The sequence below is a fragment of the Pan troglodytes genome, chromosome X (assembly GCF_028858775.2).
Source record: "Pan troglodytes isolate AG18354 chromosome X, NHGRI_mPanTro3-v2.0_pri, whole genome shotgun sequence".
In the NCBI taxonomy this organism is placed as follows: domain Eukaryota; kingdom Metazoa; phylum Chordata; class Mammalia; order Primates; family Hominidae; genus Pan; species Pan troglodytes.
Genome location: NC_072421.2, coordinates 69,456,908 through 69,599,111, shown reverse-complemented (window position 1 = coordinate 69,599,111; position 142,204 = coordinate 69,456,908). Strand labels below are relative to the sequence as shown.

Below are 142,204 nucleotides of genomic sequence, written 5' to 3'. Positions count from 1 at the left end.
TTGTATATCTAGAAAACCCCATTGTCTCAGCCCAAAATCTCCTTAAGCTGATAAGCAACTTCAGCAGTCTCAGGATACAAAATCAATGTACAAAAATCACAAGCATTCTTATACACCAATAACAGAAAAACAGAGAGCCAAATCATGAGTGAACTCCCATTCACAATTGATTCTTCACTTTTTATCTTTCGTGTATCTGCTATAGATTTCTGTTTTATGAATACCATGAGGCTTACATAAAATATCTTATGGTTATAACAGACTATTCTGAGCTGATAACAACTTAACTTTGATTACACACAAAAACTACAATTATGCTCCTTAACTCCCCGTATATTTTATGTTTTTGATGTCACTATTTACATCTTTTTTATATTCCATATCCCTTAACACATTTTTGTAGCTATACTTTCGCAAATAGTTTTGTCTTTTAACCTTCATACTAAAGATATAAGTGATTTATACATCATCATTACAATGAGTATTCTGGGTTTGAACATGTACTTATTTTACTCATAAATTTTCTTCTTTCATATTTTCTTATTACCAATTAACATCCTTTTCTTGGCCAGGTGCGATGGCTCGTGCGTGTAGTCCCAGCACTTTGGGAGGCTGAGGCAGGCTGATCACTTGAGCTCAGGAGTTGGAGACCAGCCTGGGCAACATAGTGAAACACTGTCTCCACACAAAATAGAAACAAACAAAAAAATTAGCTGGGCATGGCAGTGCATGCCTGCAGTCCCAGCTTCTTGGGAGGCTCATGTAGGAGGTTTACTTGAGCCTGGGAAGTCGAGGTTGCAGTGAGCCACGATCACACCACTGCACTCCAGTCCAGGTGACAGAGTGAGATCCTGTCTCAAAACAAACAAAGAAACATACAAAAAACAAAACCCAAATAACAAACAAACTCAAAACCAAAGCGTTTTCTCTCAGCTTGAAGAATTCCCTCTAGCATTCCTTGTAATGCAGTGAACTACTTTAGGAAGATTATTTTTAATTCCTTCTTAGAAAGTTTCTAAATCTCTCTTCTTTAGGGTTGATCAGTGAAGCTTTACTTTGTTCCTTTGGTAGTGTCATGTTTCCCTGATTGATTGTGACCTTTGTGGCTGTACATTGGCATCTGTGCATTTAAAGAAGCAGGGACTTGGGCCAGGCGCGGTGGTTCATGCCTGTAATCCCAGCACTTTGGGGGGCAGAGGTGGGTGGATCACTTGAGGTCAGGAGCTCGGGACCAGCCTGGCCAACATGGTGAAACCCCGTCTCTACTAAAAATACAAAAAGTTAGCTGGGCGTGGTGGTGGGCGCCTGTAGTCCCAGCTACTCAGGATTCTGAAGCAGGAGAATCACTGGAACCCGGGAGGCGGAGGTTATAGTGAGCTGAGATTGTGCCATTGCACTCCAACCGGAGCAACAATAGCTGCGGTTAGGAATAAACAACAATAGCTCCATTAGGAAAAAAAAAAAAAAAGCAAAAAGAAAAACCAAAAAAGAAGTGGGGACTTGCTCCAGTGCTTGATGACTGGCTCTGGCTGGGAAAGCCCTTCACGGTTCAGTCCATCCAGAGATTCTGGGAAGACCATCTGGCATGGTGCATGGATAGACTTGCTGCTGGATTTCTTGGGAAAGCTGGCTTGGTGAGCAGGTAGGGTGGAGCTGGAACCTGAGTTCATGGATTTGGGCCTGGGTCCTGGTGCCATGGGGACCAACCTGGCTATTGGGGCCAGTCTTGCCCTGGCGTGGGCCTGAAGCCCGAGGCCATGTGGGTCAGACTTCCTCTTAGCCTGTCTGGCGCCTGGCATGGGCCTGGAGCCTGAGTCTGAGAGGGCCAGCCTGGGGTCTGAGGCCAAAGGTGCTAGTGTGGCACTGGGCAAGCCTGGAGCCTTTAATCCTTGGGGGCTGGCCTGGAAGCTGGCTTTGTAGGTTCTGGCCTGGTGCTTGAGGTCACAGGGGTCAGCCTGGGGCTGGAGTGGGTACAGAGACTAGGTCTGTGGGTGCCAGCCTGAAGTCTGAAACTACAGAAGCCGGCCTATCATTGAAGCAGACCAGGTCGAGGGTCACAGGGGTTGTCCTGACACTGAGGAGGATCTGGAAGCTGGGTCCACATGTCCAGGCCTGAAGTCTGGGGCTGTAGGGACTGGTCTGCAGGTGATGTCTGCATGTGTCAGCCTGGAGTCTGGGGCTCTGGAGGCTGGCTTGGAATCTAAGGCTGTAGGGCCACCTTGGCCCCATGGCAGGGCTGGTGGCTCATTCCATGGGTGCCAGCCCAGAGCCTGGGGCTGTGAGGCTAGCCTTGCCCCAACGCAGGCTTGGTTCATGGGTGTACCCAGAGTCTAGGGCTGAGGGAGCGGCCTGGCCATGGGACCAGTCTGGAGCCTGGGAAAACCAGGGCCTGCCTGGTGATGAGGTGGGCCTGGAGCCCGAGACTGTGGGGGCTGGACCGGCACTGGGGTGGAGCTGAAGACAGGGTGGGTGGGTGACCTGGAGCCTGGGACTGCAAGGACAAGCCTGGAGCCTGAGTCTGTGGGGGTCAGCCTATGCTAAATTGATTTACAACAAGAGCGCCAAGGCCATTCGATGGGGGAAAGAATCGTTTCTTAAAGAAATGGTGCTAGGATAACTGGTTATCCACATGCCAAAGAATGAAGTTGGACCCCTACTTCATACCATATACCATATACAAAAATTAACTCAAAATGAATCAAAAACATAAATGTAAGTGTTAAAATTAATACTTTTAGAATAAAACACAGGGGTAAGTCATGTCTTTGTATTTGGCATTAGATTCTTAGAGTATGACACCCAAAGCACAGGCAACAAAACTAAAAATGATAAATGGGGCTTCACTGAAATTGAAAACTTTTGTGGATCAGTGGACATTGTCAAGAAAGTGAAAAGATAACAGAATGGGAGAAAAACCTTTGCCAATCATGTATCTGATCATGTAACATCCGGAAGATATTAAAACTTACAAAAAACCCGTCAAGAAAAGGCAACCCCATTTTTGAAATAAGCAAAGGATTTAATAGACATGTCTCCAATGGAGATACACAAATAGTTAAGAAATGCATGTAAAGATACTCAACATCATTAGCTATTAGGAAAATGCAAATCAAAACAATAAGGTACTATTCCACGTCTACCGGGATGGTCATACTTTTTTCAAGATGGGCAATAAGAATTGTTGAATAGGATGTGGAGAAATTAGAACTTTCATACATGGCTGATGGGAATGTAAAATAATTCAGCCACTGTGGAAAACATTTTGGTGGTTCCTAAAAGGTTAAACATAGAATTAACATGTGACTTGAGAATTACTCTCATAGGTATATAGTCAAAAGAACTGAAAACAGGTGCTCAAAGACATACTTGTACATGCACGTTCGTAGCAGCATTATTTCAAAAGTCAAAAGGTGGGAATAACCCAAATATCCATCAACTGATGAATGGATAAACAAGCTGTGGTCTATGCATACAGTGAAATATTATTCAGCCATAACAAGGAATGAAATACTGATAGATGCTACAACGTGGATGGGCCTTGAAAACATCATGCTAAGGAAAGAAGCCAAGGCCGGGTGCAGTGGCTCACGCCTGTAATCCTAGCACTTTGGGAGGCTGAGATGGGTGGATCACTTGAGGCCAAGAGTTCGAGACCAGCCTGGGCAACATGGCGAAATGCCGTCTCCACAATAAATACGAAAAATAATTAGCCAGACGTGGTGGTGCGTGCCTGTAGTCCCAGCTACTCGGGAGGCTGAGGTGGGAGGATCCCATGAGCCCAGGGGGTCGAGGCTGCAGTGAGCCTTGTTTCCACCATTGCACTCCAGCCTGAGTGAGACAGGGAGACCGTGTCTCAAGGAAAAAAAAAAAAAAAAAAAAGATGAGAGAGAGTGAGAGAGACACGAAGGTCACATATTATATTATTTGATTCATATGAAATATCCAGAAGTGGAGGTTGCAGTGAGCCAAGATCCAGCCACTGCAGACCAGCCTGGGTGACAGAGACTCCGTCTCAAAAAAAAAAAAAAAAAAGGCTTCCTGTCTCGATTTCGAAGACTGTGTGGTAAATAGAGCTCCCTCTCCCCTCTCCCCTCTCCCCTCTCCCCTCCCCCCTCTCCCCTCTCCCCCTCTCCCCTCTCCCCTCTTTCCACGGTCTCCCTCTGATGCCGAGCCGAAGCTGGACGGTACTGCTGCCATCTCAGCTCACTGCAACCTCCCTGCCCGATTCTCCTGCCTCAGCCTGCCGAGTGCTTGCGATTGCAGGCGCGCGCCGCCACGCCTGACTGGTTTTCGTATTTTTTTGGTGGAGACGGGGTTTCGATGTGTCGGCTGGGCTGGTCTCCAGCTCCTAACCGCGAGTGATCCGCCAGCCTCGGCCTCCCGAGGTGCCAGGATTGCAGACGGAGTCTCGTTAACTCAGTGCTCAATGGCGCCCAGGCTGGAGTGCAGTGGCGTTGATCTCGGCTCGCTACAACCACCTCCCAGCCGCCTGCCTTGGCCTCCCTAAGTGCCGAGATTGCAGCCTCTGCCTGGCAGCCACCCCGTCTGGGAAGTGAGGAGCGTCTCCGCCTGACCGCCCATCGTCTGGGATGTGAGGAGCCCCTCTGCCTGGCTGCCCAGTCTGGAAAGTGAGGAGCATCTCTGCCCGGCCGCCATCCCATCTAGGAAGTGAGGAGCGCCTCTTCCCGACCACCATCCCATCTAGGAAGTGAGGAGCGCCTCTTCCCGGCCGCCATCACATCTGGGAAGTGAGGAGCGTCTCTGCCCGGCCGCCCATCGTCTGAGATGTGGGGAGCACCTCTGCCCTGCCGCCCCGTCCGGGATGTGAGGAGCGTCTCTGCCCGGCCGCCCTGTCTGAGAAGTGAGGAGACCCTCTGCCTGGCAACCGCCCCGTCTGAGAAGTGAGGAGCCCCTCCGCCCGGCAGCCACCCCATCTGAGAAGTGAGGAGCGTCCTCCCTCCTCGTCCGGGAGGGAGGTGGGGGGGTCAGCCCCCCGCCCGGCCAGCCGCCCCGTCCGGGAGGTGAGGGGCGCCTCTGCCCGGCCGCCCCTACCGGGAAGTGAGGAGCCCCTCTGCCCGGCCAGCCGCCTCGTCCGGGAGGGAGGTGGGGGGGTCAGCCCCCCGCCTGGCCAGCCGCCCCGTCCGGGAGGCGAGGGGTGCCTCTGCCCGGCCGCCCCTACCGGGAAGTGAGGAGCCCCTCTGCCCGGCCAGCCGCCCCATCCGGGAGGGAGGTGGGGGGGGTCAGCCCCCCGCCCGGCCAGCCGCCCCGTCCGGGAGGGAGGTGGGGGGGATCAGCCCCCCACCTGGCCAGCCGCCCCGTCCGGGAGGGAGGTGGGGGGATCAGCCCCCCGCCCGGCCAGCCACCCTGTCCAGGAGGTGGGGGGCGCCTCTGCCCGGCCGTCCCTACTGGGAAGTGAGGAGCCCCTCTGCCCGGCCAGCCACTCTGTCTGGGAGGGAGGTGGGGGGGTCAGCCCCCCACCCGGCCAGCCGCCCCGTCCGGGAGGGAGGTGGGGGGGTTAGCCCCCCACCTGGCCAGCCGCCCCGTCCGGGAGGTGAGGGGCGCCTCTGCCCGGCCGCCCCTACTGGGAAGTGAGGAGCCCCTCTGCCCGGCCAGCCGCTCTGTCTGGGAGGGAGGTGGGGGGGTCAGCCCCCCGCCCGGCCAGCCGCCCCGTCCGGGAGGGAGGTGGGGGGGTCAGCCCCCTGCCCGGCCAGCCGCCCCGTCCGGGAGGGACGTGGGGGGGTCAGCCCGCCGCCCGGCCAGCTGCCCCGTCGGGGAGGGAGGTGGGGGGATCAGCCCCCCGCCCGGCCAGCCGCCCTGTCCGGGAGGTGAGGGGTGCCTCTGCCCGGCCGCCCCTACCGGGAAGTGAGGAGCCCCTCTGCCCGGCCAGCCGCCCTGTCCGGGAGGGAGGTGGGGGGTCAGCCCCCCGCCCGGCCAGCCGCCCCGTCCGGGAGGTGAGGGGCGCTTCTGCCCGGCCGCCCCTACTGGGAAGTGAGGAGCTCCTCTGCCCGGCCACCACCCCATCTGGGAGGTGTACTCAACAGCTCATTGAGAACGGGCCATGAAGACAATGGCGGTTTTGTGGAATAGAAAGGGGGGAAAGGTGGGGAAAAGATTGAGAAATCGGATGGTTGCCGTGTCTGTGTAGAAAGAGGTAGACATGGGAGACTTTTCATTTTGTTCTGTACTAAGAAAAATTCTTCTGCCTTGGGATCCTGTTGATCTGTGACCTTACCCCCAACCCTGTGCTCTCTGAAACATGTGCTGTATCCACTCAGGGTTGAATGGATTAAGGGCGGTGCAAGATGTGCTTTGTTAAACAGATGCTTGAAGGCAGCATGTTCGTTAAGAGTCATCACCACTCCCTAATCTCAAGTACCCAGGGACACAAACACTGCGGAAGGCCGCAGGGTCCTCTGCCTAGGAAAACCAGAGAACTTTGTTCACTTGTTTATCTGCTGACCTTCCCTCCACTACTGTCCTGTGACCCTGCCAAATCCCCCTCTGCGAGAAACACCCAAGAATGATCAATAAAAAAGAAAAAAAATAAAAAAAATAAAAAAAAAAAAGAAATATCCAGAATAGGTAAACCCATAAAGTCAGAAACTAACTTAGTGGGTGCCTGAGCCCAGGAGGAAGAGGATGGGGAGTAGTTTCTTAATGAGCATGCGAATTTCTTTGGAAGTGATGAAAATGTTCCAAACTAGATGGAGGCAGTACTTGCACAACATTATGAAAACACTGAATGCTGCTGGACTGTTCATTCTGAAAGGTTAATGCTATAAAAATTTCTCCTCAAAAAATAATTTAAAAATGTATTGGCAATACATCTAGGGTCTGTTTCTGGAATCTCTGTCTTTTCTGCTGACTTATATCTACCCCGCTGCTAATAACACCCTTGTCGTAATTAGTGTAGCACTCTGGTGAGTCTTAGAAGTCAGATTTGGGAGGCCAAAGCAGGAGGACCACTTGAGCTCAGGAGTCCAAGACGAGCTTGGGCAACATAGCGAGACCTGGGAAACATAGTGAGACCCCATCTCTACAAAAAAATAAAAATATTCATCAGGTGTGGTGGTGCACACCTGTAGTCCCAGCTACTCAGCACGCTGAGGCGGGAAGATCATTTAAGTCTGGGAGTTAAAGGCTGCAGTGAGCCATGATTGTGTCACTGCACTCCAGCCTGGGAACAGAATGAGACTCTGTCTCAAAAAAAAAAAAAAAAAAAGGAGGTAAAGTGATTCCTTCAACTTTATTCTTTTTTATTTTATTTTATTTTTTTTGAGGTGGAGTCTTGCTCTGTCACCCAGGCTGGAGTGCAGTAGCACGATGTCGGCTCACTGCAACCTCCACCTCCCAGGTTCAAGCAATTCTCCTGCCTCAGCCTCCCGAGTAGCTGGGACTACAGGCGCACACCATCACACCCAGCTAAGTTTTGTATTTATAGTAGATACAGGGTTTCACCATGTTGGCCAGGATGGTCTCGATCTCTTGACCTCATGATCCGCCCGCCTGGACCTCCCAAAGTGCTGAGATTACAGGCGTGAGCCACTGCACCATGCCTAAAATTGTTTTAATGATTGTAGTTCTTTTGATTTTTAGTATAAATTTTAGAACCATGTTGTGTATGTCTACAAAAAATCCTACTATCACTTTAATTGTATTGCGTTAAATATATAGATCAGTTCAAGGAGAACTCATATATTTATTGAGTGTTTCCATTCGTAAACACAGTACACTCATGTGTATTCCATTCATTTAGGCCTTCCTGGATTTCTTTCATTAGCATTGTTTAATTTTCAGAACGTAGAATTTCTTTGATTCATGCCGAGGTATTTCATTGTTGCAGTTATTGTAAATGTCACTGGTTTTTAAATGTTTTGTTTCTATTTCTATACTTACTTTATATAGAAATACAGTTGATTTTTGTGTATTGAGCAAATACACTTTACCTTTAGTAAACTCACTTATGAGTTCTAGGAATTTTTTTTTGTAGATTCCATGGAATTCTCGGCATAGATAATAATGTCGTATGTGAATACCAGGCAGTTTTATTTCTTCTTTTCCTATCTGAAAGTCTTTTAATTCTATTTCTTGAATTATTACAATAGGAAGGACTTCTAAGTGTGATGTTGAATAGAAGTGGCAAGAGTAGACATCCTTGTATTGTTCATGAACTTAGGAGGAAAACATTCAGGTGTTCACTATTAACTACGATATTAGCTGTGGGTTTTCTTGCAGATTCCCTTTATCAAGCTGAGGAAGGTCTTTTCTATTCTTAGCTTGCTGAGAGTTTATGTCTTGAATGGATATTGAATTTTGCCAAAGGCTTTTTCTACATCAATTCATATGATCATGTATTTCTTTCTTTTATTGACCATTAATATAATGGAATAAATTTATTGTTTGTTTTTAACATTCAATAAGCCCTGCATTCCTGGGACAGGCCTCACATGGTTGAGCTATATATTTTTTAGACATTGCTGGATTCAATTTGCTAATATTTTGTGATGATTTTTGCATTTATGTTCGTGAGAGTTGGTGGTCTGTCGTTTCTTGCTTGCTTGCTTCTTTTATACAGTCTTTGGGTGGTTTTGGTATCAGGGTGATCCTGGCCTCATAAAATGTGTTGACAAGAAGTCTCTACTGTTCTATTTTTGGGAAGAGATATTGTAGAATCGGTATTAATTCTTCTTTGAATGTTTGGTGGAATTTGCCAGTGAAACCACGTGGGTTGGAATATCTTCTTTGGAAGGTATTTTACTATGAATTCCATTTCGTTTTATATATAAATTTTTTTGTAGAGCTAGGGTCTCACTTTGTTGCCCAGGCTGGTCTCGGTCTTCTGGGCTCAGGCGATTCTCCCAGCTTGGCCTCCCAAAGTTCAATGTCTTTATAGGACTACTCAAGTTATTTCATATTGGGTGAGTCTTGATAATTCGTGTCTTCAAAAGATTTAGAGATTTAGTCCATTTCATGTAAGTTCTTGAATTGAGTTGTTTGTGGTATTGGGTTGGTGCAGAAGTTTTTGCTATTAAAAGTGACGACAAAAACTGCAATTACTTTTGCACCAACATTATACCATCTCTGCCTCTTTTGGGCCATTGTTAGCATGTGTCTTAGTCTGTTTTGTGTTGCTGTAACAGAACGCCTGAGACTGGATAATTTAAAAATAAAAGAGGTTGATTTAGCTCATGATTCAGCAAGCTGGGAAGTAGGAGGGGCATGGCACCCGTAACTCCTCAGCTTCTGGTGACAGCCACCTGCTAGGCCAAAACATAGTGGAAAAGGCCAAAGGGGAAGCAGACACGTGCAAAGAGGGAAAAACCGAGGGGCATGCTGGCTTTATGACAAACCTACCGTCATGGGCACTAATCCAGTCTCACCAGAGCCAGTACTCACTCACTACCTCCAGAACGGCAGCAAGCTCTTCATGAGGGATCTGTCTCCATGACCCGAACACCTCCCACAAGGCCCCACCTTCCAACACCACCACACTGGGGATCCAATTTCCCCATAGGTTTTGGCGGGGACAGACGAATCATATCCAAACCATAGCAGTATATTTCTATATTCCCAGGATCTGGAAAGATCCCAACAAGATGAATTTTTTCTACAATGTGCATTTTTCTGTGCACTTAATGTGTAATAAAGAATGGGATGCTTGGACTTTGTCCCTGAGTCCTGGGAGATAACCTCTAATCCCTTGCAATTTCCTGAGTGATAGTGTCATTCCTGATGGGTCCCATGGACCACACTTCATGGTTTATGCTAATGAGGTGAATCATGGGAGGCCCCTAGATAGTTTGTGTGATGAGATGACTCCAAATGGAGGCTGGCCAGACCAGAAAGACCAATCATATGACTAGAGGGTTGGGGCATTGAACTATGTGATATCAGCCCAGTCACCAGAGAGAGGGAGGGAGGCTGTAGATGGAGTTAAACCAGATGGCCAACTAACAGATGGCCAACACACAGGGTTTATCTGAATTATCTCATCTGCCATTACCAGGAGAAGACATAGGGCTTATTCCCATATCAGTGATCACTCCTCAGTCTTTACTGGTTGCTCATTTTCTCTCAAAATTCTCTTTCTGGGGATGGGAGGATGCTGAAAATGTTCTATATTTTGATCTGGATGGCGGTTACATGGGTGTATAACTGTGATAAAATTGTAGACTTATGTTTCTGTGATTTGCTGTATGTAGGTAATACCTCAATTTTTAAAAGACGTCATATAAAAGTGGAAATACATGGTACAAGCTGGAAGAAGATCTTTATCCTATATACAATTGACAAAAGATTGGTATCAATAATATATTTTGAGAACTTGTAGAAATCAATAAGAAAGACAAACAACCCAGTAAGAAAATAGGCAAAAATCATGAACAGGAATTCCATAGAAGAAGGAACCTATGAGGCCAATAAACACATGAAGATATGCTCAGCTCATCAGTAGTCAGGGAAATGCTAAACATGACCTCAAGATAAATCTTGTACCCATTTGATTGGCAAAGAATAAGAAACCTAGCAACATCAAAGGTTAGAGATAACGCAGAGCAGTGGGATCTCATACAGCTTGCAACATGTTGGGAATATAAACGAACACAACCAGTTTGGAAAACAATGTGGCATCAATATATGAAGTAGATCATTGCTAACTCAGCAATTCCTATCAACGTCCACTGGACAAGAATTTCACAGCAGCACTGGCCACGGTAGCAAAAACCTGGGACCAATGCAAATGCTCATGAACAAGAGAATGCCTAAACTGTGGTATATGCACACCATGATATACTATGTAGCAAGGCAAATGGGTGAACTGCAGTTCCATAGTCAACAATGGATAATGTTAGTATAAGTATGAAAAAAGTAATTCCCACAAGACTACATACCGTGTGACACCCTTTTCATCAGGTTCAAAACCAAGCAAAACTGAAGAGTATAATGGCCGAGCACAGTGGCTCACGCCTGTAATCCCAGCACTTTGGGAGGCAGAGGTGGGTGGAGTGCTTGAGTCCAGGAGTTTGAGACCAGCCTGTGCAACATGGCTAAACCCCGTCTCTCCAAAAAATTAGCCAGACATCACGGCGTGCGCTTGTACTCCTAGGTACTCGGGAGACTGAGGTGGGAGAATCACCTGAGCCAGGGAGGTCGAGCCTGCAGTGAGCCAAAATCATGCTACTGCACTTCAGACCGAACAATCAGAGTGAGACCCTGTCTCAAAAACAGAAAAAGGGTATATTGTTTTATATATATACTTATTTGCAATAAAAATCAAAGGGATGCCAAGTACTCAATTCAGGCTGGGGTTGCCTCTGGTGGAAGTGAAGGGATTCAGGAGGTTACAGTGAGGGGAGCTCAGAGGTAGATATACAGGTTTCTACTGATAGTCTAGTTATTGGATCGGGTAATAGGTAAATGGGGGCACATTGCATTTTAAAATAAACAAATAGGGCCTCGTATCAATCACGGGTAGCATGTTATGAAATAAGGATTATGATTAACTCAATTCTGTGTTACCCAAGTCTCCTCCAAAAATCAAATGCTGCATTGACCTACTTGGACCTGGGCCTGAAATATTTGTTCTTCTCTCCTTCCAGGCTTCACACATGCTCCAGAAGCTCTTTGGTCAGGCCAGAAAGCATTTGAGTTCAACATCTCTGTATTTGTATCTATTTGAGCAGGAGGCACTAGAGCAGGGCTGCATGTCTTGCATCTGACACTGTTTAACCCAAAAGTTAGTTGGGACAGAAAGAATACCTCAGAATCCTGGAATAAACGGGGTCCCGATGATCAATACGAGTTCTACTCAGCGAATGCAGATTACAGCAAACGGAAGAAAGAATATCCAGACTTCTAAATGAAATGTTTCCCTACAAAACAGTTTAGAATGAAGGTCTTCCAGAGGCCTTTTGCACAATTTCCTACTTAACTAGGAAATATTTCTCCTCTAAGTGCACAAAATCATGTTAGTGTATCGTGTTGGGTTTTATCACTGATTAATAAATATGTTACCCATTTATTATGAAGAACATGAGAAAGGATACAGACGAACAGCCAGATGAAAGAGATGCATAGGGCACAGGTGCACCTCCCTCCAGGAACTTCCATGTGTTCAGCTATCTGGAAGCTCCCTTACCCCAGATTCTTAAAAATATAGAGCCCCGGGGCTCAATTTCTGGTCTGATTCTTTTCTTTAACTACATTCTTGCCACAGCTGATGGAAGACCCTGGTTTCAATACTACCTACATCAGGAGCAAGACAAAGATGCTCCCTTTCACCACTGCTATGCAACGTAGTACTACAACTTTTAGTCAAAAATCTTAGGCCAGAGAAAAAAGATGAAAGGCACACAAAGCAGAAAGTAACAAGTGTGCTGTGTGTGGTGGCTCATGCTTGTAATCCTAACACTTTGGGAGACCGAGGCAGGTGGATCACATGAGGCCAGGAGTTCGAGACCAGCCTGGGCAACACGGCGAAACCCTGTCTCTACCAAAAATACGAAAGCTAGCTGGGCGTGGTGGCGACCAGCTACATCTGGGCCTGAGGCACGAGACTCGCTCGAACCCAGGAAGTCGAGGCTGCGGTGAGCTGAGATCGCACCACTGCACTCCAGCCTGGGTGACAAAATGAGACCCTATCTCAAAAAAGAAAAGAAAAGAAAAAAGAAATTAAATTACCTCTCTCTGCAGATTACATGATTGTACATATATAAAGTCTTAAAATATTTTACAGAAAACCTTAAAATTCAAATGAATTTTAAGGAAAGTTGCAAAAAACAAAATCAACATGTACAAATCAGTAGCATTTCTATACACTAATAACAAACTATCTGAAAATAAATCAAGAAAACAATACCATTTAAAACAGTTCTCAAAAACAACATAAAATACTTAGGAATAAGTTCAATCAAGGAGGTAAAAGATCTGTACACTGAAAACTATAAGACATTGATGAAAGCAATTGAGGAAGCCACAAATAAATGGAAAGCTAACCCATGATCAAGGATTGGAAGAATCAGTATTGTTAAAATGTCCATACTACTCAAAGCAATTAACAGATTCGATGCAATCCCTACCAAATTCCAACGCTAGTTTTACATACATAGAAAAAGCAATCCTGAAATTCGCAGCGAACCACAAAAGACTCCAGTTACCTAAAGCAATCTTGAGCGAAACGAACAAAGCTGGAGGAATCACAACCTGATCTCAAAATATAATAAAAGCTAGAGTAATCAAAACAGCATGGTACTGGCATACAAATAGACAAATATAATAGACTAGAAAGAATTAATGCATTTATGGTCAAGTGATTTTCGACAAAGATGCCAAGAACACACATAGGGAAAGGACTGTCTCCTCAATAAATGGTGTTGGGAAAACGGAATATCCACATACAGAAGAATGAAATGGGACCCTTGTCTCCTATCATACACAAAAATCAAGGCAAATTGGACTCCGGATTTAAATGTAAGACCTGAAACTGTAAAACTACCAGAAGAAAACATAGGGGGAATCATCCATGGCATTGATCTGGGAAATAATTTTTCCTCTATGACCCCAAAAGCATGAGCAACCAAAGAAAGAATAGAGAAATGGGATTACGTCAAACTGAAAGGCTTCTGCACAGCAAAGGAAACAATCAACAGAGTGAAGAGGCAACCTACAGAATGGGAGAAAATATTCACAAACTATACATCTGATAAGGAGTTAATATCCAAAATACATAAGGAACTCAACTCAATAACAGGAAAACAAATCACCTGATTTTAAAACGTACAAAGGATCTGAATAGACATTTCTCCAAAGACGACATACAAATGGCCAACAGTTGTATGAAAATGCTCGACATCACTTATCATCGGGGAAATGTCACAATGAGCTATCACTTCACACCTGTTAAAATGGCTATTATCAGAAAGATAAAAGGGAACAAGTGTTGGCGAGGATGCGAAGAAAAGGGAACCCTTATACACTGTTGGTGGGAATGTAAATTAGTACAGCCACTGTGGAAAACAGTATGGAGACTTTTCAAAACACTACAGATAGAACTATCCAGCAATCCCACTACCGGGTATTTATCCAAAAGAAACAAAATCGGTATATCAAAGGAATACCTACACCCCCATGTTTATTGCAGCACTCATCACAATAGCCAAGACATGGAATCAACCTAAGTGTCCATCAGTGGATGAATGGATAAAGAAAATGTGGCATATGTACACAGGAAATACAATTCAGCCACAAAAAGAATGAAATCCTTTCATTTGCAGCAACATGGATGGAACTGGAGGTCATTATGTTAGGTGAAATAAGCCAGGCACAGAAAGACAAATACCATATGTTCTCACTCATATATGGGAGGGAAAAAAGTTGATCTCCTAGAGGCAGAGAATAGAGTGATAGATATGAGAGGCTGGGAAGTGTGTGTGGATTGGAGGAAGGGGGGTTTGGAAGAAGAGAGATTGGTTGACAGGCATAAACATACAGTTAAAAAGGAATAAGTTCTAGGCTGGGCATGGTGGCTGACACCTGTAATCCCAGCAGTTTGGGAGGCCGAGGTGGGCAGTTAGCATGAGCACAGGAGTTGCAGACCAGCCTGGACAATATAGCGAAACCCTGTCTCTATGAAAAAAAAAAAAAAAAAAAAAAGTAGCCCTGCATGGTGGCATGTGCCTGTTGTCCCAGCTACTCAGGAGGCTGAGGTGGGAGGATCGCTTAAGCCTAGGAGGTTGAGGCTGCAGTAAGCTTTGATCGCGCCGCTGCACTCCAGCCTGGGGCGACAGAGTGAGAGCCTGTCTCAAAAAAAAAAAAAAAAAAAAGGAATAATTTCTAATGTTCAATAGCAGAGTAGGATGACTACAGTTAACAGCAATGTATTGTATATTTCAAAATAGAAGAGAGGACTTGAAATACCCCCAATACTAGGAATGAAAAATATTCCAGGTGATGGTTACCCCAAATATCCTGAACTGATCATTACACATTCTATGCACGTGACAAAATATCACATGTACATCATAAATATGTGCAAATCTTATGTATCCATTAAACTTAAAATTAAAAAATTATCCATAGCACTATCATTTGATTTAGTAATCCCACTACTGGATAGATGGCCAAAGAAAATGAAATGAGTATGTCAAAAATATCTGCACTTGCATATACATTGCAGCACTGTTCACAACAGCCAAGACGTGAAGTCAAACCAAGAGCTCATCAACGGATGAATGGGTGAAGCACATGTGTATATGTACACACAATAGAATGGTATTGAGCATTTTTTAAAAAATAAAAGGAAATCCTGTCATTTGTGGCAACATGAGTGAATCTGGAGTACATTATGTCGAGTGAAATAAGGCAGGCACGGCAAGACAAACACTGTATGGTCTCACTGGGGTGTGGGATCTTAAAAAATCAAACTTTTTAGAAACAGAGAATAGAATGGTGGTTACCAGGGTCTGGGGCTGGGAAGGATTGGGGAGATATTGGTCAGAGGATACAAAACTTCATTTAGACAAGAAGTCTAAGTTCAAGAGATCTATTGTAGACATGGTGACTATAGTTAATAATAATGTATACTTGAAAATTGGTAAGAGGGTAGATTTTAAGAGTTCTCACCACAGAAGATGAAAGGTATGTGAGTTCATACATATTGTAGTTAGCCTAATTTAGCCATTGCGCAATGTATACGTATTTCAAAGCATCATGTTGTACACTACAAATGTATACGATTGTGTCATTACAAATAAACAAAAACAAAATACAAAGAAATGAAATAAATTCCATTTGTTCAATAAAACTGATGTGATACTGGTGAAGATGTGCAGAAACTGGAACCTTTGTGCACTGTTGGTGGGAATGTAAAATGGCACAGCTGCTGTGGAAAACAGTATGGCGGTTACTCAGAAAACTAAAAAGAGAATTACCATATGATCCAGTAATTCCATTCTGTGTCTATATCGAAAAAATAGAAATCAGAGTCTCAGAGATATTTGTACATCCCTGCTCATAGCAGCATTATTCATGAGAGCCAAGAGATGGAAGCAACCCAAGTGTCCACTGATGGATGAATACAGAAACTAAATATGGTCCACTATTTGGCCCTTACAATGAATTACGATTTGAGCTGTAAAAGGATGGAGTTCTGATACAGGCTACAACGTGGATAAAATTTTAGGACCTTATGCTATGAAACGAGCCAGTCACAAAAGGACAAATACTACATGATTCCGCCTATATACGGGATCTAAAATATTCAAACTCAGAAACGGAAGGTAGAATGGTGGTTTCCAGAGGCTGCGGGGCAGGGGAAAATGAGGAGTTGTTTAATGGGTATACATTTCAGTTTTGCAGTTGAAGACATGCTGGAGATTGGCTGCACAGCAATGCAAATATACTTAACACTACTGAACCCAAAACTGAAAAACGCTTAAGATGGTAAATTTTATGTTACGTGTATTCTAACACAACTCAATAGAAAAGTGGTGTAATTTCTGTCTCTGGAGTGGGTGTCGGGGGTGCACGGCAACATATTCAAGCTTATGTACAAGGCGTTTGAGGTCGGGGCATGGAAACATACTGAGGCACCGTGTGTATGTTATTTGTGCATGAGAATGAAACTCCTTGACCCTGAAAACAGGACGGGGAGTGGAGTGTGTGGTGTGATAAGGAACGCTGAAAACAGCCTCCGGAGAATGCGGTTTGAGTGCTTTTACCAGGCCACAGGTGTCTCATGACCCGACCTCAAAAAGGCCATCTAGTGGATGTTTGTGGTCTAACAAGCCCTTTCAATGAATACTTGGCGGACAGATGCTGGGGCGGAGTCTCTTAGAAGAGCTGCCCCCGGCCCCCCTCAGCTGGATTTGTCTGAGAACTCATTCTTGGCGTTCACTGCAAGCTATAAGCTCTGCAAGTGGTGACCCCGACGTGATCGCCTTGAAGTTACGCGTGAAGGAGGAGAGCTCATTACTTTTCGGGGAATCCTGGTAAGGGACAGTCCTGACTCCCATCAGGAGGACGGGACCCATGCGTAAACTATCGCGGGTTGGGTTATCATGGGTCAGGAAATGACCAAAGAACAGAAAGTATTTTTTAAAACAGTGCAACAGCTACTTAAGGCTATCCAGTGCACTGTAGAGCCTGGAGCTCTACACAAGCTTATGCTTTTAATTTGGCAGAAATGCCCTTGGTTTCCTGATCAAGGAACCTTAGATTTAGGGTTATGAGAGCAGGTAGGTCGCTGCCTGAAAAGAGGATATGAGCAGGGTCATTTTACTAATGTTACTATTTTGACCACCTGGGCGCTGGTACGCTCTGCGTTGTATCCTCTTTATCTGCCAGATCGTGGTTAGATCGCCCATTATCTCCACCTGAAAAGAATTCAGAAGATTTGAAGGGAGAGATTCCTCTCCCCACTTCGTTCCCTTCTATGGGGAATAAGGAAGAGGTTTTTTTCTAGTGAGGACAAACAGGAACCAGAACAGTGGTTGGGGGGTGGGGGTGCTCCTCTCTCTACTTCATTCCCTTCTGTAGGGCATAAGGAGGATTTTTTTTTTTTTTTTTTTAGTGAGGATAAGGACGGACGGGAGCCTTTTCCTCCCCCTGTAGAAAAGCCATTGCCCTTCTTTCCTCCACCCTTAAAAGGACCTGCATTTGTTGGCCCTGTTCAGCCAACAGCGCCTTCCATCCCCCTTAAGGAGATTGGAGGCCGCCCAAGGGACGGCTCTTAGATAAGACCCCCGGTCAGCGAACATCTGTATGATCTGTATGATTGGGTGGCTGCGTCTCCTCGACTAACTTCCCTGCTGGAGGGGTGCGTCCGGGAGGGAAGGAAAGTGGCTGATTATGATTGTCTTCCTAATATGCGAGTTCCCATTTGCTACTTCCAGCATCAGCCTTTCTGGCCTTGTCTTTTTTCTGTTTCACTGGAGTAAAAGGGGAAGTTGCATGCTGCCTCCTGGGTTTTATCCCAGATAGCTCTAGCTTTCTTGCTGCCCACAGAGGCCTGGGGCAGGAGAGTTGCTGAGATGCCATGGAGTGCACACTTGGTCACTGGCAGCCTGGGCAGGTTGCCCCTTTCTGGGTTTGTGGTGACGGAGGGAAGGCCAAAAGGCACAGACCGAGTCCCCGGGTGGCTGCAGGCAGCTCCAGCCCAGTCCTGAGGATCCGCCTCACCATGGTCACGTGCCTTAGTAACTGTGCCCAGGAAGTGGCCTGCTGCTTGCCGTGCTGCTGCTTTTCCTACTTCTGCCCTTCCCTGCCACCCCTCACATGTCTCAGTTGACGAGCAATTCCTTGTCTTCCCTGGCCCCCTAGGGAAAGGGCTAAGAAATAGTCCATGTGCACCCGGACCTTACTAGCCTAAGGTGGGCAAAGGAGTGTGGAGCAGCCCGGAGTACAGAGCCCTGGAGGAGGAGCCCACTAATAAGGGGCGCTCTCCCATAGCCATATATTAAATGCTAACTAGACTGAGGGGGACGAGCTCTGCCAGCTGCTGTCATCTTCAGAAGATAGACGCAGCAGTAAGGAATGTTTGTTTTGCTTTTTTACAAAATGTTTAAAAACACTGTGGTTAAGAAACTTCAAAGCAGACCCTGTGCTGCATGTCTGCTCCTCCCCTGAGCCTCTCTGCTTGGGGGTGGTAAAAATAATAAAAAGCCCAGTATATTTTCAGTACCTCACCTAACAGGGTTGGCTGCAGGCATAGGTGGCCTAGAAGATAAGGGGAGTGTTTTTCTCCCAGCCTGTTACCTTCTTGCCTCCAGCCTCCGCACTTCCACACACAGTTTACCACCCGGTCATTCTCTGGCCTCTTACTGCCACTTGTACTCTTCCTGCCTTCCTCTCAGGGTAAGGACAGCAACAAGTGGCAGGCTATTAAAAAGAGAAGCTGCCTAAGGGGCCCAGAACGAATAGAAAGAAACTGGCCACAGCCCTACTTTCCCAAGCTCACTTCTAAGACATTCCAGCTAAAGGCTGATGCAGGAAAATGACTAACACCAAAGGACATTTTAAAAAGCTTTTTTTTTTTTCTTTTCTTTTTAACACACTTAAGCTAACTCAATGCAGGTTTATTATCCTGGCGACTTGCAGTCACTTTCTAATGACTTTCAAGGGCCAAAATACAGTAAAAATCACTTAAAATATCCATCCTTTCCATGCCTTAGTTTAACAGGTAGGCTTTATCTTTTGCCATTTCGGTATTTTATATGTTATGTACCTGTCTCATAATCCCTCTAAACTTATACAAAAGACTACAGATATAATAGCTTCTCTTCTCATAAAAGGACGCCAACGTTGCGTCCAGCTGTCAGGATAAGACCCTGCTACTCTTTTCCTACCTTTAAGCAAGGAACAATTTCACACTCTCTTAGCTTGTGATCTTGATTGGCAAGTAGCAATGGCTGTCTTTATTGGTAATATCAGCTTTCATTTACCAGCCTCTAAGCTCCTGAACTTTTTACAAACTGTACCTGTTTAATTTGTATGTATTGTTGTCTCTGAGCCTTTACTTCATGCCACCACTGTCTTTACAGATGGTTAAAAAAAAACCCAAAAACTGAAAAAGCAGCTATAGTGTGGCAAGATGCCATGCAGAACTGGCAGTACAAAATCCAGGAGCATTTTAAAAACTATGCAACAGGCGGAATTAGGTGCCCTGATATTGGCCTTACAAACTTTTCCTCACCAAGACATAAATATCGTTAGTGATTCCGCTTATGTGGTGTATAGTATTACTCATTTAGATCTTGCACATGTGAAGGGCATTACTAATAAACCCCTATTAGCTTTGTTTCTTGCAGCGCAAGAGCTCCTCTGTGCCTGTCATCACCCTCTTTACATCACACATATTCGCCGTCATTCTGGGCTACCTGGTCCTTATCAGAAGGGAATGCTTGAGCTGATGCTCTGGTACGACCACAGATGTGCTTTGCAAATTCTCCTGCTTTTTTGCAAGCTCAAGCTGATCATGTTGTTTTTTCATCGGAACGCCCGCAGTCTTAAACAACAGCTTCATTTGACACTTACTCAAGCTTGCATGATTATTAAAACTTGTCCTAATTGCCAACAGCATTCTCTTTCCCCCTTTTCCTTAGGACTTGGTGCCAACCTACGAGGTCTGGTGCCTAATGCTATCTGGCAAACTAATGTCACTCGGTATCCACCCTTTGGACGTTTTAAATTTCTCCATGTTACCGTGGACACATATACAGGCCTAATACATGCTACCTCCCAGACAGGAGAAAAAACTAAAGACGCAATCGCTCATTTGTTTAAATCTATGATAACTCTAAGCCTTCCACACACTATAAAAACTAATAATGGACCTTCCTATCTTAGTGCTCGATTTACATATGCATTGCAACTTTGGCACATGCAACATAAAACTGATATTCCTTATAACTCAACCAGTCAGGCCATTGTTAAACGAGCTCATCAAACTCTTAAAGTATATCTTAATTTAAAAAGGGCGGGGGGGAATATAGGGCTCTCTTCTAGAGAACAGGACTAGTCGTTGGAGAACCAACCAACAATGATGGTGATGACTCGGAAGGCACCTGACATCACCTGGGGACAGCTAAAGAAATTGAATCAACAAGCATCTATCCAGCTTGCCGCCGTGGAAGCCCCTGCAACTGCAGACAATCGGTTTCTTACATATCTGGTGGTAATTGGGGAAACTTCTGAGAAAGTAAGACAGACATGGATGTTGGAGTGGCGGGTAATTCTTGTCCTTTGCTAAGTGGGATCAGCTTAAGGACATGTTTATTGGAGTCATGTTCTAAATCCCCCTGTTTTTAATGTTATTACATGGTGGGATGCTGACCCGCCTTTGTCATCTAATGATACTTCTTGGGCAGGAGGCCGATGGATGCCTCTGTCTTACCCCGTAACTGAAAATTTGGGATGGATTCAACTTAATTACTCCTTGATTTTACTGTCTAGTAATCCCCCTCTTTGTTTTTCCACAATAGCACATGATAAGTGTGTTACTCTCATCCCTCAGGAGTATCTTTACTATCAGCCTAAAAGGGATGCTAAGCTTGCAAACTTGACCTTTATTTCTACTATTACCACTAATCTTACTGAGGTCTCTAATGAAGCTACACAAGTGCCTGATCTTCCTATATGCCGTCCGAGTAGGGACTGGCGATAAAAGTTTGAGGCCGTCCAGTGGTCGCCGTGCAGACAGCCTGCTCCACGTCAAGGGCCTCTGTTTGATAATGGCACCTTACTTGATTGGGGTCCCCGTGGTAATCTTATGTCTGCAAATCAGACTATTGGATTTGGGAGTCCCTCCAGTAGTTCTATTACCTAGTCAGAGTATGGGCTTTCAGGACCAGTATTACAAGTGAGAGGGAAACAAGCTTTAAGCCCTGCTCATACCCAAATTTGGAGATTAGGATTTCCTTTTTTTGAACGGGTTCTTTCACATGGTGAGTATATTACTGGCGGTGGCAACCATACCCTCTCTTTGCATAATAATGTTACTGACACAGTCCTGATTTGTACCACGCACCCTTATATACTTTTGTTTGGGCAAGGTGTTCCTAACATAGAGCAGAATCAATCTTTTTATAGTATTAAAGTCTCTTCCAGTAGTTGGTATGCTGCATGCTTGTCCATCGAAACATTACACAGTTGGATATAACCTATGTCATGATCTTAAAATGGCGTGCAGAATTGTGGCTGCCTGTAAATTTAACCTGGAGCTGAAAAGGAGATTCCACCCTGCAGCTATTTAGAAAATCACTATCTCATACTCGGAAAAAAAAAAAAGATTCCTGGCCACTTTAATTGCCTTTTTAGTCTCAGCTATTATTATATTAGCAACTGCTGCTACTGCAGCTGTTTCTCTGACAGAATCTATTCACACAGCCTCAGTGGTGAACCACATGGTGTATAATGTAACCCGTGAATTTCAAGAACAGGTAAATATAGATAAAACCATTCTGTCTCGCCCGGTCTCTTGAAGCCGCTGTTGAATAACTGGGGAATCAGCAGCAGGCATTCATTACCCCTCAAAATTTACATTGTTGATTGGCAATATAATTCTATCTGTGTCACGCCTCTGCCATATAATAGCTCCCAATATGCTTGGGAGAGAGTGAAAGCATATCTGCAAGGGGCTTATCACGACCATTTGTCTTCTCAAATTTCCATTCTTGAGTGTGAATTAAAGAAACACCTTGAAGAATGGTCGCAGCAATTACAAACAAGTATCCTTCAGCAATTACAAGAAGGCTTTCAATGGTTAAACCCGAACACTTGGTTGTCTGGGTTAAACATACGCATTTGGGTGATGGCCGCTGTACTTATTCTTTTTTGTATCTGTTTGCTAGGCACTTGCAGTTGGCTCTGTGCTGCCACCCGACGCATCTATGACCAGGGAAGAATCATGGAAGCTTAGCTTGCATTGGATGACCAGCACGCTATAAGAATTAAAGAAGGGGGGAATATGGGGGGGTGCACGACAGCATATTCAAGCTTATGTACAAGGCGTTTGAGGTCGGGGCATGGAAACATACTGAGGCACTGTGTGTATGTTATTTGTGCATGAGAATGAAACTCCTTGACCCTGAAAACAGGACGGGGAGTGGAGTGTGTGGTGTGATAAGGAACGCTGAAAACAGCCTCCGGAGAATGCGGTTTGAGTGCTTTTACCAGGCCACAGGTGTCTCATGACCCGACCTCAAAAAGGCCATCTAGTGGATGTTTGTGGTCTAACAAGCCCTTTCAATGAATACTTGGCGGACAGATGCTGGGGCGGAGTCTCTTAGAAGAGCTGCCCCCGGCCCCCCTCAGCTGGATTTGTCTGAGAACTCATTCTTGGCGTTCACTGCAAGCTATAAGCTCTGCGATGGGCCCTGAAAAAAAAAATCGATACTACGATGACCCTCATATGTATTTCTTCAGCCCAGATCCAGACCTTTGTCTACTCAACTTCTCCACGTGGATACCTAATAGGCATCTCAAATTTAAATATCCAAAACCAAACTCCTGACATTAAACACAAGAAGCAAGAAATATGAACATATTTTCTGATTCCACTAATATAAAAGTACATAACAGTCAACACCAAACCATATTATTCTTATTTCTTGAATTGAACTTTTATTTTAAGTTCAGAGGTACATGTACAGGTTTGTTACATAGGTAAACTTGTGTCGTGGGGGTTTCTTGTAGAAATTGTTTCGTCACCCAGTGATTAAGCCTAGTACCCATTCGTTATTTTTCCTGCTCCTCTCCATCCTCCCACCCTCCACCGTCCAATAGGCCCCAGTGTGTGTTGTTCCCCTCTTTGTGTCCCCGTGTTCTCATGGTTTAGCTCCCACTTGTAAGTGGGAATATGCGATATTTGGTTTTCTGTTCCTGCATTAGTTTGCTAAGGATAATGGTCTCCAGATCCAACCATGTTCCTGCAAAGGACCTGATCTCATTCTTTTTTATGGCCGCATAGTATCCCGTGGTGTATATGTACCACATTTTCTTTATCCAGTCTACCATTGATGGGCATTTAGGTTGATTCCATGTCTTTGCTATTGTGAATAGTGCTGCAATGAATATACACGTGCACGTGTCTTGATAACAGAATGATATATTATATTCCTTTGGGTATAAGCTAAGCGATGAGATTGCTGGGCCGAATGGTATTTCTGTCTTTAGGTCTTCGAGGAATCACCACACTGTCTTCCACAATGGTTAAACTAATTTACACTCTCACCAACAGTGTATGTGTTCCTTTTTCTCTGCAACCTCGCCAGTATCCATTATTTTTTTACTTTGTAGTAATAGCCATTCTGACTGGCGTGAGATGGTATCTCATTGTGGTTTTGATTTGCATTTCTCTAATGGTCAGTGATGTTCAGCTTTCTTTCACAGGATTGTTGGCCGCATGTATGTCTTGTTTTGAAAAGTGACTGTTCATGTCCTTTGCCCACTTTTTAATGGGGTTGTTTGGTTTTTTCCTTGTAAACTTGTTTAAGTTCCTTACAGATGCTAGATATTAGACCTTTGTCAGATCCATAGTCTGCAAAAGTTTTCTCTTATTCTGTAGGTTGTCTGTTCACTCTGTTGGTAGTTTCCTTTAGTGTGCAGAGCTCTTTAGTTTAATTAGATCCCATTTGTCAATTTTTGCTTTTGTTGTAATTGCTCTTGGTGTCTTCGTCATGAAATCTTTGCCCATTCCTTGTCCAGAAAATGATTGCCTGGGTTGCCTTTCAGGGTTTTTATAGCTTGGGGTTTTACATTTAAGTCTGTAATCCATGTTGAGTTAACTTTTGTGTATGGTGTGATATAGTTTGGCTGTGTTCCCACCCAAATCTCCTCTTGAACTGTAGCTCCCATAATCCCCACGTGTTGTGGGAGGGATCCGGTGGGCGGTAATTGAGTCATGGGGGTGGATTTTTCCTGTGCTGTTCTCATGATAGCGAATAAGTCTCATGAGATCTCATGGTTTTATAAAGGGCAGTTCCCCTGCACATGCTGTCTTCCCTGTCGCCATGTAACGCACATCCTTTGCTCCTCCTTCGCCTTCTGCCATGATTGTGAGGCCTCCCAAGGCATGTGGAACTGTGAGTCCATTAAACTTCTTTTCTTTATAAATTACCCAGTCTCGGGTATGTCTTTATTAGCAGCAAGAGAACGGACTAGTACCTGGTGTAAGAAAGGGGTTCAGTTTCAGTCTTCCATATATGGCTAGCCAGTTATCCCAGCACCGTTTGCTGAATAGGGAATCCTTTCCCCATTGCTTGCTTTCGTCAGGTTTGTCAAAGACCAGATAGTTGTAGGTGTGGGGCCTCATTTCTGGGTTCTCTATTGTGTTCCATTGGTCTCCATGTCTGTTTTTGTACCAGTACCATGCTGTTTTGGTTAGTGTAGGCCTGCGGTATAGTTTGAAGTCGGGTAGCGTGATGCCTCCAGCTTTGTTCTTTTTCACTTAGAATTGCCTTGGCCATTCAGACTCTTTTTCAGTTCCATATGAATTTTAAAATAGGTTTCCTCGTACTGTGAAGAATGCCAAAGGTAACTTAATAGGAATCGCATTGAATCTGCAAATTGCTTTGGGCACTATGGCCACTTTAATGATATTGATTCTTCCTATTCATGAGCAGAAATGTTTTTCCATTTGTTTGTCACGTCTCTGATTTCCTTGAGCAGTATTTTGTAGTTCTTCTTGTAGAGATCTTTCACCTCCCTGGTGTGGTGTATTCCTGGGTATCTTGGTGTGCGTAGCAATTATGAATGGGACTGTGTTCCCGATTTGGCTCTCTGCTTGACTGTTGTTGGTGTATACGAATGTTAGCGATTTTTCACATTGATTTGGTATCCTGAGACTTTGCTGAAGTTGATTATCAGCTTAAGGAGCTTTGGGGCTGAGACTGTGTGGTTTTCTAGATTTAGGAACATGTCGTCTGCAGGCATACTGTAGTATTAAAAGAATGTAATATAGGACATAGGACAGAAAAACGTAGAGAAAAAAGAGGAAAGAAGGATCACAAATGTAAATGTGTTGGTTTCCTCTTGAAGGAGGAATGAGGCTGAGATCAGGCAGAGACACCCCAGGAGCTTTGGGGAATGCTGGCGGTGTTCTCCTCTGTGACATGGGGGTGTTTCTGTAGAGGTGCCCTTGATAGTCACTTATTAAACAACACACACATATTGTGAAGTTCTCTCTATGTATGTTACATTTCAAAATAAAGAGGGGCAAAATTGCTAATAACAAATAACACACATTTGTAGTTAAACACTTCTCACAATCCACAGACCTGGAAATGACTGATTAGTTTTCTGTATGTGTAGTTTTCCAGTTTTAAGAACGTTCTACAAATGGAATCAGACATTATGTAGAGTTTCATATTTGGTGTCTTTAGCACAATGAAATACATATAAGACCTCTAGAACTGCAATGTACTCTTTCTTGACCTCAGTACTCAATACGTGTTTTCCTCACTTCACAGTAGTTCATTCACAGTCGATTGGTTTTCTAAACTTGTATATATGTGTAGTATGCTTTATAAATATCATATGATAGTTAACTTTATGTAATTTGTTATATCTTGGTAATGGACTTTTCTTAAAAATGGACAGTATCCCTAAGAATACCCCGTACATTTCCATTGCAAAAAAAAAAGGTATTCCATCATGTGAGTATACCACAATTAACTGATATAAACTATGAAGGTAAAAATTTGCGTTGCTGCCCCTTAATGTTGTTGCCTTAATTTCTTTTTCTCAGGTCCTAAGTCGTCTGCCCCTGAGAATAAGTGGATGGGGAGGTGACAAATCTCCCGTGAGAAAAATGTACCAAGTGCATGGTGTTCCAACACATAATCACAAATTCTGAATGAAAACTTGCCACCCAAATATAAAATATTTACCAAAACATCGAAATTAATATCACAATTATGTAAGCATCGTTCCTACGATGTTTGGTGAAATCTATGAGAATTTGAAATCAAGCTATCACTATCAATAAACTGATATTAGTACTCGCAAGGAGATCTGCTATAAATAGAGAAAATAAAATTTTGGTTATCCTTCTGGTTATAAAATACTTACCTGTTTAATGCAGTGTTACTTCCCTTAGCACTATTGTTTTGTCTGCTTATGGTGGCAGGCAACGTACAGAAAGAAAACATCACAGTTTATGTGCATAGTTTAATAAATGATTGTCCAGTGCACCTGTACGGGAACGCTCCCCTAGGTCCCAGAGAAGAACACCGCCAGCATCCCCCAGAGCCTCCTGGGGTGTCCCTGCCTGAGCTCAGCCCCACTCCTACTGCAAGGGGAAACCAACATCCTGACTTTTCTGATTGTCCTTTCCTTGCTCTTCTCTATGGTTTTATATCCTAAGTATGCATTCTTCAACAAGGTAGGTTAGTGTTGCCTGTCATTTGAAGTTATAGGAATGGAATCATTAAGCATGTCCGTGTTGTCCCTTGCTTCTTTCCCTCGATGTTATCTTTGTAAGATTCGCGCCTATTATTCCATGGAGGAGTACTTTGTACTTTTCCGTTGCTGAAATAGTATTCCATTGTATTAACATACCACAATGTATTCATTCCGTCCCATGGAAGTTGTGATTTTCATGGTTTCCCATATTTGGGACTGGATGATTACAAAAATACTACTCATAAACCCTTGTCGGCACCAGTAAAGGAGTCCTGAGAGGGACGTGTAGGCTGCTAAAAGCATATATTTAAAAGAGGATCGCAGACAATTAAAGAGAAAACGTTCGAAAAAGAAGCCCAACATAAGACCAAGGAAAGTAGAAGGAAGTCATCAAGGTAAAAGCAGAAATCAGTGAAAGTGGAAACAAGCATAAGGATCACAAAACCAGAAGTTGGGTGTTTGGAAGAAGAATGAAATTGGTAAACCTCTTGTGAGACTGGTCAAGAAAACAAGGGAGAAGGGCACCGCTATCAGGAAAGAAAAGGGAGAAATAAGCACAAACGATGTTACGTCCGTTCTCGTGTTGCTATATAGAAATATCCAAGACCGAGTCATTTATAAAGAGAAGAGCTCATGGTTCTGCAGGCTGTACTGGTAGCATAGCGGCTTCTGCTTCTAGGAGGACTCAGGAAACTTGCAATCATGGCAGAAGGCAAAACAGGAGCAGGTACTTGTTACATGGTAGGAGCAGGAGCAAGACAGAGAGAACAGGGGGAGGTGTCACACACTTTTAAACGACCAGACTCATGACAACTCACTCGCGACCACAGGGACAGTACCAAGTGGATGCTGCTAAACCATTCCTGAGAAATCCAGCCCAATGATCCAGTCAGCTCCCACCAGGCCCCACCTCCAGCATTAGAAGTTACAGTTTGACAGAAGACTTGGTGGGGACACGGTTCCAAGCCATATCATATGCAGACATCCAAAAGATAGAAAGAAGCTATTGTGGGGGAACTGGATATTCACACAGAGTGCCCATGCAGTAACAGCGCATAGCTAATTAAATACAAAGAGAAGATGGCACTTTCACAATGGGGTAATCTGGAACAGCGCCCTGAGCACATGGTCAAGATGAACATCGCCAGTCATGAGACAAACCGACATGGAGAATCTGCTGATGTCATGCACTGAGAAGAACAGCATGTCTGCTATGCAGTAGTCCTGCCAAAAATGTTAAACCTACCTGAATCTAATCACAAGGAAGCCATTCGACAAACCTACGTTCAAGGGCTTCCTGACAACGACTGCACTGGTTTAAAGCACACTTTAAGGTGGGCGGATCACGAGGTCAGGAGATGGAGACCATCCTGGTTAAGACGGTGAAACCCTGTCTCTACTAAAAAATACAAAAAATTAGCCGGGCGTGGTGGCGGGCGCCTGTAGTCCCAGCTACTCGGGAGGCTGAGGCAGGAGAATGGCGTGAACCCGGGAGGTGGAGCTTGCAGTGAGCCGAGATCGTGCCACTGTGCTCCAGCCTGGGCAACAGAGGGAGACTCCATCTCAAAAAAAAAAAAAAAAAAAAAAAGCACACTTTAAAGGACACTGAAGAGACTTGATGGGCCGGGAACCATGGCTCATGGCTCACGCCCGTAATCCCATCAATTTGGGAGACCTAGGTGAGCGGTTGGCGCTTGCCTGTGGTCCAAGCTACTCAGGAGGCTGAGGTGGGAGGATGGCTTGAGCCTGGAGGTCGAGGCTACAGTGAGCCGGGTTCGCCTGACACTACATGCCAGCGTGGGCGACAGAGGGAGACCCTGTCTCAGAAGAGACTTGACAACTAAATGCAAAGCATGATGTTTGGTTGGAAAGAGAATTTTGTTAGAAAGCAGCTATGAGGGATACTATGGGACCATGGGGACAATCGGAAAATGTTTCATGTGATCATACAGTAGAAAATTGTGTGGTCTCAATGTTACATTTCCTGAGTGTCATGGTGGCATTAAGGTTTTGTGGGAGCCCATGCTTCCCTGTAGGCGATACATGCTGCAGTATTTACGGATGATGGATCTAAATGATTCCAATGGATCTCAAATGATTCCACAAAACAATAAAACAAAAATACAAGCACGCACACACGCTTAGAGAAAGACAGGGGTGCAGGATGGAGGGAGGGCTGAAGCAGATGTGAGAAAGTGGTAACAACTGGAGGATGCAGTTGAAGAATATACGTATGGATGCTCCTTGTGCTTTCCCTGCAACTAACTCTCCTGTGACTCCAAAATTTAAACAAATGCAATCTGGGATGAAGGGGGTATTATGGACCATTTTATTCCAGTCAGTTTGAAAACAGTGAAAAAGGTCACCAATTGCTAGGAAACCAAACCCGCCAAAACTGACACAAGAAGGCACAGCCAACCTGAACCGTTCCAGAATCATTACAGAAAGATATCAGTAGTCAAAGGCTTTCCACGAATGAACTCCAGGATTCACCACCACATTCTGACAAACATCCTAGGAATACATATCTTCCATTTTACACAAACTCGTGCAGAAAATTGAAAGGGAGGGGCCAGGCATGGTGGCTCACGCCTGTAATCCCAGCACTTTGGGAGGCCGAGGCGGGTGGATCACGAGGTCAGGAGATCGAGACCATCCTGGCTAACACGGTGAAACCCCATCTCTACCAAAAATTAAAAAAAAAAAAATTAGCCGGGCGTGGTGGCAGGCGCCTGTAGTCCCAGCTGCTTGGGAGGCTGAGGCAGGAGAATGGCATGAACCTGGGACGCGGAGCTTGCAGTGAGCCGAGATCGTGCCACTGCACTCCAGCCTGGGCGACAGAGCGAGACTCCGTCTCAAAAAAAAAAAAGAAAAAAAAAGAAAAAAAAAAGAAAAGAAAATTGAAAGGGAGGAACACTCCTCCACTCACTGCATGAGCTTGGCATAACCTCAATACCAAATCCTGCAAGGACACCTAGAGAAACATTGCAGGTCAATCACATGCTCGTGACATAGAAGTAAAAATTGGAAGCAGAATCTTAGCACACGGAAGCCTACAGGATATAAAAAGGAAAATACCTAATATGGCATGACTAATATTGGCTTCATCCCAGAAATACGAACTTAATTTCTCTTCAGAAAATACAGTGGTATAATTCCCCACATTAACAGATTCGGGGAGACAAACATGCTCTTCGTAGTCACAAAAGGTATTGACTAAATGTCAATTTCCATTTGAGATGTATTGCTGACAATTTTTTTTTTCTAAAAAGTCAGGACTATTGGGCTATAACTTACACAGAGGTCTGTGAGATCTCGTAAATGCATATGGCTGTAAAAACACCAGCACAATATATATAGATATAGAGCATCGCCATCCCCCTCCCCCCTCCCCCCCCAGGTTCCCTTACGCCCTCTTGTACTGAACTCCTCGTCTTAACCCTCAGACCCTGGCAACCATCAATCTGTTTTGTGTTCCTAGAGTTTTGCCTTTTCCAGAATGTCATATAAATGGAATCACACGGTATGTAGTATGTGCATTTGGCTTCCTTCAGAGAAAGACACTCGGACTGCGATTCTCTAAAGGTGCAATGTACAGTTTCATGACCTGGGTAGTAGTTACCTGGCTTGATCACCTTATAACTGTTTGTCAGATGGCGGGCTTCTGAGTTATCCCCGTGTGTGTGTGTGTGTGTGTGTGTGCACGCGTGCGCGCGTGTATGTGACAGTGTGTGTGTGTGTGTGTGTGTATCATGTTTCAAACATATAATTTTACATTTAACTGCCTCTAACTTTTATATGTTGGTGAGGGTTATTAAATGACAATTATTAATACTTAAAGGGAAGTGAGTGATTATTGTAAAAGCCAGCAGAGTCATTTCCTCTGGGGTGTGCAAAGCGGGAGGTAGTGATCAGGATGGGGCAAACAGGAGGGTTCCAAAACCCTGCCAACCTTCTGTTCCTCGCTCTGCATGGTAGTGACCTGGACTTCAACATTGCACAACCACATGGGCGCCGTTCACGCTGGATCACGAGAACAGAGCACCCTGGAATCCCACAGATAGATGTGGCCACCCTGGCGGCCACAGCCTACGCGGCCATACCTGGCAAACACTGGTGTTGGCCTCATCCTTCGAGGAAATGCATGATGAGAAAATGTGTGGGGAAAAGGAGGAGTTCTTGGGGTGGAGGTTGAGGACAGATGTGCGTGAGGTTGTCCGAGTTCACCCAGGAGTGTGTTCCAGGTGGGCTAAAGTTCATGGCTGGTACTCACCATGACCACTATGATCCTATGATTGCCATCTCACATCCCTGTGTGCGATGCCCTGGGCCTCCGCCACAGCCTGGAAGGCCACCCTAGGGGACTCTGGCTGGTGGGCGTGTGCAGAGACTCACACACCTTCGGCTCTAGCTGGAGTCTGAAGAGGAGATGCTCTTTTCTGCCCACAGAGTAAGAGGTCTCATCTGGAAATGTACCTGTGGCAGCCCTGGCACCGGGTGTAGGTGGGATTCTGCTCAGGGCTCCGCCACTGTGGCTGCATCAAGGGCAGGCACTCAGCTCGGCAGACCTCCGGAGCCCGTCTGAGCTGAGTGGCAGGACAAGGCAGGAGGGGGTCTAAGGCTCTCCAGGCCGGACCCCACATTCCTCTTGGTGGGAGAGCAGGATTGAAGGAAAAGACAAAGCGGGACACTGAATGAGGGGAAGGGCTCGACCTCCTCCTCTCCACTGGGGCCCAGGTGGATTCCTCTAATCCGAGGAGTCTCGGATTCTGCACCTATTTCCCCTAGAACTGGAAGGCTCCACCCGCCCATGGCCTGGGGTGTACATGTTACAGCCTCATTATTGTGCGGGAGGTGGTCTGAATATGGAACCGAGGTGGTGTGCTGAGAGGCGGGGCTGGCAAATGCAGCCACCGGGAGATGGGTTCATGCCTTCCACGACTCCGTCCACGGGCTTCTCCCCTTCCACACCCTGTTGACCATGGCCCATGCCCCCCGGGGCAGTGCCTGGGGCTAGAGTTCTCACGCCACCAGAACCTGCCTAGATGTCTCCGGTGGCAAAAACCCAAGCTGGAGAGTCCCTGACACACATCTTCCCCCAGACACCAGCCCACTGTGTTATCCCCCCAAGAAACAACCACCTGTGTCAGGGTCAAAGCCTTGGCCCGAGGAATCAAGCCAACCCTCTCAGGGAAGGTGTTGGATTCCGATGGGGTAGGTCCCCACCAGCGTTCGTTTCCACGTCTGAGGCCTGTGATTGGCCCACCACGTGCGTGATGGTCCCCCTCACTGAGCTCACACCATGGGCCCACAGGGAGACGCACAGGGAGTATGGGGGAAGGCAGACACCGGGCCCGACCAGCTGTCCCAGGGCAGTCCCTCTTTCCCACTTTCCACCCTCTCTGTGGGCATCCTGCCCGTCCATGTGTTGGTTAGCGGGTGTCGTGGCACCCTCCCACGGGAGCTCCCCACTTGTAGATGAGGCACCAACCAGCGACTCTGAGGTATTACCACTGCACCCACACATGGGAGTGCTGAGACATCCCATCCATCCCGCGGAGGATCGGGAGCCTACTGTGGCACCTCCAGCATTCTGAGAGCCCCGACACCTGTCCCTGTGTTTGGGGATGTCCCCTTCGTCCCACTCCACAGCCTTCTAGGTGTTAGAATTGAACAACACCTCCTGTGAAAGGGTAGATCCCAGCCCCGCTTTAGCGAATTCGATCCTTCATGGATCCTTCACCACTGCTTCCACTCCGTGAATCAGCCCATTCTCCCTCAACGGAGAGCACCCCCGATTAATTTGATTCCCAAGCGGGTGCTTGCAGGGGCGTGCACACACACATACACACGCTAACCTTGAATGGTATCTGTATTTCTCCTGTCCTTGTTCGACACCCTGTCTCTCGGCGATGGGAGCTGGCAGAACCTACACACGCCTCCTCACTGGAATCGGAATCTGTGCCCAAATCTGGGACCTGCCCAGCCCAGGATTCTGGCTGAAGGAAGCGGGCGATCCCAACTGTCAGGGAGGGTGAAGGCAGAACAGGGAGCTCTAGGAAATCTCGTGTGACCTCGAGAGGCGGTCGGGAAGACTGACCAGGGACACAGAAATAATCACGTCCACAAAAACCTGTTGGCCTTGGGGGTGGTGAAACGGTATTTCACGGGAACCATCCAAGAACAGCCAGGCCTAGCATCCACACTTGCCCTGGAAACCAGCTGGCCATTTTCAAATCAATGGTATGGAGCCCACCGGCTGCAGAAGGGGCTGTTGGCTGCGTATAGGACACCAAGGATGTGGAAGCCGCCTTCCTCGTAGCTACCGGCGGGCGGTTTCCACCAGGTTGGCCCGCAGGCACCAGAACAGACTCAGTGCCCCCACCTCCAACCGAGAGACTGTCTTGCCCTTTTCTTCCGCACTCCAGGTATCTTCCCTTTGGCTCAGCTTCCCACCAGGATGTGGTTTCTGTCTCCACCTGGCTACTGAAGCTAAGGAGGAGATCTGACAGAATTTGGTAACTAAGGTTCAAAGGTGAGGGCTAAGAGGAACTGAGGATGCCAAGCGGGTTTTTGCCCCAGATGACCTGACCCTGTGCATGGTGGCACCGGAGGGACATAACGGCTCAAGAAAGAGGACTGGGCCCCTGAGGGGCGGGGAGGATGAGCTCCGTCTTGTTCCTCAACAGCATGGAAATAACCATGCAGGAAAGGCCACCGGCATCAAGCCACTGGGGAGAGCAAGGATGCTCACGATGGAAAGGATGGTGAGAGGGCAGAACAGAAACAGTGAACCGCAGGAGGAAAGGTGACAGGTTCTGGAAGGAGGCCATCAGTTCCTGCTGAAGGGGAGGGAGAATAGCGCTGAAGAAGGGGAACTGTGAGACCCCAAAGTGGGAGGAGAAGAGGAGGGACCGTGAGCAAGGCGTGTAGGAGAAAGGCAGGAAATGCCGCTGTGGCCGGGCAGGGCCCCCACACACCTAGACCCAGGGCACTGTGGTGAGCCCGAGTGCAGGGCTGCTGCTCAGAGGCCGGCCCAGGTGCCCCGCAGGGAGAGGGCCCACCACAGAGCCCCAGGGGAACTGTTCTTCAACCGCCAGTGAACCGGGCAACACGCTGCAAACCCCAACACTCCCAACAATCGCAGAGAGGGCAGACCACAGACCACAGAATATGAGAACGACTTTATTTCAAATTGCTTTGAACTGCGTTGGGAAGGGGGCAAATGCAGCGGAAGAGAGGAAGCCCTGGCTGAACAGGATATGGAGGGAACCCGCTTGGCTGCAGCTCCGGAGCTCCAAAGGTGGCAGCTGTTCATCTTGTAGGAAGATGCTGGCTCCAACCTGTGAAACAGAGTAGGCTCAGGGACGGGCCCTCAGCCAGGGCCAGCCCACAGCCCTCCTAAGGTACCATGATTGTGGAAAGGGGCACGGTGTGTGCAACACTCACTTCAAAGGTCCTGGAACTTGTCAGTGAGGAACTGCATGGCCGCTGAAAGAGAGAGGCAGAAATGGACACTCCAGACCCAGGGAAACAGAAACCCACGCCCTGCCCCGGTGGGGAACCACCTAGCCCTGCAACCAGAAACCCCACCAGCCCTGGGACTGACTCACCCACCCGTCACCTGAATTAAATGTGGAAATGCCTTCTAAGCGGGAAAGTGGTTCTCAGGTGCTGGGCCATCCCAGTACCGTACAGAACGTATTTCAAAGACAGATAAGCCAGCCAGCAAGCAAACACCATACAAGCCATACCAGGCAGTAGTTAAAGGGGAAACACAGGTGGTATCTCTAACCGCCCTAAGAGAAGGAGAGTTCTGGGACTCGTGGACTAAGTGTACACGGAGTCCAGACGACACATTGCTGTCTGTGCACACCCCTAGCTGGAAAGGCACAGAAGGCTCCAGGGCCAGGTCTGCTTGATTCTCCTCCCCAGAGGAAAGTCAGTCCCAGTGATGCTGCCCGTACCTGCAGCCCACCACCGCCCCCAACACCTGCAGAAAGACACCGCTGTCCATTCCTGCCCCAGCCAGGGCTCCCTCGTACCTAGCTGCTGTGTAAGGTCCTCAATTTCCCTCTGCAGCCAGATGCACTAGACCAGCAGACACCGCAGGAAGATAAATGGTTAGTCAATTCTGTCCTCCTCTCTCCCCAGCCTCCCTGCAGCCCCCATAGCCTGCAGCCCAGTGGCGAGGTGGGTTGGCAGGGAACCCTCAATGGAAACGAGGCACCCTCTCTCCGTGGGGTGCAGAAGGTGGAGATGTGCGGAGTGCGGTGGGGAGGGAGGGGGCGGACGCAGAAATCAGTTTAACCTGGACACGGATCCCACCATCTACTGTGGACCTCTATTTCTAGGAGCCACACAAAGCATTACCCGAAGACAGCCCTGGGCTCCCGGGGGCTGCTGCTGCCTTTCCGGTCTTGGGGGATGGACAGGCGGCTGCTGGTTACCTGAAAGAGAACACAAAATCCAGCTTCCAAGCCTCCCAGTGAGGTGGAAAGGGCCTAGTGGTGTCTAATGTGAGGCAGCATCACCCTCTGCTGGTACACGTTGCCCCTGCTCTGCCCAGCAACTCCAACCCCGCTCTGGGACTGCCTTCACTGTTCCCCAGTGTAAGCTCATGTGCACCTGTGGCCCCCTAGCATTGTGACTCCAGGTTGGACTCCAGCAGTGCGGCAGCCACAGCCAGGCCCTGGGAGGGCCAGTGTGGCTGAGCAGGACTTAACAGGAAAGGGCTCAGTACTGCCGAAAGTCTCCTTCCAGAGTTGGGAGTTTGGGGCGCTGCTCCAAATCGCCCCCCACCACACAAACCCCACTCAGAGAGGACGATGCGGCTTAAAGCCAGCCCGGTCAACACCCCGTTTCCCCGTGGGACAGCTGCCTGGGTGGGCAGGGAAGTCTGGGAATAAGGCTGAGCCCCCAGAAGCGACAGGGCCAGAGGTTTCCCTCCCGACCCCTCTCCCCTCCACCCCTATCAAACCCGCAAGACTCACCGGAGGGTGCATGGCGTCTGGGCACGAGGCCTCCCGGGCTGTAGGCCGAGGGCTCTGAAGTTCCCGGAAGTTGGGGAGCTCTGATGTTGGGGTCGCTACTGCTGAATTCTCCACGACGCACAGACAGGCGAGGCAGTCCTGGCCTGTGGGTGGGAAGCTAAAACAGAAACTTCTGAGTCGGGCTGGCGATGGGGGCCGGCGGTGAGTACACGTGGGGAGGGGTTGTGGTAAGGTGGAGACTCCTGAGCCTAATCTCATTAGCACTTTCTCCCTCAGTCAGCCTCAGGCCAGGAGGCAGAGGCCAGCCAGGGAAAACACTGGGGATACTGAGATAGCCCGGGCCGCCTGCCAGGTGGGTCGGGCAACAGCTAGGGAAGGAGGAATCAGGAAGTTGATGAGCCTAGATGCCCCAGCTTTGCAGCCCACACTTTAAGGCATCACCCGATCCAAACCAGCTGCCAGCCCTGCCTTCCACCCCAGCTCCTCTCTGCGGGCGGAGGCAGGACCCCTGCAGAGTGTCCAGAGGCATGGCCATCACACAAGAAGTGCTCCCTTTAACGTGTGCCCTTATGACGAAGACACCCATCGGGCATTCTAGTGTCCCTGGGCTCCCGATGACAACCCTCGAGCAAGGGACAGAGGAGGCATGGGTAAACAGGTGTGTGCTGGAAGAGAGGAGGTGTGGGGGGAGGAGGGTAAAGAGGGAGAGGAGGGCGAGAAGGGCCTACTCACTTGGGCTCTTGGGACCTCATCTCTATTTGGGTCATTATCTTCTCTGGCCGCAGCCTGGGACTCCCTGGTCTTCCTCCCGGCTGGTTTCTTCCCAGGGCTGCTGTGCTTAGGCTTTTGGGGTTTCTTGGACATCCCCTGTGGCCGCACACCAGAGAATGGCGGGAAGGTGGCCGGCTCCGGGGGAGCGGCTGAGAGTCTCTCTCCGCAGGCAGGAAAGCCTCTCCCCGGGGCCAGTTGAGAGGCACCCCCTAGGGACTTCCTCCCCCCGGCCATCTTCCTCCTCGAAAGGCCCTGGGGCAGGGCCCCTGCAGCGGCAGCTCCTGAGCAGCTGGGCCTGACCTCCACCTTTCCCCAGGCCCTGCTCTGCATTTTCTTCTGGGGAGAGTCCTCCAGCTCTCCCACAGCCGGCCTCTCTGCGACTGGAGTGAGTCCGCGGGGAGCAGAGGTCAGGAAACGGCCCGGCACAGGCAGGTAACTCTCCTTGCAGTGGAAGCTTGCCTGTCTGGATGTGTCTGCTCGCTTCTTGGGGCTGCCGGGCTTGGCCTGGCTTCCTTCGTTGCAGCAAATGCCTACCTTCATCAGTGGTAAGTCGCTGCTCTCATCTGCGGAATCAGAGTCGTGGGTAGACAGCCTGGTGGGGCCTTTCGCAGAGGGCTGCTGGGGATCCACGCGGAGGCTCCATCTGCTCTTCGAGCCCCTTTCCGGGTTCTTCCAGGTCCGCACTGGCCCAGGACCGCAGAGGTGGAGACGGCCGGCAGAGGCCTGCTGCCATTTTCCAGGGCTGTGGCCCAGCACGTCTCTCCCACTGGGACCGACCTCCGCATCTGCCCAATTCTCAGCCGACCCTTCGGCAGCGGCACCTTCTGGGAACGGGTGTCCCTGGACGCTGGGCGGCGGCACGATGGCGGCTGGTTCGTCAGCCAGGTAGAATGAGTAGTCCACAACGTCCCCTTGGTCATCCACCGGGGTGCCTGGCCGGCCTTCCCGGCCCCAGAGCACCACCCTTCCTTGCTCTATCAATTCGCTCTCAGACTCGAAGCTGAAGCCCCCCGGATCTGTGAACCCGCTCTCGCTCTCGCCATCGCCGCTGCCCGGCACCCCCAAATCGAGGCCGTGGCTGTGGGCCCCTGGGGCTCCGGGGCTGGCCGTGTGGGAGCCAGCCTTTTTGCCACCCTCCAGGTCGAAACTGGCCCCACAAACGGACACCTTGTCGGGGGAGCTCATGGCGCCAGTCCGGGCAGCCTGGGCTGTGGGGAGACGGTCGTCCTGGTAACGGCGGGAGCGGAGAGCTGAGCCCAGCCAAGCCCAGCTGAGCGGGCCACGCGACAGAAACAGTGAGGCCTTCGGGACACCACCGCCCTCGCCCCAGGCGGAAGTACCAGATGTCCAGGACAGCGAGTGGCTTCCTCGCGCCCTTGACGCCGGCGCCGAGCCTTCTCATTGGTCCCCGTCTGCCAACCAGCACGCCCTTTGTGGGGCGAGGTGCCTGAGCTTTAACCAATCGAGACACAGGCTCTTGGTTTGCCTCCATGCCCGTCATTTGACTGGGTGGCTGCGCTCTGGTCGGGTCTTGGGGCCAGGGGGCACCGTAGCTCTCGATCACCTCTTTCTTCCTGTCCTTCTGCCTCTGGCCGGGCACCTACTTTCCAAGGAGAGCCACGTCTCTGAGCCCCAGTGTCCCATCTGTAAGGTGGGGATTAAGGGGAGACCTTCCCCCAGCTCATCAGCTTGGGAGAGTAAATGTCGTGATGCACGCAAAGCACCCGGTGCACAGAGGAGGTCTCATTGGAAAGTAGGTTCCCAGCCAGAGGCAGCAGGAGAGCAAGAAGGAGGTGGATCGAGAGCTCCAGTGCCCCCTGGCCCCAAGACCAGACCAGAGCACAGCCACCCAGTCAAATGACGGGTGTCGGGGCAAACCAAGGGCCTGTGTTCCGATTGGTTAAAGCCCAGAGGCCTCTGCCAACAAAGGGCGCGCTGGTTGGTAGAGGGGGACCAATGAGAAGTCGCGGCACTGGCGTCAAGTGCACGCGCAGAAGCCACGCGCTGTCGGGGACATCTGGTACTTCCACCCGGGGTGAGGGCAGCGGTGTCCCGAAGGCCTCACTGTTCCTGTCGCGTGGCCCGCTCCGCCGGGCTTGGCAGGACTCGGCTCTCCCGTTCTGCCGTTACCAGGACGACCGTCTCCCCGCAGCCCAGGCTGCCCAGACTGGCGCCATGAGCTCCTCCGACAAGGTAGCCGTTTGTGGGGCCAGTTTCGGCCTGGAGGGTGGCAAGCAGGCTGGCTCCTGCATGGCCAGCCCCGGAGCCCCACGGGGCCAGGGCCACGGCCTCGATTTGGGGGCGCCAGGCAGCCGCGAGGGCGAGAGCAGGTTCACAGATCCGGAGGGCTTCAGCTTCGAGTCTGAGAGCGAATTGATAGAGCCGGGAAAGGTGGTGCTCTGGGGCCGGGAAGGCCGGCCTGGCACCCCAGTCGACGACCAAGGGGACGATGTGGACTACTCGTCCTCCCTGGCTGACGAACCAGCCACCATCGTGCCACCGGCCCAGCGTCCAGAAGGTGCCCCTGCCGAAGGGTCGGCTGACAACTGGGCGGACCTGGAGGTCGGTCCCAGTGGGAGAGGCGTGCTGGGCCCCAGCCCTGGAGAATGGCAGCAGGCCTCCGCCGGCCCCTGGGAGCCCAGGGTTGTCCTCGGGTAATGCTTTGTGTGGCTCCTAGAAATAGAAGTCCACGTTAGATGGTGGGATCCGTGTCCAGGTTAAACTGATTTCTGTGTCCCCCCGCCCCGCCCCGTCACCACCTTCTGCATCCCACGGAGAGAGGGTGCCTCTTTTACATTGAGGGTTTCATGCCAACCCACCTCACCACTGGGCTGCAGGCTATGGGGGCTACTAAGGGCTGGGGGAGACAGGGAAGACGAGGAGAGAGGAGGCCAGAATTGACTAACCATTTATCTTCCTCCGGTGTCTGCTGGTCTAGTGCATCCGGCTGCAGAGGGAAATTGAGGACCTTACACAGCAGCTAGGTATGATGGAGCCCTGGCTGGGGCAGGGATGGACAGCGGTGTCTTTCTGCGGGTGCGGGGGGCGGGGGTGGGCTGTAGGTACAGGCGGCGTCACTGGAACTGACTTTCCTTTGGGGAAGAGAACCAAGGAAAGCCTGGCCCTGGAGCCTTCTGTGCCTTTCCAGCTAGGGGTGCGCACAGACAGCAATGTGTCGTCTGAACTCCGTGTACACTTAGTCCACGAGTCCCAGAACTCTCCTTCTCTTAGGAGGGTTAGAGATACCGCATGTGTTTTCCCTTTAACTGCTGCCTGGTATGGCTTGTATGGTGTTTGCTTGCTGGCTGGCTTATCTGTCTTTGAAACACGTTCTGAATGAACGGTTCTGGCATGGCCCAGCACCTGAGAACCACTTTCCCGCTTGGAAGGCATTTCCACATTTAATTCAGGTGACGGGTGGATGAGTCAGTCCCAGGGCTGGTGGGGTTTCTGGTTGCAGGGCTAGGTGGTTCCCCACGGGGGCAGGGGGTGAGTTTCTGTTTCCCTGGGTCTGGAGTGCCCGGTTCTGCCTCTCTGTTTCAGCGGCCATGCAGTTCTTCAATGACAAGTTCCAGGACCTTTGAAGTGAGTGTTGCACACACCGTGCCCCTTCCCACAATCCCGGTAGCTTAGGAGGGCTGTGGGCTGGCCCTGGCTGGGAGCCAGTCCCTGAGCCTGCTCTGTTTCACAGGTTGGAGCCAGCGTCCGGAGCTGCAGCCAAGCGAGTTTCCTCCTTATCCTCCTTAGCCAGGGCTTTTTCTCTTCCGCTGCATTTGCCCCCTTCCCAACGCAGTTCAAAGCAGTGTGAAATAAAGTCGTTCTCATATTCTGTGGTCTGTGGTCTGCCCTCTCTGCGATTGTTGGGAGTGTTGGGGTGTGCCGGGTGTTGCTCCGTTCCCTGGCGCTGGAAGAACAGTTCCCCTGGCGCTCTGTGGTGGGCCCTCTCCCTGCGGGGCGCCTGGGCCGGCCTCTGAGCAGCAGCCCTGCACTCGGGCTCACCATAGTGCCCTGGGTCTAGGTGCTGTGGGAGGCCTGCCCGGCCACAGCAGCATTTCCTGCTTTTCCTGTACACGCCCTGCTCATGCTCCCTCCTCTTCTCCTCCCACTTTGGGGTCTCACAGGTCCCCTTCTTCAGTGCTATTCTCTCTCCCCTTCAGCAGGAACTGATGGCCTCCTTTGAGCACCCTGGTCCTTTGAGCAACCTTTCCTCCTGCAGTTCACTGTCCCTGTTTGTCCTGTCACTGTCCTTTCCATCATGAGCATCCTTGCTCTCCCCCGTGGCTTGACCCCGGTGGCCGTTCCTGCATGGTTATTTCCGTGCTGTTGAGGAACACGACGGAGCTCAGTCCTCTTTCTGGAGCCATTATTTCCCTCCGGTGCCACCATGCACACGGTCAGGTCATCTGGGCCAGTAACCTGCGTGACATCCTCAGTTCGTCTTAGCCCTCACCTTTGAACCTCAGTTATCAAATCCCGTTAGGTCTCCCTCTTTAGTTTCAGTAGCCTTGTGGAGGCAGAAGCCACATCCCGGTGGCTGGCTAAGTCAAAGGGAAGGTAGATGGAGTGCAGAAGAAAAGGGCAAGATAGTCTGTTGGTTGGAGGTGGGGGCACCGAGTCTGTTCTGGCGCCTGTTGGCCAACCTGGTGGAAACTGTTCGCAGGCACCTACACAGAAAGTGGCTTCCATATCCTTGGTGTTCTATAGGTGGCCAGCAGCCCCTTCTGCAGCCAGTGGACTCCATACCCTTGATTTGAAAATGGCCAGCTGCTTTCCAGGGCAAGTGTGGATGCTAGGCCTGGCTGGTCTTCGATGGTCCCTGTGAAATACCATTTCACCACCCCCAAGGCCGCAGGTTTTTGTGGACGTAATATTTTCGCGTCCCTGGTCAGTCTTCCAGACCGCCTCTCCAGGTCACACGAGATTTCCTCGAGCTCTCTCTTCTGCCTTCACCATCCCTGACAGTTGAGATCGCCTCGTTCCTTCAGCCGGCATCCTGGGCTGGGCAGGCCCCAGATTCGGGCATAGATTCTGGTTCCAGTGAGGAGGTGTGTGTAGGTTCTGCCAGCTCCCATTGCCAAGAGACTGGGTGTTGCGAACAGACAAAAACAATAGAAATGCAGATACCGTTCAAGGTTAGCGTGTGTGTGTGTGTGTGTGTGTGCGCGCACGTGTGAGTGTGCCCCTGCTAGCACCTGCTTGGGAATCAAATTAATTGTGGGTGCTGTCCCTTGAGCGAGAATGGACTGATTCATGGAGTGGAAGCAGTGGTGAAGGATCCATGGAGGATCAAATTCGCTAAAGCAGGGCTGGGATCTACCCTTTCACAAGAGGTGTTGTTCAAGTCTAACACCTAGAAGGCTGTGGAGTGGGACGAAGGGGACATCCCCAAACACAGGGACGGGTGTCGGGGCTCTCAGAATGCTGGAGGTGCCACAGTAGGCTCCTGATCCTCCACAGGATGGATGGGATGTCTCAGCACTCCCGTGTGTGGGTGCAGTGATAATCCCTCAGAGTCGCTGGTTGGTGCCTCATCTAGGAAATGGGGAGCTCCCGTGGGAGGGCACCACGATGCCCGCTAACCAACACATGGGCAGGATACGCACAGAGAGGGTGGAAAGTGGGAAAGAGAGACTGCCCTGGGACAGCTGGTTGGGCTCGGTATCTGCCTTCCCCCATACTCCCTCTGTGTCTCACTGCTGGGCTCATGGTGTGAGCTCAGCGAGGGGGACCACCACGCACGTGGTGGGTCAATCACAGACCTCAGACCTGGAAACCAACGCTGGTGGGGACCTACCCCATCCGAATCTAACCCCTCACCGGAGAGGATGGGCTTGACTCCTTGGGCCAAGGCTTTGACCCTGACACAGGTGGTTGTTTCTTGGGGGGATAACACAGTGGGCTGGTGTCTGGGGGAAGACATGTGTCAGGGACTCTCCAGCTTGGGTTTTTGCCACCGGAGACATCTAGGCAGGTTCTGGTGGGGGCAGAACTCCAGCCCCAGTCACTGCCCCGGGGGGCATGGGCCATGGTCCACAGGGTGTGAAAGGGGAGAAGCCCGTGGACGGAGTCCTGGAAGGCGTGAACCCATCCCTCAGTTGCTGGCTTTTGCCAGCCCCGCCTCCCTCGGTTCCATATTCAGACCACCTTCTGCACAATAATGGGGCCGTAACATGTACACCCTAGGCCCATGGTACACCGCATGGTCGGGCGGAGCCTTCTGGTTCTAGGGGATGTAAGTGCAGAATCCGAGGCTCCTCGGATTAGAGGAATCCATCTGGGTCCCATTGGACAGGAGGAGGTTGAGCCCTTCCCCTCATTCAGTGGCCCCCTTTTGCTTTTCCCTCAAGCCTCCTCTCCCACCAAGAGGAGTGTGGGGTCTGGCCTGGAGAGCCTTAGACCCCCTCCTGCCTTGTCCTGCCACTCAGCTCAGATGAGCTCCAGAGGTCTGGTGAGCTGCGTGCCTGCCACAGTGGCGGAGCCCTGTGCAGAATCCCACCTACACCTGGTGCCAGGACTGCCACAGGTACATTTCCATATGAGACCTCTTACTTTGTTGGCAGAAAAGAGCATCTCCTCTTCAGACTCCAGCTAGGGCCGAAGGTGTGTGAGTCTCCTAGCACGCCCGCCAGCCAGAGTCCCCAAGGGTGGCCTTCCAGGCTGTGGCGGAGGCCCAGGGCACCGCACACGGGGATGTGAGATGGCAATCATAGGATCATAGTGGTCATGGTGAGTACCAGCCATGAACTTCAGCCCGCCTGGAACACACTCCTGGGTGAACTCGGACAACCTCATGCACATCTGTCCTCAACCTCCACCCCAAGAACTCCTCCTTTTCCCCACACATTTTCTCATCATGCGTTTCCTCGAAGGATGAGGCCAACACTTGTGTTTGCCAGGTATGGCCGCGTAGGCTGTGGCCGCCAGGGTGGCCGTGCAAACTCTATCTGTGGGATTCCAGGGTGCTCCGTTCTCGTGATCCAGTGTGAACGGCACCCATGTGGTTGTGCAGTGTTGAAGTCCAGGTCACTACCATGCAGAGCGAGGAACAGAAGGTTGGCAGGGTTTTGGAACCCTCCTGTTTGCCCCATCCTGATCACTACTTCCCACTTTGCACACCACAGAGGAAATGACTCTACTGACTTTTCCAGCAATCAGTCACTGTCTCTTAAAGGATTAATAATTGCCATTTAATAACCATCATCAAGATATAAAAGTTAGAGGCGGTTAAATGTAAAATTACATTTTTGAAACATAATACACCCCCCCACGCACGCACACACCCATACACTCTCTGTCTCACATACACGCACACACACACACACGGAGAGAACTCAGAAGCCGGCCATTTGACAAACAGTTATAAGGTGATCAAGCCAGGTAGCTATTACCCAGGTCATGAAACTGTACATTGCACCTTTAGGGAATCGCAGTCCGAGTGTCTTTCTCTGAAGGAAGCCAAATGCACATGCTACGTACCGTGTGATTCCATTTATATGACATTCTGGAAAAGGCAAAACTCTAGGAACACAAAACAGATTGATGGTTGCCAGGGTCTGAGGGTTAAGACCAGGAGTTCACTACAAGAGGGCGTAAGGGAACCTGGGGGGTGGGGAGCGGGGGATGGCGATGCTCTATATGTATATATATTGTGCTGGTGTTTTTACAGCCATATGCATTTATGAGATCTCACAGACCTCTGTGTAAGTTATAGCCCAATAGTCCTGACTTTTTAGAAAAAAAAATTGTCAGCAATACATCTCAAATGGAAATTGACATTTAGTCAATACCTTTTGTGACTATGAAGAGCATGCTTCTCTCTCCAAATCTGTTAATGTGGAGAATTATACCATTGTATTTTCTGAAGAGAAATTAAGTTTGTATTTCTGGGATGAAGCCAATATTAGTCATGCCATATTAGGTATTTTCCTTTTTATATCCTGTAGGCTTCCGTGTGCTAAGATTCTGGTTCCAGTTTTTACTTCTATGTCATGAGCCTGTGATTGATCTGCAATATTTCTCTAAGTGTCCCTGCAGGATTTGGTATCGAGGTTATGCCAAGCTCATACAGTGAGTGGAGGATTGTTCCTCCTTTTCAATTTTCTGCACGAGTTTGTGTCAAACGGAAGACAGGTATTCCTAGGATGTTTTTCAGAATGTGGTGGGGAATCCTAGAGTTTATTAGTGGAAAGCCTTTGACTACTCATATCTTTCTGTAATGATTCTGGAACGGTTCAGGTTGGCTGTTCCTTCTTGTGTTAGTTTTGGTGGATTTTGTTTCCTAGCGACTGGTTACCTTTTTCTTTGTTTTCAAACTGACTGTAATAAAGTGGTCCATAATATCCCCCTTCATCTCAGATTGCATTTGTTAAAATTAGGAAGCCGCAGAAGAGTTGCACAGAAAGCCAAAGGAGCACCCATACGTATATTCTTCTACTGGATCCTCCAGTTGTTACCATTTTCTCACATTTGCTTCATCCCTCCCTCCATGCCGCGCCCCCATCTTTTTCTGAGCGTGTGCGTGTATTTTTTTGTTGTTGTTGTTTTGTGGAATCATTTGAGATCCATTGGAATCATTTAGATCCATCATCCGTAAATACTGCAGCATGTATCGCCTACAGGGAAGCATGGGCTCCCACAAAACCTTAATGCCACCATGACACTCAGGAAATGTAACATTGAGACCACACAATTTTCTACTGTATGATCACATGAAACATTTTCCGATTGTCCCCATGGTCACATAGTATCCCTCATGGCTGCTTTCTAACAAAATTTTCTTTCCAACCAAACATCATGCTTTGCATTTAGTAGTCAAGCCTCTTTTGAGACAGGGTCTCCCTCTGTCGCCCAGGCTGGCTTGCAGGGTCGTGAACCTGGCTAAGTGCAGCCTTGACCTCCCAGGCTCAAGCCATCCTCCTGCCTCAGCCTCCTGAGTAACTTGGACTATAGGCGAGTGCCACCATGCCTGGCTAATTTTTAACATATTTTTTGTAGAGACAGGGTTTCACCGTCTTGCCCAGGCTCGTCTGGAACTCCTGAGCTCAAGCCATCCGCCCGCCTAGGTCTCCCAAACTGTTGGGATTACAGGCGTGAGCCATGGTTCCCGGCCCATCAAGTCTCTTCAGTGTCCTTTAAAGTGTGCTTTAAAGCAATGTTTAAAGTGTGCTTTAAATCACTGCAGCTGTTGTCAGGAAGCCCTTGAACTTGGCTTTGTCGAATGGCTTCCTTGTGATTAGATTCAGGTAGGTTTAACATTTTTGGCAAGACTACTGCATAGCAGACGTGCCGTCCTTCTCGGTGCATGACATCAGCAGATTCTCCATGTAGGCTTCTCTCATGACTGGCGATGTTCATCTTGACCGACCACGTGGCCAGGGCGTTGTTCCAGATTACTCCATTGTGAAGGTGCCATCTTCTCTTTGTATTTAATTAGCTATGTGCTGTTACTGCATGGGCACTCTGTGTGAATATCCAGTTCCCCCACAACATCCTCTTTCTATCTTTTGGATGTCTGCATATGATATGGCTTGGAACCGTGTCCCCACCAAGTCTCGTGTCCAACTGTGACTTCTAATGTTGGAGGTGGGGCCTGGTCGGAGGTGACTGGATCATGGGGCTGGATTTCTCAGGAATGGTTTAGCAGCATCCACTTGGTACTGTCCTCATGGTTGCGAATGAGTTGTCATGAGTCTGGTCGATTAAAAGTGTGTGACACCTCTCCTTTCTCTTTCTTGCTCCTGCTCCTGCTCCTATCATGTAACAGGTACCTGCTTCTGTTTCATCTTCCGCCGTGATTGCAAGCTTCCTGAGTCCTCCCAGAAGCAGAAGCCGCTACGCTTCCCTTCCCGTACAGCCTGCAGAACCATGAGCTCTTCTCTTTATAAATGACTCGGTCTTGGATATTTCTATATAGCAACACGAGAACGGATGTAACATCGTTTGTGCTTATTTCTCCCTTTTCTTTCCTGATAGCGGTGCCCTTCTCCCTTGTTTTCTTGACCAGTCTCACAAGAGTTTTACCAATTTCATTCCTCTTCCAAACACCCAGCTTCTGGTTTTGTGATCCTTATGCTTGTTTTCGCTTTCACTGATTTCTCCTTTTACCTTGATGACTTCCTTCTACTTTCCTTGGTCTTACGTTGGGCTTCTTTTTTGAACGTTTTCTCGTTAATTGTCTGCGATCCTCTTTTAAATATGTGCTTTTAGCAGCCTACACGTCCCTCTCAGGACTCCTTTACTGGTGCCGACAAGGGTTTATGAGTAGTATTTTTGTGATCATCCAGTCCCAAATATGGGAAACCATGAAAATCGCAACTTTCATGGGACGGAATGAATACATTGTGGTATGTTAATACAATGGAATACTATTTCAGCAACGGAAAAGTACGAAGTACAAAGTACTCCTCCATGGAATAATAGGCGCGAATCTTACAAAGATAACATCGAGGGAAAGAAGCAAGGGACAACACGGACATGCTTAATGATTCCATTCCTATAACTTCAAATGACAGGCAACACTAACCTACCTTGTTGAAGAATGCATACTTAGGATATAAAACCATAGAGAAGAGCAAGGAAAGGACAATCAGAAAAGTCAGGATGTTGGTTTCCCCTTGCAGTAGGAGTGGGGCTGAGCTCAGGCAGGGACACCCCAGGAGGCTCTGGGGGATGCTGGCGGTGTTCTTCTCTGGGACCTAGGGGAGCGTTCCCGTACAGGTGCACTGGACAATCATTTATTAAACTATGCACATAAACTGTGATGTTTTCTATCTGTACGTTGCCTGCCACCATAAGCAGACAAAACAATAGTGCTAAGGGAAGTAACACTGCATTAAACAGGTAAGTATTTTATAACCAGAAGGATAACCAAAATTTTATTTTCTCTATTTATAGCAGATCTCCTTGCGAGTACTAATATCAGTTTATTGATAGTGATAGCTTGATTTCAAATTCTCATAGATTTCACCAAACATCGTAGGAACGATGCTTACATAATTGTGATATTAATTTCGATGTTTTGGTAAATATTTTATATTTGGGTGGCAAGTTTTCATTCAGAATTTGTGATTATGTGTTGGAACACCATGCACTTGGTACATTTTTCTCACGGGAGATTTGTCACCTCCCCATCCACTTATTCTCAGGGGCAGACGACTTAGGACCTGAGAAAAAGAAATTAAGGCAACAACATTAAGGGGCAGCAACGCAAATTTTTACCTTCATAGTTTATATCAGTTAATTGTGGTATACTCACATGATGGAATACCTTTTTTTTTTGCAATGGAAATGTACGGGGTATTCTTAGGGATACTGTCCATTTTTAAGAAAAGTCCATTACCAAGATATAACAAATTACATAAAGTTAACTATCATATGATATTTATAAAGCATACTACACATATATACAAGTTTAGAAAACCAATCGACTGTGAATGAACTACTGTGAAGTGAGGAAAACACGTATTGAGTACTGAGGTCAAGAAAGAGTACATTGCAGTTCTAGAGGTCTTATATGTATTTCATTGTGCTAAAGACACCAAATATGAAACTCTACATAATGTCTGATTCCATTTGTAGAACGTTCTTAAAACTGGAAAACTACACATACAGAAAACTAATCAGTCATTTCCAGGTCTGTGGATTGTGAGAAGTGTTTAACTACAAATGCGTGTTATTTGTTATTAGCAATTTCGACCCTCTTTATGTTGAAATGTAACATACATAGAGAGAAGTTCACAATATGTGTGTGTTGTTTAGTAGTGATTATCAAGGGCATCTCTACAGAAACACCCCCATGTCACAGAGGAGAACACCGCCAGCATTCCCCAAAGCTCCTGGGGTGTCTCTGCCTGATCTCAGCCTCATTCCTCCTTCAAGAGGAAACCAACACATTTACTTTTGTGATCATTCTTTCCTCAGTTTTCTCTATGATTTTTGGTCCCACGTCCTATACTACATTCTTTTATCTTTTTTTTTTTTTTTCCTTTTTCTGGAGAACGGGGTCTCGCTATATTGCCCAGGCAGGTCTCGAACTCCTGGGCTCAAGCTATCCTCCCGCCTCTTGCCTCCCTGAGAGCTGGGATTACAGGCGTGAGCCACCGCGCCCGGCCTACATTCTTTTAATACTACAGTATGCCTGCAGACGACATGTTCCTAAATCTAGAAAACCCCACAGTCTCAGCCCCAAAGCTCCTTAAGCTGATAAACAACTTCAGCAAAGTCTCAGGATACCAAATCAATGGGAAAAATCACTAACATTCCTATATGCCAACAACAGTCAAGCAGAGAGCCAAATCAGGAACACAGTCCCATTCATAATTGCCACACACACACACACACACACACACACACACACAAGATACCTGGGAATACACCACACCAGGGAGGTGAAAGATCTCTGCAAGAAGAACTACAAAACACTGCTCAAGAAAATCAGACATGTCACAAGCAAATGGAAAAACATTCATGCTCATGGATAGGAAGATCAATATAATTAAACTGGCCATACTGCCCAAAGCAATTTGCAGATTCAATGTGATTCCTAGTAAGTTATCATTGACATTCTTCACAGAACTAGAAAAACTATTTTAAAATTCATATGGAACTGAAAAAGAGCCTGAGTGGCCAAGGCAATCCTAAGCGAAAAAGAACAAAGCTGGAGGCATCACGCTACCCGACTTCAAAATATACCACGGGCCCACAATAACCAAAACAGCATGGTACTGGTACAAAAGCAGACACGGAGTCCAATGGAATAGAATAGAGAGCCCAGAAATAAGGCCGCACACCTACAACTCTCTGATATTTGACAGACCTGACAAAAGCAAGCAATGGGGAAGGTATTCTCTGTTCAGCAAAGGGTGCTGAGATAACTGGCTAGCCATACATGGAAGACTGCAACTGGATCCCTTTCTTACACCAGGTACTGGTCTGTTCTCTTGCTGCTAATAAAGACATACCCGAGACTGGGTAATTTATAAAGTAAAGAAGTTTAATGGACTCACAGTTCCACATGCCTTGGGAGGCCTCACAATCGTGGCAGAAGGCGAAGGAAGAGCAGAGGTGTGTGTTCCATGGCGGCAGAAAAGAGAGCATGTGCAGGGGAACTGCCCTTTATAAAACCATGAGATCTCATGAGACTTATTCGCTATCACGAGGACAGCACGGAAAAAATCCGTCCCCATGATTCAATTACCTCCCACCGGATCCCTCCCACAACACGTGGGGATTATGGGAGCTACAGCTCAAGAGGAGATTTGCGTGGGGACACAGCCAAAGTATATCATACCATATACAACAATTAACTCAACATGGATTAAAGACTTAAATTAAAACCCCAAAATATAAAAACCACGGAAGACAACTTAGGCAATCATATTCTGGACACAGGAACGAGCAACGATTTCATGACGAAGACACCAAGAGCAATTACAACAAAAGCAAAAATTGACAAATGGGGTCTAATTAAGCTAAAGAGCAAGCTTCTACACACTAAAGGAAACTGTCAACAGAGTGAACAGAAAACCTACAGAATGGGAGAAAATTTTTGCAAACTGTGGATCTGACAAAGATCTAATATCCAGCATCTATAAGGAACTTAAACAAGTTCCACAAGAAAAATACCAAACAACCCCATTAAAAAGTGGGCAAAGGACATGAACAGACACTTTTCAAAAGAAGACATACATGCGGCCAACAATCCCATGAAAGAAAGCTCAACGTCACTGACCATTAGAGAAATGCAAATCAAAACCACAATGAGATACCATCTCACGCCAGTCAGAATGGCTATTACTACAAAGTAAAAAAATAACGGATACTGGCGAGGTTGCAGAGAAAAAGGAACACTTATACACTGTTGGTGAGAGTGTAAATTAGTTCAACCATTGTGGAAGACAGTGTGGTGATTCCTCGAAGACCTAAAGACAGAAGTACCATTCAGCCCAGCAATCTCATTACTGGGCATATACCCAAAGGAATATAAATCATTCTATTATCAAGACACGTGCACGTGTATGTTCATTGCAGCACTATTCACAATAGCAAAGACATGGAATCAACCTAAATGCCCATCAATGGTAGACTGGATAAAGAAAATGTGGTACATATACACTATGGAATATTATGCAGCCATAAAAAGAATGAGATTAGGTCCTTTGCAGGAACGTGGTTGGATGGGGAGGCCATTATCCTTAGCAAACTAATGCAGGAACAGAAAACCAAATACCGCATCTTCCCACTTATAAGTGGGAGCTAAATGACGAGAACACAGGGACACAAAGAGGGGAACAACACACACCAGAGCCTATCGGACAGTGGAGGGTGGGAGGAGGGAGAGGACCGGGAAAGTAACAAATGGTACTAGGCTTAATCACTGGGTGACGAAATAATTTCTACAAGAAACCCCCACGACACAAGTTTACCTTTGTAACAAACCTGTACGTGTACCCTCGAACTTAAAAAAAAAGTTAAATTCAAGAAATAATAATAATATGATTTGGTGTTGACTGTTATGTACTTTTATATTAGTGGAATCAGAAAATATGTTCATATTTCTTGCTTCTTGTGTTTAATGTCAGGAGTTTGGTTTCGGATGTTTAAATCTGAGATGTGTGTTAGGTATCCAAGTGGAGATGTTGAGTAGACGAAGGTCTGGCTCTGGGTTGAAAAAGTATCTGTGAGAGTCATCATAGTATCGATATTTTTTTCCAGGGCCCACTCCAGAGATAGAAATTACACCACTTTTCTATTGAGTTATGTTAAAATACACGGAACATAAAATTTACCATCTTAAGCATTTTTCAGTGTTCAGTTCAGTAGTGTTAAATATATTCGCAGTTCTGTGCTGCCAATCTCCAGGATGTCTTCAACTGTGAAACTGAAATGTATACCCGCTAAACAACTCCTCGTTTTCCCCTGCCCCCCAGCCTCTGGAAACCACCACTCTACCTTCTGTTTCTGAGTTTGAATATTTTAGATACCTTAGACAGGTGGAACCATGTAGTATTTGTCCTTTTGTGACTGACTCATTTTATAGCATAATGTCCTAAAGTTTTATCCACATTGTAGCATTTATCAGAATTCCATCTTTTTATGGGCGAAATCATAATTCATTTTAATGGCCAAATAATAACGCACCATACTTTGTTTCTGTATTCATCCTTCAGTGGACACTTGGGTTGCTTCCATCTCTTGGCTCTCATGAATAATGCTGCTATGAGCAGGGATGTACAAATATCTCTGAGACTCTGATTTCTATTTTTTCGATATAGACACAGAATGGAATTACTGGATCATATGGTAATTCTCTTTTTAGTTTTCTGAGTAACCGCCATACTGTTTTCCACAGCAGCTGTGCCATTTTACATTCCCACCAACAGTGCACAAAGGTTCCAGTTTCTGCACATCTTCACCAGTATCACATCAGTTTTATTGAACAAATGGAATTTATTTCATTCCTTTGTATTTTATTTTTGTTTATTTGTAATGACACAATTGTATATATTTATAGTGCACAACATGATGCTTTGAAATACGTATACATTGTACAATGGCTAAATTAGGCTAACTACAATATGTATGAACTCACATACCTTTCATCTTTTGTGGTGAGAACACTTAAAACCTACCCTCTTAACAATTTTCAGGTATACATTATTATTAACTATAGTCACCTTGTTTACAATAGATCTCTTGAACTTAGACTTCTTGTCCAAATGAAGTTTTGTATCCTTTGACCAATATCTCCCCAATCCTTCCCAGCCCCAGACCCTGGTAACCACCATTCTATTGTCTGTTTCTAAAAAGTTTGATTTTTTAAGATTCCACATCGCAGTGAGTTCATACAGTATTTGTCTTCCTGTGCCTGGCTTATTTCACTCGACATAATATATTCCAGATTCACTCATGTTGCCACAAATGACAGGATTTCCTTTTATTTTTTTAAAAAAGGCTCAATACTATTCTATTGTGTGTGCACATACACATGTGCTTTATCCATTCATCCATTTGATGGGCTCTTAGGTTCATTTCACGTCTTGGCTGTTGTGAACAGTGCTGCAATGTATATGTGAGTGCAGATATTTTTGACATACTGATTTCATTTCCTTTGGCCATATATCCAGTAGTGAGATTACCAAATTAAATGATAGTACTATTTATATTTCTTTAATTTTAATTTTTAATGGATACATAATATTTGCACATATATATGGTGTACATGTGATATATTGTCACGTGCATAGAACGTATAATGATCAATTCAGGATATTTGGGGTAACCATCACCTGGAATACTTTTCATTCCTATGTATTGGGAACATTTCAAGTCCTCTCTTCTGGCTATTTTGAAATATACAATACATTGCCGTTAACTGTAGTCATCCTACTCTGCTGCTGAACATTAGAAGTTACTCTGTCTTTGTTTTTTTGGGGACTGGGTCTCACTCTATTGTCCCAGGCTGGAGTGCAGCGGTGCAGTCACAACTCACTGCAGCCTCAACCTCCTGGGCTTAAGCGATCCTTCCACCTCAGCCTCCCGAGTAGCTGGGACGACAGGTGCGCCCCACCACGCCTGGCTAATTTTTTTTTTTTTTTTTTTTTTTTTTTTTGTAGAGACTGGGTTTCACTATACTGTCCAGGCTGGTCTGGAACTCCTGAGCTCATGCGATCTGCCCACCTCGACTTCTCAAAGTGCTGGGATTACAGGCATCAGCCACCATACCTGGCCTAGAACTTATTCCTTCTTTTCAACTATACGTTTGTACCTATTAACCAACTTCTCTTCTTCCCAACCCCTCGTCCTCCAATCCACACATCCTTCCCAGCCTCTCATATCTATCACTCTATTCTCTACCTCTATGAGATCAACTATTTTAGCTCCCACATATGAGTGAGAACACACGGTATTTGTCTTTCTGTGCCTGGCTTATTTCACCTAACTTAATGACCACCGGGTCCATCCATGTTGCTGCAAATGAAAGGATTTCATTCTTTCTGTGGCTGAATCGTATTTCCTGTGTATATATGCCACATTTTCTTTATCCATTCATCCACTGATGGTTGATTCCATATCTTGGCTATTGTGATGAGTGCTGCAATAAGTATGAGAGTGTAGGTATCCCTTTGGTATACCAATTTCCTCTCTTTTGGATAAATACCCGGTAGTGGGATTGCTGGATAGTTGTATTTTTAGTGTTTTGAGAAGTCTCCATACTGTTTTTCTACAGTGGTTGTACTAATTTACATTCCCACCAACAGTGCATAAGGGTTCCCTTTTCTTCACATCCTCGCCAACACTTGTTCTCTTTTATCTTTCTGATAATAGCCATTTTAACAGGTGTGAAGTGATAGCTCATTGTGACATTTCCCCGATGATAAGTGATGTCGAGCATTTTCATACAACTGTTGACCATTTGTATGTCTTCTTTGGAGAAATGTCTATTCAGATCCTTTGCACGTTTTAAAATCAGGTGATTTGTTTTCCTGTTATTGAGTTGAGTTCCTTATGTATTTTGGATATTAACTCCTTATCAGATGTATAGTTTGTGAATATTTACTCCCATTCTGTAGGTTGCCTCTTCACTCTGTTGATCGTTTCCTTTGTTGTGCAGAAGCCTTTCAGTTTGACGTAATCCCATTTCTCTATTCTTTCTTTGGTTGCTCATGCTTTTGGGGTCATAGCAGAAAGATTATTGCCCAGGTCAATGCCATGGATGTTTCTCGCTATGTTTTCTTCTGGCAGTTTTACAGTTTCAGATCTTACGATTAAATCCAGAGTCCATTTTGACTTGATTTTTGTATATGATGTGAGACAAGGGTCCCATTTTATTCCTCTGCATGTGGATACTCCGTTTTCCCAAGACCATTTATTGAAGAGACAGTCCTTTCTACATTGTGTGTTCTTAGCATCTTTGTTGAAAGTCACTTGACCATAAGTGCATGGATTTTTTCTAGTCTATTATATTTGTCCATGTGTCTGTTTGTATGCCAGTACCATGCTGTTTTGATTACTCTAGCTTTTATTATATTTTGAGATCAGGTTGTGATTCCTCCAGCTTTGTTCTTTTTGCTCAAGATTGCCTTGGGTAACTGGAGTCTTTTGTGGTTCCCTGCGAATTTTAGGATTGCTTTTTCTATTATGTAAAAATAGCATCGGAATTTTGATAGGGATTGCAGTGAGTCTGTTGATTGCTTTGAGTAGTATGGACATTATAACAATATTGATTCTTCCAATCCATAATCATTGGATAGCTTTCCATTTATTTGTGGCTTCCTCAACTTCTTTCATCAGTGTTTTATAGTTTCCAGCGTACAGATCTTTCAACTCCTTGGTTGAATTTATTCCTAAGTAGTTTACATTATTTTTGAGAGCTACTGTGAATGGGATTGTTTTCTTGATTTCCTTTTCAGATAGCTTGCAATTAGTGTATGGAAATGCTACTGATTTGTGTATGTTGGCTTTGTATTTTGCAACTTTCCTTAAAATTCATTTGAATTTTAAGGTTTTTCGTAAAATATTTTAAGATTTTAGATATATAAAATCATGTCATTGTCGTCTGCAGACAGAGATAATTTAAATTCTTATTTTTTTTCTTTTGCTTTTTGGGACAGGTTCTCTCTTTGTCACCCAGGCTGGAGTGCAGTGATGGGATCTCGGCTCACCGAAGCCTCGCCTTCCTGGGTTCAAGCGATTCTCATGCCTCAGCCCCCCAGGTAGCTGGGACTACAGTCGCATGCCACCACGCCCAGCTAACTTTTGTATTTTTGGTAGAGACAGGGTTTCGCCATGTTGCCCAGGCTGGTCTCGAACTCCTGGCCTCATGTGATTCACCATCCTCAGCCTCCCAAATGTTAGGATAACAGGTGTGAGCCACCGTGCCCAGAAACTTTTTATTTTCTGATTTGTGTGCTTTAAATTTTTCTCTCTTGCCTAAATTTTTTGGCTAAAATTTCCAGTACTATGTTGCATTGAAGTGGTGAAAGGGGGCATGTTTGTCTTGTTTCTGATACAGGTAGTATTAAAACCAGGGTCTTCCATCAGCTATGACAAGAGTGTAGTTAAAGGAAAGAATCAGACCAAGGACTGAGCCCGGGGGCTCTCTATTTGTTAGGATAAGAATTTGGGGAGAAGAGAACTTCCGCATAGCTGAACACATGGAAGTTCCTGGAGGGAGGTGCACCTGGAGAGGGCATGGAAGCTCCATGCCCCTTCCCACATACTGTGTCCTATGCATCTCTTTCATCTGGCTGTTCGTCCGTATCCTTTTTCCTTTGTCATGTTCTTCATAATAAATGGGTAAACATATTTACTAATCAGTGTTAAAACCCAACACGATACGCTAACATGATTTTAGTGCACTTAGAGGAGAAATATTTCCTAGTTAAGGGAGAAATTGTGCAAAGGGCCTCTGGAAGACCTTCATTCTAAATTGCTTTGTAGGGAAACATTTCATTTAGAAGTCTGGACATTCTTTTTCAGTTTGCTGTAATCTACATTCACCGAGTAGAACTTGTATTGATCATTGGGACCCAGTTTATTCCAGGGTTCTGGGGGATTCTTTCTGTCCCAGCTAACACCTGGGTTAAACAGTACCAGATGCAAGACATGCAGCCCTGCTCTGGTGCCTCCTGCTCACATATATACAAAGAGAGAGATATCACACTCGACTGCTTCCTGGCCTGACCAAAGAGCTGGGGGAGCATCTGCGTAGCCTGGAAGGAGGGAAGAACAAATATTTCAGGCCCGGGTCTAAGTAATCCAATGCAGCATTTGATGTTTGGAGGAGACTTAGGCTATATAGAATTGAGTTAACAATACTCCTGGTTTCATAACATGCTACTCATGATTGATGTCAGGCCCTATTTGTTTATTTATTTTATAATATAGTGTTCTCCCATTTACCTATTACCCAATCCAAAAACTAGACTATTACCAGTAACTTACATCCACCTCTGAGCTCCCCCTCACTGCATCCTCCTGACCCTCTTCACTCCCACTAGAAGCAACCCTAACCTGAATTGTGTACTTGGTATTTCTTTGATTTTTATTGCAAATAAGTACACACACACACACACACACACATATATATATATATATATATATATATATATATATATATATATATACTTATGATTTTGGCTCACTGCAGCCTCAACCTCCCCAGCTCGTATATATATATATAAATATATACTTATGATTTTGGCTCACTGCAGCCTCAACCTCCCCAGCTCAGGTGATTCTCCCACCTCAGCCTCCCAAGTACCTGGGAGCACAAACGCGCGCCGTGATGCCTGGCTAATTATTTGTAGAGATGGGGTTTAGCCTTGTTGCGCAGGCTGGTCTCCTATTCCTGGACTCAACCACTCCACCCACGTCTGCCTCCCAAAGTGCTGAGATTACAGGCGTGAGCCGCTGCACCTGGCAATTATACTGTTCAGTTTTGCTTGATTTTGAATTTTATGAAAAGGTTGTCATACTGCATGTAGTCTTGTGGTAACTGCTTTTTTCATACTTATACTAACATTGATCCATTGTTGAGCATAAAACTGCAGTTCACCCATTTGCCTTGCTACATAGTATATCATGGTATGCATACACCACAGTTTATCTACACATTCTCTTATTTGTGATCATTTGCATAGTTCCCAGGTTTTTTGCTACTGTGGTCAGTGCTGCTGTGAAATTCTTGTCCAGTGGACATTGACAGGAATTGCTGAGTTGTCAATGATCTACTTTATATATTGATGCCACATTGTTTTCCAAACTGGTTGTGTTCGCTTATATTCCCAACATGTTGCAAGCTGTATGAGATCCCACTGCTCTGCATCCTCTCTAACCTTTGATGTTGCTAGGTTTCTAAATCTTTGCCAATCAAATGGGTACAAGATTTATCTTGAGGTCATGTTTAGCATTTCCCTGACTACTGATGAGCTGAGCATATCTTCATGTGTTTATTGGCCACATAGGTTCCTTCTTCTATGGAATTCCTGTTGATGATTTTTGCCTATTTTCTTACTGGGTTGTTTGTCTTTCTTACTGATTTCTAGGAGTTCTCAAAATATATTCTTGATAACCAATCTTTTGTCAATTGTATGCAGGATAAAGATCTTCTTCCAGCTTGTACCATGTAGTTCCACTTTTATATGACATCTTTTAAAAGTTGAGGTGTAACAGGCTGGGCACAGTGGCTCACGCCTGTAATCCCAGCACTGTGGGAGGCCGAGGCAGGTGGATCACTTGAGGCCAGGAGTTCGAGACCAGCCTGACCAACATGGTGAAACCCCATCTCCACAAAAATAAAAAATTAGCCAGGCTTGGGGTTGGGCACCTGTAATCTCAGCTACTTGGGAGGCTGAGGCAGGAGAATCGCTTGAACCCAGGAGACGGAGGGTGCAATGAGCTAAGATGGAGCCATTGCACTCCAGCCTGGGTTACAAGAGCAAAACGTCATCTCAAAAAAAAATAAAATAAATAATAAAATAAAATAAATTGAGGGTTAACATGCATACGGCAAATCACAGAAACTTAAGTGTACAATCTTAACACAGATCTACACCCATGTAACCGCCATCCAGATCAAAATAGAGAACATTTTCAACATCCTCGCATCCCTAAAAAGAGAATTTTGAGAGAAGATGAGGAACCAGTAAAGAAGATTGAGGAGTGACGACTGAGATTGGAATAAACCCAATGTCTTCTCCTCCTGGCAATGGCAGACTGGACAATTCAGATAAACCCTCTGTGTTGGCCATCTGTTAGTTGGCCATCTGGTTTAACTCAATCTACAGCCTCCCCCCCTCTCTCTGATGATTGGGCAGATATCACATAGTTCAATGGCCCAACCCTCTAGTCATATGGTTGATCTTCCTAGTATGGCCAGCCTCCATTCAGAGTCATCTCATTACATAAACTATCTAGGGGCCTCCCATGATTCACCTCATTAGCATAAACCATGTAGTGTGGTCCGTGGGGCTCACCAGGAATGACAAAGGCATGCCCATCACTCAGGAAATTGCAAGGGATTAGAGGTTATCTCCCAGGACTCAGGGACAAGGTCCAGGCAAATTCTTTATTATACATTAAGTGCACAGAAAAATGCACATTATAGAAAAAATTCATCTTATTGGGATCTTTCCAGATCCTGGGAATATAGAAATATACTGCTATGGTTCGGATATGATTGGTCTGTCCCCACCAAAACTCATGTGGAAATTGGATCCCCAATGTGGTGGTGTTGGGAGGTGGGGCCTTGTGGGAGGTGTTTGGGTCATGGAGACAGATCCCTCATGAACAGCTTGCTGCCGTTCTGGAGGTAGTGAGTGAGTACTGGCTCTGGTGAGACTGGATTAGTGCCCATAACGGTAGGTTTCTTATAAAGCCAGCATGCCCCTCGGGTTTTCCCTCTTTGCATGTGTCTGCTTCTCCTTTGGCCTTCTCCACTATGTTTTGGCCTAGGAGGTGGCTGTCACCAGAAGCTGAGGAGTTACGGGTGCCATGCCTCTCCTACTTCCCAGCTTGCTGAACCATGAGCTAAGTCAATCTCTTTTATATCTATATTACATATCTAAATAATATACAGATATAGACTATATCTGTATATTATATAGATATAGAATACGTCTCCATACTATATAGATATAGAATACGTCTCTATATTATATAGACATAGAATACGTCTCCATACAACACAGACATAGAATACGTCTCTATACTACATAGACATAGAATACGTCTCTATACTACATAGACATAGAATACGTCTCTATACTACATAGACATAGAATACGTCTCTATACTACATAGACATAGAATACGTCTCTATACTACATAGACAGAGAATACGTCTCTATACTACATAGACAGAGAATACGTCTCTATACTACATAGACATAGAATACGTCTCTATACTATATAGATATAGAATACGTCTCTATACTACATAGATATAGCATACGTCTCTATACTACATAGATATAGAATACGTCTCTATATTATATAGATATAGAATATGTCTATATTATATAGATATAGAATATGTCTCAATACTATATAGATATAGAATATGTCTCCGTACCATACAGATATAGAATATGTCTCTATATTATATAGATATAGAATATGTCTCTATATTATATAGATATAGAATATGTCTCTATATTATATGGATATAGAATATGTCTCTATATTATATATATAGAATAAACAGATGTAGAATATATCTATATATTATATCTATATAATATACAGATATAGAATATATCTATATATTATATAGATATAATATATAGATATATTCTATATCTGTATATTATATAGATATAATATATAGATGTAGAATATATCTATATAATATATAGATATGTAATATATCTATATTATATATCTATAAAATATATAGAATGTATATAACTCTATAATATATAGAATATATCTATATATCTATATAACATAAAGATATATATCTATATAATATATCTATATTACATAAAGATATATATCTATATAATATATCTATATTATATGTAGAGAGAACCTATTTCCACAAAAACGTATAATATAGATATATTATATATATCTATACATCTATATATCATATATCTATATATAATATGGACATATTATATATCTGTAAATCTATATAGCATATATCTAAATGTAATATAGATATATTATATATCTACAAATCAATATATAACATAACTATATATAATATGGATATATTATGTATCTATATTATATATAGATATATATCTATATTAAATATAGATACATAATATATCTATATTAAATGTACATACATTATATATCTATATTAAATATAGATATGTAATATATCTACATTATATATAGATAAATAATATATCTATATAATATATAGCATATAATATACATAAGTATAATATATCTATATATAGATATTGATATATAGATATATCATATATCTATACATAATATAGATATATAATTTATGTACACATAATATAGACTTATAAAATATCTATACATAATATAGACATATAGTATATCTATACATAATATAGACATGTATCTATACATAATACAGACATATAATATATCTACACATAATATAGATATATAATATATCTATACATAATATAGATATATAATATATCTATACATAATGTAGATATATATCTATACATAATATAGATATATATCTATACATAATATAGATATATATCTATACATAATATAGATATATATCTATACATAATATAGGTATATAATATATCTATACATAATAGAGGTATATATTATATCTATATATAACTGTATATAATATAGATATATTATACATTATATAGATATATTATATATCTATCTATAATATAGATATATAATATATCTATATAATGTATAATATATGTAGATATAATATATCTATATGTAGATATATAGATATAATATATCTATATGTAGATATATGGATATAATATATATCTATATATAGATATATAGATATCTATATATCATATATCATATATCTATATATAATATCGATATATAATATATCTATACATAATATCGATATATAATATATCTATACATAATATAGATATATAATATATCTATATATAATATAGATTTATAATATAGATATATTATATATCTATATATAATATAGATATATTATATATCTATATATAATATAGATATATTATATATCTATATATAATATAGATATATTATATATCTATATATAATATAGATATATTATATATCTATATATAATATAGATATATAATATAGGTATAAAATATATCCATATATAATATAGATATATAATATAGATATATTATATATCAATATATAATATAGATATATAATATACACATATTATATATCTATATATAATATAGATATATTGTATATCTGTATTACATATAGATATGTTATATATAGATATATGGATATATAATATGTCTATATATCTATATTAAATATAGATATATTATATATCTATATTATGTGTAGATATATTATATAACGATATTATGTATAGATATATTATATATCGATATTATATATAGATATATGATATATAGATATCTATATATCATATATCTATATATAGAGATATATTATATCTATATATCTATAGATAGCTATATTATATCTATATATCTATAGATAGATATATTATATCTACATATATTATATTATATATAGATATATAATATAGCTATATATAATACAACCACATATAGTTATATTATATATAGATATATTATATATCTGTATTACGTATAGATATATATCCATATTACGTATAGATATATATCCATATTACGTATAGATATATATCCATATTACGTATAGATATATATCCATATTACGTATAGATATATATCCATATTACGTATAGATATATATCCATATTACATATAGATATATGTCTATATTATGTATAGATATATGTCTATATTATGTATAGGTGTATTATATATCTATATTGTGTATAGATATATTATATGTCTATATTATGTATAGATATATTATATGTCTGTATTATGTATAGATATATGTCTATATTATGTATAGATATACTATATGTCTATATTATGTATAGATATTTTATAAGTCTATATTATGTGTACATATATTATATATCTATATTATGTATAGATATATGATATATCTATATATCGATATCTATATATAGATATATTATACCTATGTATATTATATGCTATATATTATATAGATATATTATATATCTATATATAATGTAGATATATTACATATCTATATTTAATATAGATATATAATGTATGTACATTTAATATAGATATATTATGTATCTATATTTAATATAGATATATATCTATATATAATATAGATACATAATATATCTATATTATATATAGTTATATTATATATTGATTTATAGATATATAATATATCTATATTATATTTAGATATATGCTATATAGATTTACAGATATATATTATGTCCATATTATATATAGATATATGATATATAGATGTATAGATATATATAATATATCTATATTATACGTTTTTGTGGAAATAGGTTCTCTCTACATATAATATAGATATATTATATAGATATATATCTTTATGTTATATGATATATAGATATATTCTATATATTATAGAGTTATATACATTCTATATATTTTATAGATATATAATATAGATATATTCTATATCTATATATTATCTAGATATATTCTATATCTATATATTATCTAGATATATTCTATATCTATATATTATATATAGATATATTCTATATCTGTTTATTATATATATATCATATAGAGACATATTCTATATCTATATAATATAGAGACATATTCTATATCTATATAATATAGAGACATATTCTATATCTGTATGGTACGGAGACATATTCTATATCTATATAGTATTGAGACATATTCTATATCTATATAATATAGACATATTCTATATCTATATAATATAGAGACGTATTCTATATCTATGTAGTATAGAGACGTATGCTATATCTATGTAGTATAGAGACGTATTCTATATCTATATAGTATAGAGACGTATTCTATGTCTATGTAGTATAGAGACGTATTCTCTGTCTATGTAGTATAGAGACGTATTCTCTGTCTATGTAGTATAGAGACGTATTCTATGTCTATGTAGTATAGAGACGTATTCTATGTCTATGTAGTATAGAGACGTATTCTATGTCTATGTAGTATAGAGACGTATTCTATGTCTATGTAGTATAGAGACGTATTCTATGTCTGTGTTGTATGGAGACGTATTCTATGTCTATATAATATAGAGACGTATTCTATATCTATATAGTATGGAGACGTATTCTATATCTATATAATATACAGATATAGTCTATATCTGTATATTATTTAGATATGTAATATAGATATAAAAGAGATTGACTTAGCTCATGGTTCAGCAAGCTGGGAAGTAGGAGAGGCATGGCACCCGTAACTCCTCAGCTTCTGGTGACAGCCACCTCCTAGGCCAAAACATAGTGGAGAAGGCCAAAGGAGAAGCAGACACATGCAAAGAGGGAAAACCCGAGGGGCATGCTGGCTTTATAAGAAACCTACCGTTATGGGCACTAATCCAGTCTCACCAGAGCCAGTACTCACTCACTACCTCCAGAACGGCAGCAAGCTGTTCATGAGGGATCTGTCTCCATGACCCAAACACCTCCCACAAGGCCCCACCTCCCAACACCACCACATTGGGGATCCAATTTCCACATGAGTTTTGGTGGGGACAGACCAATCATATCCGAACCATAGCAGTATATTTCTATATTCCCAGGATCTGGAAAGATCCCAATAAGATGAATTTTTTCTATAATGTGCATTTTTCTGTGCACTTAATGTATAATAAAGAATTTGCCTGGACCTTGTCCCTGAGTCCTGGGAGATAACCTCTAATCCCTTGCAATTTCCTGAGTGATGGGCATGCCTTTGTCATTCCTGGTGAGCCCCACGGACCACACTACATGGTTTATGCTAATGAGGTGAATCATGGGAGGCCCCTAGATAGTTTATGTAATGAGATGACTCTGAATGGAGGCTGGCCATACTAGGAAGATCAACCATATGACTAGAGGGTTGGGCCATTGAACTATGTGATATCTGCCCAATCATCAGAGAGAGGGGGGGAGGCTGTAGATTGAGTTAAACCAGATGGCCAACTAACAGATGGCCAACACAGAGGGTTTATCTGAATTGTCCAGTCTGCCATTGCCAGGAGGAGAAGACATTGGGTTTATTCCAATCTCAGTCGTCACTCCTCAATCTTCTTTACTGGTTCCTCATCTTCTCTCAAAATTCTCTTTTTAGGGATGCGAGGATGTTGAAAATGTTCTCTATTTTGATCTGGATGGCGGTTACATGGGTGTAGATCTGTGTTAAGATTGTACACTTAAGTTTCTGTGATTTGCCGTATGCATGTTAACCCTCAATTTATTTTATTTTATTATTTATTTTATTTTTTTTTGAGATGACGTTTTGCTCTTGTAACCCAGGCTGGAGTGCAATGGCTCCATCTTAGCTCATTGCACCCTCCGTCTCCTGGGTTCAAGCGATTCTCCTGCCTCAGCCTCCCAAGTAGCTGAGATTACAGGTGCCCAACCCCAAGCCTGGCTAATTTTTTATTTTTGTGGAGATGGGGTTTCACCATGTTGGTCAGGCTGGTCTCGAACTCCTGGCCTCAAGTGATCCACCTGCCTCGGCCTCCCACAGTGCTGGGATTACAGGCGTGAGCCACTGTGCCCAGCCTGTTACACCTCAACTTTTAAAAGATGTCATATAAAAGTGGAACTACATGGTACAAGCTGGAAGAAGATCTTTATCCTGCATACAATTGACAAAAGATTGGTTATCAAGAATATATTTTGAGAACTCCTAGAAATCAGTAAGAAAGACAAACAACCCAGTAAGAAAATAGGCAAAAATCATCAACAGGAATTCCATAGAAGAAGGAACCTATGTGGCCAATAAACACATGAAGATATGCTCAGCTCATCAGTAGTCAGGGAAATGCTAAACATGACCTCAAGATAAATCTTGTACCCATTTGATTGGCAAAGATTTAGAAACCTAGCAACATCAAAGGTTAGAGAGGATGCAGAGCAGTGGGATCTCATACAGCTTGCAACATGTTGGGAATATAAGCGAACACAACCAGTTTGGAAAACAATGTGGCATCAATATATAAAGTAGATCATTGACAACTCAGCAATTCCTGTCAATGTCCACTGGACAAGAATTTCACAGCAGCACTGACCACAGTAGCAAAAAACCTGGGAACTATGCAAATGATCACAAATAAGAGAATGTGTAGATAAACTGTGGTGTATGCATACCATGATATACTATGTAGCAAGGCAAATGGGTGAACTGCAGTTTTATGCTCAACAATGGATCAATGTTAGTATAAGTATGAAAAAAGCAGTTACCACAAGACTACATGCAGTATGACAACCTTTTCATAAAATTCAAAATCAAGCAAAACTGAACAGTATAATTGCCAGGTGCAGCGGCTCACGCCTGTAATCTCAGCACTTTGGGAGGCAGACGTGGGTGGAGTGGTTGAGTCCAGGAATAGGAGACCAGCCTGCGCAACAAGGCTAAACCCCATCTCTACAAATAATTAGCCAGGCATCACGGCGCGCGTTTGTGCTCCCAGGTACTTGGGAGGCTGAGGTGGGAGAATCACCTGAGCTGGGGAGGTTGAGGCTGCAGTGAGCCAAAATCATAAGTATATATTTATATATATATATACGAGCTGGGGAGGTTGAGGCTGCAGTGAGCCAAAATCATAAGTATATATATATATATATATATATATGTGTGTGTGTGTGTGTGTGTACTTATTTGCAATAAAAATCAAAGAAATACCAAGTACACAATTCAGGTTAGGGTTGCTTCTAGTGGGAGTGAAGAGGGTCAGGAGGATGCAGTGAGGGGGAGCTCAGAGGTGGATGTAAGTTACTGGTAATAGTCTAGTTTTTGGATTGGGTAATAGGTAAATGGGAGAACACTATATTATAAAATAAATAAACAAATAGGGCCTGACATCAATCATGAGTAGCATGTTATGAAACCAGGAGTATTGTTAACTCAATTCTATATAGCCTAAGTCTCCTCCAAACATCAAATGCTGCATTGGATTACTTAGACCCGGGCCTGAAATATTTGTTCTTCCCTCCTTCCAGGCTACGCAGATGCTCCCCCAGCTCTTTGGTCAGGCCAGGAAGCAGTCGAGTGTGATATCTCTCTCTTTGTATATATGTGAGCAGGAGGCACCAGAGCAGGGCTGCATGTCTTGCATCTGGTACTGTTTAACCCAGGTGTTAGCTGGGACAGAAAGAATCCCCCAGAACCCTGGAATAAACTGGGTCCCAATGATCAATACAAGTTCTACTCGGTGAATGTAGATTACAGCAAACTGAAAAAGAATGTCCAGACTTCTAAATGAAATGTTTCCCTACAAAGCAATTTAGAATGAAGGTCTTCCAGAGGCCCTTTGCACAATTTCTCCCTTAACTAGGAAATATTTCTCCTCTAAGTGCACTAAAATCATGTTAGCGTATCGTGTTGGGTTTTAACACTGATTAGTAAATATGTTTACCCATTTATTATGAAGAACATGACAAAGGAAAAAGGATACGGACGAACAGCCAGATGAAAGAGATGCATAGGACACAGTATGTGGGAAGGGGCATGGAGCTTCCATGCCCTCTCCAGGTGCACCTCCCTCCAGGAACTTCCATGTGTTCAGCTATGCGGAAGTTCTCTTCTCCCCAAATTCTTATCCTAACAAATAGAGAGCCCCCGGGCTCAGTCCTTGGTCTGATTCTTTCCTTTAACTACACTCTTGTCATAGCTGATGGAAGACCCTGGTTTTAATACTACCTGTATCAGAAACAAGACAAACATGCCCCCTTTCACCACTTCAATGCAACATAGTACTGGAAATTTTAGCCAAAAAATTTAGGCAAGAGAGAAAAATTTAAAGCACACAAATCAGAAAATAAAAAGTTTCTGGGCACGGTGGCTCACACCTGTTATCCTAACATTTGGGAGGCTGAGGATGGTGAATCACATGAGGCCAGGAGTTCGAGACCAGCCTGGGCAACATGGCGAAACCCTGTCTCTACCAAAAATACAAAAGTTAGCTGGGCGTGGTGGCATGCGACTGTAGTCCCAGCTACCTGGGGGGCTGAGGCATGAGAATCGCTTGAACCCAGGAAGGCGAGGCTTCGGTGAGCCGAGATCCCATCACTGCACTCCAGCCTGGGTGACAAAGAGAGAACCTGTCCCAAAAAGCAAAAGAAAAAAAATAAGAATTTAAATTATCTCTGTCTGCAGACGACAATGACATGATTTTATATATCTAAAATCTTAAAATATTTTACGAAAAACCTTAAAATTCAAATGAATTTTAAGGAAAGTTGCAAAATACAAAGCCAACATACACAAATCAGTAGCATTTCCATACACTAATTGCAAGCTATCTGAAAAGGAAATCAAGAAAACAATCCCATTCACAGTAGCTCTCAAAAATAATGTAAACTACTTAGGAATAAATTCAACCAAGGAGTTGAAAGATCTGTACGCTGGAAACTATAAAACACTGATGAAAGAAGTTGAGGAAGCCACAAATAAATGGAAAGCTATCCAATGATTATGGATTGGAAGAATCAATATTGTTATAATGTCCATACTACTCAAAGCAATCAACAGACTCACTGCAATCCCTATCAAAATTCCGATGCTATTTTTACATAATAGAAAAAGCAATCCTAAAATTCGCAGGGAACCACAAAAGACTCCAGTTACCCAAGGCAATCTTGAGCAAAAAGAACAAAGCTGGAGGAATCACAACCTGATCTCAAAATATAATAAAAGCTAGAGTAATCAAAACAGCATGGTACTGGCATACAAACAGACACATGGACAAATATAATAGACTAGAAAAAATCCATGCACTTATGGTCAAGTGACTTTCAACAAAGATGCTAAGAACACACAATGTAGAAAGGACTGTCTCTTCAATAAATGGTCTTGGGAAAACGGAGTATCCACATGCAGAGGAATAAAATGGGACCCTTGTCTCACATCATATACAAAAATCAAGTCAAAATGGACTCTGGATTTAATCGTAAGATCTGAAACTGTAAAACTGCCAGAAGAAAACATAGCGAGAAACATCCATGGCATTGACCTGGGCAATAATCTTTCTGCTATGACCCCAAAAGCATGAGCAACCAAAGAAAGAATAGAGAAATGGGATTACGTCAAACTGAAAGGCTTCTGCACAACAAAGGAAACGATCAACAGAGTGAAGAGGCAACCTACAGAATGGGAGTAAATATTCACAAACTATACATCTGATAAGGAGTTAATATCCAAAATACATAAGGAACTCAACTCAATAACAGGAAAACAAATCACCTGATTTTAAAACGTGCAAAGGATCTGAATAGACATTTCTCCAAAGAAGACATACAAATGGTCAACAGTTGTATGAAAATGCTCGACATCACTTATCATCGGGGAAATGTCACAATGAGCTATCACTTCACACCTGTTAAAATGGCTATTATCAGAAAGATAAAAGAGAACAAGTGTTGGCGAGGATGTGAAGAAAAGGGAACCCTTATGCACTGTTGGTGGGAATGTAAATTAGTACAACCACTGTAGAAAAACAGTATGGAGACTTCTCAAAACACTAAAAATACAACTATCCAGCAATCCCACTACCGGGTATTTATCCAAAAGAGAGGAAATTGGTATACCAAAGGGATACCTACACTCTCATACTTATTGCAGCACTCATCACAATAGCCAAGATATGGAATCAACCATCAGTGGATGAATGGATAAAGAAAATGTGGCATATATACACAGGAAATACGATTCAGCCACAGAAAGAATGAAATCCTTTCATTTGCAGCAACATGGATGGACCCGGTGGTCATTAAGTTAGGTGAAATAAGCCAGGCACAGAAAGACAAATACCGTGTGTTCTCACTCATATGTGGGAGCTAAAATAGTTGATCTCATAGAGGTAGAGAATAGAGTGATAGATATGAGAGGCTGGGAAGGATGTGTGGATTGGAGGACGAGGGGTTGGGAAGAAGAGAAGTTGGTTAATAGGTACAAACGTATAGTTGAAAAGAAGGAATAAGTTCTAGGCCAGGTATGGTGGCTGATGCCTGTAATCCCAGCACTTTGAGAAGTCGAGGTGGGCAGATCGCATGAGCTCAGGAGTTCCAGACCAGCCTGGACAGTATAGTGAAACCCAGTCTCTACAAAAAAAAAAAAAAAAAAAAAAAAAAAAATTAGCCAGGCGTGGTGGGGCGCACCTGTCGTCCCAGCTACTCGGGAGGCTGAGGTGGAAGGATCGCTTAAGCCCAGGAGGTTGAGGCTGCAGTGAGTTGTGACTGCACCGCTGCACTCCAGCCTGGGACAATAGAGTGAGACCCAGTCCCCAAAAAAACAAAGACAGAGTAACTTCTAATGTTCAGCAGCAGAGTAGGATGACTACAGTTAACGGCAATGTATTGTATATTTCAAAATAGCCAGAAGAGAGGACTTGAAATGTTCCCAATACATAGGAATGAAAAGTATTCCAGGTGATGGTTACCCCAAATATCCTGAATTGATCATTATACGTTCTATGCACGTGACAATATATCACATGTACACCATATATATGTGCAAATATTATGTATCCATTAAAAATTAAAATTAAAGAAATATAAATAGTACTATCATTTAATTTGGTAATCTCACTACTGGATATATGGCCAAAGGAAATGAAATCAGTATGTCAAAAATATCTGCACTCACATATACATTGCAGCACTGTTCACAACAGCCAAGACGTGAAATGAACCTAAGAGCCCATCAAATGGATGAATGGATAAAGCACATGTGTATGTGCACACACAATAGAATAGTATTGAGCCTTTTTTAAAAAAATAAAAGGAAATCCTGTCATTTGTGGCAACATGAGTGAATCTGGAATATATTATGTCGAGTGAAATAAGCCAGGCACAGGAAGACAAATACTGTATGAACTCACTGCGATGTGGAATCTTAAAAAATCAAACTTTTTAGAAACAGACAATAGAATGGTGGTTACCAGGGTCTGGGGCTGGGAAGGATTGGGGAGATATTGGTCAAAGGATACAAAACTTCATTTGGACAAGAAGTCTAAGTTCAAGAGATCTATTGTAAACAAGGTGACTATAGTTAATAATAATGTATACCTGAAAATTGTTAAGAGGGTAGGTTTTAAGTGTTCTCACCACAAAAGATGAAAGGTATGTGAGTTCATACATATTGTAGTTAGCCTAATTTAGCCATTGTACAATGTATACGTATTTCAAAGCATCATGTTGTGCACTATAAATATATACAATTGTGTCATTACAAATAAACAAAAATAAAATACAAAGGAATGAAATAAATTCCATTTGTTCAATAAAACTGATGTGATACTGGTGAAGATGTGCAGAAACTGGAACCTTTGTGCACTGTTGGTGGGAATGTAAAATGGCACAGCTGCTGTGGAAAACAGTATGGCGGTTACTCAGAAAACTAAAAAGAGAATTACCATATGATCCAGTAATTCCATTCTGTGTCTATATCGAAAAAATAGAAATCAGAGTCTCAGAGATATTTGTACATCCCTGCTCATAGCAGCATTATTCATGAGAGCCAAGAGATGGAAGCAACCCAAGTGTCCACTGAAGGATGAATACAGAAACAAAGTATGGTGCGTTATTATTTGGCCATTAAAATGAATTATGATTTCGCCCATAAAAAGATGGAATTCTGATAAATGCTACAATGTGGATAAAACTTTAGGACATTATGCTATAAAATGAGTCAGTCACAAAAGGACAAATACTACATGGTTCCACCTGTCTAAGGTATCTAAAATATTCAAACTCAGAAACAGAAGGTAGAGTGGTGGTTTCCAGAGGCTGGGGGGCAGGGGAAAACGAGGAGTTGTTTAGCGGGTATACATTTCAGTTTCACAGTTGAAGACATCCTGGAGATTGGCAGCACAGAACTGCGAATATATTTAACACTACTGAACTGAACACTGAAAAATGCTTAAGATGGTAAATTTTATGTTCCGTGTATTTTAACATAACTCAATAGAAAAGTGGTGTAATTTCTATCTCTGGAGTGGGCCCTGGAAAAAAATATCGATACTATGATGACTCTCACAGATACTTTTTCAACCCAGAGCCAGACCTTCGTCTACTCAACATCTCCACTTGGATACCTAACACACATCTCAGATTTAAACATCCGAAACCAAACTCCTGACATTAAACACAAGAAGCAAGAAATATGAACATATTTTCTGATTCCACTAATATAAAAGTACATAACAGTCAACACCAAATCATATTATTATTATTTCTTGAATTTAACTTTTTTTTTAAGTTCGAGGGTACACGTACAGGTTTGTTACAAAGGTAAACTTGTGTCGTGGGGGTTTCTTGTAGAAATTATTTCGTCACCCAGTGATTAAGCCTAGTACCATTTGTTACTTTCCCGGTCCTCTCCCTCCTCCCACCCTCCACTGTCCGATAGGCTCTGGTGTGTGTTGTTCCCCTCTTTGTGTCCCTGTGTTCTCGTCATTTAGCTCCCACTTATAAGTGGGAAGATGCGGTATTTGGTTTTCTGTTCCTGCATTAGTTTGCTAAGGATAATGGCCTCCCCATCCAACCACGTTCCTGCAAAGGACCTAATCTCATTCTTTTTATGGCTGCATAATATTCCATAGTGTATATGTACCACATTTTCTTTATCCAGTCTACCATTGATGGGCATTTAGGTTGATTCCATGTCTTTGCTATTGTGAATAGTGCTGCAATGAACATACACGTGCACGTGTCTTGATAATAGAATGATTTATATTCCTTTGGGTATATGCCCAGTAATGAGATTGCTGGGCTGAATGGTACTTCTGTCTTTAGGTCTTCGAGGAATCACCACACTGTCTTCCACAATGGTTGAACTAATTTACACTCTCACCAACAGTGTATAAGTGTTCCTTTTTCTCTGCAACCTCGCCAGTATCCGTTATTTTTTTACTTTGTAGTAATAGCCATTCTGACTGGCGTGAGATGGTATCTCATTGTGGTTTTGATTTGCATTTCTCTAATGGTCAGTGACGTTGAGCTTTCTTTCATGGGATTGTTGGCCGCATGTATGTCTTCTTTTGAAAAGTGTCTGTTCATGTCCTTTGCCCACTTTTTAATGGGGTTGTTTGGTATTTTTCTTGTGGAACTTGTTTAAGTTCCTTATAGATGCTGGATATTAGATCTTTGTCAGATCCACAGTTTGCAAAAATTTTCTCCCATTCTGTAGGTTTTCTGTTCACTCTGTTGACAGTTTCCTTTAGTGTGTAGAAGCTTGCTCTTTAGCTTAATTAGACCCCATTTGTCAATTTTTGCTTTTGTTGTAATTGCTCTTGGTGTCTTCGTCATGAAATCGTTGCTCGTTCCTGTGTCCAGAATATGATTGCCTAAGTTGTCTTCCGTGGTTTTTATATTTTGGGGTTTTAATTTAAGTCTTTAATCCATGTTGAGTTAATTGTTGTATATGGTATGATATACTTTGGCTGTGTCCCCACGCAAATCTCCTCTTGAGCTGTAGCTCCCATAATCCCCACGTGTTGTGGGAGGGATCCGGTGGGAGGTAATTGAATCATGGGGACGGATTTTTCCCGTGCTGTCCTCGTGATAGCGAATAAGTCTCATGAGATCTCATGGTTTTATAAAGGGCAGTTCCCCTGCACATGCTCTCTTTTCTGCCGCCATGGAACACACACCTCTGCTCTTCCTTCGCCTTCTGCCACGATTGTGAGGCCTCCCAAGGCATGTGGAACTGTGAGTCCATTAAACTTCTTTACTTTATAAATTACCCAGTCTCGGGTATGTCTTTATTAGCAGCAAGAGAACAGACCAGTACCTGGTGTAAGAAAGGGATCCAGTTGCAGTCTTCCATGTATGGCTAGCCAGTTATCTCAGCACCCTTTGCTGAACAGAGAATACCTTCCCCATTGCTTGCTTTTGTCAGGTCTGTCAAATATCAGAGAGTTGTAGGTGTGCGGCCTTATTTCTGGGCTCTCTATTCTATTCCATTGGACTCCGTGTCTGCTTTTGTACCAGTACCATGCTGTTTTGGTTATTGTGGGCCCGTGGTATATTTTGAAGTCGGGTAGCGTGATGCCTCCAGCTTTGTTCTTTTTCGCTTAGGATTGCCTTGGCCACTCAGGCTCTTTTTCAGTTCCATATGAATTTTAAAATAGTTTTTCTAGTTCTGTGAAGAATGTCAATGATAACTTACTAGGAATCACATTGAATCTGCAAATTGCTTTGGGCAGTATGGCCAGTTTAATTATATTGATCTTCCTATCCATGAGCATGAATGTTTTTCCATTTGCTTGTGACATGTCTGATTTTCTTGAGCAGTGTTTTGTAGTTCTTCTTGCAGAGATCTTTCACCTCCCTGGTGTGGTGTATTCCCAGGTATCTTGTGTGTGTGTGTGTGTGTGTGTGTGTGTGTGTGGCAATTATGAATGGGACTGTGTTCCTGATTTGGCTCTCTGCTTGACTGTTGTTGGCATATAGGAATGTTAGTGATTTTTCCCATTGATTTGGTATCCTGAGACTTTGCTGAAGTTGTTTATCAGCTTAAGGAGCTTTGGGGCTGAGACTGTGGGGTTTTCTAGATTTAGGAACATGTCGTCTGCAGGCATACTGTAGTATTAAAAGAATGTAGGCCGGGCGCGGTGGCTCACGCCTGTAATCCCAGCTCTCAGGGAGGCAAGAGGCGGGAGGATAGCTTGAGCCCAGGAGTTCGAGACCTGCCTGGGCAATATAGCGAGACCCCGTTCTCCAGAAAAAGGAAAAAAAAAAAAAAAGATAAAAGAATGTAGTATAGGACGTGGGACCAAAAATCATAGAGAAAACTGAGGAAAGAATGATCACAAAAGTAAATGTGTTGGTTTCCTCTTGAAGGAGGAATGAGGCTGAGATCAGGCAGAGACACCCCAGGAGCTTTGGGGAATGCTGGCGGTGTTCTCCTCTGTGACATGGGGGTGTTTCTGTAGAGATGCCCTTGATAATCACTATTAAACAACACACACATATTGTGAACTTCTCTCTATGTATGTTACATTTCAACATAAAGAGGGTCGAAATTGCTAATAACAAATAACACGCATTTGTAGTTAAACACTTCTCACAATCCACAGACCTGGAAATGACTGATTAGTTTTCTGTATGTGTAGTTTTCCAGTTTTAAGAACGTTCTACAAATGGAATCAGACATTATGTAGAGTTTCATATTTGGTGTCTTTAGCACAATGAAATACATATAAGACCTCTAGAACTGCAATGTACTCTTTCTTGACCTCAGTACTCAATACGTGTTTTCCTCACTTCACAGTAGTTCATTCACAGTCGATTGGTTTTCTAAACTTGTATATATGTGTAGTATGCTTTATAAATATCATATGATAGTTAACTTTATGTAATTTGTTATATCTTGGTAATGGACTTTTCTTAAAAATGGACAGTATCCCTAAGAATACCCCGTACATTTCCATTGCAAAAAAAAAAGGTATTCCATCATGTGAGTATACCACAATTAACTGATATAAACTATGAAGGTAAAAATTTGCGTTGCTGCCCCTTAATGTTGTTGCCTTAATTTCTTTTTCTCAGGTCCTAAGTCGTCTGCCCCTGAGAATAAGTGGATGGGGAGGTGACAAATCTCCCGTGAGAAAAATGTACCAAGTGCATGGTGTTCCAACACATAATCACAAATTCTGAATGAAAACTTGCCACCCAAATATAAAATATTTACCAAAACATCGAAATTAATATCACAATTATGTAAGCATCGTTCCTACGATGTTTGGTGAAATCTATGAGAATTTGAAATCAAGCTATCACTATCAATAAACTGATATTAGTACTCGCAAGGAGATCTGCTATAAATAGAGAAAATAAAATTTTGGTTATCCTTCTGGTTATAAAATACTTACCTGTTTAATGCAGTGTTACTTCCCTTAGCACTATTGTTTTGTCTGCTTATGGTGGCAGGCAACGTACAGATAGAAAACATCACAGTTTATGTGCATAGTTTAATAAATGATTGTCCAGTGCACCTGTACGGGAACGCTCCCCTAGGTCCCAGAGAAGAACACCGCCAGCATCCCCCAGAGCCTCCTGGGGTGTCCCTGCCTGAGCTCAGCCCCACTCCTACTGCAAGGGGAAACCAACATCCTGACTTTTCTGATTGTCCTTTCCTTGCTCTTCTCTATGGTTTTATATCCTAAGTATGCATTCTTCAACAAGGTAGGTTAGTGTTGCCTGTCATTTGAAGTTATAGGAATGGAATCATTAAGCATGTCCGTGTTGTCCCTTGCTTCTTTCCCTCGATGTTATCTTTGTAAGATTCGCGCCTATTATTCCATGGAGGAGTACTTTGTACTTCGTACTTTTCCGTTGCTGAAATAGTATTCCATTGTATTAACATACCACAATGTATTCATTCCGTCCCATGAAAGTTGCGATTTTCATGGTTTCCCATATTTGGGACTGGATGATCACAAAAATACTACTCATAAACCCTTGTCGGCACCAGTAAAGGAGTCCTGAGAGGGACGTGTAGGCTGCTAAAAGCACATATTTAAAAGAGGATCGCAGACAATTAACGAGAAAACGTTCAAAAAAGAAGCCCAACGTAAGACCAAGGAAAGTAGAAGGAAGTCATCAAGGTAAAAGGAGAAATCAGTGAAAGCGAAAACAAGCATAAGGATCACAAAACCAGAAGCTGGGTGTTTGGAAGAGGAATGAAATTGGTAAAACTCTTGTGAGACTGGTCAAGAAAACAAGGGAGAAGGGCACCGCTATCAGGAAAGAAAAGGGAGAAATAAGCACAAACGATGTTACATCCGTTCTCGTGTTGCTATATAGAAATATCCAAGACCGAGTCATTTATAAAGAGAAGAGCTCATGGTTCTGCAGGCTGTACGGGAAGGGAAGCGTAGCGGCTTCTGCTTCTGGGAGGACTCAGGAAGCTTGCAATCACGGCGGAAGATGAAACAGAAGCAGGTACCTGTTACATGATAGGAGCAGGAGCAGGAGCAAGAAAGAGAAAGGAGAGGTGTCACACACTTTTAATCGACCAGACTCATGACAACTCATTCGCAACCATGAGGACAGTACCAAGTGGATGCTGCTAAACCATTCCTGAGAAATCCAGCCCCATGATCCAGTCACCTCCGACCAGGCCCCACCTCCAACATTAGAAGTCACAGTTGGACACGAGACTTGGTGGGGACACGGTTCCAAGCCATATCATATGCAGACATCCAAAAGATAGAAAGAGGATGTTGTGGGGGAACTGGATATTCACACAGAGTGCCCATGCAGTAACAGCACATAGCTAATTAAATACAAAGAGAAGATGGCACCTTCACAATGGAGTAATCTGGAACAACGCCCTGGCCACGTGGTCGGTCAAGATGAACATCGCCAGTCATGAGAGAAGCCTACATGGAGAATCTGCTGATGTCATGCACCGAGAAGGACGGCACGTCTGCTATGCAGTAGTCTTGCCAAAAATGTTAAACCTACCTGAATCTAATCACAAGGAAGCCATTCGACAAAGCCAAGTTCAAGGGCTTCCTGACAACAGCTGCAGTGATTTAAAGCACACTTTAAACATTGCTTTAAAGCACACTTTAAAGGACACTGAAGAGACTTGATGGGCCGGGAACCATGGCTCACGCCTGTAATCCCAACAGTTTGGGAGACCTAGGCGGGCGGATGGCTTGAGCTCAGGAGTTCCAGACGAGCCTGGGCAAGACGGTGAAACCCTGTCTCTACAAAAAATATGTTAAAAATTAGCCAGGCATGGTGGCACTCGCCTATAGTCCAAGTTACTCAGGAGGCTGAGGCAGGAGGATGGCTTGAGCCTGGGAGGTCAAGGCTGCACTTAGCCAGGTTCACGACCCTGCAAGCCAGCCTGGGCGACAGAGGGAGACCCTGTCTCAAAAGAGGCTTGACTACTAAATGCAAAGCATGATGTTTGGTTGGAAAGAAAATTTTGTTAGAAAGCAGCCATGAGGGATACTATGTGACCATGGGGACAATCGGAAAATGTTTCATGTGATCATACAGTAGAAAATTGTGTGGTCTCAATGTTACATTTCCTGAGTGTCATGGTGGCATTAAGGTTTTGTGGGAGCCCATGCTTCCCTGTAGGCGATACATGCTGCAGTATTTACGGATGATGGATCTAAATGATTCCAATGGATCTCAAATGATTCCACAAAACAACAACAACAAAAAAATACACGCACACGCTCAGAAAAAGATGGGGGCGCGGCATGGAGAGAGGGATGAAGCAAATGTGAGAAAATGGTAACAACTGGAGGATCCAGTAGAAGAATATACGTATGGGTGCTCCTTTGGCTTTCTGTGCAACTCTTCTGCGGCTTCCTAATTTTAACAAATGCAATCTGAGATGAAGGGGGATATTATGGACCACTTTATTACAGTCAGTTTGAAAACAAAGAAAAAGGTAACCAGTCGCTAGGAAACAAAATCCACCAAAACTAACACAAGAAGGAACAGCCAACCTGAACCGTTCCAGAATCATTACAGAAAGATATGAGTAGTCAAAGGCTTTCCACTAATAAACTCTAGGATTCCCCACCACATTCTGAAAAACATCCTAGGAATACCTGTCTTCCGTTTGACACAAACTCGTGCAGAAAATTGAAAAGGAGGAACAATCCTCCACTCACTGTATGAGCTTGGCATAACCTCGATACCAAATCCTGCAGGGACACTTAGAGAAATATTGCAGATCAATCACAGGCTCATGACATAGAAGTAAAAACTGGAACCAGAATCTTAGCACACGGAAGCCTACAGGATATAAAAAGGAAAATACCTAATATGGCATGACTAATATTGGCTTCATCCCAGAAATACAAACTTAATTTCTCTTCAGAAAATACAATGGTATAATTCTCCACATTAACAGATTTGGAGAGAGAAGCATGCTCTTCATAGTCACAAAAGGTATTGACTAAATGTCAATTTCCATTTGAGATGTATTGCTGACAATTTTTTTTTCTAAAAAGTCAGGACTATTGGGCTATAACTTACACAGAGGTCTGTGAGATCTCATAAATGCATATGGCTGTAAAAACACCAGCACAATATATATACATATAGAGCATCGCCATCCCCCGCTCCCCACCCCCCAGGTTCCCTTACGCCCTCTTGTAGTGAACTCCTGGTCTTAACCCTCAGACCCTGGCAACCATCAATCTGTTTTGTGTTCCTAGAGTTTTGCCTTTTCCAGAATGTCATATAAATGGAATCACACGGTACGTAGCATGTGCATTTGGCTTCCTTCAGAGAAAGACACTCGGACTGCGATTCCCTAAAGGTGCAATGTACAGTTTCATGACCTGGGTAATAGCTACCTGGCTTGATCACCTTATAACTGTTTGTCAAATGGCCGGCTTCTGAGTTCTCTCCGTGTGTGTGTGTGTGCGTGTATGTGAGACAGAGAGTGTATGGGTGTGTGCGTGCGTGGGGGGGTGTATTATGTTTCAAAAATGTAATTTTACATTTAACCGCCTCTAACTTTTATATCTTGATGATGGTTATTAAATGGCAATTATTAATCCTTTAAGAGACAGTGACTGATTGCTGGAAAAGTCAGTAGAGTCATTTCCTCTGTGGTGTGCAAAGTGGGAAGTAGTGATCAGGATGGGGCAAACAGGAGGGTTCCAAAACCCTGCCAACCTTCTGTTCCTCGCTCTGCATGGTAGTGACCTGGACTTCAACACTGCACAACCACATGGGTGCCGTTCACACTGGATCACGAGAACGGAGCACCCTGGAATCCCACAGATAGAGTTTGCACGGCCACCCTGGCGGCCACAGCCTACGCGGCCATACCTGGCAAACACAAGTGTTGGCCTCATCCTTCGAGGAAACGCATGATGAGAAAATGTGTGGGGAAAAGGAGGAGTTCTTGGGGTGGAGGTTGAGGACAGATGTGCATGAGGTTGTCCGAGTTCACCCAGGAGTGTGTTCCAGGCGGGCTGAAGTTCATGGCTGGTACTCACCATGACCACTATGATCCTATGATTGCCATCTCACATCCCCGTGTGCGGTGCCCTGGGCCTCCGCCACAGCCTGGAAGGCCACCCTTGGGGACTCTGGCTGGCGGGCGTGCTAGGAGACTCACACACCTTCGGCCCTAGCTGGAGTCTGAAGAGGAGATGCTCTTTTCTGCCAACAAAGTAAGAGGTCTCATATGGAAATGTACCTGTGGCAGTCCTGGCACCAGGTGTAGGTGGGATTCTGCACAGGGCTCCGCCACTGTGGCAGGCACGCAGCTCACCAGACCTCTGGAGCTCATCTGAGCTGAGTGGCAGGACAAGGCAGGAGGGGGTCTAAGGCTCTCCAGGCCAGACCCCACACTCCTCTTGGTGGGAGAGGAGGCTTGAGGGAAAAGCAAAAGGGGGCCACTGAATGAGGGGAAGGGCTCAACCTCCTCCTGTCCAATGGGACCCAGATGGATTCCTCTAATCCGAGGAGCCTCGGATTCTGCACTTACATCCCCTAGAACCAGAAGGCTCCGCCCGACCATGCGGTGTACCATGGGCCTAGGGTGTACATGTTACGGCCCCATTATTGTGCAGAAGGTGGTCTGAATATGGAACCGAGGGAGGCGGGGCTGGCAAAAGCCAGCAACTGAGGGATGGGTTCACGCCTTCCAGGACTCCGTCCACGGGCTTCTCCCCTTTCACACCCTGTGGACCATGGCCCATGCCCCCCGGGGCAGTGACTGGGGCTGGAGTTCTGCCCCCACCAGAACCTGCCTAGATGTCTCCGGTGGCAAAAACCCAAGCTGGAGAGTCCCTGACACATGTCTTCCCCCAGACACCAGCCCACTGTGTTATCCCCCCAAGAAACAACCACCTGTGTCAGGGTCAAAGCCTTGGCCCAAGGAGTCAAGCCCATCCTCTCCGGTGAGGGGTTAGATTCGGATGGGGTAGGTCCCCACCAGCGTTGGTTTCCAGGTCTGAGGTCTGTGATTGACCCACCACGTGCGTGGTGGTCCCCCTCGCTGAGCTCACACCATGAGCCCAGCAGTGAGACACAGAGGGAGTATGGGGGAAGGCAGATACCGAGCCCAACCAGCTGTCCCAGGGCAGTCTCTCTTTCCCACTTTCCACCCTCTCTGTGCGTATCCTGCCCATGTGTTGGTTAGCGGGCATCGTGGTGCCCTCCCACGGGAGCTCCCCATTTCCTAGATGAGGCACCAACCAGCGACTCTGAGGGATTATCACTGCACCCACACACGGGAGTGCTGAGACATCCCATCCATCCTGTGGAGGATCAGGAGCCTACTGTGGCACCTCCAGCATTCTGAGAGCCCCGACACCCGTCCCTGTGTTTGGGGATGTCCCCTTCGTCCCACTCCACAGCCTTCTAGGTGTTAGACTTGAACAACACCTCTTGTGAAAGGGTAGATCCCAGCCCTGCTTTAGCGAATTTGATCCTCCATGGATCCTTCACCACTGCTTCCACTCCATGAATCAGTCCATTCTCGCTCAAGGGACAGCACCCACAATTAATTTGATTCCCAAGCAGGTGCTAGCAGGGGCACACTCACACGTGCGCGCACACACACACACACACACACACGCTAACCTTGAACGGTATCTGCATTTCTATTGTTTTTGTCTGTTCGCAACACCCAGTCTCTTGGCAATGGGAGCTGGCAGAACCTACACACACCTCCTCACTGGAACCAGAATCTATGCCCGAATCTGGGGCCTGCCCAGCCCAGGATGCCGGCTGAAGGAACGAGGCGATCTCAACTGTCAGGGATGGTGAAGGCAGAAGAGAGAGCTCGAGGAAATCTCGTGTGACCTGGAGAGGCGGTCTGGAAGACTGACCAGGGACGCGAAAATATTACGTCCACAAAAACCTGCGGCCTTGGGGGTGGTGAAATGGTATTTCACAGGGACCATCGAAGACCAGCCAGGCCTAGCATCCACACTTGCCCTGGAAAGCAGCTGGCCATTTTCAAATCAAGGGTATGGAGTCCACTGGCTGCAGAAGGGGCTGCTGGCCACCTATAGAACACCAAGGATATGGAAGCCACTTTCTGTGTAGGTGCCTGCGAACAGTTTCCACCAGGTTGGCCAACAGGCGCCAGAACAGACTCGGTGCCCCCACCTCCAACCAACAGACTATCTTGCCCTTTTCTTCTGCACTCCATCTACCTTCCCTTTGACTTAGCCAGCCACCGGGATGTGGCTTCTGCCTCCACAAGGCTACTGAAACTAAAGAGGGAGACCTAACGGGATTTGATAACTGAGGTTCAAAGGTGAGGGCTAAGACGAACTGAGGATGTCACGCAGGTTACTGGCCCAGATGACCTGACCGTGTGCATGGTGGCACCGGAGGGAAATAATGGCTCCAGAAAGAGGACTGAGCTCCGTCGTGTTCCTCAACAGCACGGAAATAACCATGCAGGAACGGCCACCGGGGTCAAGCCACGGGGGAGAGCAAGGATGCTCATGATGGAAAGGACAGTGACAGGACAAACAGGGACAGTGAACTGCAGGAGGAAAGGTTGCTCAAAGGACCAGGGTGCTCAAAGGAGGCCATCAGTTCCTGCTGAAGGGGAGAGAGAATAGCACTGAAGAAGGGGACCTGTGAGACCCCAAAGTGGGAGGAGAAGAGGAGGGAGCATGAGCAGGGCGTGTACAGGAAAAGCAGGAAATGCTGCTGTGGCCGGGCAGGCCTCCCACAGCACCTAGACCCAGGGCACTATGGTGAGCCCGAGTGCAGGGCTGCTGCTCAGAGGCCGGCCCAGGCGCCCCGCAGGGAGAGGGCCCACCACAGAGCGCCAGGGGAACTGTTCTTCCAGCGCCAGGGAACGGAGCAACACCCGGCACACCCCAACACTCCCAACAATCGCAGAGAGGGCAGACCACAGACCACAGAATATGAGAACGACTTTATTTCACACTGCTTTGAACTGCGTTGGGAAGGGGGCAAATGCAGCGGAAGAGAAAAAGCCCTGGCTAAGGAGGATAAGGAGGAAACTCGCTTGGCTGCAGCTCCGGACGCTGGCTCCAACCTGTGAAACAGAGCAGGCTCAGGGACTGGCTCCCAGCCAGGGCCAGCCCACAGCCCTCCTAAGCTACCGGGATTGTGGGAAGGGGCACGGTGTGTGCAACACTCACTTCAAAGGTCCTGGAACTTGTCATTGAAGAACTGCATGGCCGCTGAAACAGAGAGGCAGAACCGGGCACTCCAGACCCAGGGAAACAGAAACTCACCCCCTGCCCCCGTGGGGAACCACCTAGCCCTGCAACCAGAAACCCCACCAGCCCTGGGACTGACTCATCCACCCGTCACCTGAATTAAATGTGGAAATGCCTTCCAAGCGGGAAAGTGGTTCTCAGGTGCTGGGCCATGCCAGAACCGTTCATTCAGAACGTGTTTCAAAGACAGATAAGCCAGCCAGCAAGCAAACACCATACAAGCCATACCAGGCAGCAGTTAAAGGGAAAACACATGCGGTATCTCTAACCCTCCTAAGAGAAGGAGAGTTCTGGGACTCGTGGACTAAGTGTACACGGAGTTCAGACGACACATTGCTGTCTGTGCGCACCCCTAGCTGGAAAGGCACAGAAGGCTCCAGGGCCAGGCTTTCCTTGGTTCTCTTCCCCAAAGGAAAGTCAGTTCCAGTGACGCCGCCTGTACCTACAGCCCACCCCCGCCCCCCGCACCCGCAGAAAGACACCGCTGTCCATCCCTGCCCCAGCCAGGGCTCCATCATACCTAGCTGCTGTGTAAGGTCCTCAATTTCCCTCTGCAGCCGGATGCACTAGACCAGCAGACACCGGAGGAAGATAAATGGTTAGTCAATTCTGGCCTCCTCTCTCCTCGTCTTCCCTGTCTCCCCCAGCCCTTAGTAGCCCCCATAGCCTGCAGCCCAGTGGTGAGGTGGGTTGGCATGAAACCCTCAATGTAAAAGAGGCACCCTCTCTCCGTGGGATGCAGAAGGTGGTGACGGGGCGGGGCGGGGGGACACAGAAATCAGTTTAACCTGGACACGGATCCCACCATCTAACGTGGACTTCTATTTCTAGGAGCCACACAAAGCATTACCCGAGGACAACCCTGGGCTCCCAGGGGCCGGCGGAGGCCTGCTGCCATTCTCCAGGGCTGGGGCCCAGCACGCCTCTCCCACTGGGACCGACCTCCAGGTCCGCCCAGTTGTCAGCCGACCCTTCGGCAGGGGCACCTTCTGGACGCTGGGCTGGTGGCACGATGGTGGCTGGTTCGTCAGCCAGGGAGGACGAGTAGTCCACATCGTCCCCTTGGTCGTCGACTGGGGTGCCAGGCCGGCCTTCCCGGCCCCAGAGCACCACCTTTCCCGGCTCTATCAATTCGCTCTCAGACTCGAAGCTGAAGCCCTCCGGATCTGTGAACCTGCTCTCGCCCTCGCGGCTGCCTGGCGCCCCCAAATCGAGGCCGTGGCCCTGGCCCCGTGGGGCTCCGGGGCTGGCCATGCAGGAGCCAGCCTGCTTGCCACCCTCCAGGCCGAAACTGGCCCCACAAACGGCTACCTTGTCGGAGGAGCTCATGGCGCCAGTCTGGGCAGCCTGGGCTGCGGGGAGACGGTCGTCCTGGTAACGGCAGAACGGGAGAGCCGAGTCCTGCCAAGCCCGGCGGAGCGGGCCACGCGACAGGAACAGTGAGGCCTTCGGGACACCGCTGCCCTCACCCCGGGTGGAAGTACCAGATGTCCCCGACAGCGCGTGGCTTCTGCGCGTGCACTTGACGCCAGTGCCGCGACTTCTCATTGGTCCCCCTCTACCAACCAGCGCGCCCTTTGTTGGCAGAGGCCTCTGGGCTTTAACCAATCGGAACACAGGCCCTTGGTTTGCCCCGACACCCGTCATTTGACTGGGTGGCTGTGCTCTGGTCTGGTCTTGGGGCCAGGGGGCACTGGAGCTCTCGATCCACGTCCTTCTTGCTCTCCTGCTGCCTCTGGCTGGGAACCTACTTTCCAATGAGACCTCCTCTGTGCACCGGGTGCTTTGCGTGCATCACGACATTTACTCTCCCAAGCTGATGAGCTGGGGGAAGGTCTCCCCTTAATCCCCACCTTACAGATGGGACACTGGGGCTCAGAGACGTGGCTCTCCTTGGAAAGTAGGTGCCCGGCCAGAGGCAGAAGGACAGGAAGAAAGAGGTGATCGAGAGCTACGGTGCCCCCTGGCCCCAAGACCCGACCAGAGCGCAGCCACCCAGTCAAATGACGGGCATGGAGGCAAACCAAGAGCCTGTGTCCCGATTGGTTAAAGCTCAGGCACCTCGCCCCACAAAGGGCGTGCTGGTTGGCAGACGGGGACCAATGAGAAGGCTCGGCGCCGGCGTCAAGGGCGCGAGGAAGCCACTCGCTGTCCTGGACATCTGGTACTTCCGCCTGGGGCGAGGGCGGTGGTGTCCCGAAGGCCTCACTGTTTCTGTCGCGTGGCCCGCTCAGCTGGGCTTGGCTGGGCTCAGCTCTCCGCTCCCGCCGTTACCAGGACGACCGTCTCCCCACAGCCCAGGCTGCCCGGACTGGCGCCATGAGCTCCCCCGACAAGGTGTCCGTTTGTGGGGCCAGTTTCGACCTGGAGGGTGGCAAAAAGGCTGGCTCCCACACGGCCAGCCCCGGAGCCCCAGGGGCCCACAGCCACGGCCTCGATTTGGGGGTGCCGGGCAGCGGCGATGGCGAGAGCGAGAGCGGGTTCACAGATCCGGGGGGCTTCAGCTTCGAGTCTGAGAGCGAATTGATAGAGCAAGGAAGGGTGGTGCTCTGGGGCCGGGAAGGCCGGCCAGGCACCCCGGTGGATGACCAAGGGGACGTTGTGGACTACTCATTCTACCTGGCTGACGAACCAGCCGCCATCGTGCCGCCGCCCAGCGTCCAGGGACACCCGTTCCCAGAAGGTGCCGCTGCCGAAGGGTCGGCTGAGAATTGGGCAGATGCGGAGGTCGGTCCCAGTGGGAGAGACGTGCTGGGCCACAGCCCTGGAAAATGGCAGCAGGCCTCTGCCGGCCGTCTCCACCTCTGCGGTCCTGGGCCAGTGCGGACCTGGAAGAACCCGGAAAGGGGCTCGAAGAGCAGATGGAGCCTCCGCGTGGATCCCCAGCAGCCCTCTGCGAAAGGCCCCACCAGGCTGTCTACCCACGACTCTGATTCCGCAGATGAGAGCAGCGACTTACCACTGATGAAGGTAGGCATTTGCTGCAACGAAGGAAGCCAGGCCAAGCCCGGCAGCCCCAAGAAGCGAGCAGACACATCCAGACAGGCAAGCTTCCACTGCAAGGAGAGTTACCTGCCTGTGCCGGGCCGTTTCCTGACCTCTGCTCCCCGCGGACTCACTCCAGTCGCAGAGAGGCCGGCTGTGGGAGAGCTGGAGGACTCTCCCCAGAAGAAAATGCAGAGCAGGGCCTGGGGAAAGGTGGAGGTCAGGCCCAGCTGCTCAGGAGCTGCCGCTGCAGGGGCCCTGCCCCAGGGCCTTTCGAGGAGGAAGATGGCCGGGGGGAGGAAGTCCCTAGGGGGTGCCTCTCAACTGGCCCCGGGGAGAGGCTTTCCTGCCTGCGGAGAGAGACTCTCAGCCGCTCCCCCGGAGCCGGCCACCTTCCCGCCATTCTCTGGTGTGCGGCCACAGGGGATGTCCAAGAAACCCCAAAAGCCTAAGCACAGCAGCCCTGGGAAGAAACCAGCCGGGAGGAAGACCAGGGAGTCCCAGGCTGCGGCCAGAGAAGATAATGACCCAAATAGAGATGAGGTCCCAAGAGCCCAAGTGAGTAGGCCCTTCTCGCCCTCCTCTCCCTCTTTACCCTCCTCCCCCCACACCTCCTCTCTTCCAGCACACACCTGTTTACCCATGCCTCCTCTGTCCCTTGCTCGAGGGTTGTCATCGGGAGCCCAGGGACACTAGAATGCCCGATGGGTGTCTTCGTCATAAGGGCACACGTTAAAGGGAGCACTTCTTGTGTGATGGCCATGCCTCTGGACACTCTGCAGGGGTCCTGCCTCCGCCCGCAGAGAGGAGCTGGGGTGGAAGGCAGGGCTGGCAGCTGGTTTGGATCGGGTGATGCCTTAAAGTGTGGGCTGCAAAGCTGGGGCATCTAGGCTCATCAACTTCCTGATTCCTCCTTCCCTAGCTGTTGCCCGACCCACCTGGCAGGCGGCCCGGGCTATCTCAGTATCCCCAGTGTTTTCCCTGGCTGGCCTCTGCCTCCTGGCCTGAGGCTGACTGAGGGAGAAAGTGCTAATGAGATTAGGCTCAGGAGTCTCCACCTTACCACAACCCCTCCCCACGTGTACTCACCGCCGGCCCCCATCGCCAGCCCGACTCAGAAGTTTCTGTTTTAGCTTCCCACCCACAGGCCAGGACTGCCTCGCCTGTCTGTGCGTCGTGGAGAATTCAGCAGTAGCGACCCCAACATCAGAGCTCCCCAACTTCCGGGAACTTCAGAGCCCTCGGCCTACAGCCCGGGAGGCCTCGTGCCCAGACGCCATGCACCCTCCGGTGAGTCTTGCGGGTTTGATAGGGGTGGAGGGGAGAGGGGTCGGGAGGGAAACCTCTGGCCCTGTCGCTTCTGGGGGCTCAGCCTTATTCCCAGACTTCCCTGCCCACCCAGGCAGCTGTCCCACGGGGAAACGGGGTGTTGACCGGGCTGGCTTTAAGCCGCATCGTCCTCTCTGAGTGGGGTTTGTGTGGTGGGGGGCGATTTGGAGCAGCGCCCCAAACTCCCAACTCTGGAAGGAGACTTTCGGCAGTACTGAGCCCTTTCCTGTTAAGTCCTGCTCAGCCACACTGGCCCTCCCAGGGCCTGGCTGTGGCTGCCGCACTGCTGGAGTCCAACCTGGAGTCACAATGCTAGGGGGCCACAGGTGCACATGAGCTTACACTGGGGAACAGTGAAGGCAGTCCCAGAGCGGGGTTGGAGTTGCTGGGCAGAGCAGGGGCAACGTGTACCAGCAGAGGGTGATGCTGCCTCACATTAGACACCACTAGGCCCTTTCCACCTCACTGGGAGGCTTGGAAGCTGGATTTTGTGTTCTCTTTCAGGTAACCAGCAGCCGCCTGTCCATCCCCCAAGACCGGAAAGGCAGCAGCAGCCCCCGGGAGCCCAGGGCTGTCTTCGGGTAATGCTTTGTGTGGCTCCTAGAAATAGAGGTCCACAGTAGATGGTGGGATCCGTGTCCAGGTTAAACTGATTTCTGCGTCCGCCCCCTCCCTCCCCACCGCACTCCGCACATCTCCACCTTCTGCACCCCACGGAGAGAGGGTGCCTCGTTTCCATTGAGGGTTCCCTGCCAACCCACCTCGCCACTGGGCTGCAGGCTATGGGGGCTGCAGGGAGGCTGGGGAGAGAGGAGGACAGAATTGACTAACCATTTATCTTCCTGCGGTGTCTGCTGGTCTAGTGCATCTGGCTGCAGAGGGAAATTGAGGACCTTACACAGCAGCTAGGTACGAGGGAGCCCTGGCTGGGGCAGGAATGGACAGCGGTGTCTTTCTGCAGGTGTTGGGGGCGGTGGTGGGCTGCAGGTACGGGCAGCATCACTGGGACTGACTTTCCTCTGGGGAGGAGAATCAAGCAGACCTGGCCCTGGAGCCTTCTGTGCCTTTCCAGCTAGGGGTGTGCACAGACAGCAATGTGTCGTCTGGACTCCGTGTACACTTAGTCCACGAGTCCCAGAACTCTCCTTCTCTTAGGGCGGTTAGAGATACCACCTGTGTTTCCCCTTTAACTACTGCCTGGTATGGCTTGTATGGTGTTTGCTTGCTGGCTGGCTTATCTGTCTTTGAAATACGTTCTGTACGGTACTGGGATGGCCCAGCACCTGAGAACCACTTTCCCGCTTAGAAGGCATTTCCACATTTAATTCAGGTGACGGGTGGGTGAGTCAGTCCCAGGGCTGGTGGGGTTTCTGGTTGCAGGGCTAGGTGGTTCCCCACCGGGGCAGGGCGTGGGTTTCTGTTTCCCTGGGTCTGGAGTGTCCATTTCTGCCTCTCTCTTTCAGCGGCCATGCAGTTCCTCACTGACAAGTTCCAGGACCTTTGAAGTGAGTGTTGCACACACCGTGCCCCTTTCCACAATCATGGTACCTTAGGAGGGCTGTGGGCTGGCCCTGGCTGAGGGCCCGTCCCTGAGCCTACTCTGTTTCACAGGTTGGAGCCAGCATCTTCCTACAAGATGAACAGCTGCCACCTTTGGAGCTCCGGAGCTGCAGCCAAGCGGGTTCCCTCCATATCCTGTTCAGCCAGGGCTTCCTCTCTTCCGCTGCATTTGCCCCCTTCCCAACGCAGTTCAAAGCAATTTGAAATAAAGTCGTTCTCATATTCTGTGGTCTGTGGTCTGCCCTCTCTGCGATTGTTGGGAGTGTTGGGGTTTGCAGCGTGTTGCCCGCTTCACTGGCGGTTGAAGAACAGTTCCCCTGGGGCTCTGTGGTGGGCCCTCTCCCTGCGGGGCACCTGGGCCGGCCTCTGAGCAGCAGCCCTGCACTCGGGCTCACCACAGTGCCCTGGGTCTAGGTGTGTGGGGGCCCTGCCCGGCCACAGCGGCATTTCCTGCCTTTCTCCTACACGCCTTGCTCACGGTCCCTCCTCTTCTCCTCCCACTTTGGGGTCTCACAGTTCCCCTTCTTCAGCGCTATTCTCCCTCCCCTTCAGCAGGAACTGATGGCCTCCTTCCAGAACCTGTCACCTTTCCTCCTGCGGTTCACTGTTTCTGTTCTGCCCTCTCACCATCCTTTCCATCGTGAGCATCCTTGCTCTCCCCAGTGGCTTGATGCCGGTGGCCTTTCCTGCATGGTTATTTCCATGCTGTTGAGGAACAAGACGGAGCTCATCCTCCCCGCCCCTCAGGGGCCCAGTCCTCTTTCTTGAGCCGTTATGTCCCTCCGGTGCCACCATGCACAGGGTCAGGTCATCTGGGGCAAAAACCCGCTTGGCATCCTCAGTTCCTCTTAGCCCTCACCTTTGAACCTTAGTTACCAAATTCTGTCAGATCTCCTCCTTAGCTTCAGTAGCCAGGTGGAGACAGAAACCACATCCTGGTGGGAAGCTGAGCCAAAGGGAAGATACCTGGAGTGCGGAAGAAAAGGGCAAGACAGTCTCTCGGTTGGAGGTGGGGGCACTGAGTCTGTTCTGGTGCCTGCGGGCCAACCTGGTGGAAACCGCCCGCCGGTAGCTACGAGGAAGGCGGCTTCCACATCCTTGGTGTCCTATACGCAGCCAACAGCCCCTTCTGCAGCCGGTGGGCTCCATACCATTGATTTGAAAATGGCCAGCTGGTTTCCAGGGCAAGTGTGGATGCTAGGCCTGGCTGTTCTTGGATGGTTCCCGTGAAATACCGTTTCACCACCCCCAAGGCCAACAGGTTTTTGTGGACGTGATTATTTCTGTGTCCCTGGTCAGTCTTCCCGACCGCCTCTCGAGGTCACACGAGATTTCCTAGAGCTCCCTGTTCTGCCTTCACCCTCCCTGACAGTTGGGATCGCCCGCTTCCTTCAGCCAGAATCCTGGGCTGGGCAGGTCCCAGATTTGGGCACAGATTCCGATTCCAGTGAGGAGGCGTGTGTAGGTTCTGCCAGCTCCCATCGCCGAGAGACAGGGTGTCGAACAAGGACAGGAGAAATACAGATACCATTCAAGGTTAGCGTGTGTATGTGTGTGTGCACGCCCCTGCAAGCACCCGCTTGGGAATCAAATTAATCGGGGGTGCTCTCCGTTGAGGGAGAATGGGCTGATTCACGGAGTGGAAGCAGTGGTGAAGGATCCATGAAGGATCGAATTCGCTAAAGCGGGGCTGGGATCTACCCTTTCACAGGAGGTGTTGTTCAATTCTAACACCTAGAAGGCTGTGGAGTGGGACGAAGGGGACATCCCCAAACACAGGGACAGGTGTCGGGGCTCTCAGAATGCTGGAGGTGCCACAGTAGGCTCCCGATCCTCCGCGGGATGGATGGGATGTCTCAGCACTCCCATGTGTGGGTGCAGTGGTAATACCTCAGAGTCGCTGGTTGGTGCCTCATCTACAAGTGGGGAGCTCCCGTGGGAGGGTGCCACGACACCCGCTAACCAACACATGGACGGGCAGGATGCCCACAGAGAGGGTGGAAAGTGGGAAAGAGGGACTGCCCTGGGACAGCTGGTCGGGCCCGGTGTCTGCCTTCCCCCATACTCCCTGTGCGTCTCCCTGTGGGCCCATGGTGTGAGCTCAGTGAGGGGGACCATCACGCACGTGGTGGGCCAATCACAGGCCTCAGACGTGGAAACGAACGCTGGTGGGGACCTACCCCATCGGAATCCAACACCTTCCCTGAGAGGGTTGGCTTGATTCCTCGGGCCAAGGCTTTGACCCTGACACAGGTGGTTGTTTCTTGGGGGGATAACACAGTGGGCTGGTGTCTGGGGGAAGATGTGTGTCAGGGACTCTCCAGCTTGGGTTTTTGCCACCGGAGACATCTAGGCAGGTTCTGGTGGCGTGAGAACTCTAGCCCCAGGCACTGCCCCGGGGGGCATGGGCCATGGTCAACAGGGTGTGGAAGGGGAGAAGCCCGTGGACGGAGTCGTGGAAGGCATGAACCCATCTCCCGGTGGCTGCATTTGCCAGCCCCGCCTCTCAGCACACCACCTCGGTTCCATATTCAGACCACCTCCCGCACAATAATGAGGCTGTAACATGTACACCCCAGGCCATGGGCGGGTGGAGCCTTCCAGTTCTAGGGGAAATAGGTGCAGAATCCGAGACTCCTCGGATTAGAGGAATCCACCTGGGCCCCAGTGGAGAGGAGGAGGTCGAGCCCTTCCCCTCATTCAGTGTCCCGCTTTGTCTTTTCCTTCAATCCTGCTCTCCCACCAAGAGGAATGTGGGGTCCGGCCTGGAGAGCCTTAGACCCCCTCCTGCCTTGTCCTGCCACTCAGCTCAGACGGGCTCCGGAGGTCTGCCGAGCTGAGTGCCTGCCCTTGATGCAGCCACAGTGGCGGAGCCCTGAGCAGAATCCCACCTACACCCGGTGCCAGGGCTGCCACAGGTACATTTCCAGATGAGACCTCTTACTCTGTGGGCAGAAAAGAGCATCTCCTCTTCAGACTCCAGCTAGAGCCGAAGGTGTGTGAGTCTCTGCACACGCCCACCAGCCAGAGTCCCCTAGGGTGGCCTTCCAGGCTGTGGCGGAGGCCCAGGGCATCGCACACAGGGATGTGAGATGGCAATCATAGGATCATAGTGGTCATGGTGAGTACCAGCCATGAACTTTAGCCCACCTGGAACACACTCCTGGGTGAACTCGGACAACCTCACGCACATCTGTCCTCAACCTCCACCCCAAGAACTCCTCCTTTTCCCCACACATTTTCTCATCATGCATTTCCTCGAAGGATGAGGCCAACACCAGTGTTTGCCAGGTATGGCCGCGTAGGCTGTGGCCGCCAGGGTGGCCACATCTATCTGTGGGATTCCAGGGTGCTCTGTTCTCGTGATCCAGCGTGAACGGCGCCCATGTGGTTGTGCAATGTTGAAGTCCAGGTCACTACCATGCAGAGCGAGGAACAGAAGGTTGGCAGGGTTTTGGAACCCTCCTGTTTGCCCCATCCTGATCACTACCTCCCGCTTTGCACACCCCAGAGGAAATGACTCTGCTGGCTTTTACAATAATCACTCACTTCCCTTTAAGTATTAATAATTGTCATTTAATAACCCTCACCAACATATAAAAGTTAGAGGCAGTTAAATGTAAAATTATATGTTTGAAACATGATACACACACACACACACACACACTGTCACATACACGCGCGCACGCGTGCACACACACACACACACACACACACACACGGGGATAACTCAGAAGCCCGCCATCTGACAAACAGTTATAAGGTGATCAAGCCAGGTAACTACTACCCAGGTCATGAAACTGTACATTGCACCTTTAGAGAATCGCAGTCCGAGTGTCTTTCTCTGAAGGAAGCCAAATGCACATACTACATACCGTGTGATTCCATTTATATGACATTCTGGAAAAGGCAAAACTCTAGGAACACAAAACAGATTGATGGTTGCCAGGGTCTGAGGGTTAAGACGAGGAGTTCAGTACAAGAGGGCGTAAGGGAACCTGGGGGGGGAGGGGGGAGGGGGATGGCGATGCTCTATATCTATATATATTGTGCTGGTGTTTTTACAGCCATATGCATTTACGAGATCTCACAGACCTCTGTGTAAGTTATAGCCCAATAGTCCTGACTTTTTAGAAAAAAAAAATTGTCAGCAATACATCTCAAATGGAAATTGACATTTAGTCAATACCTTTTGTGACTACGAAGAGCATGTTTGTCTCCCCGAATCTGTTAATGTGGGGAATTATACCACTGTATTTTCTGAAGAGAAATTAAGTTCGTATTTCTGGGATGAAGCCAATATTAGTCATGCCATATTAGGTATTTTCCTTTTTATATCCTGTAGGCTTCCGTGTGCTAAGATTCTGCTTCCAATTTTTACTTCTATGTCACGAGCATGTGATTGACCTGCAATGTTTCTCTAGGTGTCCTTGCAGGATTTGGTATTGAGGTTATGCCAAGCTCATGCAGTGAGTGGAGGAGTGTTCCTCCCTTTCAATTTTCTTTTCTTTTTTTTTTCTTTTTTTTTCTTTTTTTTTTTTGAGACGGAGTCTCGCTCTGTCGCCCAGGCTGGAGTGCAGTGGCACGATCTCGGCTCACTGCAAGCTCCGCGTCCCAGGTTCATGCCATTCTCCTGCCTCAGCCTCCCAAGCAGCTGGGACTACAGGCGCCTGCCACCACGCCCGGCTAATTTTTTTTTTTTTAATTTTTGGTAGAGATGGGGTTTCACCGTGTTAGCCAGGATGGTCTCGATCTCCTGACCTCGTGATCCACCCGCCTCGGCCTCCCAAAGTGCTGGGATTACAGGCGTGAGCCACCATGCCTGGCCCCTCCCTTTCAATTTTCTGCACGAGTTTGTGTAAAATGGAAGATATGTATTCCTAGGATGTTTGTCAGAATGTGGTGGTGAATCCTGGAGTTCATTCGTGGAAAGCCTTTGACTACTGATATCTTTCTGTAATGATTCTGGAACGGTTCAGGTTGGCTGTGCCTTCTTGTGTCAGTTTTGGCGGGTTTGGTTTCCTAGCAATTGGTGACCTTTTTCACTGTTTTCAAACTGACTGGAATAAAATGGTCCATAATACCCCCTTCATCCCAGATTGCATTTGTTTAAATTTTGGAGTCACAGGAGAGTTAGTTGCAGGGAAAGCACAAGGAGCATCCATACGTATATTCTTCAACTGCATCCTCCAGTTGTTACCACTTTCTCACATCTGCTTCAGCCCTCCCTCCATCCTGCACCCCTGTCTTTCTCTAAGCGTGTGTGCGTGCTTGTATTTTTGTTTTATTGTTTTGTGGAATCATTTGAGATCCATTGGAATCATTTAGATCCATCATCCGTAAATACTGCAGCATGTATCGCCTACAGGGAAGCATGGGCTCCCACAAAACCTTAATGCCACCATGACACTCAGGAAATGTAACATTGAGACCACACAATTTTCTACTGTATGATCACATGAAACATTTTCCGATTGTCCCCATGGTCCCATAGTATCCCTCATAGCTGCTTTCTAACAAAATTCTCTTTCCAACCAAACATCATGCTTTGCATTTAGTTGTCAAGTCTCTTCTGAGACAGGGTCTCCCTCTGTCGCCCACGCTGGCATGTAGTGTCAGGCGAACCCGGCTCACTGTAGCCTCGACCTCCAGGCTCAAGCCATCCTCCCACCTCAGCCTCCTGAGTAGCTTGGACCACAGGCAAGCGCCAACCGCTCACCTAGGTCTCCCAAATTGATGGGATTACGGGCGTGAGCCATGAGCCATGGTTCCCGGCCCATCAAGTCTCTTCAGTGTCCTTTAAAGTGTGCTTTTTTTTTTTTTTTTTTTTTTGAGATGGAGTCTCCCTCTGTTGCCCAGGCTGGAGCACAGTGGCACGATCTCGGCTCACTGCAAGCTCCACCTCCCGGGTTCACGCCATTCTCCTGCCTCAGCCTCCCGAGTAGCTGGGACTACAGGCGCCCGCCACCACGCCCGGCTAATTTTTTGTATTTTTTAGTAGAGACAGGGTTTCACCGTCTTAACCAGGATGGTCTCCATCTCCTGACCTCGTGATCCGCCCACCTTAAAGTGTGCTTTAAACCAGTGCAGTCGTTGTCAGGAAGCCCTTGAACGTAGGTTTGTCGAATGGCTTCCTTGTGATTAGATTCAGGTAGGTTTAACATTTTTGGCAGGACTACTGCATAGCAGACATGCTGTTCTTCTCAGTGCATGACATCAGCAGATTCTCCATGTCGGTTTGTCTCATGACTGGCGATGTTCATCTTGACCATGTGCTCAGGGCGCTGTTCCAGATTACCCCATTGTGAAAGTGCCATCTTCTCTTTGTATTTAATTAGCTATGCGCTGTTACTGCATGGGCACTCTGTGTGAATATCCAGTTCCCCCACAATAGCTTCTTTCTATCTTTTGGATGTCTGCATATGATATGGCTTGGAACCGTGTCCCCACCAAGTCTTCTGTCAAACTGTAACTTCTAATGCTGGAGGTGGGGCCTGGTGGGAGCTGACTGGATCATTGGGCTGGATTTCTCAGGAATGGTTTAGCAGCATCCACTTGGTACTGTCCCTGTGGTCGCGAGTGAGTTGTCATGAGTCTGGTCGTTTAAAAGTGTGTGACACCTCCCCCTGTTCTCTCTGTCTTGCTCCTGCTCCTACCATGTAACAAGTACCTGCTCCTGTTTTGCCTTCTGCCATGATTGCAAGTTTCCTGAGTCCTCCTAGAAGCAGAAGCCGCTATGCTACCAGTACAGCCTGCAGAACCATGAGCTCTTCTCTTTATAAATGACTCGGTCTTGGATATTTCTATATAGCAACACGAGAACGGACGTAACATCGTTTGTGCTTATTTCTCCCTTTTCTTTCCTGATAGCGGTGCCCTTCTCCCTTGTTTTCTTGACCAGTCTCACAAGAGGTTTACCAATTTCATTCTTCTTCCAAACACCCAACTTCTGGTTTTGTGATCCTTATGCTTGTTTCCACTTTCACTGATTTCTGCTTTTACCTTGATGACTTCCTTCTACTTTCCTTGGTCTTATGTTGGGCTTCTTTTTCGAACGTTTTCTCTTTAATTGTCTGCGATCCTCTTTTAAATATATGCTTTTAGCAGCCTACACGTCCCTCTCAGGACTCCTTTACTGGTGCCGACAAGGGTTTATGAGTAGTATTTTTGTAATCATCCAGTCCCAAATATGGGAAACCATGAAAATCACAACTTCCATGGGACGGAATGAATACATTGTGGTATGTTAATACAATGGAATACTATTTCAGCAACGGAAAAGTACAAAGTACTCCTCCATGGAATAATAGGCGCGAATCTTACAAAGATAACATCGAGGGAAAGAAGCAAGGGACAACACGGACATGCTTAATGATTCCATTCCTATAACTTCAAATGACAGGCAACACTAACCTACCTTGTTGAAGAATGCATACTTAGGATATAAAACCATAGAGAAGAGCAAGGAAAGGACAATCAGAAAAGTCAGGATGTTGGTTTCCCCTTGCAGTAGGAGTGGGGCTGAGCTCAGGCAGGGACACCCCAGGAGGCTCTGGGGGATGCTGGCGGTGTTCTTCTCTGGGACCTAGGGGAGCGTTCCCGTACAGGTGCACTGGACAATCATTTATTAAACTATGCACATAAACTGTGATGTTTTCTTTCTGTACGTTGCCTGCCACCATAAGCAGACAAAACAATAGTGCTAAGGGAAGTAACACTGCATTAAACAGGTAAGTATTTTATAACCAGAAGGATAACCAAAATTTTATTTTCTCTATTTATAGCAGATCTCCTTGCGAGTACTAATATCAGTTTATTGATAGTGATAGCTTGATTTCAAATTCTCATAGATTTCACCAAACATCGTAGGAACGATGCTTACATAATTGTGATATTAATTTCGATGTTTTGGTAAATATTTTATATTTGGGTGGCAAGTTTTCATTCAGAATTTGTGATTATGTGTTGGAACACCATGCACTTGGTACATTTTTCTCACGGGAGATTTGTCACCTCCCCATCCACTTATTCTCAGGGGCAGACGACTTAGGACCTGAGAAAAAGAAATTAAGGCAACAACATTAAGGGGCAGCAACGCAAATTTTTACCTTCATAGTTTATATCAGTTAATTGTGGTATACTCACATGATGGAATACCTTTTTTTTTTGCAATGGAAATGTACGGGGTATTCTTAGGGATACTGTCCATTTTTAAGAAAAGTCCATTACCAAGATATAACAAATTACATAAAGTTAACTATCATATGATATTTATAAAGCATACTACACATATATACAAGTTTAGAAAACCAATCGACTGTGAATGAACTACTGTGAAGTGAGGAAAACACGTATTGAGTACTGAGGTCAAGAAAGAGTACATTGCAGTTCTAGAGGTCTTATATGTATTTCATTGTGCTAAAGACACCAAATATGAAACTCTACATAATGTCTGATTCCATTTGTAGAACGTTCTTAAAACTGGAAAACTACACATACAGAAAACTAATCAGTCATTTCCAGGTCTGTGGATTGTGAGAAGTGTTTAACTACAAATGTGTGTTATTTGTTATTAGCAATTTTGCCCCTCTTTATTTTGAAATGTAACATACATAGAGAGAACTTCACAATATGTGTGTGTTGTTTAATAAGTGACTATCAAGGGCACCTCTACAGAAACACCCCCATGTCACAGAGGAGAACACCGCCAGCATTCCCCAAAGCTCCTGGGGTGTCTCTGCCTGATCTCAGCCTCATTCCTCCTTCAAGAGGAAACCAACACATTTACATTTGTGATCCTTCTTTCCTCTTTTTTCTCTACGTTTTTCTGTCCTATGTCCTATATTACATTCTTTTAATACTACAGTATGCCTGCAGACGACATGTTCCTAAATCTAGAAAACCACACAGTCTCAGCCCCAAAGCTCCTTAAGCTGATAATCAACTTCAGCAAAGTCTCAGGATACCAAATCAATGTGAAAAATCGCTAACATTCGTATACACCAACAACAGTCAAGCAGAGAGCCAAATCGGGAACACAGTCCCATTCATAATTGCTACGCACACCAAGATACCCAGGAATACACCACACCAGGGAGGTGAAAGATCTCTACAAGAAGAACTACAAAATACTGCTCAAGGAAATCAGAGACGTGACAAACAAATGGAAAAACATTTCTGCTCATGAATAGGAAGAATCAATATCATTAAAGTGGCCATAGTGCCCAAAGCAATTTGCAGATTCAATGCGATTCCTATTAAGTTACCTTTGGCATTCTTCACAGTACGAGGAAACCTATTTTAAAATTCATATGGAACTGAAAAAGAGTCTGAATGGCCAAGGCAATTCTAAGTGAAAAAGAACAAAGCTGGAGGCATCACGCTACCCGACTTCAAACTATACCGCAGGCCTACACTAACCAAAACAGCATGGTACTGGTACAAAAACAGACATGGAGACCAATGGAACACAATAGAGAACCCAGAAATGAGGCCCCACACCTACAACTATCTGGTCTTTGACAAACCTGACGAAAGCAAGCAATGGGGAAAGGATTCCCTATTCAGCAAACGGTGCTGGGATAACTGGCTAGCCATATATGGAAGACTGAAACTGAACCCCTTTCTTACACCAGGTACTAGTCCGTTCTCTTGCTGCTAATAAAGACATACCCGAGACTGGGTAATTTATAAAGAAAAGAAGTTTAATGGACTCACAGTTCCACATGCCTTGGGAGGCCTCACAATCATGGCAGAAGGCGAAGGAGGAGCAAAGGATGTGCGTTACATGGCGACAGGGAAGACAGCATGTGCAGGGGAACTGCCCTTTATAAAACCATGAGATCTCATGAGACTTATTCGCTATCATGAGAACAGCACAGGAAAAATCCACCCCCATGACTCAATTACCGCCCACCGGATCCCTCCCACAACACGTGGGGATTATGGGAGCTACAGTTCAAGAGGAGATTTGGGTGGGAACACAGCCAAACTATATCACACCATACACAAAAGTTAACTCAACATGGATTACAGACTTAAATGTAAAACCCCAAGCTATAAAAACCCTGAAAGGCAACCCAGGCAATCATTTTCTGGACAAGGAATGGGCAAAGATTTCATGACGAAGACACCAAGAGCAATTACAACAAAAGCAAAAATTGACAAATGGGATCTAATTAAACTAAAGAGCTCTGCACACTAAAGGAAACTACCAACAGAGTGAACAGACAACCTACAGAATAAGAGAAAACTTTTGCAGACTATGGATCTGACAAAGGTCTAATATCTAGCATCTGTAAGGAACTTAAACAAGTTTACAAGGAAAAAACCAAACAACCCCATTAAAAAGTGGGCAAAGGACATGAACAGTCACTTTTCAAAACAAGACATACATGCGGCCAACAATCCTGTGAAAGAAAGCTGAACATCACTGACCATTAGAGAAATGCAAATCAAAACCACAATGAGATACCATCTCACGCCAGTCAGAATGGCTATTACTACAAAGTAAAAAAATAATGGATACTGGCGAGGTTGCAGAGAAAAAGGAACACATACACTGTTGGTGAGAGTGTAAATTAGTTTAACCATTGTGGAAGACAGTGTGGTGATTCCTCGAAGACCTAAAGACAGAAATACCATTCGGCCCAGCAATCTCATCGCTTAGCTTATACCCAAAGGAATATAATATATCATTCTGTTATCAAGACACGTGCACGTGTATATTCATTGCAGCACTATTCACAATAGCAAAGACATGGAATCAACCTAAATGCCCATCAATGGTAGACTGGATAAAGAAAATGTGGTACATATACACCACGGGATACTATGCGGCCATAAAAAAGAATGAGATCAGGTCCTTTGCAGGAACATGGTTGGATCTGGAGACCATTATCCTTAGCAAACTAATGCAGGAACAGAAAACCAAATATCGCATATTCCCACTTACAAGTGGGAGCTAAACCATGAGAACACGGGGACACAAAGAGGGGAACAACACACACTGGGGCCTATTGGACGGTGGAGGGTGGGAGGATGGAGAGGAGCAGGAAAAATAACGAATGGGTACTAGGCTTAATCACTGGGTGACGAAACAATTTCTACAAGAAACCCCCACGACACAAGTTTACCTATGTAACAAACCTGTACATGTACCTCTGAACTTAAAATAAAAGTTCAATTCAAGAAATAAGAATAATATGGTTTGGTGTTGACTGTTATGTACTTTTATATTAGTGGAATCAGAAAATATGTTCATATTTCTTGCTTCTTGTGTTTAATGTCAGGAGTTTGGTTTTGGATATTTAAATTTGAGATGCCTATTAGGTATCCACGTGGAGAAGTTGAGTAGACAAAGGTCTGGATCTGGGCTGAAGAAATACATATGAGGGTCATCGTAGTATCGATTTTTTTTTTCAGGGCCCATCGCAGAGCTTATAGCTTGCAGTGAACGCCAAGAATGAGTTCTCAGACAAATCCAGCTGAGGGGGGCCGGGGGCAGCTCTTCTAAGAGACTCCGCCCCAGCATCTGTCCGCCAAGTATTCATTGAAAGGGCTTGTTAGACCACAAACATCCACTAGATGGCCTTTTTGAGGTCGGGTCATGAGACACCTGTGGCCTGGTAAAAGCACTCAAACCGCATTCTCCGGAGGCTGTTTTCAGCGTTCCTTATCACACCACACACTCCACTCCCCGTCCTGTTTTCAGGGTCAAGGAGTTTCATTCTCATGCACAAATAACATACACACAGTGCCTCAGTATGTTTCCATGCCCCGACCTCAAACGCCTTGTACATAAGCTTGAATATGCTGTCGTGCACCCCCCCATATTCCCCCCTTCTTTAATTCTTATAGCGTGCTGGTCATCCAATGCAAGCTAAGCTTCCATGATTCTTCCCTGGTCATAGATGCGTCGGGTGGCAGCACAGAGCCAACTGCAAGTGCCTAGCAAACAGATACAAAAAAGAATAAGTACAGCGGCCATCACCCAAATGCGTATGTTTAACCCAGACAACCAAGTGTTCGGGTTTAACCATTGAAAGCCTTCTTGTAATTGCTGAAGGATACTTGTTTGTAATTGCTGCGACCATTCTTCAAGGTGTTTCTTTAATTCACACTCAAGAATGGAAATTTGAGAAGACAAATGGTCGTGATAAGCCCCTTGCAGATATGCTTTCACTCTCTCCCAAGCATATTGGGAGCTATTATATGGCAGAGGCGTGACACAGATAGAATTATATTGCCAATCAACAATGTAAATTTTGAGGGGTAATGAATGCCTGCTGCTGATTCCCCAGTTATTCAACAGCGGCTTCAAGAGACCGGGCGAGACAGAATGGTTTTATCTATATTTACCTGTTCTTGAAATTCACGGGTTACATTATACACCATGTGGTTCACCACTGAGGCTGTGTGAATAGATTCTGTCAGAGAAACAGCTGCAGTAGCAGCAGTTGCTAATATAATAATAGCTGAGACTAAAAAGGCAATTAAAGTGGCCAGGAATCTTTTTTTTTTTTCCGAGTATGAGATAGTGATTTTCTAAATAGCTGCAGGGTGGAATCTCCTTTTCAGCTCCAGGTTAAATTTACAGGCAGCCACAATTCTGCACGCCATTTTAAGATCATGACATAGGTTATATCCAACTGTGTAATGTTTCGATGGACAAGCATGCAGCATACCAACTACTGGAAGAGACTTTAATACTATAAAAAGATTGATTCTGCTCTATGTTAGGAACACCTTGCCCAAACAAAAGTATATAAGGGTGCGTGGTACAAATCAGGACTGTGTCAGTAACATTATTATGCAAAGAGAGGGTATGGTTGCCACCGCCAGTAATATACTCACCATGTGAAAGAACCCGTTCAAAAAAAGGAAATCCTAATCTCCAAATTTGGGTATGAGCAGGGCTTAAAGCTTGTTTCCCTCTCACTTGTAATACTGGTCCTGAAAGCCCATACTCTGACTAGGTAATAGAACTACTGGAGGGACTCCCAAATCCAATAGTCTGATTTGCAGACATAAGATTACCACGGGGACCCCAATCAAGTAAGGTGCCATTATCAAACAGAGGCCCTTGACGTGGAGCAGGCTGTCTGCACGGCGACCACTGGACGGCCTCAAACTTTTATCGCCAGTCCCTACTCGGACGGCATATAGGAAGATCAGGCACTTGTGTAGCTTCATTAGAGACCTCAGTAAGATTAGTGGTAATAGTAGAAATAAAGGTCAAGTTTGCAAGCTTAGCATCCCTTTTAGGCTGATAGTAAAGATACTCCTGAGGGATGAGAGTAACACACTTATCATGTGCTATTGTGGAAAAACAAAGAGGGGGATTACTAGACAGTAAAATCAAGGAGTAATTAAGTTGAATCCATCCCAAATTTTCAGTTACGGGGTAAGACAGAGGCATCCATCGGCCTCCTGCCCAAGAAGTATCATTAGATGACAAAGGCGGGTCAGCATCCCACCATGTAATAACATTAAAAACAGGGGGATTTAGAACATGACTCCAATAAACATGTCCTTAAGCTGATCCCACTTAGCAAAGGACAAGAATTACCCGCCACTCCAACATCCATGTCTGTCTTACTTTCTCAGAAGTTTCCCCAATTACCACCAGATATGTAAGAAACCGATTGTCTGCAGTTGCAGGGGCTTCCACGGCGGCAAGCTGGATAGATGCTTGTTGATTCAATTTCTTTAGCTGTCCCCAGGTGATGTCAGGTGCCTTCCGAGTCATCACCATCATTGTTGGTTGGTTCTCCAACGACTAGTCCTGTTCTCTAGAAGAGAGCCCTATATTCCCCCCCGCCCTTTTTAAATTAAGATATACTTTAAGAGTTTGATGAGCTCGTTTAACAATGGCCTGACTGGTTGAGTTATAAGGAATATCAGTTTTATGTTGCATGTGCCAAAGTTGCAATGCATATGTAAATCGAGCACTAAGATAGGAAGGTCCATTATTAGTTTTTATAGTGTGTGGAAGGCTTAGAGTTATCATAGATTTAAACAAATGAGCGATTGCGTCTTTAGTTTTTTCTCCTGTCTGGGAGGTAGCATGTATTAGGCCTGTATATGTGTCCACGGTAACATGGAGAAATTTAAAACGTCCAAAGGGTGGATACCGAGTGACATTAGTTTGCCAGATAGCATTAGGCACCAGACCTCGTAGGTTGGCACCAAGTCCTAAGGAAAAGGGGGAAAGAGAATGCTGTTGGCAATTAGGACAAGTTTTAATAATCATGCAAGCTTGAGTAAGTGTCAAATGAAGCTGTTGTTTAAGACTGCGGGCGTTCCGATGAAAAAACAACATGATCAGCTTGAGCTTGCAAAAAAGCAGGAGAATTTGCAAAGCACATCTGTGGTCGTACCAGAGCATCAGCTCAAGCATTCCCTTCTGATAAGGACCAGGTAGCCCAGAATGACGGCGAATATGTGTGATGTAAAGAGGGTGATGACAGGCACAGAGGAGCTCTTGCGCTGCAAGAAACAAAGCTAATAGGGGTTTATTAGTAATGCCCTTCACATGTGCAAGATCTAAATGAGTAATACTATACACCACATAAGCGGAATCACTAACGATATTTATGTCTTGGTGAGGAAAAGTTTGTAAGGCCAATATCAGGGCACCTAATTCCGCCTGTTGCATAGTTTTTAAAATGCTCCTGGATTTTGTACTGCCAGTTCTGCATGGCATCTTGCCACACTATAGCTGCTTTTTCAGTTTTTGGGTTTTTTTTTAACCATCTGTAAAGACAGTGGTGGCATGAAGTAAAGGCTCAGAGACAACAATACATACAAATTAAACAGGTACAGTTTGTAAAAAGTTCAGGAGCTTAGAGGCTGGTAAATGAAAGCTGATATTACCAATAAAGACAGCCATTGCTACTTGCCAATCAAGATCACAAGCTAAGAGAGTGTGAAATTGTTCCTTGCTTAAAGGTAGGAAAAGAGTAGCAGGGTCTTATCCTGACAGCTGGACGCAACGTTGGCGTCCTTTTATGAGAAGAGAAGCTATTATATCTGTAGTCTTTTGTATAAGTTTAGAGGGATTATGAGACAGGTACATAACATATAAAATACCGAAATGGCAAAAGATAAAGCCTACCTGTTAAACTAAGGCATGGAAAGGATGGATATTTTAAGTGATTTTTACTGTATTTTGGCCCTTGAAAGTCATTAGAAAGTGACTGCAAGTCGCCAGGATAATAAACCTGCATTGAGTTAGCTTAAGTGTGTTAAAAAGAAAAGAAAAAAAAAAAAGCTTTTTAAAATGTCCTTTGGTGTTAGTCATTTTCCTGCATCAGCCTTTAGCTGGAATGTCTTAGAAGTGAGCTTGGGAAAGTAGGGCTGTGGCCAGTTTCTTTCTATTCGTTCTGGGCCCCTTAGGCAGCTTCTCTTTTTAATAGCCTGCCACTTGTTGCTGTCCTTACCCTGAGAGGAAGGCAGGAAGAGTACAAGTGGCAGTAAGAGGCCAGAGAATGACCGGGTGGTAAACTGTGTGTGGAAGTGCGGAGGCTGGAGGCAAGAAGGTAACAGGCTGGGAGAAAAACACTCCCCTTATCTTCTAGGCCACCTATGCCTGCAGCCAACCCTGTTAGGTGAGGTACTGAAAATATACTGGGCTTTTTATTATTTTTACCACCCCCAAGCAGAGAGGCTCAGGGGAGGAGCAGACATGCAGCACAGGGTCTGCTTTGAAGTTTCTTAACCACAGTGTTTTTAAACATTTTGTAAAAAAGCAAAACAAACATTCCTTACTGCTGCGTCTATCTTCTGAAGATGACAGCAGCTGGCAGAGCTCGTCCCCCTCAGTCTAGTTAGCATTTAATATATGGCTATGGGAGAGCGCCCCTTATTAGTGGGCTCCTCCTCCAGGGCTCTGTACTCCGGGCTGCTCCACACTCCTTTGCCCACCTTAGGCTAGTAAGGTCCGGGTGCACATGGACTATTTCTTAGCCCTTTCCCTAGGGGGCCAGGGAAGACAAGGAATTGCTCGTCAACTGAGACATGTGAGGGGTGGCAGGGAAGGGCAGAAGTAGGAAAAGCAGCAGCACGGCAAGCAGCAGGCCACTTCCTGGGCACAGTTACTAAGGCACGTGACCATGGTGAGGCGGATCCTCAGGACTGGGCTGGAGCTGCCTGCAGCCACCCGGGGACTCGGTCTGTGCCTTTTGGCCTTCCCTCCGTCACCACAAACCCAGAAAGGGGCAACCTGCCCAGGCTGCCAGTGACCAAGTGTGCACTCCATGGCATCTCAGCAACTCTCCTGCCCCAGGCCTCTGTGGGCAGCAAGAAAGCTAGAGCTATCTGGGATAAAACCCAGGAGGCAGCATGCAACTTCCCCTTTTACTCCAGTGAAACAGAAAAAAGACAAGGCCAGAAAGGCTGATGCTGGAAGTAGCAAATGGGAACTCGCATATTAGGAAGACAATCATAATCAGCCACTTTCCTTCCCTCCCGGACGCACCCCTCCAGCAGGGAAGTTAGTCGAGGAGACGCAGCCACCCAATCATACAGATCATACAGATGTTCGCTGACCGGGGGTCTTATCTAAGAGCCGTCCCTTGGGCGGCCTCCAATCTCCTTAAGGGGGATGGAAGGCGCTGTTGGCTGAACAGGGCCAACAAATGCAGGTCCTTTTAAGGGTGGAGGAAAGAAGGGCAATGGCTTTTCTACAGGGGGAGGAAAAGGCTCCCGTCCGTCCTTATCCTCACTAAAAAAAAAAAAAAAAAAAAAATCCTCCTTATGCCCTACAGAAGGGAATGAAGTAGAGAGAGGAGCACCCCCACCCCCCAACCACTGTTCTGGTTCCTGTTTGTCCTCACTAGAAAAAAACCTCTTCCTTATTCCCCATAGAAGGGAACGAAGTGGGGAGAGGAATCTCTCCCTTCAAATCTTCTGAATTCTTTTCAGGTGGAGATAATGGGCGATCTAACCACGATCTGGCAGATAAAGAGGATACAACGCAGAGCGTACCAGCGCCCAGGTGGTCAAAATAGTAACATTAGTAAAATGACCCTGCTCATATCCTCTTTTCAGGCAGCGACCTACCTGCTCTCATAACCCTAAATCTAAGGTTCCTTGATCAGGAAACCAAGGGCATTTCTGCCAAATTAAAAGCATAAGCTTGTGTAGAGCTCCAGGCTCTACAGTGCACTGGATAGCCTTAAGTAGCTGTTGCACTGTTTTAAAAAATACTTTCTGTTCTTTGGTCATTTCCTGACCCATGATAACCCAACCCGCGATAGTTTACGCATGGGTCCCGTCCTCCTGATGGGAGTCAGGACTGTCCCTTACCAGGATTCCCCGAAAAGTAATGAGCTCTCCTCCTTCACGCGTAACTTCAAGGCGATCACGTCGGGGTCACCACTTGCAGAGCTTATAGCTTGCAGTGAACGCCAAGAATGAGTTCTCAGACAAATCCAGCTGAGGGGGGCCGGGGGCAGCTCTTCTAAGAGACTCCGCCCCAGCATCTGTCCGCCAAGTATTCATTGAAAGGGCTTGTTAGACCACAAACATCCACTAGATGGCCTTTTTGAGGTCGGGTCATGAGACACCTGTGGCCTGGTAAAAGCACTCAAACCGCATTCTCCGGAGGCTGTTTTCAGCGTTCCTTATCACACCACACACTCCACTCCCCGTCCTGTTTTCAGGGTCAAGGAGTTTCATTCTCATGCACAAATAACATACACACGGTGCCTCAGTATGTTTCCATGCCCCGACCTCAAACGCCTTGTACATAAGCTTGAATATGTTGCCGTGCACCCCCGACACCCACTCCAGAGACAGAAATTACACCACTTTTCTATTGAGTTGTGTTAGAATACACGTAACATAAAATTTACCATCTTAAGCGTTTTTCAGTTTTGGGTTCAGTAGTGTTAAGTATATTTGCATTGCTGTGCAGCCAATCTCCAGCATGTCTTCAACTGCAAAACTGAAATGTATACCCATTAAACAACTCCTCATTTTCCCCTGCCCCGCAGCCTCTGGAAACCACCATTCTACCTTCCGTTTCTGAGTTTGAATATTTTAGATCCCGTATATAGGCGGAATCATGTAGTATTTGTCCTTTTGTGACTGGCTCGTTTCATAGCATAAGGTCCTAAAATTTTATCCACGTTGTAGCCTGTATCAGAACTCCATCCTTTTACAGCTCAAATCGTAATTCATTGTAAGGGCCAAATAGTGGACCATATTTAGTTTCTGTATTCATCCATCAGTGGACACTTGGGTTGCTTCCATCTCTTGGCTCTCATGAATAATGCTGCTATGAGCAGGGATGTACAAATATCTCTGAGACTCTGATTTCTATTTTTTCGATATAGACACAGAATGGAATTACTGGATCATATGGTAATTCTCTTTTTAGTTTTCTGAGTAACCGCCATACTGTTTTCCACAGCAGCTGTGCCATTTTACATTCCCACCAACAGTGCACAAAGGTTCCAGTTTCTGCACATCTTCACCAGTATCACATCAGTTTTATTGAACAAATGGAATTTATTTCATTTCTTTGTATTTTGTTTTTGTTTATTTGTAATGACACAATCGTATACATTTGTAGTGTACAACATGATGCTTTGAAATACGTATACATTGCGCAATGGCTAAATTAGGCTAACTACAATATGTATGAACTCACATACCTTTCATCTTCTGTGGTGAGAACTCTTAAAATCTACCCTCTTACCAATTTTCAAGTATACATTATTATTAACTATAGTCACCATGTCTACAATAGATCTCTTGAACTTAGACTTCTTGTCTAAATGAAGTTTTGTATCCTCTGACCAATATCTCCCCAATCCTTCCCAGCCCCAGACCCTGGTAACCACCATTCTATTCTCTGTTTCTAAAAAGTTTGATTTTTTAAGATCCCACACCCCAGTGAGACCATACAGTGTTTGTCTTGCCGTGCCTGCCTTATTTCACTCGACATAATGTACTCCAGATTCACTCATGTTGCCACAAATGACAGGATTTCCTTTTATTTTTTAAAAAATGCTCAATACCATTCTATTGTGTGTACATATACACATGTGCTTCACCCATTCATCCGTTGATGAGCTCTTGGTTTGACTTCACGTCTTGGCTGTTGTGAACAGTGCTGCAATGTATATGCAAGTGCAGATATTTTTGACATACTCATTTCATTTTCTTTGGCCATCTATCCAGTAGTGGGATTACTAAATCAAATGATAGTGCTATGGATAATTTTTTAATTTTAAGTTTAATGGATACATAAGATTTGCACATATTTATGATGTACATGTGATATTTTGTCACGTGCATAGAATGTGTAATGATCAGTTCAGGATATTTGGGGTAACCATCACCTGGAATATTTTTCATTCCTAGTATTGGGGGTATTTCAAGTCCTCTCTTCTATTTTGAAATATACAATACATTGCTGTTAACTGTAGTCATCCTACTCTGCTATTGAACATTAGAAATTATTCCTTTTTTTTTTTTTTTTTTTTGAGACAGGCTCTCACTCTGTCGCCCCAGGCTGGAGTGCAGCGGCGCGATCAAAGCTTACTGCAGCCTCAACCTCCTAGGCTTAAGCGATCCTCCCACCTCAGCCTCCTGAGTAGCTGGGACAACAGGCACATGCCACCATGCAGGGCTACTTTTTTTTTTTTTTTTTTTTTTCATAGAGACAGGGTTTCGCTATATTGTCCAGGCTGGTCTGCAACTCCTGTGCTCATGCTAACTGCCCACCTCGGCCTCCCAAACTGCTGGGATTACAGGTGTCAGCCACCATGCCCAGCCTAGAACTTATTCCTTTTTAACTGTATGTTTATGCCTGTCAACCAATCTCTCTTCTTCCAAACCCCCCTTCCTCCAATCCACACACACTTCCCAGCCTCTCATATCTATCACTCTATTCTCTGCCTCTAGGAGATCAACTTTTTTCCCTCCCATATATGAGTGAGAACATATGGTATTTGTCTTTCTGTGCCTGGCTTATTTCACCTAACATAATGACCTCCAGTTCCATCCATGTTGCTGCAAATGAAAGGATTTCATTCTTTTTGTGGCTGAATTGTATTTCCTGTGTACATATGCCACATTTTCTTTATCCATTCATCCACTGATGGACACTTAGGTTGATTCCATGTCTTGGCTATTGTGATGAGTGCTGCAATAAACATGGGGGTGTAGGTATTCCTTTGATATACCGATTTTGTTTCTTTTGGATAAATACCCGGTAGTGGGATTGCTGGATAGTTCTATCTGTAGTGTTTTGAAAAGTCTCCATACTGTTTTCCACAGTGGCTGTACTAATTTACATTCCCACCAACAGTGTATAAGGGTTCCCTTTTCTTCGCATCCTCGCCAACACTTGTTCCCTTTTATCTTTCTGATAATAGCCATTTTAACAGGTGTGAAGTGATAGCTCATTGTGACATTTCCCCGATGATAAGTGATGTCGAGCATTTTCATACAACTGTTGGCCATTTGTATGTCGTCTTTGGAGAAATGTCTATTCAGATCCTTTGTACGTTTTAAAATCAGGTGATTTGTTTTCCTGTTATTGAGTTGAGTTCCTTATGTATTTTGGATATTAACTCCTTATCAGATGTATAGTTTGTGAATATTTTCTCCCATTCTGTAGGTTGCCTCTTCACTCTGTTGATTGTTTCCTTTGCTGTGCAGAAGCCTTTCAGTTTGACGTAATCCCATTTCTCTATTCTTTCTTTGGTTGCTCATGCTTTTGGGGTCATAGCGGAAAAATTATTTCCCAGATCAATGCCATGGATGATTCCCCCTATGTTTTCTTCTGGTAGTTTTACAGTTTCAGGTCTTACATTTAAATCCGGAGTCCAATTTGCCTTGATTTTTGTGTATGATAGGAGACAAGGGTCCCATTTCATTCTTCTGTATGTGGATATTCCGTTTTCCCAACACCATTTATTGAGGAGACAGTCCTTTCCCTATGTGTGTTCTTGGCATCTTTGTTGAAAATCACTTGACCATAAATGCATTAATTCTTTCTAGTCTATTATATTTGTCTATTTGTATGCCAGTACCATGCTGTTTTGATTACTCTAGCTTTTATTATATTTTGAGATCAGGTTGTGATTCCTCCAGCTTTGTTCGTTTCGCTCAAGACTGCTTTAGGTAACTGGAGTCTTTTGTGGTTCGCTGCGAATTTCAGGATTGCTTTTTCTATGTATGTAAAACTAGCGTTGGAATTTGGTAGGGATTGCATCGAATCTGTTAATTGCTTTGAGTAGTATGGACATTTTAACAATACTGATTCTTCCAATCCTTGATCATGGGTTAGCTTTCCATTTATTTGTGGCTTCCTCAATTGCTTTCATCAATGTCTTATAGTTTTCAGTGTACAGATCTTTTACCTCCTTGATTGAACTTATTCCTAAGTATTTTATGTTGTTTTTGAGAACTGTTTTAAATGGTATTGTTTTCTTGATTTATTTTCAGATAGTTTGTTATTAGTGTATAGAAATGCTACTGATTTGTACATGTTGATTTTGTTTTTTGCAACTTTCCTTAAAATTCATTTGAATTTTAAGGTTTTCTGTAAAATATTTTAAGACTTTGTATATGTACAATCATGTAATCTGCAGAGAGAGGTAATTTAATTTCTTTTTTCTTTTCTTTTCTTTTTTGAGATAGGGTCTCATTTTGTCACCCAGGCTGGAGTGCAGTGGTGCGATCTCAGCTCACCGCAGCCTCGACTTCCTGGGTTCGAGCGAGTCTCGTGCCTCAGGCCCAGATGTAGCTGGTCGCCACCACGCCCAGCTAGCTTTCGTATTTTTGGTAGAGACAGGGTTTCGCCGTGTTGCCCAGGCTGGTCTCGAACTCCTGGCCTCATGTGATCCACCTGCCTTGGTCTCCCAAAGTGTTAGGATTACAAGCATGAGCCACCACACACAGCACACTTGTTACTTTCTGCTTTGTGTGCCTTTCATCTTTTTTCTCTGGCCTAAGATTTTTGACTAAAAGTTGTAGTACTACGTTGCATAGCAGTGGTGAAAGGGAGCATCTTTGTCTTGCTCCTGATGTAGGTAGTATTGAAACCAGGGTCTTCCATCAGCTGTGGCAAGAATGTAGTTAAAGAAAAGAATCAGACCAGAAATTGAGCCCCGGGGCTCTATATTTTTAAGAATCTGGGGTAAGGGAGCTTCCAGATAGCTGAACACATGGAAGTTCCTGGAGGGAGGTGCACCTGTGCCCTATGCATCTCTTTCATCTGGCTGTTCGTCTGTATCCTTTCTCATGTTCTTCATAATAAATGGGTAACATATTTATTAATCAGTGATAAAACCCAACACGATACACTAACATGATTTTGTGCACTTAGAGGAGAAATATTTCCTAGTTAAGTAGGAAATTGTGCAAAAGGCCTCTGGAAGACCTTCATTCTAAACTGTTTTGTAGGGAAACATTTCATTTAGAAGTCTGGATATTCTTTCTTCCGTTTGCTGTAATCTGCATTCGCTGAGTAGAACTCGTATTGATCATCGGGACCCCGTTTATTCCAGGATTCTGAGGTATTCTTTCTGTCCCGACTAACTTTTGGGTTAAACAGTGTCAGATGCAAGACATGCAGCCCTGCTCTAGTGCCTCCTGCTCAAATAGATACAAATACAGAGATGTCGAACTCAAATGCTTTCTGGCCTGACCAAAGAGCTTCTGGAGCATGTGTGAAGCCTGGAAGGAGAGAAGAACAAATATTTCAGGCCCAGGTCCAAGTAGGTCAATGCAGCATTTGATTTTTGGAGGAGACTTGGGTAATACAGAATTGAGTTAATCATAATCCTTATTTCATAACATGCTACCCGTGATTGATACGAGGCCCTATTTGTTTATTTTAAAATGCAATGTGCCCCCATTTACCTATTACCCGATCCAATAACTAGACTATCAGTAGAAACCTGTATATCTACCTCTGAGCTCCCCTCACTGTAACCTCCTGAATCCCTTCACTTCCACCAGAGGCAACCCCAGCCTGAATTGTGTACTTGGCATCCCTTTGATTTTTATTGCAAATAAGTATATATATAAAACAATATACCCTTTTTCTGTTTTTGAGACAGGGTCTCACTCTGATTGTTCGGTCTGAAGTGCAGTAGCATGATTTTGGCTCACTGCAGGCTCGACCTCCCTGGCTCAGGTGATTCTCCCACCTCAGTCTCCCGAGTACCTAGGAGTACAAGCGCGCGCCGTGATGTCTGGCTAATTTTTTGGAGAGACGGGGTTTAGCCATGTTGCACAGGCTGGTCTCAAACTCCTGGACTCAAGCACTCCACCCACCTCTGCCTCCCAAAGTGCTGGGATTACAGGCGTGAGCCACTGTGCTCGGCCATTATACTCTTCAGTTTTGCTTGGTTTTGAACCTGATGAAAAGGGTGTCACACGGTATGTAGTCTTGTGGGAATTACTTTTTTCATACTTATACTAACATTATCCATTGTTGACTATGGAACTGCAGTTCACCCATTTGCCTTGCTACATAGTATATCATGGTGTGCATATACCACAGTTTAGGCATTCTCTTGTTCATGAGCATTTGCATTGGTCCCAGGTTTTTGCTACCGTGGCCAGTGCTGCTGTGAAATTCTTGTCCAGTGGACGTTGATAGGAATTGCTGAGTTAGCAATGATCTACTTCATATATTGATGCCACATTGTTTTCCAAACTGGTTGTGTTCGTTTATATTCCCAACATGTTGCAAGCTGTATGAGATCCCACTGCTCTGCGTTATCTCTAACCTTTGATGTTGCTAGGTTTCTTATTCTTTGCCAATCAAATGGGTACAAGATTTATCTTGAGGTCATGTTTAGCATTTCCCTGACTACTGATGAGCTGAGCATATCTTCATGTGTTTATTGGCCTCATAGGTTCCTTCTTCTATGGAATTCCTGTTCATGATTTTTGCCTATTTTCTTACTGGGTTGTTTGTCTTTCTTATTGATTTCTACAAGTTCTCAAAATATATTATTGATACCAATCTTTTGTCAATTGTATATAGGATAAAGATCTTCTTCCAGCTTGTACCATGTATTTCCACTTTTATATGACGTCTTTTAAAAATTGAGGTATTACCTACATACAGCAAATCACAGAAACATAAGTCTACAATTTTATCACAGTTATACACCCATGTAACCGCCATCCAGATCAAAATATAGAACATTTTCAGCATCCTCCCATCCCCAGAAAGAGAATTTTGAGAGAAAATGAGCAACCAGTAAAGACTGAGGAGTGATCACTGATATGGGAATAAGCCCTATGTCTTCTCCTGGTAATGGCAGATGAGATAATTCAGATAAACCCTGTGTGTTGGCCATCTGTTAGTTGGCCATCTGGTTTAACTCCATCTACAGCCTCCCTCCCTCTCTCTGGTGACTGGGCTGATATCACATAGTTCAATGCCCCAACCCTCTAGTCATATGATTGGTCTTTCTGGTCTGGCCAGCCTCCATTTGGAGTCATCTCATCACACAAACTATCTAGGGGCCTCCCATGATTCACCTCATTAGCATAAACCATGAAGTGTGGTCCATGGGACCCATCAGGAATGACACTATCACTCAGGAAATTGCAAGGGATTAGAGGTTATCTCCCAGGACTCAGGGACAAAGTCCAAGCATCCCATTCTTTATTACACATTAAGTGCACAGAAAAATGCACATTGTAGAAAAAATTCATCTTGTTGGGATCTTTCCAGATCCTGGGAATATAGAAATATACTGCTATGGTTTGGATATGATTCGTCTGTCCCCGCCAAAACCTATGGGGAAATTGGATCCCCAGTGTGGTGGTGTTGGAAGGTGGGGCCTTGTGGGAGGTGTTCGGGTCATGGAGACAGATCCCTCATGAAGAGCTTGCTGCCGTTCTGGAGGTAGTGAGTGAGTACTGGCTCTGGTGAGACTGGATTAGTGCCCATGACGGTAGGTTTGTCATAAAGCCAGCATGCCCCTCGGTTTTTCCCTCTTTGCACGTGTCTGCTTCCCCTTTGGCCTTTTCCACTATGTTTTGGCCTAGCAGGTGGCTGTCACCAGAAGCTGAGGAGTTACGGGTGCCATGCCCCTCCTACTTCCCAGCTTGCTGAATCATGAGCTAAATCAACCTCTTTTATTTTTAAATTATCCAGTCTCAGGCGTTCTGTTACAGCAACACAAAACAGACTAAGACACATGCTAACAATGGCCCAAAAGAGGCAGAGATGGTATAATGTTGGTGCAAAAGTAATTGCAGTTTTTGTCGTTACTTTTAATAGCAAAAACTTCTGCACCAACCCAATACCACAAACAACTCAATTCAAGAACTTACATGAAATGGACTAAATCTCTAAATCTTTTGAAGACACGAATTATCAAGACTCACCCAATATGAAATAACTTGAGTAGTCCTATAAAGACATTGAACTTTGGGAGGCCAAGCTGGGAGAATCGCCTGAGCCCAGAAGACCGAGACCAGCCTGGGCAACAAAGTGAGACCCTAGCTCTACAAAAAAATTTATATATAAAACGAAATGGAATTCATAGTAAAATACCTTCCAAAGAAGATATTCCAACCCACGTGGTTTCACTGGCAAATTCCACCAAACATTCAAAGAAGAATTAATACCGATTCTACAATATCTCTTCCCAAAAATAGAACAGTAGAGACTTCTTGTCAACACATTTTATGAGGCCAGGATCACCCTGATACCAAAACCACCCAAAGACTGTATAAAAGAAGCAAGCAAGCAAGAAACGACAGACCACCAACTCTCACGAACATAAATGCAAAAATCATCACAAAATATTAGCAAATTGAATCCAGCAATGTCTAAAAAATATATAGCTCAACCATGTGAGGCTTGTCCCAGGAATGCAGGGCTTATTGAATGTTAAAAACAAACAATAAATTTATTCCATTATATTAATGGTCAATAAAAGAAAGAAATACATGATCATATGAATTGATGTAGAAAAAGCCTTTGGCAAAATTCAATATCCATTCAAGACATAAACTCTCAGCAAGCTAAGAATAGAAAAGACCTTCCTCAGCTTGATAAAGGGAATCTGCAAGAAAACCCACAGCTAATATCGTAGTTAATAGTGAACACCTGAATGTTTTCCTCCTAAGTTCATGAACAATACAAGGATGTCTACTCTTGCCACTTCTATTCAACATCACACTTAGAAGTCCTTCCTATTGTAATAATTCAAGAAATAGAATTAAAAGACTTTCAGATAGGAAAAGAAGAAATAAAACTGCCTGGTATTCACATACGACATTATTATCTATGCCGAGAATTCCATGGAATCTACAAAAAAAATTCCTAGAACTCATAAGCGAGTTTACTAAAGGTAAAGTGTATTTGCTCAATACACAAAAATCAACTGTATTTCTATATAAAGTAAGTATAGAAATAGAAACAAAACATTTAAAAACCAGTGACATTTACAATAACTGCAACAATGAAATACTTCGGCATGAATCAAAGAAATTCTACGTTCTGAAAATTAAACAATGCTAATGAAAGAAATCCAGGAAGGCCTAAATGAATGGAATACACATGAGTGTACTGTGTTTATGAATGGAAACACTCAATAAATATATGAGTTCTCCTTGAACTGATCTATATATTTAACGCAATACAATTAAAGTGATAGTAGGATTTTTTGTAGACATACACAACATGGTTCTAAAATTTATACTAAAAATCAAAAGAACTACAATCATTAAAACAATTTTAGGCATGGTGCAGTGGCTCACGCCTGTAATCTCAGCACTTTGGGAGGTCCAGGCGGGCGGATCATGAGGTCAAGAGATCGAGACCATCCTGGCCAACATGGTGAAACCCTGTATCTACTATAAATACAAAACTTAGCTGGGTGTGATGGTGTGCGCCTGTAGTCCCAGCTACTCGGGAGGCTGAGGCAGGAGAATTGCTTGAACCTGGGAGGTGGAGGTTGCAGTGAGCCGACATCGTGCTACTGCACTCCAGCCTGGGTGACAGAGCAAGACTCCACCTCAAAAAAAATAAAATAAAATAAAATAAAAAAGAATAAAGTTGAAGGAATCACTTTACCTCCTTTTTTTTTTTTTTTTTTTTGAGACAGAGTCTCATTCTGTTCCCAGGCTGGAGTGCAGTGACACAATCATGGCTCACTGCAGCCTTTAACTCCCAGACTTAAATGATCTTCCCGCCTCAGCGTGCTGAGTAGCTGGGACTACAGGTGTGCACCACCACACCTGACGAATATTTTTATTTTTTTGTAGAGATGGGGTCTCACTATGTTTCCCAGGTCTCGCTATGTTGCCCAAGCTCGTCTTGGACTCCTGAGCTCAAGTGGTCCTCCTGCTTTGGCCTCCCAAATCTGACTTCTAAGACTCACCAGAGTACTACACTAATTACGACAAGGGTGTTATTAGCAACGGGGTAGATATAAGTCAGCAGAAAAGACAGAGATTCCAGAAACAGACCCTAGATGTATTGCCAATACATTTTTAAATTTATTTTTTGAGGAGAAATTTTTATAGCATTAACCTTTCAGAATGAACAGTCCAGCAGCATTCAGTGTTTTCATAATGTTGTGCAAGTACTGCCTCCATCTAGTTTGGAACATTTTCATCACTTCCAAAGAAATTCGCATGCTCATTAAGAAACTACTCCCCATCCTCTTCCTCCTGGGCTCAGGCACCCACTAAGTTAGTTTCTGACTTTATGGGTTTACCTATTCTGGATATTTCATATGAATCAAATAATATAATATGTGACCTTCGTGTCTCTCTCACTCTCTCTCTTCTTTTTTTTTTTTTCCTTGAGACACGGTCTCCCTGTCTCACTCAGGCTGGAGTGCAATGGTGGAAACAAGGCTCACTGCATCCTCGACCCCCTGGGCTCATGGGATCCTCCCACCTCAGCCTCCCGAGTAGCTGGGACTACAGGCACGCACCACCACGTCTAGCTAATTTTTTTTCGTATTTATTGTGGAGACGGCATTTCGCCATGTTGCCCAGGCTGGTCTCGAACTCTTGGCCTCAAGTGATCCACCCATCTCAGCCTCCCAAAGTGCTAGGATTACAGGCGTGAGCCACTGCACCCGGCCTTGGCTTCTTTCCTTAGCATGATGTTTTCAAGGCCCATCCACGTTGTAGCATCTATCAGTATTTCATTCCTTGTTATGGCTGAATAATATTTCACTGTATGCATAGACCACAGCTTGTTTATCCATTCATCAGTTGATGGATATTTGGGTTATTCCCACCTTTTGACTTTTGAAATAATGCTGCTACGAACGTGCATGTACAAGTATGTCTTTGAGCACCTGTTTTCAGTTCTTTTGACTATATACCTATAAGAGTAATTCTCAAGTCACATGTTAATTCTATGTTTAACCTTTTAGGAACCACCAAAATGTTTTCCACAGTGGCTGAATTATTTTACATTCCCATCAGCCATGTATGAAAGTTCTAATTTCTCCACATCCTATTCAACAATTCTTATTGCCCATCTTGAAAAAAGTATGACCATCCCGGTAGACGTGGAATAGTACCTTATTGTTTTGATTTGCATTTTCCTAATAGCTAATGATGTTGAGTATCTTTACATGCATTTCTTAACTATTTGTGTATCTCCATTGGAGACATGTCTATTAAATCCTTTGCTTATTTCAAAAATGGGGTTGCCTTTTCTTGACGGGTTTTTTGTAAGTTTTAATATCTTCCGGATGTTACATGATCAGATACATGATTGGCAAAGGTTTTTCTCCCATTCTGTTATCTTTTCACTTTCTTGACAATGTCCACTGATCCACAAAAGTTTTCAATTTCAGTGAAGCCCCATTTATCATTTTTAGTTTTGTTGCCTGTGCTTTGGGTGTCATACTCTAAGAATCTAATGCCAAATACAAAGACATGACTTACCCCTGTGTTTTATTCTAAAAGTATTAATTTTAACACTTACATTTATGTTTTTGATTCATTTTGAGTTAATTTTTGTATATGGTATATGGTATGAAGTAGGGGTCCAACTTCATTCTTTGGCATGTGGATAACCAGTTATCCTAGCACCATTTCTTTAAGAAACGATTCTTTCCCCCATCGAATGGCCTTGGCGCTCTTGTTGTAAATCAATTTAGCATAGGCTGACCCCCACAGACTCAGGCTCCAGGCTTGTCCTTGCAGTCCCAGGCTCCAGGTCACCCACGCACCCTGTCTTCAGCTCCACCCCAGTGCCGGTCCAGCCCCCACAGTCTCGGGCTCCAGGCCCACCTCATCACCAGGCAGGCCCTGGTTTTCCCAGGCTCCAGACTGGTCCCATGGCCAGGCCGCTCCCTCAGCCCTAGACTCTGGGTACACCCATGAACCAAGCCTGCGTTGGGGCAAGGCTAGCCTCACAGCCCCAGGCTCTGGGCTGGCACCCATGGAATGAGCCACCAGCCCTGCCATGGGGCCAAGGTGGCCCTACAGCCTTAGATTCCAAGCCAGCCTCCAGAGCCCCAGACTCCAGGCTGACACATGCAGACATCACCTGCAGACCAGTCCCTACAGCCCCAGACTTCAGGCCTGGACATGTGGACCCAGCTTCCAGATCCTCCTCAGTGTCAGGACAACCCCTGTGACCCTCGACCTGGTCTGCTTCAATGATAGGCCGGCTTCTGTAGTTTCAGACTTCAGGCTGGCACCCACAGACCTAGTCTCTGTACCCACTCCAGCCCCAGGCTGACCCCTGTGACCTCAAGCACCAGGCCAGAACCTACAAAGCCAGCTTCCAGGCCAGCCCCCAAGGATTAAAGGCTCCAGGCTTGCCCAGTGCCACACTAGCACCTTTGGCCTCAGACCCCAGGCTGGCCCTCTCAGACTCAGGCTCCAGGCCCATGCCAGGCGCCAGACAGGCTAAGAGGAAGTCTGACCCACATGGCCTCGGGCTTCAGGCCCACGCCAGGGCAAGACTGGCCCCAATAGCCAGGTTGGTCCCCATGGCACCAGGACCCAGGCCCAAATCCATGAACTCAGGTTCCAGCTCCACCCTACCTGCTCACCAAGCCAGCTTTCCCAAGAAATCCAGCAGCAAGTCTATCCATGCACCATGCCAGATGGTCTTCCCAGAATCTCTGGATGGACTGAACCGTGAAGGGCTTTCCCAGCCAGAGCCAGTCATCAAGCACTGGAGCAAGTCCCCACTTCTTTTTTGGTTTTTCTTTTTGCTTTTTTTTTTTTTTTTTTTTTCCCTAATGGAGCTATTGTTGTTTATTCCTAACCGCAGCTATTGTTGCTCCGGTTGGAGTGCAATGGCACAATCTCAGCTCACTATAACCTCCGCCTCCTGGGTTCCAGTGATTCTCCTGCTTCAGACTCCTGAGTAGCTGGGACTACAGGCGCCCACCACCACGCCCAGCTAACTTTTTGTATTTTTAGTAGAGACGGGGTTTCACCATGTTGGCCAGGCTGGTCCCGAGCTCCTGACCTCAAGTGATCCACCCACCTCTGCCCCCCAAAGTGCTGGGATTACAGGCATGAACCACCGCGCCTGGCCCAAGTCCCTACTTCTTTAAATGCACAGATGCCAATGTACAGCCACAAAGGTCACAATCAATCAGGGAAACATGACACTACCAAAGGAACAAAGTAAAGCTTCACTGATCAACCCTAAAGAAGAGAGATTTAGAAACTTTCTAAGAAGGAATTAAAAATAATCTTCCTAAAGTAGTTCACTGCATTACAAGGAATGCTAGAGGGAATTCTTCAAGCTGAGAGAAAACGCTTTGGTTTTGAGTTTGTTTGTTATTTGGGTTTTGTTTTTTGTATGTTTCTTTGTTTGTTTTGAGACAGGATCTCACTCTGTCACCTGGACTGGAGTGCAGTGGTGTGATCGTGGCTCACTGCAACCTCGACTTCCCAGGCTCAAGTAAACCTCCTACATGAGCCTCCCAAGAAGCTGGGACTGCAGGCATGCACTGCCATGCCCAGCTAATTTTTTTGTTTGTTTCTATTTTGTGTGGAGACAGTGTTTCACTATGTTGCCCAGGCTGGTCTCCAACTCCTGAGCTCAAGTGATCAGCCTGCCTCAGCCTCCCAAAGTGCTGGGACTACACGCACGAGCCATCGCACCTGGCCAAGAAAAGGATGTTAATTGGTAATAAGAAAATATGAAAGAAGAAAATTTATGAGTAAAATAAGTACATGTTCAAACCCAGAATACTCATTGTAATGACGATGTATAAATCACTTATATCTTTAGTATGAAGGTTAAAAGACAAAACTACTTGTGAAAGTATAGCTACAAAAATGTGTTAAGGGATATGGAATTTAAAAAAGATGTAAATAGTGACATCAAAAACATAAAATATACGGGGAGTTAAGGAGCATAATTGTAGTTTTTGTGTGTAATCAAAGTTAAGTTGTTATCAGCTCAGAATAGTCTGTTATAACCATAAGATATTTTACGTAAGCCTCATGGTATTCATAAAACAGAAATCTATAGTAGATACACGAAAGATAAAAAGTGAAGAATCGCAGCATATCACTATTGAAAACCACTTGATCATGAAGGCAGACAGCAAAAGAAGAAAGGAACAAGGAATCCACAAAACAACCAGAAACAATGAGCAAAGAGGCAACAGTAAGTCCTTGCCTATCAAGAATTAACTTGAATGTAAATGGATTAAATTCTCCAAAGACATAGCAAGTCTAAATGGGGAAAAAAAAAAAAAGGCGAAAGCATATGATGCTTATGAGAGACCCGCTGCACCTTTAGGACACACATAGACTAAAAGTGAAGGGATGGAAAAACACATGTCATTCAAATAGGAAACAAAGGAGAGCAGGTGTGGCCATATTTGTATGAGACAAAATAGACTTTAAGTCAAAAACTACAAAATGAGACAAAGAAAGTCATTATATGATAATACAGGGGTCGATTCATCAAGAGTCTATAATAATTATAAACACATACACACCTAACTTTAGAGCATCTAAATATGTAAAGCAAATAATCATACATCTGAAGGGAGAAATACACTGCAATACAACAGTAGGAGGAGGCTTCACTATCCCATTGTCAACAATGGAAATTCAGAGAGAAAACTGGTAAGGAAACAGTGGGTTTGAACACGATGAAACAAACGGGCCTAACAGACATATACGGAATGTTCCATCTTACAGCAGCAGAAGACACATTCTTCTCAAGTGCACACTGAACATTCTCCAGGATAGATTATATGTTAGGCCACAAAACAAGTCAACACATTTAAGAAGATTGAAATCATATCAAATATCTTTTCTGACCACAATGCTATGAATTTAGAAATCAATAATAAGAGGAATTTTAGAAAACTCACAAATACAAATGAAACAACATGTTCCCAAACAACCAACTGATCCAAGAACAACTTAAAAGGGAAATTAAAAACTATCTTGAGACAAATGAAAATGGACTCACAACATACCAAGACATGAGAAATGCAGGAAAAACACAATTTTAAGGGGAAGTTTACAGCAGTAATTGCTCACCTCAAAAAACAACAAAGATTTCAAATAACAACCAAATGTTACACCTCGAGGAACGAGAAAAAGAAGAGAGTTTATGCCCAAAGATAGTAGAAGGAAGGTAATAATAAACATCAGAGCACAAATAAATAAAATGGAGACTTGGAAAACAATAGAAAATAGCAACAAATGTGGGATGGTTTTTTAAAAAATATCAACAAAATTGACAAATGCTTAGCTAAATTAAGAAAAAAAGAGGAAAGACTAACTAAAAACAGAAATGAAATCAGAGACATTACAACCAATGCTACAGAAATTAAAAGGATTATAAGAGACTATTATGAACAATTGTATGCCAACAAATTGGATAACCCAGAATAAATGAATAAATGTCTTTTATCCATACAACATACCAAGACTGAATTATAAAGAAATAAAAAATCTGAACAGACAAAAACTGGGTGAAGAGATTGAATCAGTAATGGAAAGTCACCCATCAAAGGAAAGCCCAGGACCTGATGGCTTTCTGTTGAATTCTACCAAACATTTAGAGTAGGATTAAGATCAATCCTTCTCAAACTCATCCAATAAACTGAAGAAGAAGGAGTACTTCCAAACTCATTTTACAAGGCCAGCATTACCCTAGCACCAAAGCCAGACGAGGACACTACAAGAAAATTATAGGCCCATATCCCTGATGAACATAGAAGCAAAAATCCTCAACAAAGTACTAGCAAACCAAATTTCATAGCACATTAATTTTTTATGTTTTTCTGATGTTTAATTATAGGATGACCCACCATGACCCAATGCCTATGGGACTTGCACTGTACTCACTGCTGCCCTGTCACAGCAGAAAGCAAAACTGGTCTGAAGTTGGCTGATGCCCACAGAGGGAGCATTTAGACCAGCCGTAGCCAGAGGAAATTTACACATCACAGAAGTCAGAACTTGGGTTTTGGGAAGCCTCGCCACTGCAAGATCAGGGGTTATAAATAAACTTGAAAGGTGGTCTAGGCCACAAGGTCTGCAACTCCTAGTGCTGTGCTGGGCTCAGAGCCAGAGGACATGGGGAGCACACGACCTAGTGAGACACCAGCCAAGGTCGCTGAGGGAATACATGTACCATGGCTTTCCCAACCCCAGCAGCACAGCTCGCAGCTCCAGGAGAGATGCCTTCTTTCACTTGAGGAGAGGAGAGGGAAGTGTAAAGAAGACTTTGTCTTGCATCTTGGATATAAACTTAGCTGCAGAAGGATAGGGCACTGGGCAGAGTCCTGAGGCCCCCATTTCAGGGTCTAGCTTGTGGATGACATTTCTAGACACACCCTGGGCCAGAAGCGAATCTGCTGCCTTGAAGGGAAGGACTCAGCCCTGACAGGATTCATCACCTGCTGACTAAAGGGCCCTTGGGCCCTGAGGAACCTGCAATGATACCCAGGTAGTTTACCATGGGCCCTGGGTGAGACTCTAAGACATGCTGGCTTCAGGGGAGACCCAGGGCATTCCCAGCTGTGGTGGCTATGGGCAGAGACAGTTTCTCTGGGAGAATAGCAGAAGGAAGAGTATAGGGGACTTTGCCGTGCACCGTAGGCGCCAGCTTGGCCACAGTGAGGCAGAGCAGCAAGTGAGGGCTTGGGGTACCTGAGTCCTGGCCCTGGCTCTTGCATAGGACTTTTGGACCTCCCCTGGGCCAGAGGAGAGCCCATTACCATGAAGAGTGAGTCCCAGGCCTAGCAGTATTCACCACAAGCTGACTGAGAAGCCCTTCAGCCTTAAGTGAACACAGGCAGTAGCCTGGCAATAGTCTCTGTGGGCCTGCAGTGGTGGTGGCCACAGCGAGAGGCTTCTCTGCCTGTGGAATGGGCATGGAAGAGTGGGAAGGACTTTGTATTGTGATTTGAATGCCAGCTTAGTTGCAATAGTGTAGAGCACAAGGTAAATTTCTAAAATTTTTGACTCTGGTCCCTGTCTCCCGGAGGCATCTCTAGGCCAACCTGGGGTCTGGGGGAACTAGCCACCCTGAAGGGAAGGACAAAGGCCTGGCTGGCTTTGCTACCTGCTTATTGTAGAGTCCTCCAGCCTTGAGTGAACATAGGCAGTAGTCAGGTATTGGTTACAGCCAGGTAATGGGCAAGACCAGTGCTGTGTTGGCTTCAGGCCTGATTCAGCAAGGCCCCAGTGGTGGCCACAGGGGGGATTGTGTCACCCCACCTGCAGCTCCAGGTGTCTCAGCACAGAGAGATAGCAAGAGGAAGAGAGAGCAAGATAGAATGAGAGCAAGAGGGAGAGCGAGAGCGAGAAATGGGGGTGGGGGTGAGAGAGAGAGAGACAGAGAGACAGCAAGAGAGAGAGAGAAAGAGAGAGAGAGACAGAGAGAGAGAGACAGAGAGAGAGAGAGAGAGAGACTGAGACTTTGTTTGTTTGGGAGAAATAAGGGAAGAAAACAAGAGTCTCTGTCTGGTAACTCAGAGAATTCTTCTGGGTCTTATCCAAGACCACCGAGGCAGTACCTCTACAAGTCTGCAAAAGCCACAGTGTTACTAGGCTTGGGATACCCCTAATGCAGATACAACTTAGATTACAACACCCAGCTCCCTTTGAATATCTGGAAAGCCTTCTGAAGAAAGGTGGTACAAACAAGCCCAGACTGCAAAGACTACAATAAATACCTAACTCTTCAATGCCCAGGCGCCGATGAACAGCCACAAGCATCAAGACCATCCAGGTAAACATGACCTCACCAAATGAACTAAAGAAGGCACCAGGGTCCAGGCCTGGAGAATAATGATATGTGACCTTTGAGACAAGTAATTCAAAATAGCTGTTTTGAGGCAAGTGAAAGAAATTCAAAATAACACACAGAGGGAATTCAGAAATCTATCAGATAAATTTAACAATGGCATTGAAGTAGTTAAAAGGAATCAAGCTGAAATTGTGAAGTTGAGGAATGCAATTGGGAGGGTGGAGCAAGAAGTTGGAATGGAAGCCTCCATTGGTTGTTCCCCCTGCAGGAACACCAAATTTTAACAACGAACTACACACAAAAAAACATTGTGTAAAAAAATTAATAACTATGGGAACTCTTCAAGTCATAGAGAGTACAATAAGACATAAAGAGAAACAACAAAAGTTAAAAAGTGGGCAGATGAAGTTAAAGTGTTAAATTTTCATAAGTTATCTTTTCACTTGTTTGTTTGTGTATACAATCAGTGCTAAGTTGTCATCAGTTTAAAATAATGGGTTATAAAATAGTATCTGGAAGCCTCATGGTAACCTCAAGTGGAAAAACATAAAATGGATACATAAAAAATAAAAAGCAAGAAATTAAATTTTACCACCAGAGAAAATCATCTTCTCTAAAAGGAAGGCAGGAGGAAAAGAAGCAGGAAAAGAACATTACAAAACAACCAGAAAGGAAATAACAAATTGGAAGGAGCAAGTCCTTACTCACTGATAGTAACATTGAATGTAAATGAGCTAAACTCTCCAATCAAATGACATAAAGTAGCTGAATAAATATTTTTAAAAGACCCAATGATCTGTTTCCTTTAAGAAACACACATCACCTATAAAGACAAACATAGATGGAAAATAAAGGGAGGGAAAGAAATATTCCATGCCAATGTAAACCAAAAAAGAGAACCAGTAGCTATACTTATGTCAGACAAAATAGATTTCAAGACAAAGACTATAAGAAGAGATAAAGAAGGTCATCATATAATGATAAAGGGGTCAATTGAGCAAGAGGATGTAACAATTATAAACATATATGCACCCATCACTGGAGCACCCATATGTAGAAAGCAAATATTACCAGAGCTAAAGAGAGGGAGAGACCCCGATACAATAATAGCTGGAGACTTCAACATTTCACTTTCAGCATTAGAGTTGATTTCCAGGCATGAAATCAACAAAGAAACATCAGACTTAATCTGCACTATAGAGCAAACGGATCTAATACATATTTACAAAACATTTCATCCAATGGCTGCAGAATGCACATTCTTTTCCTCAGCACACGGATCATTCTTAAGGACAGACCATGTGAGGTCACAAGTTTTTTTGTTTGTTTGTTTGTTTGTTTATTTTTATTTTATTTATTTTATTTTTTTTGAGATGGAGTCTTGCACTGTCACCCGGGCTCCCAGGCTAGAGTGCAGTGGTGCAATCTCAGCTCACTGCAACCTCTGCCTCCTGGGTTCAAACAATTCTCCTGCCTCAGCCTCCCAAGTAGCTGGGATTATAGCCACGTGCCACCACGCCCAGCTAATTTTTTTTTATTTTTAGTAGAGACAGGGTTTCACCATGTTGGCCAGGCTAGTCTCGAACTCCTGACCTTGTGATTCGCTCACCTCGGCCTCCCAAAGTGCTGGGATTACAGGGGTGAGCCACCGCGCCTGGCTATTTATTTTTGAGACTGAGTCTCCACTGTTGCCCAGGCTAGAGTTCAGTGGCATGATCTCGGCTCCCTGCAACCTCTGCCTCCTGGGTTCAAGTGATTCTCTTGCCTCAGCCTCCTGTGTAACTGGGACTGCAGGCATGCGCCACCATGCCCGGCTAATTTTGTTTTGTTTTGTTTTTTTAGTATTTATTGATCATTCTTGGGTGTTTCTCAGAGAGGGGGATATGGCAGGGTCATAGGATAATAGTGGAGAGAAGGTCAGCAGATAAACACGAGAACAAAGGTCTCTGGTTTTCCTAGGCAGAGGTCCCTGTGGCCTTTGGCCCTGTTTGTGTCCCTGGGTACTTGAGATTAGGGAGTGGTGATGACTCTTAACGAGCATGCTGCCTTCAAGCATCTGTTTAACAAAGCACATCTTGCACTGCCCTTAATCCATTTAACCCTGAGTGGACACAGCACATGTTTCAGAGAGCACCGGGTTGGGGGTAAGGTTATAGATCAACAGCATCCCAAGGCAGAAGAATTTTTCTTAGTACAGAACAAAATGGAGTCTCCTATGTCTACTTCTTTCTACACAGACACAGTAACAATCTGATCTCTCTTTCTTTTCCCCACATTTCCCCCTTTTCTTTTCGACAAAACTGCCATCGTCATCATGGCCCGTTCTCGATGGTCACTGTCTCTTCGGAGCTGTTGGGTACACTTCCCAGACGGGGCGGCCTGGCAGAGGTGCTCCTCACTTCCCAGACGGGGCGGCCAGGCAGAGGCACACCTCACTACCCAGACGGGGTGGTGGCCAGAGGCGCTCCTCACCTCCCAGAGGGGGTGGCGGCCGGGCAGAGGCGCTCCTCACATCCCAGATGGGGCGGCCAGGCAGAGGCGCTCCCCACCTCCCAGACGGGGTGGCTGGGCAGAGGTGCTCCCCACTTCCCAGATGGGGCAGCCAGGCAGAGGCAAACCCCACCTCCCAGACGGGGCGGCCGGGCAGAGGCGCTCCTCACCTCCCAGACAGGGCAGCCGGGCAGAGATGCCCCTCACCTCCCAGACGGGGTGGCTGGGCAGAGGTGCCCACTTCCCCGATGGGGCGGCCGGGCAGAGGTGCTCCCCACCTCCCAGACGAAGGGCGGCCGGGCAGAGGCGCTCCTCACCTCCCAGACGAAGGGCATCTGGGCAGAGACGCCCCTCACTTCCCAGGCAGGGCGGCCAGGCAGAGACTCCCCTCACCTCCCAGACAGGGTGGCGACCAGGCAGAGGCACTCCTCACCTCCCAGACGGGGCGGCGGCCGGGCAGAGGTGCTCCTCACCTCCCAGATGGGGCGGCCGGGCAGAGATGCCCCTCACCTCCCAGACAGGGCAGCCGGGCAGAGGTGCTCCCCACCTCCCAGACGAAGGGCGGCCGGGCAGAGGCGCTCCTCACCTCCCAGACGAAGAGCAGCCAGGCAGAGGCGCCCCTCACTTCCCAAGTGGGGCAGCCGGGCAGAGACGCCCCTCACCTCCCAGACGGGGCGGCGGCCGGGCAGAGGTGCTCCTCACCTCCCAGATGGGGCAGCCGGGCAGAGACGCCCCTCACCTCCCAGACAGGGCGGCCGGGCAGAGGCACTCCACACCTCCCAGACGAAGGGCATCTGGGCAGAGGCGCCCCTCACTTCCCAGGCAGGGTGGCCAGGCAGAGACTCCCCTCACCTCCCAGATGGGGTGGCGACCAGGCAGAGGCGCTCCTCACTTCCCAGACGGGGTGGCGGCCAGGCAGAGACGCCCCTCACCTCCCAGACGGGGCAGCCAGGCAGAGGCGCTCCTCACCTCCCAGACGGGGTGGCCGTGCAGAGGCGCTCCTCACCTCCCAGATGGGGCATCCGGGCAGAGGCGCTCCTCACTTCCCATTCGGGGCAACCAGGCAGAGGCACTCCTCACTTCCACCCAGACAGGGCAGCCAGGCAGAGACGCTCCTCACTTCCTAGACAGGGTGGCGGCCGAGCAGAGGCACTCCTCACTTCCCAGACAGGGGCGGCCAGGCAGAGGCGCTCCTCACTTCCCATTCGGGGCAGCCGGGCAGAGGTGCTCCTCACTTCCTCCCAGATGAGGTGGCCGGGCAGAGGTGCTCCTCACTTCCCAGATGGGGCGGCCGGGCATAGGCGCTCCTCACATCCCAGATGATGGGCGGCCAGGCAGAGACACTCCTCACTTCCTAGATGGGGTGGCGGCCGGGCAGAGGCGCTCCTCACATCCCAGACAATCGGCAGCCAGGCAGAGATGCTGCTCACTTCCTAGATGGGGCGGGCGGGCAGAGGCTGTAATCTTAGCACTTTGGGAGGCCAAGGCAGGCGGCTGGGAGGTGGAGATTGTAGCGAGCCGAGATCACGCCACTGCACTCCAGCCTGGGCAACATTGAGCATTGAGTGAGCGAGACTCCGTCTGCAATCCCAGCACCTCGGGAGGCCGAGGCGGGCAGATCACCCGAGGCCAGAAGCTGGAGACCAGCCCGGTCAACAGGGCAAAACCCCGTCTCCACCAAAAACACAAAAACCAGTCAGGAGTGGCGGCACGTGCCCGGAATCCCAGGCACTCAGCAGGCCGAGGCAAGAGAATCACCGGAGCCCGAGGCAGGGAGGTTGCAGCGAGCCGAGATCATGGCAGTACAGTCCAGGCTCCGCAAGAGAGGGAGATGGTAGAAAGAGGGAGACAGAGAGCGAGAGGGAGAGGGAGAGGCAGAGGGAGAGGGAGAGGCAGAGGGAGAGGGAGAGGGAGAGGGAGAGGCAGAGGGAGAGGTCACAAGTTTTAAAACATTCAAAAAATTCCAATAATATTAGACATCTTCTCTGACCACAATGGAATAAAACTAGAGATCAATAACTACAGACATTTTAGAAACTATAAAACTTTAAAAATTTCTTAAAATGAATGACGATGGAAACAAAACATACCCAGACCTATGGGATACAGCCAAAGCAGTACAAAGAGAGAAGTGTATATCTAAAAGTACCCACATCAAAAAAGAACAAAAAATAATCAAGAAGAGCTAATACTAATCCTACTCAAACTATTCTGAAAAACAGAGGAAGAGGGAATACTTCCAAACTCATTCTACCAGGCCAGTATAAGCCTGATACCAAAAACCAGACAAAGATACATTTAAAAAAAAAAAAAAGGAAGCTACAAGCCAATTTCCCTGATGAATATTGATGCAAAAACCTTCAGCAAATACTAGCAAACCGAATTCAACAATACGTTGATAATTTGACTTCTTTCTTTCTAATTTGGAGGCCTTTTATCTCTTTCTCTTGTCTGATTGCTCTAGCTATGACTTCCAGTACCATGGTGAACAAAAGTGATGAACAAAGGCACCTTGTTGTGTTCCAAGTCTTAGAGGAAAGGCATTCAGTCATCATCATGACCAAGTGCGATATATCCCAGGGATCCGAGGACGGTTCAACATATGCAAATCAATGTGATACACCATATCAACAGAATGAAGGATAACAACCATATGATCATTTCAATTAATGCTGAAAAAACCATTTGATAAAATTCAGAATTCCTTCATGGCGAAAGCCCTTACAAAACTGGGTATAGAAGGACATACAGACCCACAGCTAGTATCATACTGAATGGGGAAGAACTGAAAGCTGGGGAAAGGGAGAAGCTTGGAGTGGCTCAGTCTAAGTCTGAAAGTCTAAAAACCAGGGAAGCCGACAGTTCATTCTATTTAAATATCTTTTTTTGGACCCATTAATTATCCCCACCTCTCCCTCACCCCTCACTACCCTTTCCAGCCTCTGGTAATTATCTTTCTGCTTGTTTGCAGATGACATGATCTTGTATTTGCAAAAACCTAAAGACTCCACCAATAAACTCTTCAAACTGATGAGCAAATTCAGGCAAGTTGCAGGATAGAAAATCAACACACATAAATCTAGCATTTCTACATGCCAACAGTGAACACTCTGAAAAAAAAATCGATAAAGTAATCTCATTCACAACAGCCAGAAATAAAATAAAATACCTAAAGGATTCGTTATTTATTCTAGTCTTCTCTGTCTGGCTTGTTTGGATTTTTATGTTTGCTTACAGATTTTGTGTAATTTACCTGTTGAATGTCATTTTTTTCTGCTAGGCCACTACCATCTTTACAGCATTAGATGGTGCCTTAAGCCCAACTTTACCTTGTCTCAAGCAAATGATCAGAGTGCTGCCCATCCAGAATGAGGGAGGTCCCAAAGGTGATATCTTGCCAGTATGGAAGAGCTAGCTGGCTAAGGGTCTGTGCCCACGGGGCTCGTGGAACATCCCACTAACAGTGTGGCGCTGCTAAACAGCCACTCTGATTTGGCATCTCCTTTGGCTGAGTTACACAGCAGAGGTTCCAGGGCTGAGGATGATAGTTCTGCCTCCCCATTTTGTCTCTGGCTGTCCTCAGGGACGTTTCTCCCCTCAGGCACTCACGATGCTTCCTGTGGGTTGAATCAGGAACAGGTCTCCTGCCAGGGAACCCAAGATGGTGCGGAAGCTGACCGTTCACCTCAATATCACTTCTTCCAGTGTAGAAACCATGACTTGGCCAGCACGGTTGCTCACGCCTGTAATCCTAGCACTTTGGGAGGTCGAGGCCGGCGGATCACTTGAGGTCAGGGTTTCAAGACCAGCCTGGTCAACATGGTGAAACCCCATCTCTACTAAAAATACAAACATTAGCCAGGAGTGGTGGTGCACACCTGTAACCCCAGCAACTTGGGAGACTGAGACAGGAGAATCGCTTGAACCCAGGAGGCGGAGGTTGCAGTGAGCCAAAACTGTGCCATTGCACTCCAGCCTGGGCAACAGAGTGAGACTCCGTCTCAAAAAAAAAAAAAAAAAAACAAGCAAATCAAAAAAAACACAGACGTCTCCACACATATACCAATCTTGAATGGTATCTGCATTTCTCCTGTCTTTGTCTGTTCAACACTCAGGCTGTTGGCTTTCAGAGCTGGCAGAACCTACATCACTGGAACCAGAATCTGTCTGTGTCTCACACCCATCCAGCCCTGGATTCAGGCTGAAGGAAGGAGGCAATCCCAACTGTCAGGGAGGGTGAAGGCAGAATAGGAAGCTCAAGGAAATCTCATGTGACCTCAAGAGGTGGTCTGAAAGACTGAACAGGCACACAGAAATATCACGTCTACAAAAACCTGCAGCTTTGGGGATGGTGGAACAGTATTTGACGGGGACCATCCAAGAACAGCCAGGCCTAGCATCCACACTTGCCCTGGAAGGCAACTGGCCATTTTCAAATCAAGGATATGAAGCCAACCAGCTGCAGAAGGGGCTGTTGGCTGCCTACAGGACATCAAGGAGGTGGAAGCCACTTTCCATGTAGCTGCCAGTGGGAAGTGTGGGAAGTTTTTTTTGTTTTTGTTTTTGTTTTAGACGGAGTCTTGCTCTGTCACCAGGCTGGAGTGCAGCGGCGCAATCTCGACTGCAACCTCTGCCTCCCGTGTTCAAGTGATTCTCCTGCCTCAGCCTCCCGAGTACCTGGGACTACAGGCGCCCAGCAGGCAGTTTTCACCAGGTTGGCCCACAGGCACCAGAACAGACTCAATGCCCCCACCTCCAACCAAGAGACTACCCCGCCCTTTTCAGCGCTCCCTGTGCCTTCCCTTTTGCTCGGCCACCCACCGGGATGTGGCATCTGCTTCCATCTGGCTACTGAAACTAAGGAGGGAGACCTGATGGGATGTGGCAACAGAGGTTCAAAGATGAGGGCTAATAGAGGAACTGAGGATGTCGCGCGGGTTTCTGGCCAAGATGAACTGACCGTATGCGTGGTGGCACCAGAGGGACATAATGGCTCCAGAAAGAGGACTGGGCCCGAGTGGAAGGATGAGCTCCGTCATGCTCCTCAACAGCATGGAAATAACCATACAGGAGAGGCCACCAACATCAAGCCGCAGGGAGAGTAAGGATGCTCATGACGGAAAGGACAGTGACATGGCAGAACTGTGACAGTGAACCACAGGAGGAAAGGCAAGAGAGACTGGGGTTCTGAAAGGAGGCACTCAGTTCCTCCTGAAGGTGAGGGAGAGTAGCGCTGAACAACGGGACCTGTGAGACCCCAAAGTAGGATGAGAAGAGGAGGGAACATGAGCAGGGTGTGTTGGGAAAAGGCAGAAAATGCTCCTGTGGCAGGGCAGGGCCCCCACAGCACCTACACCCAGGCACTATGGTGACTGCAGGGCTGCTGCTCAGAGGCCGGCCCAGGTGCCCTACAGGGAGAGGGTCCACCACAGAGCGTTCTTCAAGCGCCAGGGAACACAGCAACACCCCGCACCCCCCAACACTCCCTACAATCGCAGAGAGGGCAGACCACAGACCACAGAATATGAGAACAACTTTATTTCACACTGCTTTGAACTGTGTTGGGAAGGGGGCAAATGCAGCGGAAGAGAGGAAGCCCTGGCTGAACAGGATATGGAGGGAACCCGCTTAGCTGCAGCTCCGGAGCTCCAAAGGTAGCAGCTGCTCATCTTGTAGGAAGATGCTGGCTCCAACCTGTGAAACAGAGCAGCTCAGGGACGGGCCCCCAGCCAGGGCGAGCCCACAGCCCTTCTAAGCTACTGGGACTGTGGAAAGGGACATGACGTGTGCAACACTCACTTCACAAGTCCTGGAACTTGTCAGTGAGGAACTGCATGGCCGCTGAAACAGAGAGACAGAACTGGGCACTCCAGACCCAGGGAAACAGAAACCCACGCCCTGCCCCCGTGGGGAACAACCTAGCCCTGCAACCAGAAACCCCACCAGCCCTGGGACTGACTCATCCACCCGTCACCTGAATTAAATGTGGAAATGCCTTCTAAGCGGGAAAGTGGTTCTCAGGTGTTGGGCCATCCCAGAACCATTCAGAACATGTTTCAAAGACAGATAAGCCAGCCAGCAAGCAAACACCATACAAGCAGTACCAGGCAGCAGTTAAAGGAAAACACATAAGGTATCTCTAACCGTCCTAAGAGAAGATCTCTGGGACTTGTAGACAAAGTGTACACGGAGTTCAGACGACACATTGCTGTCTGTGCACACCCCTAGCTGAAAAGGCACAGAAGGCTCCAGGGCCAGGCCTGCTTGGTTCTCTTCCCCAGAGGAAGTCAGTCCCAGTGACAGCACCTATACCTGCAGTCCACCCCCACCACCGGCACCTGCAGAACGACACCACTGTCCATCCCTGCCCCAGCCAGTGCTCCATCATACCTAGTTGGTCTCTAAGGTCTTCAATTTCCCTCTGCAGCAAGATGCACTAGCCCAGGAGACACCAGTGGAAAAGAAATGGTTAGTCAATTCTGGCTTCCTTTCTCCCCGTTCTCCCTCTCTCCCCTAGCCCTTATAGCCCCCATAGCCTGCAGCCCAGTGGTGAGGTGGATTGGCACAAAACCCTCAGTGGAAAGGAGGCACTCACTCTGCATGGGGTATGGTAGGCAGAGGGGATTGGGGAGACACCGAAATTAGTTTAACCTGGACATGGATCCCACCATCTAGTGTGGACCTCTATTTCTAGGAGCCACACAAAGCATTACCCGAGGACAGCCCTGGGCTCCCGGGGGCTGCTGCTGCCTTTCCGGTCTTGGGGGATGGACAGGTGGCTGCCAGTCACCTGAAAGAGAACACAAAATCCAGCTTCCAAGCCTCCCAGTGAGGTGGAAAGGGCGTAGCAGGGTCTAAAGTGAGGCACCATCACCCTCTGCTGGCAACATGTTGCCCCTGCTCTGCCTAGCATCTCCAACCCTCCCTCTGGGACTGTCTTCCCTGTTCTCCCTCGTGAGCCCATCTGCACCTGTGGCCCCCTAGCATTGTGACTCCAGGTTGGACTCCAGCAGTGCGGCAGCCACAGCCAGGCCCTGGGAGGGCCGGTATGGCTGAGCAGGACTTAACAGAAAAGGGCACAGTACTGCCGAAAGTCTCCTTCCAGAGTTGGAATGTGGGGCACTGCTCCAAATCGCCCCCCACCACACAAACCCCACTCAGAGAGGACAATGTGGCTTAAAGCCAGCCCCGTCGACACCCCATTTCCTGTGGGACAGCTACCTGGGTGGGCAGGGAAGCCTGGGAGCACAGCTAAGCCCCCAGAAGCGACAGAGCCAGAGGTTTCCCTCCCTACCCCTCTCCCCTCCACCCCATCAAACCCGCAAGACTCACCGGAGGGTGCATGGCATCTGGGCACCAGGCGTCTCAAGGTAAAGGCCGAGGGCTGTGAGGTTCCTAGTACTTGGGGAGCTCTGATGTTGGGATCACCACTGCTGTATTCTCCACGACGCATGGACAGAGAAATCAGCTCTGGCTTCTGTGTGGGAAGCTAAAACAGAAATTTCTGAGTCAGGCTGGCAGTGGGGACGGGCGGTGAGTACACATGGGGAGGGGTTGTGTTAAGGTGGAGACCCCAGACTAATCTTATTAACACTTTCTCCCTCAGTCCACCCCAAGACAGGAGGGCTTGCTTAACAGCTAGGGAAGGAGGAATTGGGAAGTTGATGAGTCTAGATGCCCAAGCTTTGCGCCCTGATCCAAACCAGCTGCCAGCCCTGCCTTCCATCCCAGCTCCTCTCTCAGGGAGGAGGCAGGACAACTGCAGAGTGTCCAGAGCCAGGCCTGGCACACACCAAGTGCTCCCTTTAATGTGTGCTCCTAAGAGGAGGACCCCAATCGGGCATCCTAGTGTCCCTGGGCTCCCGATGACAACCTGTGAGCAAGGGATAGAGAGGGCATGGGCAAAGAGGCGTGTGCTGGAAGAGAGGTGGGTGGGGGGAGACAGAGGAGAAAGAGGAAGAGGAGAGCAAGGAGGAGAAGGAGGAGTGCGCGAAGAGAACCTACTCACTTGGGCCCTTGGGACCTCATCTCTATTTGGGTCATTATCTTCTCTGGCCGCAGCCTGGGACTCCCTGGTCTTCCTTCCTGCAGGTTTCTTCCCAGGGCTGCTGTGCTTGGGCTCCTTGGGTCTCACGGACTTCCCCAGGAGCCCCACGCCAGACACTGGTGGGAAGCTAGCCGGATCAGGTGGAACTGCTGAAAGTCTCTGCCCCCAGGCAGGAAAGGCTCCCCGCAGGGCCAGTTCTGGTGCACCCTCTAGGGATTTCTTCTCCTGGGCCACCTTCCTTCCCAGAGTGCCCCGGGGTAGGGGCCCTCTAACGGCAGCTCCTGAGCAGCTGGGCCTGACCCCCCTCTTTCCCCACACCATGCTCTGCATTTTCTTCAAGGAAGGCACGTCCAGCTCTCCCACAGCCGGCCTCTCCACGACTGGGGTGAGTCTGCGGGGAGGAGAGGTCAGGAGAGGTCCCTGAACCTGAAGGTAACTCTCCCTGCGGTGGAAACTGGGGCGTCTGCAAGTGTCTCCTGGCTTCTTGGGGCTTCCGGGCTTGGCCTGGCTTCCTTCTTTGGTGCTAATGATCACCCTAATCACCGGTAAGTCGCTGCTCTCATCTGCGGAATCAGAGTCGTCAGTATTCAGCCTGGCGGGGCCTTCCGCGGAGGGCTGCTGGGGATCCACTTGGACGCTCAATCTGCTCTTCGAGCCCCTTTCTGGGTTCTCCCAGGCCGGTCCTGGCCCAGGAACACTGAGGTGGAGAGGGCGGGCAGAGGCCTGCTGCCATTCTCCAGGGCTGGGGCTCAGCGCACCTCTCCAACTGGGACCGACCTCCAGGTCCGCCCAGATGTCAGTGGACCCTTTGGCAGTGGCGCCTTCTGGGGACGGGTGTCCCTGGACGCTGGATGGCGGCATGATGGTGGCTGGCTCATCAGCCAGGTAGAAAGAGTAGTCCACACCACCCGCTTGGTCGTCGACCGGGGTGCCAGGCCGGCCTTCCTGGCCCCAGAGCACCACCCTTCCCTGCTCTATCAATTCACTCTCAGGCTCGAAGCTGAAGCTCTCGGGATCTGTGAACCCGCTCTCGCCCTTGCCCTTGCCCTTGCCACTGTGCTGCCCCCCCAAATTGAGGTCTCGGCCGTGGCCGTCACCCCGTGGGGCTCCCGGGCTGGCGGTGTGGGCGCCGGCCTGCTCGCCACCCTCTGGGCCTAAACCAGCCCTGCAAACGGACACTTCATCCGTGGAGCTCATGGCGCCCGCCAGTCTAGACAGCCAGGCTGTGGGGAGACAGTCGTCCTGGTAACAGTGGGAGAGGAGAGCCGAGCCCAGCCAAGCCCAGCCGAGGGGGCCACTCTCAGCTTTGAGCCTGAGAGCGAATTGATACAGCAGGGAAGGGTGGTGCTCTGGGGCCACAGGAACAGCAAGGCCTTTGGGACACCGCCACCCTCACCACAGTCTGCTCACGAGATGTCACTGACACCGCCTGGCTTCCGGGCTCCCTCAATGCCTGCGTCCTGCCTTCTCATTGTTCCATGCCTTCTCATTGGTCTGCCCATCGCCAATCAGCGTGCCCCTTGTTGGGCGTGGCTTCTGGGCTTTACCCAATTGGGAGGCAGACTCTTGGATTGCCCGGACGCCCGTAGTTTGGCTGGGTGGTTGTACTTGGGTCAGGTCTTGGGGCCAGGGCCCACTGGAGCTCTCCATCCACCTCTTTCTTCCTGTCCTGCTGCCTCTGGCCAGGCACCTACTTTCCAATGACAGCCACGTCTCTGAGCCCCAGTGTCCCATTGTAAGGCGGAAGTCAAGGGGAGAGCTGCCCCCAGCTCATCAGCTTGGGAGAATAAATGTCCTGATGCACGAGAAGCACCTGGCACACAGAGGAGCTATCATTAAAAAGTAGGTGCCCGGCCAGAGGGAGCAAGACAGAAAGAAAGAAGTGGATCGAGAGCTCCAGTGCACCCTGGCCCCAAGACCCGACCAGAGTGCATCCACCCAGTCAAATGGCGGGCAGCGGCACAAACCAAGAGCCTGTGTCCCTATTGGTTAAAGCCCAGAGGCTTCACCCAACAAAGGGGGCGCTGGTTGGTGGAGGGGGGACCAATGAGAAGGCTCGACACGGGTGTCGAAGGCGCGCGGAAGCCACCCGCTATCGGGAACACGTACTTCCACCTGCCGTGAGGGCCACGGTGTCCTGAAGGCCTTGTTGTTCCTGTCCCCTGGCCTGCTTGGCTGGGCTTGGTTGGGCTCGACCGTCTCCCCATAGGCCAGGGTGCCTGAACTGGCGCCATGAGCTCCCCCGATGAGGTGTCCGTTTGGGGGGCCGGTTTCGACCTGGAGGGTGGCGAGCAGGCTGGCACCTGCACAGTCAGCCCCGGAGCCCCACAGGGCCACAGCCGAGGACTCGATCTGGGGGCACTGCACAGCAGCAAGGGCGAGAGCAGGTTCACAGATCCCGAGGGCTTCAGCTTCGAGTCTGAGAGCGAATTGATAGAGCAGGGAAGGGTGGTGCTCTGGGGCCAGGAAGGCCGGCCTAGCACCCTGGTCGACGACCAAGGGGACGGTGTGGACTACTCGTCCTACCTGGTTGATGAGGCAGCCGCCATCATGCCACCGTCCAGCATCCAGGGACACCCGTTCCCTGAAGGCGCCACTACTGAAGGGTCCGCTGAAAACTGGGTGGACCTGGAGGTCGGTCCCAGTGGGAGAGGCATGCTGAGCCCCAGCCCTGGAGAATGGCAGCAGGCCTCTGCCGGCCCTCTCCACCTCAGTGTTCCTGAACCAGGCCGGGCCTGGAAGAACCCAGAAAGGGGCTCGAAGAGCAGATGGAGCGTCCGCGTGGACCCCCAGCAGCCCTCTGTAATAGGCCCCACCAGGATGTCTACCCACGACTCTGATTCCTCCAATGAGACCAGTGACTTACCACTGATGATGGGCATTCGCCACAAAGAAGGAAGCCAAGCCAAGTTCGGCAGCCACAAGAAGCCAGCAGACACATCCAGACACTCAAGCTTCCACTGCAAGGAGAGTTACTTGCCCGTGCCAGGCCGTTTCCTGACCTCTGCTCCCCGCGGACTCACTCCAGTCGTGGAGAGGCCGGCTGTGGGAGAGCTGGAGGACTCTCCCGGGAAGAAAATGCTGAGCAGGGCCTTGGGAAAGGTGGAGGCCAGGCCCAGCTGCTCAGGAGCTGCCACTGCAGGGGCCCTGCCCTGGGGCCCTTCTAAGAGGAAGATGGCCCAGGAGAAGTCTCTAGGGGGTGCCTCTCAACTGGCCCTATGGAGACCCTTTCCTGCCTGCGGAGAGAGACTCTCAGCCACTCCCCCAGGGCTGGCCACCTCCCAGCCATTGCCTGGTGTGCGGCCGCAGGGGATGTCCAAGAAACCCCAAAAGCCTAAGCACAGCAGCCCTGGGAAGAAACCAGCAGGAAGGAAGACCAGGGAGTCCCAGGCTGTGGCCAGAGAAGATAATGACCCAAATAGAGATGAGGTCCCAAGGGCCCAAGTAAGTAGGCCCTTCTCGCCCTCCTCTCCCTCTTCATCCTCCTCCTCCTCTGGTCTCCCCCCAGCCTCCTCTCTTCCAGCACACACCTGTTTACCCATGCCCCCTATGTCCCTTGCTCAAGGGTTGTTATCGGAAGGCCAGGGACACTAGAATGCCCAATCAGGGTCTTCGTTGTAGGGGCACACGTTAAAGGGAGTACTTGGTGTGTGACGGGCAAACCTCCGGACACTCTGCAGGGGTCCTGCCTCCTCCCCCAGAGAGGAGCTGGGATGGAAGGCAGGGCTGGCAGCTGGTTAGGTTGGGGTGATCCCTTAAAGTGTGGGCCGCAAACCTGGGGCATCTAGGCTCATCAACTTCCCGACTCCTCCTTACTTAGCTGTTGCCCGAGCCACCTGGAAGGGGGCCCAGGCTATCTCACTATCCCCAGTGTTTTCCCTGGCTGGGCTCTGCCTCCTGGCCTGGGGCTGACTGAGGGAGAAAGTGCTAATGAGATTAGGCTCTGGAGTCTCCATCTTACCACAACCCCTCCCATATGTACTCACTGCCCGCCCCCACCGCCAGCCCGACTCAGAAATTTCTGTTTTAGCTTCCCACACACAGGCCAGGACTGCCTCGCCTATCCATGCATCGTGGAGAATTCAGCAATAGCGACCCCAACATCAGAGCTCCCCAAGTTCCGGGGACTTCAGAGCCCTCTGCCTACAGCCTGGGAGGCCTCGTGCCCAGACGCCATGCACCCTCTGGTGAGTCTTGCGGGTTTGATAGGAGTGGAGGGGAGAGGGGTCGGGAGGGAAACCTCTGGCTCTGTCGCTTCTGGGGGCTCAGCCTTGTTCCCAGGCTTCCCTACCCATCCAGGCAGGTATCCCATGGGAAATGGGGTGTCGACAGGGCTGGCTTTAAGCCACATCATCCTCTCTGAGTGGGGTTTGTGTGGTGGGGGCGATTTGGAGCAGCGCTCCAAACTCCAACTCTGGAAGACTTTCGGCAGTACTGAGCCCTTTTCTGTTAAGTCCTGCTCAGCCACACTGGCCCTCCGAGGGCCTGGCTGTGGCTGCCCCACTGCTGGTGTCCAACCCGGAGTCACAACGCTAGGGGGCCACAGGTGCAGATGGGCTCATACTGGGGAACAGGGAAGACAGTCACAGAGGAAGGGTTGGAGATGCTGGGCAGAGCAGGGGCAACATATTGCCAGCAGAGGGTGATGGTGCCTCACTTTAGACCCTGCTAGGCCTTTTCCACCTCACTAGGCGGCTTGGAAGCTGGATTTTGTGTTCTCTTTCAGGTGACTGGCAGCCACCTGTCCGTCCCCCAAGACTGGAAAGGCAGCAGCAGCCCCCGGGAGCCCAGGGCTGTCCTCGGGTAATGTTTTGTGTGGCTCCTAGAAATCCAGGTCCACACTAGATGGTGGGATCTGTGTCTAGGTTAAACTGATAGCTGCATACCCCCCGACCCCCGCCTCCACCTTCTGCACCCCAGGGAGAGAGGGTGCCTCCTTTCCATTGAGGATTCTGTGCCAACCCACCTCGCCACTGGGCTGCAGGCTATGGGGGCTACTAAGGGCTGGGGGAGACAGGGAGGACAGGGAGAGAGGAGGCCAGAATTGACAAACCATTTATCTTCCTCTGGTGTCTCCTGGACTAGTGCATCCGGTTGCAGAGGGAAACTGAGGACCTTAGAGACCAACTAGGTATGAGGGAGCCCTGGCTGGGGCAGGGATGGACAGCGGTGTCTTTCTGCAGGTGCCGGGGGCAGGGTGGACTGTAGGTACAGGCGGCATCACTGGGACTGACTTTCCTTTGGGGAAGAGAACCAAGCAGGCCTGGCCCTGGAGCCTTCTGTGCCTTTCCAGCTAGGGGTGTGCACAGACAGCAATGTGTTGTCTGAACTCCATGTACACTTAGTCCACGAGTCCCAGAACTCTCCTCTTACGACGGTTAGAGATACCTCATGTGTTTTCCCTACAAGCCTGGTAGGGCTTGTATGGTGTTTGCTTGCTGGCTGGCTTATCTGTCTTTGAAACACGTTCTGAACGGTTCTGGGATGCCCCAGCACCTGAGAACCACTTTCCTGCTTAGAAGGCATTTCTACATTGAATTCAGGTGACGCGTGGGTGAGTCAGTCCCAGGGCTGGTGGGGTTTCTGGTTGCAGGGCTAGGTGGTTCCCCACCGGGGCAGGGCGTGGGTTTCTGTTTCCCTGGGTCTGGAGTGCCCATTTATGCCTCTCTCTTTCAGCGGCCATGCAGTTCCTCACTGACAAGTTCCAGGACCTTTGAAGTGAGTGTTGCACACACCATGCCCCTTTCCACAATCATGGTGCCTTAGGAGGGCTGTGGGCTGGCCCTGGCTGAGGGCCCGTCCCTGAGCCTACTCTGTTTCACAGGTTGGAGCCAGCATCTTCCTACAAGATGAACAGCTGCCACCTTTGGAGCTCCGGAGCTGCAGCCAAGCGGGTTCCCTCCATATCCTGTTCAGCCAGGGCTTCCTCTCTTCCGCTGCATTTGCCCCCTTCCCAACGCAGTTCAAAGCAATTTGAAATAAAGTCGTTCTCATATTCTGTGGTCTGTGGTCTGCCATCTCTGTGATTGTTGGGAGTGTTGGGGTGTGCCGGGTGTTGCTCCGTTCCCTGGTGCTGGAAGAACAGTTCCCCTGGGGCTCTGTGGTGGGCCCTCTCCCTGCGGGGCGCCTGGGCCCGCCTCTGAGCAGCAGCCCTGCACTCGGGCTCACCATAGTGCCCTGGGTCTAGGTGCTGCGGGGGCCCTGCCCAGCCACAGCAGCATTTCCTGCCTTTCTCCTACACGCCCTGCTCATGGTCCCTCCTCTTCTCCTCCCACTTTGGGGTGTCACAGGTCCCCTTCTTCAGTGCTTTTCTCCCTCTCCTTCAGCAGGAACTGATGGACTCCTTCTAGAACCCCTGTCTCTCTCACCTTTCCTCTTGTGGTTCACTGTCCCAGTTCTGCCCTGTCACCGTTCTTTCCATCGTAAGCATCTTTGCCCTCCCAGTGGCTTCATGTAGGTGGCCTTTCCTGCACGATTATTTCTGTGCTGTTGAGGAACACAATGGAGCCCAGTCCTCTTTCTGGAGCTGTTATGTCCCTCCGGTGCCACCATGCACATGGTCAGGTCATCTGGGCCAGTAACCTGCGTGGCATCCTCAGTTCCTCTTAGCCCTCACCTTTGAACCTCAGTTACCAAATCCGGTCAGGTCTCCTCCTTAGTTTTAGTAGCCACGTGGAGACAGAAGCCACCTCCTGGTGGGTGGCGGAGCCAAAGGGAAGGTACAGGGAACGCTGAAGAAAAGGGCGGGTTCATCTCTTGGTTGGAGGCCGGGGCACTGAGTCTGTTCTGGTGCCTGCGGGCCAACCTGGTAGAAACTGCGGGCTGGGAGCTACATGGAAGGTGGCTTCCACATCCTTGGCGTCGTATAGGCAGCCAACAGCCCCTTCTGCAGCTGGTCGGCTCCATACCCTTGATTTGAAAATGGCCAGCTGCTTTCCAGGGCAAGTGTCGATGCTAGGCCTGGCTGTTCTTGGATGGTCCCCATGAAATATCATTTCACCACCCCCAAGGCCGCAGGTTTTTGTGGATATGATATTTCCATGTCCCTGCTCAGTCTTCCAGATTGCCTCTCAAGGTCACATGAGATTTCCTCGAGCTCCCTGTTCTGCCTTCACCCTCCCCGACAGTTGGGATCGCCCGCTACCTTCAGCCGGAATCCTCGACTGGGTGGGCCCCAGATTCGGGCACAGATTCCGATTCCAGTGAGGAGGTGTGTGTAGGTTCTCCCTGCTCCCATCGCCAAGAGACTGGGTGTTGAATAGACAAAGACAGTAGAAATGCAGATACCATTCAAGGTTAGTGTGTGTGTGTGTGTGTGTGTGTGTGTGTGTGTGTGTGCGCGCGCGTGCCTGCATGAGCATGCCCCTGCATGCATCTGCTTGGGAATCAAATTAATTGAGGGTGCTCTCCCTTGAGCAAGAAAGAGATGATTCACAGAGTGGAGGCAGTGGTGAAGGATCCGTGAAGGATCAAATGTGCAAAAGCAGGGCTGAGATCTACCTCTGACAAGAGGTGTTGTTCAATTCTAACACCTAGGAGGGCACAGACTGGGACAAATGGGACATCCCCAAACACAGGGATGGGTGTCGGGCTCTCAGAATGCTGGAGGCACCACAGTAGGCTCCTGATCCTCCGCAGGATGGATGGGATGTCTCAGCACTCCCGTGTGTGGGTGCAGTGATAATGCCTCAGAGTTGCTGGTTGGTGTTTCATCTAGGAAGCGGGGATCTCCCATGGGAGGGTGCTGTGACTTGACATGGGCAGGGTGGGAACAGTGCAGGTGGAAAGCCAGAAAGAGGGACTGCCCTGGGACAGCTAGTCAGGCTCGGTACCTGCCTTCCCACATACTCTCACTGTGTCTCACTGCCGGGATGGGGTGGGACCATCACGCACATGGAGGGCCAATCACAGGCCTCAGAGACGTAAACAAATGGTGGTGGGGACCTACCCCATCCGCATCAAACCCCTCGCCTGAGAGGG

The 142,204-nt window shown here is 46.7% G+C and overlaps 7 protein-coding genes and 1 pseudogene across 14 annotated transcripts; 4 read left to right on the top strand and 4 right to left on the bottom strand.

The window, feature by feature from the left end:
• Window positions 1-34,064: 34,064 nt before the first annotated feature.
• CXHXorf49B (chromosome X CXorf49B homolog) lies at window positions 34,065-38,052 on the bottom strand. Its single transcript, XM_054677064.2, has 6 exons — window positions 36,621-38,052; window positions 35,889-36,045; window positions 35,269-35,345; window positions 34,941-34,986; window positions 34,345-34,386; window positions 34,065-34,238 (listed from the first exon to the last, which is right to left on the bottom strand). The coding sequence occupies exons 1-5, from the start codon at window positions 37,842-37,844 to the stop codon at window positions 34,346-34,348; spliced, it is 1,545 nt and encodes a 514-aa protein (XP_054533039.1). The 5' UTR covers window positions 37,845-38,052; the 3' UTR covers window positions 34,065-34,238; window position 34,345.
• A 362-nt stretch (window positions 38,053-38,414) lies between these two features.
• Window positions 38,415-40,488, top strand: LOC129138871 (uncharacterized protein CXorf49-like). Of its 4 annotated transcripts, none has more exons than XM_054677066.2 (4): window positions 38,415-39,221; window positions 39,598-39,643; window positions 40,177-40,244; window positions 40,351-40,488. In XM_054677066.2, the coding sequence occupies exons 1-4, from the start codon at window positions 38,517-38,519 to the stop codon at window positions 40,465-40,467; spliced, it is 936 nt and encodes a 311-aa protein (XP_054533041.1). In that variant the 5' UTR covers window positions 38,415-38,516; the 3' UTR covers window positions 40,468-40,488. The 4 variants fall into 4 exon arrangements, 3 of the variants coding, with proteins under 3 accessions (XP_054533041.1, XP_063660815.1, XP_054533042.1); XR_010154832.1 differs by having other exon boundaries at window positions 38,444-39,313; XM_063804745.1 differs by having other exon boundaries at window positions 38,446-39,313; window positions 40,203-40,244.
• A 15,620-nt stretch (window positions 40,489-56,108) lies between these two features.
• Window positions 56,109-56,591, bottom strand: LOC129138685 (cytochrome c oxidase subunit NDUFA4-like). The gene is given in 2 exon segments (XM_054676483.1): window positions 56,109-56,315; window positions 56,318-56,591. Coding segments are annotated over 2 exon segments (252 nt in total). The 5' UTR covers window positions 56,363-56,591.
• Window positions 56,592-66,186: 9,595 nt separating this feature from the next.
• On the top strand, window positions 66,187-66,647 carry LOC129138684 (cytochrome c oxidase subunit NDUFA4-like; annotated as a pseudogene).
• A 15,620-nt stretch (window positions 66,648-82,267) lies between these two features.
• On the bottom strand, window positions 82,268-84,240 carry LOC104003919 (uncharacterized protein CXorf49-like). 2 transcript variants are annotated; one of them, XM_009439256.4, is made up of 4 exons: window positions 83,535-84,240; window positions 83,113-83,158; window positions 82,512-82,579; window positions 82,268-82,405 (listed from the first exon to the last, which is right to left on the bottom strand). In XM_009439256.4, exons 1-4 carry the CDS (start codon window positions 84,237-84,239, stop codon window positions 82,289-82,291), a joined length of 936 nt encoding a protein of 311 aa, XP_009437531.2. In that variant the 5' UTR covers window position 84,240; the 3' UTR covers window positions 82,268-82,288. The 2 variants fall into 2 exon arrangements, with proteins under 2 accessions (XP_009437531.2, XP_009437532.2); XM_009439257.5 differs by having other exon boundaries at window positions 82,512-82,553.
• A 354-nt stretch (window positions 84,241-84,594) lies between these two features.
• Window positions 84,595-88,691, top strand: LOC737558 (uncharacterized protein CXorf49). The gene is made up of 6 exons (XM_001137982.7): window positions 84,595-86,135; window positions 86,711-86,867; window positions 87,411-87,487; window positions 87,770-87,815; window positions 88,370-88,411; window positions 88,518-88,691. Exons 1-5 carry the CDS (start codon window positions 84,912-84,914, stop codon window positions 88,408-88,410), a joined length of 1,545 nt encoding a protein of 514 aa, XP_001137982.4. The 5' UTR covers window positions 84,595-84,911; the 3' UTR covers window position 88,411; window positions 88,518-88,691.
• Window positions 88,692-131,697: 43,006 nt separating this feature from the next.
• On the bottom strand, window positions 131,698-135,831 carry LOC100612947 (uncharacterized protein CXorf49). Of its 3 annotated transcripts, none has more exons than XR_001714113.2 (6): window positions 134,186-135,831; window positions 133,510-133,666; window positions 132,891-132,967; window positions 132,322-132,613; window positions 131,977-132,018; window positions 131,698-131,871 (listed from the first exon to the last, which is right to left on the bottom strand). XR_001714113.2 is itself a non-coding variant. In XM_016943994.3 (6 exons), the coding sequence occupies exons 1-5, from the start codon at window positions 135,419-135,421 to the stop codon at window positions 131,978-131,980; spliced, it is 1,557 nt and encodes a 518-aa protein (XP_016799483.1). In that variant the 5' UTR covers window positions 135,422-135,831; the 3' UTR covers window positions 131,698-131,871; window position 131,977. The 3 variants fall into 3 exon arrangements, 1 of the variants encoding a protein (XP_016799483.1); XM_016943994.3 differs by having other exon boundaries at window positions 132,568-132,613; XR_001714112.3 differs by having other exon boundaries at window positions 131,977-132,613.
• A 340-nt stretch (window positions 135,832-136,171) lies between these two features.
• Window positions 136,172-140,222, top strand: LOC465705 (uncharacterized protein CXorf49-like). 2 transcript variants are annotated; one of them, XM_054677063.2, is made up of 6 exons: window positions 136,172-137,668; window positions 138,255-138,411; window positions 138,951-139,027; window positions 139,310-139,355; window positions 139,901-139,942; window positions 140,049-140,222. In XM_054677063.2, exons 1-5 carry the CDS (start codon window positions 136,457-136,459, stop codon window positions 139,939-139,941), a joined length of 1,533 nt encoding a protein of 510 aa, XP_054533038.1. In that variant the 5' UTR covers window positions 136,172-136,456; the 3' UTR covers window position 139,942; window positions 140,049-140,222. The 2 variants fall into 2 exon arrangements, with proteins under 2 accessions (XP_054533038.1, XP_016799485.1); XM_016943996.3 differs by lacking the exon at window positions 139,310-139,355.
• Window positions 140,223-142,204: the final 1,982 nt, after the last annotated feature.

Excerpts from the sequence above, each read along its gene's own strand:
- CXHXorf49B (XM_054677064.2), bottom strand. The coding sequence starts at position 37,844 with ATGAGCTCCCCCGACAAGGTGTCCGTTTGTGGGGCCAGTTTCGACCTG. Across the intron at positions 35,346-35,888 it reads CAGACGCCATGCACCCTCCG|GTAACCAGCAGCCGCCTGTC; the intron begins GTGAGTCTTGCG and ends GTTCTCTTTCAG. Across the intron at positions 34,387-34,940 it reads GGACCTTACACAGCAGCTAG|CGGCCATGCAGTTCCTCACT; the intron begins GTACGAGGGAGC and ends TCTCTCTTTCAG.
- LOC129138871 (XM_054677066.2), top strand. The coding sequence starts at position 38,517 with ATGACGGGTGTCGGGGCAAACCAAGGGCCTGTGTTCCGATTGGTTAAA. Across the intron at positions 39,644-40,176 it reads GGACCTTACACAGCAGCTAG|TGCCCGGTTCTGCCTCTCTG; the intron begins GTATGATGGAGC and ends CTGGGTCTGGAG. Across the intron at positions 40,245-40,350 it reads CAAGTTCCAGGACCTTTGAA|GTTGGAGCCAGCGTCCGGAG; the intron begins GTGAGTGTTGCA and ends TCTGTTTCACAG.
- LOC104003919 (XM_009439256.4), bottom strand. The coding sequence starts at position 84,239 with ATGACGGGTGTCGGGGCAAACCAAGGGCCTGTGTTCCGATTGGTTAAA. Across the intron at positions 83,159-83,534 it reads ACAACTGGGCGGACCTGGAG|TGCATCCGGCTGCAGAGGGA; the intron begins GTCGGTCCCAGT and ends CTGCTGGTCTAG. Across the intron at positions 82,580-83,112 it reads GGACCTTACACAGCAGCTAG|TGCCCGGTTCTGCCTCTCTG; the intron begins GTATGATGGAGC and ends CTGGGTCTGGAG.
- LOC737558 (XM_001137982.7), top strand. The coding sequence starts at position 84,912 with ATGAGCTCCCCCGACAAGGTGTCCGTTTGTGGGGCCAGTTTCGACCTG. Across the intron at positions 86,136-86,710 it reads ATGAGGTCCCAAGAGCCCAA|CTTCCCACCCACAGGCCAGG; the intron begins GTGAGTAGGCCC and ends TTTCTGTTTTAG. Across the intron at positions 86,868-87,410 it reads CAGACGCCATGCACCCTCCG|GTAACCAGCAGCCGCCTGTC; the intron begins GTGAGTCTTGCG and ends GTTCTCTTTCAG.
- LOC100612947 (XM_016943994.3), bottom strand. The coding sequence starts at position 135,421 with ATGAGCTCCACGGATGAAGTGTCCGTTTGCAGGGCTGGTTTAGGCCCA. Across the intron at positions 132,614-132,890 it reads GAGCCCAGGGCTGTCCTCGG|TGCATCTTGCTGCAGAGGGA; the intron begins GTAATGCTTTGT and ends CTCCTGGGCTAG. Across the intron at positions 132,019-132,567 it reads AGACCTTAGAGACCAACTAG|CGGCCATGCAGTTCCTCACT; the intron begins GTATGATGGAGC and ends TCTCTGTTTCAG.
- LOC465705 (XM_016943996.3), top strand. The coding sequence starts at position 136,457 with ATGAGCTCCCCCGATGAGGTGTCCGTTTGGGGGGCCGGTTTCGACCTG. Across the intron at positions 138,412-138,950 it reads CAGACGCCATGCACCCTCTG|GTGACTGGCAGCCACCTGTC; the intron begins GTGAGTCTTGCG and ends GTTCTCTTTCAG. Across the intron at positions 139,943-140,048 it reads CAAGTTCCAGGACCTTTGAA|GTTGGAGCCAGCATCTTCCT; the intron begins GTGAGTGTTGCA and ends TCTGTTTCACAG.